This window comes from Lepisosteus oculatus, unplaced genomic scaffold (assembly GCF_040954835.1).
Source record: "Lepisosteus oculatus isolate fLepOcu1 unplaced genomic scaffold, fLepOcu1.hap2 HAP2_SCAFFOLD_52, whole genome shotgun sequence".
NCBI classification, from domain to species: domain Eukaryota; kingdom Metazoa; phylum Chordata; class Actinopteri; order Semionotiformes; family Lepisosteidae; genus Lepisosteus; species Lepisosteus oculatus.
In genome coordinates, this window is record NW_027168064.1 from 1,228,567 (window position 1) to 1,369,344 (window position 140,778).

Below are 140,778 nucleotides of genomic sequence, written 5' to 3' on the forward strand. Positions count from 1 at the left end.
CATCGGACACAGAGAACCTCATGGTTTTCCTAAAAATCATTTTTTATGTTCCCTGGTGTTCCAAACTTAGTTTTAATCAATTTTAATTTGTTATGTTACAAACAGGGTAATAAATTCTTAATTGAACTATAACTAATTTCATATTGTCTGCTACAAAACTGATATTTTCAGCTCTATTGTAGAGATTCTAGAATCAACTAATAAAGAATTGAAATAAAAAAATGCATAAGAAGACATTACCAACAACGACCACAAGATGGAGATATTGTCTAGACATTACCAACAACGACCACAAGATGGAGATATTTTCCAAAGAGGCAAGAAGGGCAAAGCTGCAATAAGGTAAAATCATTTTTTGAAAGAGATTGTTGTCAGAATGCACATCCGTATCCCAAACAGAATCTCTAGTAAAATATGATCATTTGTGAAACAGGCAAATGAGTGTCCGCTACAATATGATTGCTACATATCTGCATTTGTTGGTATTTAAGGAGTAAGAGTGCAGGGGGTTTAAACCTGCGATCCAGTGTGTTGAAGAATTTCACAACACTACCTCTAGCACATATGGAAATAAATCCTCATAATGATTATTGCCCTGGGCATGTACCAAAAAATCAGTGAGCATATATATATATATCACTGGGTTGAAGCTAGAGACACAGAATAACTGCAAACACATCCTAAATACAGTGTTCCAGCACCTTTGACCTCATCCAGAACGTATCATTTCTTGAAAGGGATTGCTGTCCGAATGCACATCTGAATCCCAAACAGAATCTCTAGTAAAATACGATCACTTGTGAAACAGGCAAATGACTGTCTCAGGGGCCCATTTCTCATTGTCAGACATGTATGCAATGCTTTCACTGTGCATTGAGCAATAGGGATCAAAAACACCGCAGGTAAGGTTAGAAGTCATGTTCTATGATCATTTCTTTCAGCATTAGGGACTAAATATACTTAACGTATGATGCTAAAATGTTATTTTTACATATATTAATGTAATAAATGATTGCTTATGCTTTATAAACAAATCTAATTATAATAAAAGCTTTGCATTTATCTTGTACCATAGAACATGATTTTCTTTGTATTTCAAGCCCACAAAGTGTCCAAATGATGCACTATATGATATTAGGAAGATTATCACATGCATATCGGTATTATCTTTCTTATGAAAATGCATTCCTTTCATTACCTTTTACTTTTTTAAAATGAACTCAAATTGTGTATAATGTAATAATTTAAGTAGAATAGATTCAGGTAGAAAATATAGAGTCATGATGTTTATGTCTGACATCATTTCACATGGGTGAATTTTAAGCTAAGAAATAAAAACATTTACAATGAAGATACCATTGCTTAATTTTAAATGCCTTTAAAAAATAAATACCTCCTGAGAATAATTTGCCACTCAAAGATCCTTGGTAAGGTACTGTTTGAATCCAATCAGGAGAAGAGCATCCAGGGAGTGCTTTCTATAGAGTCCAGCTTGGGTCACTCTCTTCCGGAGAGCCTGCTGATACTTTTTAACTACTCAGGGCCTGTAAGGATATAAAACACCGGTTTAAACATTTTATACCTATAAGACAAATTAGAATTTTAGTAAAAAATAGATACATCTGAAAAATATAAAGTCTTACTGCTGATAGAGTTCTTCAGAGCTCACATCTTCCCCTTCCTTATCTGCTTCTGTTTCAGTTTCTAGAGCAGCCTCTGGCATCTCTTCCTCCTGGACAGCGGCCTCTTGCTCAGGGCCGCTGGAATGTAGGTAGATTCTTTTCAACATGCTTTTACATAATATGTTGTAACAATGATTTCAAAAAGAAATTACAGAAGCGTTATAGATTAAAAATATCTCACCTTGCCGATGTGTCTTCAGGTTTCCCATGTACAAAAAGGCCCAAGGACTCTAGCAGTCTATTCTGTTTGCCTCACCAGACACGATCTCTATTCTGTGGTAATCCACGATGACCCCGTTCTTCAGGTGATTCATCATGTCCTCCCTCGCCTGTTGAGAGGCCATCCTGATCTGTTCTGCCATGGCGTGCTTCATACACGCCCTCTTCAAGAGAGCAGGAAGCTGATCAAAAGTATTCAGGCAAATCTTGCACACCAGGGGAATCCTCGCGGGTTTCCTTTGAAAATAAATAATACCATCTGTGTATAGAAACAAGCTAAGACTGATTTATTAAATTATCCTTAAAATTCTCTCTCATAGTTTGAGCATAATGATTTTATTGCATTTATATAAGAATTGCTCATTGCTCCAAAATAAATAATGGTTTCATAAAAAAGTGAACACTTACTTGGTCTCAGTCACAGACTTTCCAATAGAAGCCATTGTGGAGTTCAGCAACTGCAGGTCCTAGAAGTGGGGAAGGAATTTTAAAAGAGAAATTGAATTACAATACAGAAGGAATGGCTGAGGGATCACTGAAATATATATATATACAAATTCCAAAGACTGAGTCCATATAGAAACAACTACCTTTCATTTTCAGTATAAGAAAAAAAAACATTATCTTCCAAAGCATCATAAAATTGTCCCTTCTTCCAGACTCTACTTCTCTCTTGTAGTAGTATAGCAGACCTTTCAAGGGGCGCTTTTATGAAGACAGAGTTATGTTCAGGTACTTTGCTTGATGGAGGAAGCTCATTACGGACTCTGTGATCTGCTCACCTGGAGTCTGGAAGAAGGGACAATTTTATGATGCTTTGGAAGATAATGTTTTTTTTTTCTTTGAAATCGAAATGAATCAGAATATCAGTGCAAAAGACAAACTCTTGGTTTGGTTTAAAGAGATATGGTTTTAAAACAGACAAAATGTAGAAAACAGGTGTTTCTCACTTTTGGAAAAGAATGGACCGGGGGTATTTTACTAGTTGCATTGCTTATCTCACTGGGTTACAGCCCTGCAGTATCACACGAGGGCCAGTGGCGCAATGGATAAAGCGTCTGACTATGGATCAGGAGATTGCAAGTTTGACTCCTGTCTGGCTCGGCTGGTTTTTAAACGCATCGGGCTACTCCCCTAAGTAGTCTGTGCTACTTACTGCATTGTAATCGTACTCAGTAAGAGATTTCCTTCATGTAAATGAACTGCACCTGACAGCTTTAGAAAATCACCTGGGCTCAGTACGGTGCTGAGAGCTCAGCATTGCTGTTGTTCTAATTAGCACGCACTGCATCGGCTATGAACCCGAACTTTTCAATTATTCCGATCAGTAAGTCAACACGTAGTCCACATGAAAGGTAGAAATATTCTCTTGTCTGTCTCTTGTTTGTATAGAACTGAATGTCCCTGACAATGTACTGTTAGTTTTAATTGAAGAACGGCATTTGTGTTCAAATATATCAGACAAGTTTACGTAACTGCTCATGCGACACTCAGTTGTAATTAGTCAAGAAATAAAGTCGAACAACAGCTGCGGGTTTGATTCTGAACGTATCAGATTGCAGCACCTTTTTCTTCAATTGACAAATGATAGAGATTCGAAGAGAGATCCTTCAGACCAGCAAGCAAACCCACGGCTATTTCGGTTTTCTATCTAGGCAACGTTGGTGTCTGCAATACCATACATGAAAGCGTGATGCAATTTCTGTGGCTAAATTTGTTGCACGTCATGCACAGTAAGAATGTTTCTAACACCAAATACAAAGTCAACATTTAGCGATCACGCCTTCTCCTCAGTTAACCCACTGAAACCCTTGCTTTTAACAGTTCTTTAATGCGTGCTTTACGAGCACCTACATATTGTGTCGGTTCTTTCAGTTTTATTCATTAGGTTTTCAAAGGCATAAGTAAAACACCAGAGGTGCGAACGCAAGATGTGTGGTTATCTGAAGAACTCATTTCCATGGCAGCAGGGCCAAGCGATTTAGCGTTTTTATAGTACCAGGAAAGGAGAAGTGGCACTTCGCCTTTGCCGCGCAGGCACAAAGAGACGTACCACCCAGGGACGCATGTCTCAGTTTTTCCAATGTAAACATCATCACCGCTAAAGAAGATGGCGCAGAAGGCTCCACAGTCGAAACGTTGTGCTTCTTTTCTTCTCTTTTCAGCATGGAGTAAACCTTTGCTTGATCCTTTGCAGCCTACGCATGCTGACACAGCTACCTTTCTCTTAACGCGCCTCAATCATTATTCACCAAAACCATCAGCAGAATGTGTCGCCTTTGTGGTGATGTCACTCCTCTGCTTCACAAATGTCCTTAGTGACGGACCATTTCTTTCTGCCATTTTTCCGGAGCGGTTATTGATTGCTCCATCATTTCCCTCATACTTTCCATCCCTAGATTGAAAAAAAAAAAACAGAAACAGGCTGACAGGACGACAATCAAATTGCAAAAACTCATCAAAGCACTCGATAGAGTATTTGAATCCACAAGTAGCTACGAGCAACTTTGTCCTGGCTTGCATGAAAGTCGGAAAATGTCAAAAAGAAAAAGATGGTGGCTTTTTCATATCTGTTCTTTTATTTTTAGTTCGTTGGCTCTTCTGTCCATTGTCCTCCTGCCTGGCTCTTGACCTGTGACTGTCTGAACGCACACATTAGACTTTCAGGCGGGGGATTTGTCCTGAGCCTCTGTGAAAGACCCACCCACCCCCATAAATAACTGCTCTAGAAACACATGAATGCAAAACTAAACCACAGCTTAAAGAGGAGCTCCAACTCAGTGCCATACTAATGTAAACGAAGTAATACTAAGACATGTTCTTATGGATTTGTCTTACCTTGAGATATGTAATTGGATTTCAGGATTAACTTCCTCATTCAATGTACTGGTGATTCTTTGCCTGGTCAGTACCTGGGTGGGAGACCTCCAGCGAACAATTAAGCTTGCTGCTGGAAGTGGTGTTAAGAGACTCTAAGGATCTTCCAGAGGTGTCTGTCCAATAGCACTAGTTGCCTTAGAGCTGGCTCAAACATTGCTCAAGAGTCTACCTTTCACAGATGCGCAAAGATGAATGATGGGGGTGCACGCTTCAAGGAGCCTTCCAACTGTAGGGACCGATTAGAGACGATCCGTAGCATGTGTTCGTTTCCATATACGCCCCGTGTCTCAACGGTAGGACAGAGTCAAATACTGCCTCGACACGTAACAGCGTTATATTAAACCGCAGGACTTGAGGGCTGTTTTGTTTGAATGTTCAAGGCATTGGTAAGAGCGTAGGTCAAGGGCCATTGGTGCATCTCCTGTAACTGGAGTAAAAATGCTATTCAAAGTGCAGTGACTAAAATCGTCATCCACATGTCTCCGTTGTTGATTGCTTTCTGCCTAAGAACGTTCTGTTTTCATGTCCGAACGGGGAGACTTTATCATTCCAACTTGAAGCCACCCTTAAGTCCTCTGAGGTGTGTGTGTGTGTGTGTGTGTGTGTGTGTGTGTGTGTGTGCTTGCACGTATGGCGTAAAAGGTTTCTTAAACGGAGAGCGAACTTGAAAAAAGTTGCCTCCGCTGCCGCCGCCGCCTCGCACTCCCTGTTCGATTGTAGCAAGAAGGCAGCGGCCGCAGCACTCGCTGTAGTCGTGGCCGAGTGGTTAAGGTGACGGACTTGAAATCCGTTGGGGTCTCCCCGCGCAGGTTCAAATCCTGCCGACTACGGCGTCCTTTGCATTTGGTTGCGTGCGTGCGTGTAAAAGGACCAGCGCCGTTTCGTTTTCGCTGGGACCTTTAACACTCTAAATCGCCTGGACCCGCAGCCTGTGAAATCGGTTCTTCAGCACCCACGATGGACGCTTTGCCGCTGGACACAGATAACGATGCTTTTCTGCAACGAGCTTTCCAGCTGAATTTTCTCGGCAGCTCCGTACTGAACCTGTTCTCCATTGCAACATAGTGGAGGCTCGTCACGTCTATAGCAAGGCTGTGTAGGACCGCATACGCCACAGTGACTTGTACACAGACCACATGAAAGGCAAGCAAAATACACTTTTAAAATTCCAAAGACTCACAAGGTCAGAGAAACAGCGATGACCTGAACAGATCTGTTACAGAAGTCTAGGCTGACCTTTTTAGAGCTGTAATTGCATTTTTGTTTAATAGAAGATCAAATCTACTCGCATGTACCAGCACCTTACAGTTTATTGATGTTAATTCTGTTTAAGTAATAAGATTGCTAACGATGTTGGACTTTAGCCGGTGTTTTTTAGAACAAATTGCTTACACTTCTGTAAGGAATACGCAGTACGTGCCTTTGTCAGTCATTGCTCACCATACCTGTAACTTTCTTATCTAACTCACTTCCTCAAATGGTGAAGGTCCACAAACATAAATGAAAAAAAAACCCTTGTTGTAGATGAGGTGCACAAAAAAGCAGCCCCTGATAGTGTATAACACATTTATACTATTGCAGAGACACATGTAACATATATATACTGTATATATATGAAACAAAAATAGAAACAGAAACAGGAATCGCTTACTCACCTGGAGAATCTCTGTAGGAATATCTAGCATTTATCAATGGAAATAAAAGCTGCTTTAATACAGTGCATGTTCAAACTCAAACCCTCAGCTGCTGTTCTTGTTTGTTTTGGGACAAACGTGTTCCTTATATGCTATATATGTATATATTAGCACCAATGTCGTTCTTAAAAACTAACATGAAATTGTCAGGGACATTCAGCTATATACAAAGACGAGACAGACAAAGTAATAATTCTGTATTAACGTGGCCTACATATTGACGCAATGATCGAACTAAGTGACGTGTTCTGATTCAGATCCCCTGCAGTTCATGCCAATTAGAACAATAGCAATGCTGAGTCCTCCCCACCCTACTGAGCACAAATTCAGCTGCTCTCCAGTTCTGTTCTGCATGTTTTTTCATTGCAATTGAGCTCGGAGCTGGAGATGATCTCCATACAGTTCTGTGTTCACCAGCCCGCACTTGCGTGCTAATTTACGGGTTGTGGCAAATGCTTTTCTATAGTTCATATACATGACGGCAACCTGTTACCGAGGAACCTGAGAGGTTTAAAAGCCTCACGAGCCAGGCAGGACTCAAACCTACAATCTTCTGATCCGAAGTCAGACGCGTTATCCATTACGCCACTGGCCCATAGAACATGCGCTTGCACTCCACCACAGAGAGCTCTACACTGCTACTAGTAGTACACTTCCCCATCTAAATTTTCACAGCAAGAAACTTGTGTTTCCTACTATTTTTATCAGGTTTAAAATATCATCTCCTTAAAACAGAAAAAGTGTTGATGTGTCGTGCTGAAATTCCGATTGATTTTGAATTCAAAGAAAAAAGGTTTTCTTCCAAAACACCATGAAATTGTCACATCTTGCAGACAATAGGTGTATTCCATGTTGAAAAGAGAAGAAAGAAAACCATGGAGCCTTTTACAGGTGTGAGGCTTCTTCAGGTGTGAGAAGACCTCACAGTCGAAATGCTGTGTTTCCGTTCTTCTCTTTTCAGCATGCAATAAACCTAGTACTTGTTCCTTTGCAGCCGAGGCATGCTGACGTAGCTACCCAGCTGAACATCTTGCAGACTCTACAGTACTTCTCTCCTGTAGAAGTAAAGCAGGGCTTGCTGGGTGAGCTTTTGCTCCAGTAAATTAGGTCACGTGTCATGTTAAATCACTTCTTCTAAACACAACATTTGCTGGTGCTAGCTTTCCCCATGAAAAGAGACATTTCCCTTACAGTACATGACATATCGTTTTTATTCTATCAATAAGTATAGAAATTAAACAAAAGAAAAAATGGTGTCGCCAAAGAATGCACAGCTCTGTCGCCTTGGGGAGGTGTCAAGGGCATTGAGCTCCTTGGACATGAAAAGTGCCCGATAAATGCCATTTCTCATCATTTCTCTTGGCGTCAGTTCTGCTATTAAATGGGACGGAGGCAACGGGCTCAGAGAGCAGGTTAAGTTCACACCGAACGCAGATGTGTCCAAGTGTCTGTAAAAGCGTGGTGCTCCGCTGGCGCTGTTCCCTAGTGGCTTAAAGTGCCCGCCTAGTAAGCAGGCGATCCTGGGTCTGAATACCAGCGGTGCCTCTCTCCGTGTCTTGTTGTGCCGAATGTATCATTTCAGACAAACATGTACAGCTTGGTTCAGTTTAATGCAAGAATTCATTTCCTTTCTGGAATAACTTGTTTTTGAAGAAATCCATACAGCTTGTGAAAGATGAAATCCATTTCTTGGTTGTCAGTGGAAAAAGATTGCCGGCTGCAAGAAGCGCAAGTGATTGTTTTCTTTGACCATAAACCTGCAAATGTAGGGAGCATAAGTGGCCGTCAGTCTCTGTGGCGCAATCGGTTAGTGCGTTCGGCTGTTAACCGAAAGGTTGGTGGTTCAAGCCCACCCAGGGACGCATGTCTCAGTTTTTCCAATGTAAACATCATCACCGCTAAAGAAGATGGCGCAGAAGGCTCCACAGTCGAAACGTTGTGCTTCTTTTCTTCTCTTTTCAGCATGGAGTAAACCTTTGCTTGATCCTTTGCAGCCTACGCATGCTGACACAGCTACCTTTCTCTTAACGCGCCTCAATCATTATTCACCAAAACCATCAGCAGAATGTGTCGCCTTTGTGGTGATGTCACTCCTCTGCTTCACAAATGTCCTTAGTGACGGACCATTTCTTTCTGCCATTTTTCCGGAGCGGTTATTGATTGCTCCATCATTTCCCTCATACTTTCCATCCCTAGATTGAAAAAAAAAAAACAGAAACAGGCTGACAGGACGACAATCAAATTGCAAAAACTCATCAAAGCACTCGATAGAGTATTTGAATCCACAAGTAGCTACGAGCAACTTTGTCCTGGCTTGCATGAAAGTCGGAAAATGTCAAAAAGAAAAAGATGGTGGCTTTTTCATATCTGTTCTTTTATTTTTAGTTCGTTGGCTCTTCTGTCCATTGTCCTCCTGCCTGGCTCTTGACCTGTGACTGTCTGAACGCACACATTAGACTTTCAGGCGGGGGATTTGTCCTGAGCCTCTGTGAAAGACCCACCCACCCCCATAAATAACTGCTCTAGAAACACATGAATGCAAAACTAAACCACAGCTTAAAGAGGAGCTCCAACTCAGTGCCATACTAATGTAAACGAAGTGTAGATTAAGCCGGCCCAGGGACGCCAAATAATGTAGGGAAAACCGGTTCAGGGACGCCAAATACCTGTTCACGAGGCCTGCTGCTGGTTACTCTCTGGCAACCTCCACTCTAGACTCTTAGAACAAAGGAAAGTTCTGGCACTCGGACACACTGGCCGTTCCGTGGTTGTCCGGGCTGAGTCTCAGGATGGTCAGGAGGCGCGCTGCGAGAATGTCCTGCCCTTGGGAGCCTTCTGCTCCTGGGCCGTCCTGCCCTTTAGAATCTTACTGAATCTTGTTGAATCTCCCTTTCTGAATCTGAATCTGAATCTCTCAGGCTCTCTGTGTTGCCTGTTTTTACCTGGAGGAACTTCAGCTCATTGATTGGCTGAAAGTTCCATGGGCATCAGAGTCCCACGTGGGTTACTCGGCCCTACCGGTCCCTGATTGGTTGATCAAGGTGAGATATGAGTCACTTACTCCTGACACTTAGTAATGCAGTCCAGATGTCCAACTGGCACTCCCTAAACAGATAGGCGCCAATGGATGACCATTGATCATGATAGCCAGGCTTAGCTAAGTGCATCCCCCTGTGGGAGCTGTCCTTATCAAAAGAAAACATCTTGCATGAATAGTTTCTCTGTGGCTGCACCACAGAGATGAACAGAGAAATGGGGCCTCATTTGGGAAGCTCAGAAACACTTAATTCTGCCTTATTATTAAGCCTCGCCGCTACATATCCCCCCTTTTTGAAGGCCACGAGGTCCCGAGGCATTGTTGCCTTCAAAACAAAACAGAGTTAAGTGATGTCCCTTGCCATTAGAACATTAATCTTAAATGTCTACATTACTCCTCTAGAATTCATACCGGAACCAGCATTGGATACAAACAGGATGAATAACATCTGGAGTATGTATAAACACGGTAGGAGACATTATCTCAGTCTAGGAATTACACATGAGGAAGTTCACTGTCAATATCTGATACCTCTGTAGTAGATATTTGGGGAGAAGTCACTTCCTTTCTTTTGACATGCTACCTTCGACTCATTTGTGCTACCCAGAGTACATCTTGATGCAAGAGTACAGCATTCAGAGTACACTGTCAGTCATGATCCAGCTACCCGGCAGTAGTGTTACAATAACAACAGTTCCTGTTCCCAGCCCCCGATAAACCACAACACCTGTGTTGGGTATCTGCTAGGGTGGTTTGGAGGTTTGTTCCATTAAAGCAAACTAACTACCTGTACCTCTTCAGGGCTTACTGTTTCTTGGATTTCTATCCAATTCAATAGTGTGGCACCTGAAGGCATCCAAGACCTCAAGTTTGGTCTTATGTTGTCTGGTTCCAGACCGTACAGTGTTAAGTTCAAGCTGTACTATGGCCTCCTCGGGAACTTGCAGGAAAACTGTTTGATTAGGTAGCTGCATTGCGGTAGCTGTATCATGCCTGTCACAAGTCATAGTGTCAGTTAAATGTGGTGTGCTGACCAGCCATTTACTTCCCACCTGCTCTTCATGGGGTTCATTAACCTCCCTCTGCCCATTAGTAGCTTTACACCCTTCATTGGTGAATCGTTTAGACACAGCCAATAGCTTTGGTAGCCATACCCATCTCAAGATTTGGAACCAAATTCAATCTTGGATTGCCTTCTGGGTGAGCTATGAGTGATGGGGTTAATGTCACACACTCCTCTACTGAGAAGAGTGGAATCAAGTCTGTTGGGATTTGTGCCATGGCTAGACTGGCTACAGTGGCACTAAACTCCCTTAACAGGTCTTGTGTCAACATTCTGGCCTGTTGCACACAAGCATAAACCCACTGTATAACACCAACAATCATGTCCACTGGTTGGGGAATAAGGTTTAACCCTGTTGCATAGGAAGTTGCCTTTAGGGTTTTCCCTAAGCTTTCCAACTTTTGCTGCTGTCGATACAGTCTGTCACTACCCTCTGGCATCTCTGACACCTGCCTTCTTGGGGCAGTCAGGGTGAGAGTGCCAGTAGCACACAAACCTACCAGAAAAAGCAAACGTGCAACAGTGGCGGCAGCAATCAGTCCTCCCAAAAGTCTTTTCGGGTGGCTGATCCCAGTCATCTCCTTCTGAGTGACTGTTGCCTTTCTAAGCTGGCGCAGCGTGTACATGGTGTCTTTCTCAGTATGCCCTGTGGCATCTTGGGCACCAACATCCTGGAAATCTGGGGAGATCTGACGCAGCTGCTGATGCTGCTCCTCCTTTTCCAGGGCATCTGCTTTTTCGATTTGTTCATGCCTGTGCTCTAGGAACCCTGCAGGGGGCGGTGCAGCGGTGGAGCATGCCTGACCCTCGGCTGAGTGGTCATCTGGAGCACCTGAGTGATCTGGGATTGTTACCCCATTCTCACTGTTCCGGTCCACCCTGCACACTTCCTGATTGAGGAATCCCTCTATCGGCATGTTTACAATCGTTCGCTGGGCGTGGGTGTAGGACACCTGCTCGCTCCCCCCTTCCCTCGCTAGGGGTTCAGGGAGCTGCCCCAGCACTGGGATAGCTAGTTCACTGTCTTTGAACTTACTATCACTCACCAGGCCCATGTCAGTGCAGGCGGGGATTCTGACACCCCTCTTTGCGATGTCCTGTACTGGCAGGCGGGTGACTTGACCATCCAGCTCCAGTCTGGCTGAACCACTGTTGGTCAGACTCAGACTGACAGACTGAGCTGGTGGCTGTAAGAAAACCGGCTCGGCTTTCATTCCCTGTCCCTTCTGGGGGACTGGGTGTGCTGGCAATCCTGCCGTTGAGGCAGGAACAATCAGGTCAGTCTCACTCACTACCTGGTAGTTGTGAGAAATAATGTTACCTGACTGCAGGTTCCCTGGGTCACAGCAGAGGGAATCGGCATCTGGGATCAGGTGTGTCCACAGCGCAGTAGTCTCAGCGTCCAGCTGGACCTCCTGTCTAACCTGTGAATGTTGCACCAGGGGCACCTGGCGGTGGCCCTGTGACAGCTGCTCAAGCATATCCTCACTAATAGAGGACCTCTCAGGGCTAAGGGTGAGGGCTACATCACCAACCTGCTCTCCTGCCATCTGGATCCCTTCCACCACTGCGGGGTGGTGGTCCTGACCCCTCTTGGGTGCCAGGGTGCACAGGGAAAGCTCCTTTTCATCGCCAGGTGGGGAGATCTGCTCCTCTTTAGGGATGTAAAAGGGGTGTGCTTTACCTGGTGGATCAGGCGGCTGCTTGGAGCACCGCTCCTGTGGCAGGGAGGCTGTTGGGACCTCAGCCGGGACACGACTTCCCTGTATATCCGGGGAACAAGGAAATATTTTTATTTCTTGTCCAGAGGGAACAGAAGGAATCTTCACATAGGCTTCTGTGTTCGGTGGGCACTGTGTGAGCACAGTCTGCCTCTTGGCCCCCCTTTTCTTCTGTACAGAAGGCTTAGGAGCCTTGACCTGTTTCCACACTTTGCCTTTCTGGCGATCCACCAAAGGTTCCTCTCTGAGTCGCATGCCCTTTTCTTTTTCAACCCTTTTGAGCTTGCCGTGTGACATCAAACACCTTTCAACCTCAGTGTCAATCAGTGTCTCACTGGGTAAGACATCTCCCATGGCAGCCTTGAGGTAAAAGCTTCTTGCTTTTCCTCTGCGTTTTACTGCCTGCTCTGTGACTTCAGGGGTGGAGTCAGCACTCACTTGGGAGTGGCTGAATTCATCCAGGCAGGAACCCTTCCGCTCAATCAGATAGACTGAGGGAGGGAGAGGGGGCGGGTCTCCGCCTCCTCCAGTGGAGAGTATCGGCTCATTCACGCTTCCGGCAGCCTTGGGGAGCGGTTATCCCTGTCCTAATAAAGCTTGTTCAAGCCTGGCCAGGCGGGCGGCTACTGAATCCTTTTGTTCAGCCTTTTCTAGCCCTTTCCCTCCCCCGGTGTTCTCATGGCACTTAGGACGCTGGGTGCGGTCCTGTGTGCCTGCTTTGGAACGGGGCTTAGCCAGCTCAGGAGCCTGTGCTCCTTCGAGCAGGAGGGAATTAACCCTGCTGGCTCTGACGGCGGACACAGTCGCTTTAACAGCTTTTTGCTCAGAGCGACTTTGGACATCATACTCCCAGGCTTTCTGCACGAATCTCTTAATATCAGTCATTTTCATGGTCTGTGCATCTGTATGCATTAAGATCATCTTTCTGACTGATGGGTGGAGATTCGCAATGAATAAACCCTTGAAATGTGTGTTCTCTTCGCAACCCTCATCATTTCGCCCTGCAAAATAAGTTTGTCTAAGTCTCTCGTAATATTCGCGAGGGGACTCTGCTCTCTCGTGCTTAATGTTAAGAGCGGCGGCTATCGCAGCAGTCGGGTCAATAAACGCACTGTATTCTTCGATAAGTGCTTGACAAAGCTGCTCAAAATCATTACAGACTTCTTTCATCTGCCTAGCCATCCACTCATGTACAGCTCTGCTGGTAGTTTTCCTGACCAGAAACACTTTCTCCTGTTCTGTGGCATTTGGCAGGTACTGCAGGTTATACCTGAGGTCTTGAATATAACTCTTGATATTATTCTCTGACACTGCGGGGTCAAATCTCTCTATGTCCTTCGCTAGCTCTCTCAGAGAATGGAGATTTATTCTAGCGTCTCCGCTGACGGAGATATGGCAGATATCGTGGTCAGACCTGTCGCTGCTAGAGAGAGTGCTTAATAGCGACTCGAATTCAGACCTTTTAGCAACCATCGTTAAACTTAAAGAGTATTACTTTTAAGTACGAAATCACAGTTTTACCACAGAAAACCACAAGATCAAGTATGCAATCAACCCGGTAGATCGCAAAAGATCACAAAACAATCAAGCACTGCTTAAAGAGCAAGGGGAACTTTTTTTCTTTCGGCTTTCAGCACACTGTATTGTCGTGTATGAAACCCGCGGCGTTTTATATTGAATTATTCCGCTTGGTTGACTCATTTCAGTCTTGCCACGCCCGTGCCAGGGACGCCAAATAATGTAGATTAAGCCCACCCAGGGACGCCAAATAATGTAGATTAAGCCGGCCCAGGGACGCCAAATAATGTAGGGAAAACCGGTTCAGGGACACCAAATATGTAATCATAGTGGCTCTCTGAAGGCACCAGTTTTGTAGGGTTTGGGCATTTACTGAGACAATTATTAATTGTAGCAGTAAATCACAAAGTTGATTCTTTTGATGGCTTTAGAATCCAACCATGTGACATAACTCAAACAACGCGCACACACAGGTACTAATACACGAGGATACATTTATTAATACATAGAATATGCATATACCTAACAGATCTTATCGAGAGGGTTATCAGAATACAAAAGGTATATTCGGTCAGTTACAAAGTGTTACACATATCAAGAGGACATACGTTCAGTATATCATTCATTTAGACCGTTTCGTAAAGTGAACTTGGTTACAACTTCTACATTAGATACTCAAAACAAGTACATAACTCTTAGGAATTAAATTGATATCAACTGGTTGGGATAACAATTGAATTCTCGAGCTGTAATGCATTGAAGTTGAATACTCATCCAATCTTTGGGGATTCAGATCTCCTGCGGGCACAAAGAAACAGTTGCAGGCTGTTGCTGTCCAATCCGCGCTCTCTGGCTCCGTGCCAGGCTGTGCTGTGCGGCTTGTGACGGTGCGCTGCTGATGCTCATTGTTGGCTTTAACTAGCAAAGTTTGTGCACAGGAGAAAAGATGACTGTGGGTCCCAGCAAGTCAGGAAGAGGACCGGTTCGTTCCCGATGAAGAGCTAGTTCTGAATAGTGATTCAGCTGTCCACAGTTCCGACCTGTTCACGAGGCCTGCTGCTGGTTACTCTCTGGCAACCTCCACTCTAGACTCTTAGAACAAAGGAAAAATCTGGCACTCGGACACACTGGCCGTTCCGTGGTTGTCCGGGCTGAGTCTCAGGATGGTCAGGAGGCGCGCTGCGAGAATGTCCTGCCCTTGGGAGCCTTCTGCTCCTGGGCCGTCCTGCCCTTTAGAATCTTACTGAATCTTGTTGAATCTCCCTTTCTGAATCTGAATCTGAATCTCTCAGGCTCTCTGTGTTGCCTGTTTTTACCTGGAGGAACTTCAGCTCATTGATTGGCTGAAAGTTCCATGGGCATCAGAGTCCCACGTGGGTTACTCGGCCCTACCGGTCCCTGATTGGTTGATCAAGGTGAGATATGAGTCACTTACTCCTGACACTTAGTAATGCAGTCCAGATGTCCAACTGGCACTCCCTAAACAGATAGGCGCCAATGGATGACCATTGATCATGATAGCCAGGCTTAGCTAAGTGCATCCCCCTGTGGGAGCTGTCCTTATCAAAAGAAAACATCTTGCATGAATAGTTTCTCTGTGGCTGCACCACAGAGATGAACAGAGAAATGGGGCCTCATTTGGGAAGCTCAGAAACACTTAATTCTGCCTTATTATTAAGCCTCGCCGCTACAGAAGTAATACTAAGACATGTTCTTATGGATTTGTCTTACCTTGAGATATGTAATTGGATTTCAGGATTAACTTCCTCATTCAATGTACTGGTGATTCTTTGCCTGTTCAGTACCTGGGTGGGAGACCTCCAGCGAACAATTAAGCTTGCTGCTGGAAGTGGTGTTAAGAGACTCTTAGGATCTTCCAGAGGTGTCTGTCCAATAGCACTAGTTGCCTTAGAGCTGGCTCAAACATTGCTCAAGAGTCTACCTTTCACAGATGCGCAAAGATGAATGATGGGGGTGCACGCTTCAAGGAGCCTTCCAACTGTAGGGACCGATTAGAGACGATCCGTAGCATGTGTTCGTTTCCATATACGCCCCGTGTCTCAACGGTAGGACAGAGTCAAATACTGCCTCGACACGTAACAGCGTTATATTAAACCGCAGGACTTGAGGGCTGTTTTGTTTGAATGTTCAAGGCATTGGTAAGAGCGTAGGTCAAGGGCCATTGGTGCATCTCCTGTAACTGGAGTAAAAATGCTATTCAAAGTGCAGTGACTAAAATCGTCATCCACATGTCTCCGTTGTTGATTGCTTTCTGTCTAAGAACGTTCTGTTTTCATGTCCGAACGGGGAGACTTTATCATTCCAACTTGAAGCCACCCTTAAGTCCTCTGAGGTGTGTGTGTGTGTGTGTGTGTGTGTGTGTGTGCTTGCACGTATGGCGTAAAAGGTTTCTTAAACGGAGAGTGAACTTGAAAAAAGTTGCCTCCGCTGCCGCCGCCGCCTCGCACTCCCTGTTCGATTGTAGCAAGAAGGCAGCGGCCGCGGCGCTTGCTGTAGTCGTGGCCGAGTGGTTAAGGTGACGGACTTGAAATCCGTTGGGGTCTCCCCGCGCAGGTTCAAATCCTGCCGACTGCGGCGTCCTTTGCATTTGGTTGCGTGCGTGCGTGTAAAAGGACCAGCGCCGTTTCGTTTTCGCTGGGACCTTTAACACTCTAAATCGCCTGGACCCGCAGCCTGTGAAATCGATTCTTCAGCACCCACGATGGACGCTTTGCCGCTGGACACAGATAACGATGCTTTTCTGCAACGAGCTTTCCAGCTGAATTTTCTCGGCAGCTCCGTACTGAACCTGTTCTCCATTGCAACATAGTGGAGGCTCGTCACGTCTATAGCAAGGCTGTGTAGGACCGCATACGCCACAGTGACTTGTACACAGACCACATGAAAGGCAAGCAAAATACACTTTTAAAATTCCAAAGACTCACAAGGTCAGAGAAACAGCGATGACCTGAACAGATCTGTTACAGAAGTCTAGGTTGACCTTTTTAGAGCTGTAATTGCATTTTTGTTTAATAAAAGATCAAATCTACTCGCATGTACCAGCACCTTACAGTTTATTGATGTTAATTCTGTTTAAGTAATAAGATTGCTAACGATGTTGGACTTTAGCCGGTGTTTTTTAGAACAAATTGCTTACACTTCTGTAAGGAATACGCAGTACGTGCCTTTGTCAGTCATTGCTCACCATACCTGTAACTTTCTTATCTAACTCACTTCCTCAAATGGTGAAGGTCCACAAACATAAATGAAAAAAAAACCCTTGTTGTAGATGAGGTGCACAAAAAAGCAGCCCCTGATAGTGTATAACACATTTATACTATTGCAGAGACACATGTAACATATATATACTGTATATATATGAAACAAAAATAGAAACAGAAACAGGAATCGCTTACTCACCTGGAGAATCTCTGTAGGAATATCTAGCATTTATCAATGGAAATAAAAGCTGCTTTAATACAGTGCATGTTCAAACTCAAACCCTCAGCTGCTGTTCTTGTTTGTTTTGGGACAAATTGCAACTGAGCATCGCATGAGCTGTTACGTACCCTTATCTGTTAGGGAATTTCAAGGGAGGAGTTAGGTCAGAATGGGTAGGCTGCAAAACAACAAGTAAAGATTTATTCCAAGATGAAACGTTGTGGCGGTTTTCTTATCTTTTCAGCATGGACTAAACTTTTACGTGTTCCTTATATGCTATATATGTATATATTAGCACCAATGTCGTTCTTAAAAACTAACATGAAATTGTCAGGGACATTCAGCTATATACAAAGACGAGACAGACAAAGTAATAATTCTGTATTAACGTGGCCTACATATTGACGCAATGATCGAACTAAGTGACGTGTTCTGATTCAGATCCCCTGCAGTTCATGCCAATTAGAACAATAGCAATGCTGAGTCCTCCCCACCCTACTGAGCACAAATTCAGCTGCTCTCCAGTTCTGTTCTGCATGTTTTTTCATTGCAATTGAGCTCGGAGCTGGAGATGATCTCCATACAGTTCTGTGTTCACCAGCCCGCACTTGCGTGCTAATTTACGGGTTGTGGCAAATGCTTTTCTATAGTTCATATACATGACGGCAACCTGTTACCGAGGAACCTGAGAGGTTTAAAAGCCTCACGAGCCAGGCAGGACTCAAACCTACAATCTTCTGATCCGAAGTCAGACGCGTTATCCATTACGCCACTGGCCCATAGAACATGCGCTTGCACTCCACCACAGAGAGCTCTACACTGCTACTAGTAGTACACTTCCCCATCTAAATTTTCACAGCAAGAAACTTGTGTTTCCTACTATTTTTGTCAGGTTTAAAATATCATCTCCTTAAAACAGAAAAAGTGTTGATGTGTTGTGCTGAAATTCCGATTGATTTTGAATTCAAAGAAAAAAGGTTTTCTTCCAAAACACCATGAAATTGTCACATCTTGCAGACAATAGGTGTATTCCATGTTGAAAAGAGAAGAAAGAAAACCATGGAGCCTTTTACAGGTGTGAGGCTTCTTCAGGTGTGAGAAGACCTCACAGTCGAAACGCTGTGTTTCCGTTCTTCTCTTTTCAGCATGCAATAAACCTAGTACTTGTTCCTTTGCAGCCGAGGCATGCTGACGTAGCTACCCAGCTGAACATCTTGCAGACTCTACAGTACTTCTCTCCTGTAGAAGTAAAGCAGGGCTTGCTGGGTGAGCTTTTGCTCCGGTAAATTAGGTCACGTGTCATGTTAAATCACTTCTTCTAAACACAACATTTGCTGGTGCTAGCTTTCCCCATGAAAAGAGACATTTCCCTTACAGTACATGACATATCGTTTTTATTCTATCAATAAGTATAGAAATTAAACAAAAGAAAAAATGGTGTCGCCAAAGAATGCACAGCTCTGTCGCCTTGGGGAGGTGTCAAGGGCATTGAGCTCCTTGGACATGAAAAGTGCCCGATAAATGCCATTTCTCATCATTTCTCTTGGCGTCAGTTCTGCTATTAAATGGGACGGAGGCAACGGGCTCAGAGAGCAGGTTAAGTGCACACCGAACGCAGATGTGTCCAAGTGTCTGTAAAAGCGTGGTGCTCCGCTGGCGCTGTTCCCTAGTGGCTTAAAGTGCCCGCCTAGTAAGCAGGCGATCCTGGGTCTGAATACCAGCGGTGCCTCTCTCCGTGTCTTGCTGTGCCGAATGTATCATTTCAGACAAACATGTACAGCTTGGTTCAGTTTAATGCAAGAATTCATTTCCTTTCTGGAATAACTTGTTTTTGAAGAAATCCATACAGCTTGTGAAAGATGAAATCCATTTCTTGGTTGTCAGTGGAAAAAGATTGCCGGCTGCAAGAAGCGCAAGTGATTGTTTTCTTTGACCATAAACCTGCAAATGTAGGGAGCACAAGCAGCCGTCAGTCTCTGTGGCGCAATCGGTTAGCGCGTTCGGCTGTTAACCGAAAGGTTGGTGGTTCAAGCCCACCCAGGGACGCATGTCTCAGTTTTTCCAATGTAAACATCATCACCGCTAAAGAAGATGGCGCAGAAGGCTCCACAGTCGAAACATTGTGCTTCTTTTCTTCTCTTTTCAGCATGGAGTAAACCTTTGCTTGATCCTTTGCAGCCTACGCATGCTGACACAGCTACCTTTCTCTTAACGCGCCTCAATCATTATTCACCAAAACCATCAGCAGAATGTGTCACCTTTGTGGTGATGTCACTCCTCTGCTTCACAAATGTCCTTAGTGACGGACCATTTCTTTCTGCCATTTTTCCGGAGCGGTTATTGATTGCTCCATCATTTCCCTCATACTTTCCATCCCTAGATTGAAAAAAAAAAAACAGAAACAGGCTGACAGGACGACAATCAAATTGCAAAAACTCATCAAAGCACTCGATAGAGTATTTGAATCCACAAGTAGCTACGAGCAACTTTGTCCTGGCTTGCATGAAAGTCGGAAAATGTCAAAAAGAAAAAGATGGTGGCTTTTTCATATCTGTTCTTTTATTTTTAGTTCGTTGGCTCTTCTGTCCATTGTCCTCCTGCCTGGCTCTTGACCTGTGACTGTCTGAACGCACACATTAGACTTTCAGGCGGGGGATTTGTCCTGAGCCTCTGTGAAAGACCCACCCACCCCCATAAATAACTGCTCTAGAAACACATGAATGCAAAACTAAACCACAGCTTAAAGAGGAGCTCCAACTCAGTGCCATACTAATGTAAACGAAGTAATACTAAGACATGTTCTTATGGATTTGTCTTACCTTGAGATATGTAATTGGATTTCAGGATTAACTTCCTCATTCAATGTACTGGTGATTCTTTGCCTGGTCAGTACCTGGGTGGGAGACCTCCAGCGAACAATTAAGCTTGCTGCTGGAAGTGGTGTTAAGAGACTCTTAGGATCTTCCAGAGGTGTCTGTCCAATAGCACTAGTTGCCTTAGAGCTGGCTCAAACATTGCTCAAGAGTCTACCTTTCACAGATGCGCAAAGATGAATGATGGGGGTGCACGCTTCAAGGAGCCTTCCAACTGTAGGGACCGATTAGAGACGATCCGATCTAATCTCACTCTCACGGTTTGTATAGCCTGGAGCGAAAAGTACCATAAGCGTTCATTTTTGCAGCTACATGGACGTTCTGAATCGTTAAGAAAAAATTGTTGTAAAACCAACAGAAAGCACAGACTGCTATAACTAGTCCTAGTTATATAATGATTTTAAGTTTAATGATAAACTACTGCAAGGAATCGGTCCACCTGAGCAAACAGGATCGTAATGTTGACACTCAATAACGACACTGATATGTGCAGTTCCTGGACGGATAGCCCTCCTGCCCATCAAACAGACTGAGTGACTGTTCGTGTCATTTAGTGATGTCTGACCATTGACAAAGTACAACTATTTTTTTAGGGCGCAAATTAAGTTAGGTAAATCTTTTTGCCCAAAACTGAAGGGGCGACATTCCTCCCTCCCCCCGTGATGCCAGGCCTGTCCCCATCCTATTCCATAATGTCATTATATATAATACCATACAACAGTGACCGATCCTTACTAACTGCATGCGTTAAAATTGCACATCAGCTCATAGCAGGGGGCACATAGCCGCGATGTATTATCAATGTTAAATTTCAACCATAATATCGACAACATTAATAAACGCATACGTTGAGAAAATATTCAACCCAGCATATTTTCCGGTTATATACCACAATGCATTGCTAGTATTCGTTGGTCACGTTTTTCAAACGTAGAAGTATATCCGCAAATATCTCAGCAATCCTCTTTTGACGAGCAAGTATGAACAATAATAATACTATCTGAATACATACAGATCTTTCTTAATATTATTTTGATTAAAATAGTACGTGAATAAGCAAAAAATGGCACATAAAAATAGTGTGAATGGGGAAGATGACACAAAATCGTTTTGCCGTTTCTCTTTTCTTATTCTATGTTGTACTTTCAAACTTTGGGTACTCTTTAATTAGGACAGACTTTATTGCTCAACTGCTATGATGCAAGCCAAATTTTATACATTTATTTCAGCTTTGAGCTCAGTAAACCATTCATTTTTTAGATTATACTAAAGAAGATATTAATCATCATTTATTTGGGAAGTAATATTATATAATTTTCTCCTAGCTGCGGTGCTGAAGTCCCACCCTACATCAACAGAAAAAGAAATAAAGGAGCACGCAACGTGTTACTTGAAGAATGCATATGCAAGGCAGGGGGCCAGGAGATCTGGACACTGAAAATAATAGGTTTTTGGTTCTAACTGTTAGGACAATTAGACAGGGTTTGCAAATAGTGGACAAAAATCGTCTTAACTTCCATTGTAATATTTTTTTTTCTTGGAAATATAGAAGTTGTACATTTTAAAATGTATATTTGAATCAAAATGTGGTTTTGAGTTAGTGTGTTAATGTAATTAGTTTGTGTTTGTCGTTACTATACTGTATATTGCCATGTTACCAGAATTTGTAGCTGAAGTTTAAGACTAGTTGTGTTTTTTATGATTATTGCCCATATGTTGATTGTTGATTGATTGTATACAATGTATAATTTGAAATACATATGTTTCAGGTGTGAATGTGTATTTTCAGAATAAATTTCTAAACCTAATCATTGGCTTGATTTACTAGTTTCTACACCTGTAAAACCTGTCTTTGATGTATAATAGACCTCTACCCATATACGTATAATAGACCTCTAAAGTTATCTGTAACACCTACATTATATGTATAATAGTCCTCTGAATTTATCCGTATAATAGAACTCCAACCATTTACGTATAATGGACATCTAATCATAGACGTATAATTGACGTATAACAGTAGACGTATATTAGAATTTCATTCTAGATGAATTGCAGACCACATTTAGATGTCTAAGGTATGCGTTTAATAGACGTATATTATACGGCTTTTGCCCACTGGGAAGCTCGTTTCTTTCTACCATTATGTCACTATGACAAAATCTGTCTTTAAACACCTTGCTCAGTCTCTGACGAGACTGTCAAAAATTGCTTTCGCCGAGTGTATTGCAAACCGGCGGAAGCGGGGTATTGGGAAAAGTTTTCAACTAGCAATAATCGCGCCTCGGCTAAACCTCACAGTCTATGATACTGCCACTGCGCAAAGCTGACGGTTGCCAGGCAACCGCGGGGATCCTATGGAAATCGTTATCGATCGTCTCATGGCATGTCGTTGCTATAACGCTTCATATTTGTCGTCTTCTTCTTCTTCTAGCTTGAGGTTTTGAAGAATTTCATGACAGACAAGGGCTCCGTTGGGATCAAAGGGCGTTGTGAGAAAACCGTTGCTTATTTTCAGCAGCAGAAATACAACCCTTTAAATACAAGATGACAGAACAATGACGAAGGGCATGCCGGGAGGAACTCATGCACTACAGAGGAAAGGGGGCGGGCACGTACAGTTCACATTCAAGCCACAAGTACTCTTCTTGGATGTTGCACAAACAAATCCTAACGTCTTGAAAGCATTGCAGCATGTTTGTGTCCCACTTCCCGTGGCTGCGGGACGACTGACACGAACGGACAAACACAATCTGTGGCGTTTAGCGTGACATAGTCTTGCAGGCATCGTGCTGTCTCACTGCAATATTATACCGCTGGAGGAAACAGTCCATCTGGCCATGAAACTCATTTGAACGTCTAGCTACAGCAACTAACAATATCATGATTTATTCAGGATGTGTGGAATCAGCACGTCCCGGAGACAGCTTCCGAAATCGTGAGCATTCTCTGGTGGTAGGGGAGTTCAAGATGGCGCTCAGGTGGGAGGTAAAGTTTAGTGGTTGGGGAGTTTTTTTGAGTTTTTCATGACCTGAATGTTAATTTTTGCTTTTTTTGACTACAGAAAAATAAGGACTTAACACTAGTTGTTTAAACTTCAGTTATAATTGAAAGAAAAAAAAACGATTTTTTTTTAGGTTTAAAAAGTCCGATATGAGTAACACTGGGAAAAGAAAAGAGAGTGCTGGGTCTTCGAAGGAGAACTCTAAGATACCTCAATCGTATATGTATAGCACTACAAAAAAATCGATGGCAACTAAAGGGAAAAGTGAAGCAGCTGCAGGGGCAGCAAGAGGGCGGAGGCGCCGCGCGCCCGGCCGACGTGTTGGACCGGTGCCCTTTACGTGCTGAAATAAACACGCGACAGCCCCGAAATGTTTCCAGAGTGCTGTGCACTGAAGACTTGCCTGGTGCTCCTCCGTGCAGATTGTTTGTCCTCCTCCAGTGCGGGACGAGCCAACACAAGGGAGCGCATTCGCCAACATCCAGGCACACAATGCGATTTGGAAAGCAGCTCCTTTCCAAAGAGTTGCACACGAACGATCCTTCAGTCCCGCTCGGGGGGCACGGAACCCCCGCCCCACACAGCTTCAAGTAGCGAGTCAGGCGCCGGGGGTTTCGCTTACGGCCACACCACCCTGAACACGCCCGATCTCGTCTGATCTCGGAAGCTAAGCAGCGTCGGGCCTGGTTAGTACTTGGATGGGAGACTGCCTGGGAATACCAGGTGCTGTAAGCTTTTGCTCTCCCGGCCAGCAGGGGTCGCCGTTGGTGCCGTAGGCTTTGGGAGGAGAACCTGCAGGATGGAAAGGTGATCTATAGCCTCATCTCTAGAGATGTTTTGTTGCTGTGGCATGTGTGTGACCCATATTCAAAAAAAAAAACCCGTCTGTAAAACGAATATCGAAGCTGCCTCTAAATCTGCAAATGAAGATGAGTCGATAAACCACTCGTTTTTCGTATATCTAGACATTTATTCATTTGTTACCGATTTCATTCATTGAGCACGGATACAATAGAGGTACAGCCATTCACTGTTTGACATGTCTGCACTGGTACAGAACCGAGCAATCAGAAAACGGGTGAAACTGTCTTTAGACTCAGCATACAGTTACCACTCGGCCACCTCGTCTAGGAAACTGGGCTGTCCTGACATGGGTTGGCGCACTCCAGTTGATCTTTTTCTTTTTTTTCCCTCATACTCGAGGGTCATTTTCCTGTTCCACATGCGATTTCAACATTTTCCTTGGGAGATGTCAAGCCAGCAAGCCACTGCTGTGGTTCAGTGGCCAGTGTGGAGTTCAGTGGCCCTGTTGTACACAGAAAGCACATTGAGCTCCTTGGACATGAAAAGTTCCAGATAAAAGCCATTTGTCATCCTTTCTCTTGGTGTCGATGTTGCTATTGTATGTAAAGGTGGCAACTTGCTCAGCGAGCAGGCGGAGCACACACCGAATGCAGATGTGTCTGAGTGGTGTGTCCAAGTGGCTGCAAAAGGACAGCACTCCCGGGGCGCCGTGGCTTAGTTGGTTAAAGCGCCTGTCTAGTAAACAGAAAATCCTGGGTCCGAATCCCAGCGGTGCCTTTTTTTGTTCTGTGTTCTCGAACAGAACTGGTCATTATGGACAACCGCATACGTCTAGACTTAATTAAATGCAAGTATTCATTTCCTGTCTTGAACGACTTGTTTTTCTTAAAATGGATGCAACTTGCAAAACATGAAATACAAACCTCGCTAATCAGCGCTCGCGGCTGGCAAAAAAAAAAGAAGTCAGCAATGTTTATTTCTTTAACCTTAAGCATGCTAATGGAGAAGAACCTAGTCGCCACATCACATACATCCGTTTCAACGATAAGAAGGTAACAACTATCCTCACTCCAGAGTAAATCTCACGTTGAGGGCATATTTTTTCCACTTTACCATGAGTCGGGCTCAGCTGCACAGAGGCGAGAGCAGAGCAATGAGGTCAGGGGGATAGGGGAGTCACACGCTGGCGGTTTGAACACGCGGAAGATCACTGAGGGATCCACAGTATGTGGACCCTCCGTGCGCCATCATTCCACACTCCAGACTCTGAATCCTGCCATCCGAGTTAAGATCTCGGCGGAACCTGAAGCGCAGTTCTTTCTTAAAACGTAATCTGGTGAGCATTTCTAGAATCGTAATTGTATAGATGCAGCCTTTAATATGTTGCTAGGTTAAAATTTATGACTTCTTGAACTTCAGTAGGCAACTGCCCTCTTGATTTCGGATTTAATTTCTTTATTACAGGGGCGCTTTTATGATGACAGAGTCAAGTTCAGGTACTTTGCTTGATGGAGGAAGCTCATTTCGGACTCTGTGATCTTCTCACCTGGAAAGGTCTGCTGTACTACTACAAGAGAGAAGTAGAGTCTGGAGGAAGGGACAATTTTATGATGCTTTGGAAGGTAATGTTTTTTTTTTCTTTGAAATCGAAATGAATCAGAATATCAGTGCAAAAGACAAACTCTTGGTTTGGTTTAAAGAGATATGGTTTTAAAACAGACAAAATGTAGAAAACAGGTGTTTCTCACTTTTGGAAAAGAATGGACCGGGGGTAATATTTTACTAGTTGCAGTGCTAAGCTCACTGGGTTACAGCCCTGCAATGTCACACGAGGGCCAGTGGTGCAATGGATAATGTGTCTGACTATGGATTAGGAGTTTGGAGGTTCGACTCCTGTCTGGCGCTGGTTGTTTTTAAACACATCAGCCTACTCCCTAAGTAGTCTGTGCTACTTACTGCATTGTAATCGTACCCAGTAAGAGATTTCCTTCATGTAAATGAACTGCACCTGACAGCTTTAGAAAAACACCTGGGCTCAGTACGGTGCTGAGAGCTCAAGTTGTGTATAATGTAATAATTTAAGTAGAATAGATTCTAATAATATAATGATCCAGTGTGTTGCACTACTTCACTGCTTCACTGCTCTATGCCGTCTGGAAATAAATCCTCAGACAACTTACTGCCCTGGGCATGTACCAATAAATTACAGGAGCACATCTATATATCACTGCGTTGAAGCAGGAGACACAATCACTGCAAATACATCCCAAATACAGTGTTCCAGCACCTTTGACCTCATCCAGAACGTATCATTTCTTGAAAGGAATTGCTGTCCGAATGCACATCTGAATCCCAAACAGAATCTCTAGTAAAATACGATCATTTGTGAAACAGGTAAATGTCTCAGGGGCCCATTCCTCATTCTCAAGACACATGTATGCAGTACGTACATCATGCATTGAGCAATAGGGATTAAAGACACCACAGGTAAGGTTAGAAGACATTCTGACTATATTCTAAAATATTGGACTCATATTCTTATGATGGCAGACATGATGCTGTGTTTAAAATCGGGGTTAATGGACATTATATGACTGTCAATTCTGTTTTGTTTTGGAGACTCTTGGCTGCCTATGTGGTACAGTGCAGCGTGAAGAAAACATTTTCCAAAACTGTGTCAGCTCAAAAGTTGTAAGAAAATCTTTCCAGCTGCTTTAACTCTCCTCATTTTTGTCATTTAATTGTCTGTCGGCACTATGTAGCAGCATTGCATGACAACCCATCTCACCACGGAAAGGAACCTAACAGCTTTTGTAAGAGAGGAGAAAAGGACCTGGCCCGTACGGGACTCGAACCCACAACCTTGGTGTTATTAGCTCTAACCAACTGAGCTAACCAGCCTCACGACAGCAATCCTCTCTGTGCTGCAAAAAATCGAACTCAGGGAATGTCTTTTGCCCTCCTTTGAATTGAAAGCCGTGTAATTCAGTGTCTCCGTCACTATGCTGGGGCACTGGGACCCGCACAGACCTCAGGGTGAGCGCCCCCCCGCCGGCACCATTAACACCGCTTCCAGCTGGAAACTTTGTTTTTCCCTGTAGCTCACCCTCATCCGGGTACTGACCTGGCTCACACCTGCTTAGCTTCAGTGGGTTTTCAGTTGCGAGTTGCAAGGGGATGCAAGTGATGGAGCCGCTCGCTGCAAAAGCCACTGCTTTGGCTGGGAATCGAACCAGAGCCTCCCGCGTGAGAAGCGAGAATTCTACCACTGAACCAACAATGCTCAGTGCCCAGGCCTTCAAAAAAGATGCTTTTTTGGTACTCTGTTAAAAAAGCGTCGACATTACCTCTTTCAAAAGGCTTCACTTTCCTAGTCACATTCCAAGGCTCATTGAACCCCGGCTGTTTCCTCCAGCGGTATAGTATTGCAGTTAGACAGCACGATGCCTGCAAGACTAACCGGCGGAAGCGGGGTATTGGGAAAAGTTTTCAACTAGCAATAATTGCGCCTCGGCTAAACCTCACAGGCTACGATACTGCCACTGCGCAAAGCTGACGGTTGCCAGGCAACCGCGGGGATCCTATGGAAATCGTTATCGATCGTCTCATGGCATGTCGTTGCGGTAACGCTTCATATTTGTCGTCTTCTTCTTCTTCTAGCTTGAGGTTTTGAAGAATTTCATGACAGACAAGGGCTCCGTCGGGAACAAAGGGCGTTGTGAGAAAACCGTTGCTTATTTTCAGCAGCAGAAATACAACCCTTTAAATACAAGATGACAGAACAATGACGAAGGGCATGCCGGGAGGAACTCATGCACTACAGAGGAAAGGGGGCGGGCACGTACAGTTCACATTCAAGCCACAAGTACTCTTCTCGGATGTTGCATAAACAAATCCTAACGTCCTGAAAGCATTGCAGCATGTTTGTGTCCCACTTCCCGTGGCTGCAGGACGACTGACACGAACGGACAAACACAATTTGTGGCGTTTAGCGTGACATAGTCTTGCAGGCATCGTGCTGTATCACTGCAATACTATACCAGCGTCTGTCGAGATCACTTTTGAGTCAGCGCGAAACGCCGTGTGCTGTCAGTTTGATTTCATATTGCTCGTAGGGCGCCCGGCTTTTGTCTGTCAAACGTTAGGTTGCGCTTCTTCATGCTGCATCGTCGGCATGAGTGGAGCTTTTTAATTGTCTGTACTTGTCTTACTGCGCCCCATAAGAAATCGTTTGTCCCCGTTCAAAAGAGATTGTGCGACGTCCTGCAGCGTTCGCAAAGCAAACCTTTGACAGTTTGAAAAGAGGAATTTATTCTGCTTCCTGTGCGTGCAGTAGTTACAAAGTTGAACGTCTTTACACGATCTGCTGCAGTTTTCAGTGGGCGGGCTTTGTCAGATGGCTTGGAAAAACGCACTGTGTTTCGGCTCGGGAAACATCATGAGCAGTGTCCTGCATGTTTTCTGTGTATAGCTGTCTTTTAACGCATACAGAATTCATTCGAAATCATTGATTTCTCCAATTAACAAGGGTCCCTTTTTGAACCTGCCAGAAGCATTCTTTCAATGTAACAGATTTACTCCGGGGAAAGGCAGCATGACATTGAGAGTAGATCAAGCTTTCAGCACCCGTATCGGACTGCGTGTATGCAGACACCGCTCAGAATCCCCTGTAAGATTCTCCTTCAATTCCGTTTTGCAGTGCTTTAGCTCTTTCAAAAGGCTGCGCTTTGCTAGTCACAATCCAAGGCTCATGACAGCATTTGAAACCAATCGCCACTGTGTTGGCCGGGAATCAAACCCGGGTCAACTGCTTGGAAGGCAGCTATGCTCACCACTATACCACCAACGCACGCCCACAGGTGCCCTGCAGGACACCACCAGAGAATGCTCACGATTTCGGAAGCTGTCTCCGGGACGTTCTGATTCCACACATCCTGAATAAATCATGATATTGTTAGTTGCTGTAGCTAGACGTTCAAATGAGTTTCATGGCCAGATGGACTGTTTCCTCCAGCGGTATAGTATTGCAGTGAGACAGCACGATGCCTGCAAGACTATGTCACGCTAAACGCCACAGATTGTGTTTGTGTTGGACAGTTGGACCCTACAGTTGGACCCTCGTCGACAACCTGAATAGCTTATTCAGAAGCAGTGCTGGACCGGGAAAGAACCAGCTTCTTCCCAGGTACAAGAGTGACTTGTGAGGACTCGCGGTCACACTCTGTGCATAGAGACTTTCTACCAGCCAGCCGGACTGCTGGTAGATCCCCTCGGAGCAACGACTGCCCTGTGCGCCGCAGTCAGATTCCTCCGCCCGTCCTACTCCGAGCTGCACCTTGACTGGTTGGCCGGTAGCCAGAGGACGCCGGGACAACGCCCATTGGACAACCGCTGGAACAGAGGCTGCAACAGAGCCTGTCAGCTGGTTTGGTGTTCGTGCCGGGAAATTCCAAATCCATACACAGTGGATAAGTAAACCCCATGTTCTACATTGCGTCTCGAGAATTCAATTGTACCTCAACACAAGTTGTTATCAATTTAATTCATGAGTAATGTATTTACTTCCGAGTTTAGAGTAACAGTGGGTAATAACACTGATTAGCGATTTGGTAACCGAACGATATATATTGACATATATTCTCTGTTGTGTATCTCTTTGTGTTTGCATCTCTTCGGGATTATATACCTTGTATATTGATAACCCTCACAGTAAGGTCTGCCACTCGTATCCAGGCAGACTAGTATATGTTTGGTGCACAATTTATATTAATAAATGTATCTAGTGTATTGAACCCCTGTGTGTGCGTTGTTAGTTGTTCTGACGATTGATTTTCTAAAAGCCCCAACGAACAACCTTGTGATTACTGCTACAATTAATAATTGTCTCAGTAAACCCATCAAACCATTACATTTAATGGCGTCCCTGGGTGGGCGAGTTTAGAATGAAATGAGAATCAGTCGCACAGAATAACTGAAGTTCAGCACAGCACCGCGGCTTCTATACGCGAATACCGGGTGTGCTGATAACTGCGTAAAGAAATCCCCCTGTTTTCTAGCGTTTAGTGTAACGTGTGCTGATTGGAAATCCATCTGCTCGGGTGTCTAGATTCCATACTGTATTTTGGAAAAAGAAAAAAAAAAGTAATACTCTTAAAGTTTCTCTGACGTAATGACAATGGCTGCTAAAATGTCTGAAGTGGAGTCGCTTATAAGTACTATTTCTAGCGACGACAATCCTGGTTACTGGAGTGGTATCGAAAAGTTGAACTTTGATGATATTGAGAAGCTGCAAGTAGATTTAGTAGCTAAGGTAGCGAACCAGCTTAACACAGGAGTGTCTGTGAACGCAGTTCTGGTCCTATCGAGTTTCACCTTAAATCTAGCTAAACAGCTGGAACTGTCTTTGTCCGAGCTGACAAAGTTTCAAAAGCTTCAGGGAACGCTAGAAAGATATAAGGCGGAGCGAGTCGAGTTGTTGGATATAATCAGAGAAAAGAGAGTGAAAAATGAGGAAAGTGAAGACTGACTCAGGGAAGTTTTAGGTAAATTAGATGACTTGTCTGCTAGAGAAACTGCGGCTGAGGTAGCTAGGAGAGACCTGGAAGCGAGCTCGAAAGAAAAAGAAAAAGAAATTGAGAGTTTAAATGAGCTCAGCCAGGAAAGGCAAAAGGAGTCAGATGCTGCCGTACTGGAAGCAAAATAGACTAGATCCCACTTGCATGCCAGCCCACCTAGCAGCCTGGAGCGCTCACCCAGCGCGCCGGGAGGAGGTTTCTCCCGGCCAGGGTCTGTGGTCGGATCGGCATGGGGGAGATCGCCGAGTCCTGCGCGAAACGCAAGGGCGAGTCAATTCAGGCATAGACCCCCTGCTCCTGATCACGGCCGTCTCCCTGCCCGCGGAGAAACCGTAAAAATTAACCTCCACTCCCTGAGGCAGTTAGCCAAAGATGTAGAAAGGTTTGACCCGTCAGTGTCAGGGAATAATGTGGAGACCTACATCGATGAGCTGAGATATACTTTGCAGTTTATGCCCGAAGCGTCCGAACAGGAAAAGGCTATGTAAGTAAGGAAAACTACCAGCCGAGCGGTCCACGAGTGGATGTCTAGACAAGGACCGGAGGTCTGTAATAGCTTCGAGGAGCTGTGTCAGGCAATGATCGGAGAATTTTCGGCTTTTATCGATCCCATAGCTGCCGTGGCTGCTGTGCATTATATTAAGCACGAAAAAGCTGAAGCCCCTCGCGACTATTATCAGAGGCTTAGGCGCACTTATTTTGCAGGGCGGAATGAAGAGGGTTGCGAAGAGAACGTGAATTTCAAAGGTTTATTCATTGCTAATCTGCATCCCTCAGTCAGGAAAATGATTGTGATGCACACACAGCGATGAAAATGGCTGACATTAGAAGGTTGGCTCAAAAAGCCTGGGGAGCTGAAGTCTCTGCTTCCTCAGAGCGAAAACCTGCTAAAACGGCCGTGTTCGCCACTAAAGCCAGCAGGGTTGACGACTCGCCTCAGCTCGAGGCAGCTGAGGTTCCTGAGCTCGCTAAGCCCCGGCGCAAAATAGGCAGGCAGGACCGCACTAAGCGTCAGAGCCGCCGTGAGCGCTACGGGGAAGGCAAGGGCTCAGGCAGAGTCTATCAGAAGACTGGACGAAGGGAGTCGACTGCAGCCCGCCTGGCCAGGCTTGAACAAGCCCTGCCTGAGAGATCAGGACAGGGTAAACCTTCCGCAGCGAATACCAGAAGTGTGAATGAGCTTAGGGGGACCACGCCCCTTCTCACTGGAGGAGGCGGGGATCCGTCCCAAGCCCCTCCCTCAGTCTATCTGATTGGGTGGGAGGGTTCCTGCCTGGAAGAAGGCTGTGACTCTGAGTTGGGCGCTGACCCCGCCCCTGAAGTCAAAGAAAAGGCAGGCTTCCAACAATTCTTAGGGAATCTCAGCCAGAAAGGCAAAGCAAGGCGTATTTATATCAAGGTTTCTCTTGAAAACGTCTTAGATAGAGAAGCACTGATTGACACTGGGGCTGAAATTAGTTTGATGTCAGCCGATCTACTCAGCGAGCTCAAACGAGTAGCGAAAGGAAAAGGCATCAGACTTAAGGTAGAACCGTGTAAGATAGATATTTCCAGCTATACCCAGGATCATGCCAGGATCACACACCGAGTGTGGGTGGCACTTAGGTTCGGGCCAATGAACGTGGTGCATCCTGTTTACATCTCTAGGTTAAAAACAGAGCCACTACTCATTGGCCAAGACGTGCTTGACAGGCTGGAGCCTCTGGTGGACTGCCAGCGTGGAAAATTGTGGGCTCAGGTCAAAAACCCTAAGCCTGTTGCACAGCAAAAAGGGGGATTCAGTGGTTATGCTGTGATCACACAGTGCCCACTGAACACTATAGCTGAGTTGGAGGTTCCTCCTGGTTCCTCTGGACGAGAATAAATGTCTCTTCTTGCTTTCCAAAACTACAGGGAAGTCCTGCCCAGGCCAGCACTCCCACGGTCTCCCAACTACAGGAGCAGTGCTCCGAGCAGCTGCTTGACCCGCCAGGTAAAGCACACCCCCTTTTCATCCCTGAAGAAGAGTGGATCTCCCTGTCCGGTAATGAATGGGAGTCCTTTCTGTGCACCCTGGTACCTCAGGGGGCCCAGGACTACCACCCCATGGTGGTGGGAGGGGGTCCAGGTGGCAGAAGTGCAGGTTGATGATGTAATTCTTAGCCTCAGCTCTGAGAAGTCCATAATCAGTGAAGGTCTGTTCGAGGACCTGTCGCGAAGCTGTCAGGTGACCCTGGTGACGCAGTCACAGGTTCTGTGGTGGGCACCCCCACCTCATAGGTCCATTTGGAGCAAAGGAAGCTGTGTAGCTTCCATCTCCATCGGAAAAAGGAAGTTTGCTCACTACTTCCAGGTAGCACCTCAGCTGACCCATTCAGTCTGCATTGGTGCAGACCTATTGGTTCGACTGGGCGCCCAGCTGGACACAGTAAACAGTGTGCTGTGGAAACGGGTGGACCCAGATGCCCACTCTCTAAGCGGTGACCCCGAGAACATTCGGTCAGGTCAGACGATTCCTCAGGCCTGCCAGGTAGTAAACGAATCGGACCTGATCGTTCCTGCGTCAGCAGCAGGGTTTCCGGTACGCCTTGTCCTAAAGAAGGGACAGAGAATGGACGCTGAGATGGTTTTCTTCCAACCATCAGCTCAGTTTATCAGACTGAACCTAGCAGTCTGTTGTACCCCCAGACTGGAACGGAATGGCCGAGCCACCTGCCTGTTGGTGCAGAACATAGCAAAACAAGATGTCAAAATCCCTGCTCGCACTGACATGGGACTGGAATTGACAATAGTTTCTATGATTTCGAACTGGCCATCCCAGTACTGGGGCAGCTCCCTGGTCCCTTGGCTTCATAAAAGCGCCACTGTAATAAAGAAATTAAATCCAAAATCAAGAGGGCAGTTGCCTACTGAAATACAAGAAGTCATCAATTTTAACCTAGCAACACATTAAAGGCTGCATCTATACAAGTACGATTCTAGAAATGCTCACCAGATTACGTTTTAAGAAGGAACTGCGCTTCAGGTTCTGCCGAGATCTTAACTCGGATGGCAGGATTCAGAGTCCGGAGTGCGGACTGATTGCACACGGAGGGTCCATATACTGTGGATCCCTCAGTGATCTTCCGCGTGTTCAAACAGCCAGCGTGTGACTCCCCTGTCCCCGTGACCTCATTGCTCTGCTCTCTCCTCTGTGCAGCCGAGCCCGATTCACGGTAAAGTGAAAAAAAATATGCCCTCAACGTGAGATTTACTCTGGAGCGAGGATAGATGTTACCTTTTTATCATTGAACAGGATGTATGTGATATGGCGACTAGGTTCAATTTTGTATCCTCTTTAAAAGATTAAGGACTGGGGTGAGCGTGATTTACCACCCTTTCAGCTAAGAACCCGACGTGCGCACCGTTTAAGCTGCATAGACTCGGTCGTTTAACTCATCTCCATTAGCAGGGTTAAGGTTAAAGAAAAAAAACATTGCTGACTTCTTTTTTTTTTGCCAGCTGCTAGCGCTGATTAGCAAGGTTTGTATTTCATGTTTTGCAAGTTGCATCCATTTTAAGAAAAACAAGTCGTGTTAAAGACAGGAAATGAATACTTGCATTTAATTAAGTCTAGCCGTAGGCGGTTATCCACTGGGATTCAGACCCAGGGCCTCCTGTTTACTAGACAGGCGCTTTAACCAACTAAGCCACAGCGCCCCAGGAGTGCTATCCTTTTGCAGCCACTTGGACACACCACTCAGACACATCTGCATTCGGTGTGTGCTCCGCCTGCTCGCTGAGCAAGTTGCCACCTTTACATACAATAGCAACATCGACACCAAGAGAAAGGATGACAAATGGCTTTTATCTGGAACTTTTCATGTCCAAGGAGCTCAATGTGCTTTCTGTGTACAACAGGGCCACTGAACTCCACGCTGGCCACTGAACCACAGCAGTGGCTTGCTGGCTTGACATCTCCCAAGGAAAATGTTGAAATCGCATGTGGAACAGGAAAATGACCCTCAAGTACGAGGGGAAAAAAAGAAAAAGATCATCTGGAGCGCGCCAACCCAGTTGGGACAGCCCAGTTTTGTTAACGAGGTGGCCGAGTGGTTAAGGCGCTGGATTGCTAATCCATTGTGCTTTGCACGCATGGGTTCAAATCCCATCCTCGTCTGTTTCCATTCTGTTTTTGATCCCTATTGCTCAATGCACAGTGAAAGCATTGCATACATGTGTCTGACAATGAGAAATGGGCCCCTGAGACAGTCATTTGCCTGTTTCACAAATGATCGTATTTTACTAGAGATTCTGTTTGGGATTCAGATGTGCATTCGGACAGCAATCCCTTTCAAGAAATGATACGTTCTGGATGAGGTCAAAGGTGCTGGAACACTGTATTTAGGATGTGTTTGCAGTTATTCTGTGTTTCTAGCTTCAACCCAGTGATATATATATATATGCTCACTGATTTTTTGGTACATGCCCAGGGCAATAATCATTATGAGGATTTATTTCCATATGTGCTAGAGGTAGTGTTGTGAAATTCTTCAACACACTGGATCGCAGGTTTAAACCTGCACTCTTACTCCTTAAATACCAACAAATGCAGATATGTAGCAATCATATTGTAGCTGACACTCATTTGCCTGTTTCACAAATGATCATATTTTACTAGAGATTCTGTTTGGGATACGGATGTGCATTCTGACAACAATCTCTTTCAAAAAATGATTTTACCTTATTGCAGCTTTGCCCCTCTTGCCTCTTTGGAAAATATCTCCATCTTGTGGTCGCTGTTGGTAATGTCTAGACAATATCTCCATCTTGTGGTCGTTGTTGGTAATGTCTAGACAATATCTCCATCATGTGGTCGTTGTTGGTAATGTCTTCTTATGCCCTTTTTTTATTTCAATTCTTTATTAGTTGATTCTAGAATCTCTACAATAGAGCTGAAAATATCAGTTTTGTAGCAGACAATATGACATTAGTTATAGTCCAATTAAGACTTTATTACCCTGTTTGTAACATAACAAATTAAAATTGATTAAAACTAAGTTTGGAACACCAGGGAACATAAAAAATGATTTTTAGGAAAACCATGAGGTTCTCTGTGTCCGATGCCTGCAAGGGGAGAAAGCTAGAATCCTTTGCTTTTTCAAAATTTGAAAATAAACATCATATAACAACAGCTTTCATTCCTAGGAGTGAAAAATAACCATTTTTGAAGACATATTAGTTTCCAAAACACTACAATAAAGTTAAAAACATCCGTTTTATATTACTTTTAGTATTTTTAGTGAAATTAGTCATTTATTGCACTATTTTTAATATAATCTCTAATTAAAAGTGAATAGAATTAAGTTTGGAGCAACAAGGAACACAAAAAAAAAAGATTTTAAGGAAAAAAATGATGTCTTCTGTGCCAGGTGCCTGCAAGGGGAGAAAGCTAGAATCCTACCCAGGCTCCTGGAGCTCTGTCCTGGCTAAAGGAGGGTGAATCCATCCCCTTCAAAGCTCCATGAAAAAATGATCATTTAAAATTTGAAAAAAAAAAACATTATAGAACAACATCTCTTGGTCCACAGAGTGCAAAAATCCAACTTTGAAGAAAATCCATTGACTGATCCCCGAATCCTGAAGTTTCTTCGCATGATATCGGGCTTGCAACCACTTTCTGGAAAATGATGAAAAATGCCAAAAATGAAAAAAAAGTTATCAATTCTAGAGCCTAAGAGGTAAATAAGACAAATGTATATCTCCAAATAATTTTATGTGCTTCAGAAGAGCCCAGGAAAGTTTTTTGCATACATGAAACCACGCCCGTTTGCACGTAAGCAGACATGGTTGCACACACGACTGCATGAAAGCACGCGTGCATGCAAAATCATCCTGTTAAGCATTTGAAAAGCCGCACCACGGCGCACTTGAAATAGCTCTTACATTAGTGGTCGACGCAGGAATCGCCTTTTTATTTACGCTCTTACCAACGCGATGGAAAGCAAAACAAAGCAAAGCAGAGCAAAACAAAACGAACAAACGCAAAACCCTCACGTCCCGCACTTGCATATCACGCCGTTACATGCCCAAGCGGTATTGTACGTCATCCTAGCACTGCACCCCGGGGCGTACGGTATATGGGAATGAGCACACGCCACGAATTGTCTGAAATCACTCCCTACAGCTGTAAGGCGCCTTGAAGCGTGCACCCCCAACATTCTTCTTTGCGCATCTGTGAAAGGTAAACTCTTGAGCAAACTCTGAACCAGCTCTAAGGAAACTAATCCGATTAGACGTTACTTTGACTCATCCTTTAACAGTTTTCAGTCTCTGTCTTTAAACACCTTGCTCAGTCACATTCAAGCCACAAGTACTCTACTCGGATGTTGCACAAACAAATCCTAATGTCTTGAAAGCATTGCAGCATGTTTGTGTCCCACTTCCCGTGGCTGCAGGACGACTGACACGAACGGACAAACACAATCTGTGGCGTTTAGCGTGACATAGTCTTGCAGGCATCGTGCTGTCTTACTGCAATACTATACCACTTGAGGAAACAGTCCATCTGGCCATGAAACTCATTTGAACGTCTAGCTACAGCAACTAACAATAACATGATTTATTCAGGATGTGTGGAATCAGCACGTCCCGGAGACAGCTTCTGAAATCGTGAGCATTCTCTGGTGGTGTCCTGGAGGGCTCCCCCGGGCATGTGTTGGTGGTATAGTGGTGAGCATAGCTACCTTCCAAGCAGTTGACCCGCGTTCGATTCCCGGCCAACGCAGTGGCAAGTGTTTTCAAATGCTGTCACAAGCCTTGGATTGTGACTAGCAAAGCGAAGCCTTTTGAAAGAGCTAAAGCACTGCAAAACGGAATTGAAGGAGAATCTTACAGGGGATTCTGAGCGGTGTCTAAATAAATAAATTCACAGCGTCCGCGGATGGCATTTTGCAGCTGGAAGTAGATGTCGACGCTTTTTGCACACAGCACCAAAAAAGCATCTTTTTTGAAGGTACAGGCATTGAGCATTGGTGGTTCATTGTTAGAACTCTCGCCTGCCACGCAGGAGGCTTGGTTTCGATTCCTGGCCAATGCAGTGGCTTTTGCAGCGAACGGCTCCATCACTTGCATCCCAACTTTTGCAACTCGCAACTGAAAACCCACTGAAGCTAAGCAGGTGTGAGCCAGGTCAGTACCTGGATGAGGGTGAGCTACAGGGAAAAACAAAGCTTCCAGCTGGAAGTGGTGTTAATGGGGCCAGCGGGGAGGCGCTCACCCTGAGGTCTGTGCGGGTCCCAATCTCCCAATATAGTGACGGAGAAGCTGTGTTGTAAAAGGGCGCTGTCTTTTGGATGAGATGTAAAACCGAGGTCATAGTGCTCTGTGGTCATTAAAAATGACCACCAAAACCTTTGACAAAAGCTCTTGGTAATTGATGGTCTTCAATAATGTTTCTCCTTTAGGTACATTTAAAATCAGCTGAATAATGCTGTGAAACCATGAAACTGCATGAGAAAGCCCGTACACTGAATTACACGGCTTTCTATTCAAAGGAGGACAAAAGAAATTCCCTGAGTTCGATTTTTTGCAGCACAGAGAGGGGCACTGTTACGAGGCTGGTTAGCTCAGCTGGTTAGAGCGTGGTGCTAATAATGCCAAGGTCGCGGGTTCGAGCCCCGTACGGGCCATGTCCTTTTCTCCTCTCTTACCAAAGCTGTTAGGTTCCTTTCCGTGGTGAGATGGGTTGTCCTGCAACGCTGCCACACAGTGCCGACAGACAAGAGTGTTGCGGGAGAAGAGAAAAGTGTTTGAAGATTTAAGAGTGTCTTAGGTGGAGCCAAAATCAAGTGTCACAAATGCAAGTGGGAAGATTTCCAATGTTTAATATGGTCAAAATAAGCGGAAGTTACCAGCTGGTCCGGCACAGTCTGCCATGCTTTTGTCATATACTGTAAAGTGGTGTCGAACTGGAGCCTCACCATTTGCATATGTGAGGCTCCAGTTATACATCGATTGTCACATTAAATGACAAAAATGAAGAGAGGTAAAGCAGCTGGAGAGGTTTTCTTACAACTTTTGAGCTGACACAGTTTTGGAAAATGTTTCCTTCACGCTGCACTGTACAATATAGGCAGCCAAGAGTCTCCAAAACAAAACAGAATTGACAGATAGGAGAAAATTCCCACTCGTCCTGAAGTTCCCAAAATCCAGCACTGAGCGTAAACAAAGTGTCTAAGTAGCGTGGGAATGTTAAACCTAACCCTAGCTGGAGTTTGAGCAATCCAGCACTGAGAGTAAAAAGATGAGTCAAAGTAACGTCTAATCAGATTAGTTTCCTTAGAGCTGGTTCAGAGTTTGCTCAAGAGTTTACCTTTCACAGATGCGCAAAGAAGAATGTTGGGGGTGCACGCTTCAAGGCGCCTTACAGCTGTAGGGAGTGATTCGAGACGATTCGTGGCGTGTGCTCGTTCCCATATACCTTACGCCCCCGGGTGCAGTGCTAGGATGACGTACAATACCGCTTGGGCACGTAACGGCGTTATATGCAAGTGCGGGACGTGAGGGTTTTCGTTTGTTCGTTTTGTTTTGCTCTGCTTTGCTTTGTTTTGCTTTCCATCGCGTTGGTAAGAGCGTAAATAAAAAGGCGATTCCTGCGTCTACCACTAATGTAAGAGCTACAGTGCCTTGCGAAAGTATTCGGCCCCCTTGAACTTTTCAACCTTTTGCCACATTTCAGGCTTCAAACATAAAGATATAAATTTTTTATTTTATGTGAAGAATCACCAACAAGTGGGACACAATTGTGAAGTGGAACGAAATCTATTGGATTTTTGAAAGTTTTTTAACTAATAAAAAAATGAAAAGTGGGGCGTGCAAAATTATTCGGCCCCTTTACTTTCAGTGCAGCAAACTCACTCCAGAAGTTCAGCGAGGATCTCTGAATGATCCAATATTGTCCTAAATGACTGATGGTGATAAATAGAATCCACCTGTGTGTAATCAAGTCTCTGTATAAATGCACCTGCTCTGTGATAGTCTCAAGGTTCTGTTGAAAGCGCAGAGAGCATCATGAAGACCAAGGAACACACCAGGCAGGTCCGTAATACTGTTGTGGAGAAGTTTAAAGCCGGATTTGGATACAAAAAGATTTCCCAAGCTTCAAACATCCCAAGGAGCACTGTGCAAGCGATCATCTTGAAATGGAAGGAGTATCAGACCACTGCAAATCTACCAAGACCTGGCCGTCCCTCTAAACTTTCAGCTCAGAAAAGGAGAAGACTGATCAGAGATGCAGCCAAGAGGCCCATGATCACTCTGGATGAACTGCAGAGAACTACAGCTGAGGTGGGAGAGTCTGTCCATAGGACAACAATCAGTCTTACACTGCACAAATCTGGCCTTTATGGAAGAGTGGCAAGAAGAAAGCCATTTCTCAAAGATATCCATAAAAAGTCTCGTCTAAAGTTTGCCACAAGCCACCTGGGAGACACCCCAAACATGTGGAAGAAGGTGCTCTGGTCAGATGAAACCAAAATCGAACTTTTTGGCCACAATGCAAAACGATATGTTTGGCGTAAAAGCAACACAGCTCATCACCCTCAACACACCATCCCCACTGTCAAACATGGTGGTGGCAGCATCATGGTTTGGGCCTGCTTTTCTTCAGCAGGGACAGGGAAGATGGTTAAAATTGAGGGGAAGATGGATGCAGCCAAATACAGGACCATTCTGGATGAAAACCTGTTGGAGTCTGCAAAAGACCTGAAACTGGGACGGAGATTTATCTTCCAACAAGACAATGATCCCAAACATACAGCAAAATCTACAAAGGAATGGTTCACAAATAAACGTATCCAGGTGTTTGAATGGCCAAGTCAAAGTCCAGACCTGAATCCAATCGAGAATCTGTGGAAAGAGCTGAAAACTGCTGTTCACAAACGCTCTCCATCCAACCTCACTGAGCTCGAGCTGTTTTGCAAGGAAGAATGGGCAAGAACTTCAGTATCTCGATGTGCAAAACTGATAGAGACATACCCCAAGCGACTTGCAGCTGTAATCGCAGCAAAAGGTGGCTCTACAAAGTATTAACGCAAGGGGGCCGAATAATTTTGCACGCCCCACTTTTCATTTTTTTATTAGTTAAAAAAGTTTCAAAAATCCAATAGATTTCGTTCCACTTCACAATTGTGTCCCACTTGTTGGTGATTCTTCACATAAAATAAAAAATTTATATCTTTATGTTTGAAGCCTGAAATGTGGCAAAAGGTTGAAAAGTTCAAGGGGGCCGAATACTTTCGCAAGGCACTGTATTTCAAGTGCGGCGTGGTGCGGCTTTTCAAATGCTCAACAGGATGACTTCGCATGCACGTGTGCTTTCATGCAGTCGTGTGTGCAACCATGTCTGCTTATGTGCAAACGGGCGTGGTTTCATGTATGCAAAAAACTTTCCTGGGCTCTTCTGAAGCACATAAAATTATTTGGAGATATACATTTGTCTTGTTTTCCTCTTAGGCTCTAGAATTGATAACTTTTTTTTAGGATTCTAGCTTTCTCCCTTTGCAGGCATCGGGCACAGAGGACCTCATGGTTTTCCTAAAAATCTTTTTTTTTTGTGTTCCTTGTTGTTCCAAACTTAATTTTAATCACTTTTAATTAGATATTTTATTAAAAATAGTGCAAAAAATGACTAATTTCACTAAAAATAATGTAATATAAAACTGATGTTTTTAACTTTATTGTAGTGTTTTAGAAACTACTATGTCTTCAAAAATGGTTATTTTTCACTCCTAGGAATGAAAGCTGTTGTTATATGATGTTTATTTTCAAATTTTGAAAAAATCAAAGGATTCTAGCTTTCTCCCCTTGCAGGCATTGGACACAGAGAACCTCATGGTTTTCCTAAAAATCATTTGTTATGTTCCCTGGTGTTCCAAACTTAGTTTTACTCAATTTTAATTTGTTATTATGTTAAAAACAGGGTAATAAGTTTCTAATTGGACTATAAATAATGTCATATTGTCTGCTATAAAACTGATGTTTTCATCTCCATTGTAGAGATTCTAGAATCAACTAATAGAGAATTAAAATAAAAAAGGGCATAAGAAGACATTACCAACAACGACTACAAGATGGAGATATTGTCTAGACATTACCAACAACGACCACAAGATAGAGATATTGTCCAAAGAGGCAAGAAGGGCAAAGCCGCGATAAGGAGATTGCTGTCAGAATGCACATCCGGATCCCAAACAGAATCTCTAGTAAAATATGATCATTTGTGAAACAGGCAAATGAGTGTCAGCTGCAATATGATTGCTACATATCTGCATTTGTTGGTTTTTAAGGAGTAAGAGTGCAGGCGGTTTAAACCTGCGATCCAGTGTGTTGAAGTATTTCACAACACTACCCCTAGCACATCAGGAAATAAATCCTCATAATGATTATTGCCCTGGGCATGTACCAAAAAATCAGTGAGCATATACATATATCGCTGTGTTGAAGCTAGAGACACAGAATAAGTACAAACACATCCTAAATACAGTGTTCCTGCACCTTGACCTCATCCAGAATGTATCGTTTTTTGAAAGCGATTGCTGTCAGAATGCACAACTGAATCCCAAACAGAATCTCTAGTCAAATATGATCATTTGTGAAACAGGCAAATGAGTCTCTCAGGTGCCCATTGCTCATTTTCAGACACATTTATGCAATACTTTCACCATGCGTTGAGCAATAGGGATTAAAGATACCAGAGGTAAGGTTTAAAAGTGATTCTGAGGTGCAACACATCAGCGAAACAGCTAGGCATCTGAAATGCGGGGTTTGAGAGCCCTTCAGGGAACACCGTACCCTAAAGGTACCAGAAGTCCACTAGTATAAGCATTAAGTCACTGTCAGCCCTGTTGCAATGTGATTGCTACATATCTTCATTTCTTTGGTTTTTAAGGAGTAAGAGTGCAGGGGGTCTAAATCTGCGATCCAGTGTGTTGAAGTATTTCACAACACTACCTGTAGCCCGTCTGGAAATAAATCCTCATTCTGATTATTGACCTGGGCATGTACCAATAAATCACTGAGTATATATATATATCACTGTGTTGAAGCTAGAGACCTGTATGTAATAATATGATGCTAAAATGTTATTTTCACATGTAAGAAAACCGGCTCAGGGACGCCAAATATGTAATGTTGCCATAGCAAAATTAAATGTAGTGGCTCTCTGAAGGCACCAGTTCTGTAGGGTTTGGGCATTTACTGAGACAATTATTAATTGTAGCAGTAAATCACAAAGTTGATTCTTTTGATGGCTTTAGAATCCAACCATGTGACATAACTCAAACAACGCGCACACACAGGTACTAATACACGAGGATACATTTATTAATACATAAAATATGCATGTAAACCTAACAGATCTTATCGAGAGGGTTATCAGAATACAAAAGATATATATTCAGTCAGTTACGAAGTGTTACACATATCAAGAGGACATACGTTCAGTATATCATTCATTAAGACCGTTTCGTTAATGAACTTGGTTATAACTTCTACATTAGATACTCAAACAAGTACATAACTCTTAGGAATTAAATTGATATCAACTGGTTGGGATAACAATTGAATTCTTGAGCTGTAATGCATTGAAGTTGAATACTCATCCAATCTTTGGGGATTCAGATCTTCCTGCGGGCACAAAGAAACAGTTGCAGGCTGTTGCTGTCCAATCCGCGCTCTCTGGCTCCGTGCCAGGCTGTGCTGTGCGGCTTGCGATGCTGCGCTGCTGATGCTCACTGTGGGCTTTAACTAGCAAAGTTTGTGCACAGGAGAAAAGATGACTGTGGGTCCCAGCAAGTCAGGAAGAGGACCGGTTCGTTTCTGATGAAGAGCTAGTTCTGAATAGTGATTCAGCTGTCCACAGTTCCGACCTGTTCACGAGGCCTGCTGCTGGTGCTAACCTCGGGTGGATCCTCTGGTTATTCTCTGGCAACCTCCGCTCTAGACTCTTAGAACAAAGGAAAGTTCTGGCACTCGGACACACTGGCCGTTCCGTGGTTGTCCGGGCTGAGTCTCAGGATGGTCAGGAGGTGCGCTGCGAGAATGTCCTGCCCTTGGGAGCCTTCTGCTCCTGGGCCGCCCTGCCCTGGAATTCTCCTTTGAATTCCCTTTAGAATTGTCCACAGAATCCTCTGAATCCTCCCTTCTGAATCTTACTGAATCTCACAGGCTCTCTGTGTTGCCTGTTTTTACCTGGAGGAACTTCAGCTCATTGATTGGCTGAAAGTTCCATGGGCATCAGAGTCCCACGTGGGTTACTCAGCCCTACCAGTCCCTGATTGATTGATCAAGGTGAGATATGAGTCACTTAGTCCTGACACTTAGTAATGCAGTCCAGATGTCCAACTGGCACTCCCTAGACAGATAGGCGCCAATGGATGACCATTGATCATGATAGCCAGGCTTAGCTAAGTGCATCCCCCTTTGGGAGCTGTCCTAGAACCTTAAATCACCCTGCATGAATAGTCTCTCTGTGGCTGCACCACAGAGATGAACAGAGAAATGGGGCCTCATTTGGGAAGGCTCAGAACACTTAATTCTGCCTTATTAATAAGCCTCGCCGCTACACACATATATTAATATAATAAATGATTGCTTATGCTTTATAAACAAATCTAATTAAAATAAAAGCTTAAGTTTTGTATTTATCTTGTACCATAGAACATGATTTTCTTTGTATTTCAATCCCACAAAGTGTCCAAATGACGCACTACATGATATAAGGAAGATTATCACATGCATATCGGTATTATCTTTCTTACGAAAATGCATTCCTTTCATTACCTTTTACTTTTTAAAATGAACTCAAATTGTGTATAATGTAATAATTTAAGTAGAATAGATTCTAATAATATAATGATCCAGTGTGTGGCACTACTTCACTGCTTCACTGCTCTATGCCGTCTGGAAATAAATCCTCAGACTGCTTACTGCCCTGGGCATGTACCAATGAATTACAGGAGCACATCTATTTCTCACTGCGTTGAAGCAGGAGACACACAGTCTCTGCAAACACATCCTAAATACAGTGTTCCAGCACCTTTGACCTCATCCAGAACGTATCATTTCTTGAAAGGGATTGCTGTCCGAATGCACATCTGAATCCCAAACAGAATCTCTAGTAAAATACGATCATTTGTGAAACAGGCAAATGACTGTCTCAGGGGCCCATTCCTCATTGTCAGACATATGTATGCAATGCTTTCACCGTGCATTGAGCAATAGGGATTAAAAACACAGCAGGTAAGGTTAGATGTCATGTTCTATGATCATTTCTTTCAGCATTAGGGACTAAATATACTAAACGTATGATACTAAAATGTTATTTTCACATATATTAATGTAATAAATGATTGCTTATGCTTTATAAATAAATCTAATTAAAATAAAAGCTTAAGTTTTGTATTTATCTTGTCCCATAGAACATGATTTTCTTTGTATTTCAAGCCCACAAAGTGTCCTTTGATCTCTATTCTGTGGTAATCCACGATGACCCCGTTCTTCAGGTGATTCATCATGTCCTCCCTCGCCTGTTGAGAGGCCACCTGATCTCTTCTGCCGTGGCGTGCTTCATACACACCCTCTTGAAGTGAGCAGGAAGCTGATCAAAAGTATTCAGGCACATCTTGCACACCAGGGGAATCCTCGCGGGTTTCCTTTGAAAATAAATAATACCATCTGTGTATAGAAACAAGCTAAGACTGATTTCTTAAATTATCCTTAAAATTCTCTCTCATAGTTTGAGCATAATGATTTTATTGCATTTATATAAGAATTGTTCATTGCTCCAAAATAAATAATGGTCTCAGTCACAGACTTTCCAATAGAAGCCATTGTGGAGTTCAGCAACTGCAGGTCCTAGAAGTGGGGAAGGAATTTTAAAAGAGAAATTGAATTACAATACAGAAGGAATGGCTGAGGGTTCACTGAAATGTATAAATATACAAATTCCAAAGACTGAGTCCATATAGAAACAACTACTTTTCATTTTCAGTATAAGAAAAAAAAAACTATCTTCCAAAGCATCATAAAATTGTCCCTTCTTCCAGACCCTACTTCTCTCTTGTAGTAGTACAGCAGACCTTTCCAGGTGAGCAGATCACAGAGTCCGAAATGAGCTTCCTCCATCAAGCAAAGTACCTGAACATGACTCTGTCTTCATAAAAGCGCCCCTGTAATAAAGAAATTAAATCCAAAATCAAGAGGGCAGTTGCCTACTGAAATACAAGAAGTCATCAATTTTAACCTAGCAACACATTAAAGGCTGCATCTATACAAGTGCGATTCTAGAAATGCTCACCAGATTACGTTTTAAGAAGGAACTGCGCCTCAGGTTCCGCCGAGATCTTAACTCGGATGGCAGGATTCAGAGTCCGGAGTGTGGACTGATGGCGAACGGAGGGTCCACATACTGTGGATCCCTCAGTGATCTTCCGCGTATTCAAACCGCCAGCGTGTGACTCCCCTGTCCCTGTGACCTCATTGCTCTGCTCTCTCCTCTGTGCAGCCGAGCCCGACTCACGGTAAAGTGAAAAAAAAGATGCCCTCAACGTGAGATTTACTCTGGAGCGAGGATAGATGTTACCTTTTTATCATTTAACAGGATGTATGTGATGTGGCGACTAGGTTCAATTTTGTATCCTCTTTAAAAGATTAAGGACTGGGGTGAGCGTGATTTACCACCCTTTCAGATAAGAACCCGACTTGCGCACCGTTTAAGCTGCATAGACTCGGTCGTTTAACTCTTCTCCGTTAGCAGGGTTAAGGTTAAAGAAAAAAAAATAGCTGACTCCTTTTTTTTGCCAGCCGCTAGCGCTGATTAGCAAGGCTTGTATTTCATGTTTTGCAAGTTGCATCCATTTTAAGAAAAACAAGTCGCGTTAAAGACAGGAAATGAATACTTGCATTTAATTAAGTCTAGCCGTAGGCGGGGATCTCCTGTTTACTAGACAGGCGCTTTAACCAACTAAGCCACAGCGCCCCAGGAGTGTTGTCCTTTTGCAGCCACTTGGACACACCACTCAGACACATCTGCATTCGGTGTGTGCTCCGCCTGCTCGCTGAGCAAGTTGCCACCTTTACATACAATAGCAACATTGACACCAAGAGAAAGGATGACAAATGGCTTTTATCTGGAACTTTTCATGTCCAAGGAGCTCAATGTGCTTTCTGTGTACAACAGGGCCACTGAACTCCACACTGGCCACTGAACCACAGCAGTGGCTTGCTGGCTTGACATCTCCCAAGGAAAATGTTGAAATCACATGTGGAACAGGAAAATGACCCTCGAGTACGTGGGGAAAAAAAGAAAAAGATCATCTGGAGCGCGCCAACCCATGTCCGGACAGCCCAGTTTCGTCAACAAGGTGGCTGAGTGGTTAAGGTGATCCATTGTGCTCTGCAGGCATGGGTTCGAATCCCATTCTCATTGCTCTCCATGTCTGACACGTGTGCCTGTTCGACATCGGCCCTCCTGTTGTTTGCTCCGGTGCTAGAGCCGTACATTTTCTAGCAGTGGCTGAACATGGTATAGTAGGCCAACGTCGGTATCGAGCAGTGACAGTAACAGTACTTACTGCGCCCCATAAGAAATCGTTTGTCCCTGTTCAAAAGAGATTGTGCGATGTCCTGCGGCGTTCGTAAAGCAAACCTTTGACAGTTTGAAAAGAGGAATTTATTCTGCTTCCTGTGCGTGCAGTAGTTACAAAGTTGAACGTCTTTACACGATCTGCTGCAGTTTTCAGTGGGCAGGCTTTGTCAGATGGCTTGAAAAAACGCACTGTGTTTCGGCTCGGGAAACATCATGAGCAGTGTCCTGCATGTTTTCTGTGTATAGCTGTCTTTTAACGCATACAGAATTCATTCGAAATCATTGATTTCTCCAATTAACAAGGGTCCCTTTTTGAACCTGCGAGAAGCATTCTTTCAATGTAACAGATTTACTCCGGGGAAAGCCAGCATGACATTGAGAGTAGCTCAAGCTTTCAGCACCCGTATCGGACTGCGTGTATGCAGACACCGCTCAGAATCCCCTGTAAGATTCTCCCTCAATTCCGTTTTTCAGTGCTTTAGCTCTTTCAAAAGGCTTCGCTTTGCTAGTCACAATCCAAGGCTCATGACAGCATTTGAAAACATTCGCCACTGCGTTGGCCGGGAATCGAACCCGGGTCAACTGCTTGGAAGGCAGCTATGCTCACCACTATACCACCAACGCACACCCACAGGAAGCCTGCAGGACACCACCAGAGAATGCTTTTTTTAAATTTTTTTTTTATTAAACAGAATTTACAAATACAAATAAAACAAGAGGATCAGAGTCATGTACAAGAGAAAAAAAACGCAGCAGAAAAAAGCATTTAACTACCAGAGGTAATTAAGTAATTATGTGATCAAATTGTATATTTTACACGTATCATATTTTCCTTGCTTTAATATTTCTCAATTATTTATAAACTTTAGTTTCAACATGCATGCGTTTCCTGTAAAAAATAAAACTCAGCACACAGTTTTTCTTTTAACAACATTTCGAGTACCTCTGGCATTCATGAAAAAGACATACACAAAAGCAAATAACTAACTCTAAGACTGTCTAAACTATTGAGTTTTTCAAAGAACCATGAAGAAAGATGTGAAGACGGGGGTTTGAATTTAATCCTTTCTGTAGGGGGTTTAGACTTCTAAGTCACAAGCTGGGGTTTATGGCAGGAAAGGGGGCTTTATTGTTCCTTGCATGCAATAAACTCATCTGTTTTACTTCATCTCGGGATCAAGAACCTTATTTCTTCTGTTACAACAAATTTGGCGTAGTTGGCGGATGCTCCAGAAGGCGCAGAACTTCCCATCGGCAGGAGAGACGGTCAGCGCGCACATAACTAAGAGGTAAGGACTCCTCTTTTATTTAAAAGTCCCGACTCTCTCTGACCGATTGGGAAATCTCTGCTCCCTGCGAGAATCGCCCGAGATGACGGAGTAAACGTGAGTTTCTGAATTCCTCTGGCCTGGGGAAGGCACCGGTGTATGTAATGGGTTGGTTGCTGTAAGCCCAGAATTTGGTCTGGCAGGGGTTCCGCGGTATTGTGTACAGGCGTTCGAAGCTGGTGTATGCCTTAATTGGGCGTGGAGTTTTGAACGGGTTTTGGACCCTTACCGTGAAGTTCAGGACTGGTGTGGGTCTTAATTGCACCCGGAGTTCTGAAGGTCAGAACTGGTTTGGGTCTTAATTGCACCCGGAGTTCTGAGGCTCAGAATCGGTGTGGGCCTTAATTGCGCCCGGGGTTCTAGAGCAAGTGGTGCATTAAATGCACGTAGTTCAGGACTGGTGTGGGTCTTAATTGCACCCGGAGTTCTGAAGGTCAGAACTGGTTTGGGTCTTAATTGCACCCGGAGTTCTGTGGCTCGGGATCGGTGTGGGCCTTAATTGCGCCCGGGGTTCTGGAGCTGAGTGGTGCATTAAATGCACGTATAATCCAGGATTGGTGTGGGCTTTAATTACGCCCGGGGTCCTGAGATTAGCTACGCCTTGATCGTGCACAGATTGGAGTGGCGTGGTTTCTGGCGTGGCGTGGTTTTTTTTTTTGTTTTAAAGGAAACAGGAGTAGAAGAGATATATGTATGTTTTTGGTGTTTTCCTTGTTTGTGAAATACATATACACACGCACGACACTAACATAAACACACCTCATAATAAAGAGCAAAGCATTAAGTAGCAGGATTTAAAGGACGTTGAGACCCGAGAATCGCCCTGATTGAGCTCAGTGCGTAAGTCCACCCCGGGGCAAAAGCAGCGATGCTGGCGTTCTGGGGATGGTGAATTACTGATCAAGAAAGGGGGTTTTCGAGGTCTCGTTTCTTACCTGTGAACAGTGCGGTGTAAGTCCTCTCTAAAGTCTCGGAGAGGCATTTAGATCTGGAGGTAACAGACGCCCTTGGCTGAATGAGTGCAGTAATGCACAGGTTTTTCCAAGTGAAAACATCCCCCTACTGAATGAGCTGTTACCTCACACACGACAAAAGTAAATCTTAATGAGACCGAACATGTGCGCTAACTGATGGTTTGAGAAAGTGGTGGAAGGGTCCGTTTAAATATCGGAAAAGTGTAAGTTGACGGAAAAGAAGGAGAAAAATATGGAAAAAGCTGAGTTTGTCAGAGGGAATTTGGGGGCGAAGACGCCTGTAAAGAAAGCATATATGAGTATTGATTGGCAAAAGCACAAGCATGTAGCTCCCACCCTGGTGCACGGCCGGCACCAGTGGTGGCAGATACATGAGAAAATGTATGTGACTTAAAAGTGTGTTTACGGGGAAAACAAAAACCCGGAAGAAAATATATTTTACTCGCTACGAAAGAGTATAGAAAAAAAGCTAAAAGAGGCAGTACAGGAGAATGAGAAACTAAAGAAGGAATTAACTCCTGGTCACGCTGCACTGGTTAATGTGCTGCAGCCAGCGACTAAGTTATATCCTGCTCTCCCACAGGGGAACAAACAGGCAGGAAACGAAAATAATTGGGATCAATTCCCTCAGTGGCCATATGGAGAAGGGGGGTCTGATTGGGATAACACTTGGTATGAGTGTGATAAAGACGGATCAGGGTCTCCCCTGTTAGAGGGAGGGCGCCCGCAGATCTGTACTCTCACTCGAAGTGGGAAAGGACTTGATGTAGCAGGGGCTGGCGCCGTTGATGACAGTGCCACTCTAACACTGTCTCGCACCCCGTCGAGGGGGTCTGCAATCGCACCTACCTTCCCTGATTTCCCCCATACGATCAAATCCAAAACCGTAAGATATTGACCGGTGGGCTAAAGTACCGCACCCGAAATTAGAAATGCAGCGAACCTGGAGTGCGCTTCAGGAATTAAAAGGATTCATGTAGAAGTAAAACAAGAATACAGCACATTGTATTACGAAGAGAAAAATATATTCTCGATGTGTATGTGTGTTTTATGAATTTGTGTGCCGGCATGTATGTGTGTAACTGTGAGTTTTGGTATACTAAATGACGGTGTGAGTGTGTTTAGCCAGCGGGACTGGCTAGAGACGTAACTAAAGAGACTTGACGAAAATCAACTTAAGGAGATTGGAAAATATAAGAGAGTCTGAAACGTATAAGTACAGTACAGGTGGACGTAAAAGTAGTTAAACAGTTTTTGTATTATTATAAATTATTATAAATTGTAATTTATACAATTAGTTGCAATAATGGAAACAATTTGGTTTTATTCGAATGTCTCGAAACCAGACATGCTGAAACGGTGTAGGTTTAGAATCGAGACTGAAATTCCCTCCTCCCTTGAAATTCCCTAACAGATAAGGGTACGTAACGGCTCATGCGATGCTCAGTTGCAATTTGTCCCAAAACAAACAAGAACAGCAGCTGAGGGTTTGAGTTTGAACATGCACTGTATTAAAGCAGCTTTTATTTCCATTGATAAATGCTAGATATTCCTACAGAGATTCTCCAGGTGAGTAAGCGATTCCTGTTTCTGTTTCTATTTCTGTTTCATATATATATACAGTATATATATGTTACATGTGTCTCTGCAATAGTATAAATGTGTTATACACTATCAGGGGCTGCTTTTTTGTGCACCTCATCTACAACAAGGGTTTTTTTTTCATTTATGTTTGTGGACCTTCACCATTTGAGGAAGTGAGTTAGATAAGAAAGTTACAGGTATGGTGAGCAATGACTGACAAAGGCACGTACTGCGTATTCCTTACAGAAGTGTAAGCAATTTGTTCTAAAAAACACCGGCTAAAGTCCAACATCGTTAGCAATCTTATTACTTAAACAGAATTAACATCAATAAACTGTAAGGTGCTGGTACATGCGAGTAGATTTGATCTTCTATTAAACAAAAATGCAATTACAGCTCTAAAAAGGTCAACCTAGACTTCTGTAACAGATCTGTTCAGGTCATCGCTGTTTCTCTGACCTTGTGAGTCTTTGGAATTTTAAAAGTGTATTTTGCTTGCCTTTCATGTGGTCTGTGTACAAGTCACTGTGGCGTATGCGGTCCTACACAGCCTTGCTATAGACGTGACGAGCCTCCGCTATGTTGCAATGGAGAACAGGTTCAGTACGGAGCTGCCGAGAAAATTCAGCTGGAAAGCTCGTTGCAGAAAAGCATCGTTATCTGTGTCCAGCGGCAAAGCGTCCATCGTGGGTGCTGAAGAATCGATTTCACAGGCTGCGGGTCCAGGCGACTTAGAGTGTTAAAGGTCCCAGCGAAAACGAAACGGCGCTGGTCCTTTTACACGCACGCACGCAACCAAATGCAAAGGACGCCGTAGTCGGCAGGATTTGAACCTGCGCGGGGAGACCCCAACGGATTTCAAGTCCGTCACCTTAACCACTCGGCCACGACTACAGCAAGCGCCGCGGCCGCTGCCTTCTTGCTACAATCGAACAGGGAGTGCGAGGCGGCGGCGGCAGCGGAGGCAACTTTTTTCAAGTTCGCTCTCGGTTTAAGAAACCTTTTACGCCATACGTGCAAGCACACACACACACACACCTCAGAGGACTTAAGGGTGGCTTCAAGTTGGAATGATAAAGTCTCCCCGTTCGGACATGAAAACAGAACGTTCTTAGACAGAAAGCAATCAACAACGGAGACATGTGGACGACGATTTTAGTCACTGCACTTTGAATAGCATTTTTACTCCAGTTACAGGAGATGCACCAATGGCCCTTGACCTACGCTCTTACCAATGCCTTGAACATTCAAACAAAACAGCCCTCAAGTCCTGCGGTTTAATATAACGCTGTTACGTGTCGAGGCAGTATTTGACTCCGTCCTACCGTTGAGACACGGGGCGTACAGATGCAGCTATTCAAAACAAGCGGGCGATACCACATTATTTTGCGGTGCGCTTTACGCAGTCTACCACGAGTTACCGTAAATTCTCCTATAAAACCGCAATTAAAATAATAGTATCCGGAATTTCTGCAAGGTGGAGCTAATAAAGCTCAACCTCTCATGTCTGAGCTGTCGCCATCAAAGTCTTTAACGAAGATATTACTAATAGTATTAATAATGAATGACCTTGGACAAGCTGTAAACTCAAAGTAGTGCCCTGGTCCACATTCTTTTTTTCATTGACCGTCTTTGTAAAAGTAACACCACAGCATTTCGCAATCACGCATTTGTTTCCAATCATGCAAAGTACAGTAATTTTTGAGAATCTCCGATTCACCATGCCTTTCACATGCTCATAAAAGAGATTGATTTAGGAACATAAATATATTACTGTATGCAAACTGTACTGTATACAGTATGTATATGTACATGTATATTTAATACTGTTAGGCTGGGCAAACGATTTTTTTAAAAGAAATACAAAATGAGATATAATGATGTGAACCTCTCAGGTTCCTCGGTAACAGGTTGCCGTCATGTATATGAACTATAGAAAAGCATTTGCCACAACCCGTAAATTAGCACGCAAGTGCGGGCTGGTGAACACAGAACTGTATGGAGATCATCTCCAGCTCCGAGCTCAATTGCAATGAAAAAACATGCAGAACAGAACTGGAGAGCAGCTGAATTTGTGCTCAGTAGGGTGGGGAGGACTCAGCATTGCTATTGTTCTAATTGGCATGAACTGCAGGGGATCTGAATCAGAACATGTCAGTTAGTTCGATCATTGCGTCAATATGTAGGCCACGTTAATACAGAATTATTACTTTGTCTGTCTCGTCTTTGTATATAGCTGAATGTCCCTGACAATTTCATGTTAGTTTTTAAGAACGACATTGGTGCTAATATATACATATATAGCATATAAGGAACACGTAAAAGTTTAGTCCATGCTGAAAAGATAAGAAAACCGCCACAACGTTTCATCTTGGAATAAATCTTTACTTGTTGTTTTGCAGCCTACCCATTCTGACCTAACTCCTCCCTTGAAATTCCCTAACAGATAAGGGTACGTAACGGCTCATGCGATGCTCAGTTGCAATTTGTCCCAAAACAAACAAGAACAGCAGCTGAGGGTTTGAGTTTGAACATGCACTGTATTAAAGCAGCTTTTATTTCCATTGATAAATGCTAGATATTCCTACAGAGATTCTCCAGGTGAGTAAGCGATTCCTGTTTCTGTTTCTATTTCTGTTTCATATATATATACAGTATATATATGTTACATGTGTCTCTGCAATAGTATAAATGTGTTATACACTATCAGGGGCTGCTTTTTTGTGCACCTCATCTACAACAAGGGTTTTTTTTTTCATTTATGTTTGTGGACCTTCACCATTTGAGGAAGTGAGTTAGATAAGAAAGTTACAGGTATGGTGAGCAATGACTGACAAAGGCACGTACTGCGTATTCCTTACAGAAGTGTAAGCAATTTGTTCTAAAAAACACCGGCTAAAGTCCAACATCGTTAGCAATCTTATTACTTAAACAGAATTAACATCAATAAACTGTAAGGTGCTGGTACATGCGAGTAGATTTGATCTTCTATTAAACAAAAATGCAATTACAGCTCTAAAAAGGTCAACCAAGACTTCTGTAACAGATCTGTTCAGGTCATCGCTGTTTCTCTGACCTTGTGAGTCTTTGGAATTTTAAAAGTGTATTTTGCTTGCCTTTCATGTGGTCTGTGTACAAGTCACTGTGGCGTATGCGGTCCTACACAGCCTTGCTATAGACGTGACGAGCCTCCGCTATGTTGCAATGGAGAACAGGTTCAGTACGGAGCTGCCGAGAAAATTCAGCTGGAAAGCTCGTTGCAGTTAGGAACGATGCAGTTTCACCATAAAATTCCCAGCTTCGTTTATTGTTAATATGAAGGGCATGGATGTAATTTGGTATGTGTGTCCCCGTTTCTTGCATGCATTCAAAGTAAAAAAAAATGTACTTGTTTGAAATTTTGGGGTTGTCCAAAGGCAGTATGTAGCACAAATGTGTGTCAGGGGTGTCGATCACGTTGTTACAATGCGAGCACAGTTTCTCTTTACATTTGTGACTAGAGAGGTTATAAACCTCACATTTCTCACAAAAGACCCTGCGCTCACACTTACTAACACCCGTCGCTGCATTCCGAAAGTGTCTCGCCAAACATTGAGAGCTACGACAAAAGACCTTACAGGCCGGGCAATTCTGAATTTCTGCATCAATTTCGCAACACTGGGGATCTAAACAGGTTTTACAAGCTTTAACACAGGCGTGTGCGTTCTTGTGGCTATACGCCGCATGGTAGTTAGTGCACAAATATGCCGCCCCCACAAAAGCTTTAATATTTAAAACCCCATAAAAATGCTCTTCATGCAGTAGAACAAAAAGTATTTTAGAATTAGGTGGTGTGGGCCCCGTTGTAAAATATTTCCAATCACCCTGGTCGTGGTACAAAATTTTAATGACCACCTTTAAATGTTTTTCAAAAGCGGTAATGTCTGACAAACTCATTTTCTGATTCTCTGAAAAACCCAACTCTTTGTGCATTCGTTTAGCGCCCTGTAACATTTCCCCATTGGTACAACCTTCATTCAACAAACCGTACACACTCCCGGTGAAACACAGATTACCGCCCGTGTAATGTAAGTCGATAAGGTGCGCTTTTTTCTGAGCAATTACCCAGAACGGATTTAAATCTTCGACGGGCACCCCCCTGCATATTCCTAACTATCGTCAACACTAATCGGAGGCTGTCATCGGTGAGAATTTCTGTGTGGCTCTGTAAGAGGTCTGAGATGTGGCTAAAAAAATCAGCAGCATTTAATTCTCCGGGTTGTCTCCTGCGTGAGAACAAGGGTTTGTTAAAACCACCCGCAGTCAAACGCAGCTGTACAAAATCATTCGCCCCGATGTTTGGAGAAAGTTCATCCAATATTCTCTGGACTGCACCATGCACATGTTTAGTCATTTATCCCGGTGGGTCTTCGCCAGTGCACCATGAAATAGCATTATCAGGTAACGAAATCCAGAGGTTAGATCAGCATCTTCTTTAGAAAAAACGTCTAAGAGTCTAGCGGCGTAAACCTGGATCGGTTTTGGAAACACTGAATGTACACTTGCTAAAGCGGCTCTTAGATTCTCTAAACCCCGCTTTTTATCCACCTCATTAGTGCCCACCTTTGATACTAACTGTGCAATATACCGCACTGAGTCTCCCACATCACCAAACACCAAGTCTTTAGGCGTGTTATTATTTCTCTCCGAAGGCTTGACACGTTTGGTTTTGGTCAGTGTCTTAACAGCCGTCTCCGATGCAGTCACCACCTTAGGGTCCGACGTTTCCACCACACTTTTTTCACCGCTCGTCGATACAGCTGCTGTGTGAATAACGCCAATGCTCCATATCTCAAAATCAGAAAACTACACTGTGATAAAAATAAAAGACTTTTCAACACAACAATCAATGAAATCTAAATGGTCAAAATCAGAAAACTATGATAACTATGATAAAAACGCCACATATGTGGCACATCCTTACACAAAGAGCTGCGGGAGAATGGAACAAGTTACCCGGACATGTTGTTACACCGGTTTCCTTTAAGACTGTGGTGGTGCTACTGGTATGGCGGCATGGTTAACGGCATACAGACCCCTGGCACAGACCACTTGTGCCAGGGGTCTGTATGCCGTTCCCAAAATCCACCTGCTGGATTTTGGCAACTTCAGGACGAGTGGGAATTTTCTCCTATCTGTCAATTCTGTTTTGTTTTGGAGACTCTTGGCTGCCTATGTTGAACAGTGCAGCGTGAAGGAAACATTTTCCAAAACTGTGTCAACTCAAAAGTTGTAAGAAAACCTCTCCAGCTGCTTTAACTCTCTTCATTTTTGTCATTTAATGTGACACTCGATGTATAACTGGAGCCTCACATATGCAAATGGTGAGGCTCCAGATCGACACCCAGTTCGACACCACTTTACAGTATATGACAAAAGCATGGCAGACTGTGCCGGACCGGCAGATAACTTCTGCTTATTTTTACCATATTAAACATTGGAAATCCTCCCACTTGCATTTGTGACACTTGATTTTGGCTCCACCTAAGACACTCTTAAATCTTCAAACACTTTTCTCTTCTCCTGCAACACTTTTGTCTGTCGGCACTATGTGGCAGCGTTGCATGACAACCCCTCTCACCATGGAAAGGAAGCTAACAGCTTTGGTAAGAGAGGAGAGAAGGACCTGGCCCGTACGGGGCTCGAACCCATGACCTTGGCGTTATTAGCACCACGCTCTAACCAGCTGAGCTAACCGGCCTCACGGCGGTAATCCTCTCTGTGCTGCAAAAAATCAATCTCAGGGAATTTCTTTTGCCCTCCTTTGAATAGAAAGCCGTGTAATTCAGTGTACGGGCTTTCTCGTGCATTTTCATGGTTCTTGTAACCCAAATCCTACACTGGCCTGAAGTGCCCCACCATTTCACAGCATTTTTCAGCTGATTTAAAATGTACCTAAAGGAGAAGCATTATTGAAGACCATCAATTACCAAAAGCTTTTGTCAAAGGTTTTGGTGGTCATTTTTAATGACCACAGAGCGCTGTGACCTCGGTTTTACATCTCATCCAAAAGACAGCGCCCTTTTACAACACAGCGTCTCCGTCACTTTGCTGGGGCACTGGGACCCGCACAGACCTCAGGCTGAGCGCCCCCCCCATTAACACCGCTTCCAGCTGGAAGCTTTGTTTTTCCCTGTAGCTCACCCTCATCCGGGTACTGACCTGGCTCACACCTGCTTAGCTTTAGTGGGTTTTCAGTTGCGAGTTGCAAGGGGATGCAAGTGATGGAGCCGCTCGCTGCAAAAGCCACTGCATTGGCCGGGAATCAAACCCGAGCCTCCCACACGGCAGGCGAGAATTCTACCACTAAACTACCAATGCTCAGTGCCTGGGCCTTCAAAAAAGACGCTTTTTTGGTGCTCTGTGCAAAACGCGTCGACATCTGCAAAATGCCATTCGCGGACGCTGATGAACTTATTTCCAAGGCAGCGGGTACAAGTGGTTGGGCGTTTTAAAACCACCAGGAACAGCAAAGAGGCGCGCTTCTTTGCTTACGCCGGAACACACCAACTGGAGGCGGACATCGTAGTCGGCAGGATTCGAACCTGCGCGGGGAGACCCCAATGGATTTTTAGTCCATCGCCTTAACCACTCGGCCACGACTACAGCGAGCCCCGCCACCGCTGCGTTCTTGCTACAATCTTACCTGGATCGCGAGGCGCCGGCGGAAGCCTATTTCAAAGTCGTTCTCCGTTTCAAAAAAACATTTCCAAAATACAAGCCTTGCAGACAGACACGCCTCAGAGGACTTAAGGGTGGCTTCATGTCGGAAAGATAAAGTCTCCCCGTCCGGACATGAAAATGCCACTTTGTTACACACAAAAAAAGAATCAACAACAGAGAAATGCCCACAAACATTTGAAAAGCCGCACCACGTCGCACTTGAAATAGCTCTTACATTAGTGGTAGACGCAGGAATCGCCTTTTTATTTACGCTCTTACCAACGCGATGGAAAGCAAAACAAAGCAAAGCAGAGCAAAACAAAACGAACAAACGAAAACCCTCACGTCCCGCACTTGCATATAACGCCGTTACGTGCCCAAGCGGTATTGTACGTCATCCTAGCACTGCACCCCGGGGCGTAAGGTATATGGGAACGAGCACACGCCACGAATCGTCTCGAATCACTCCCTACAGCTGTAAGGCGCCTTGAAGCGTGCACCCCCAACATTCTTCTTTGCGCATCTGTGAAAGGTAAACTCTTGAGCAAACTCTGAACCAGCTCTAAGGAAACTAATCCGATTAGACGTTACTTTGACTCATCTTTTTACGCTCAGTGCTGGATTGCTCAAACTCCAGCTAGGGTTAGGGTTAGCATTCCCACGCTACTTAGACACTTTGTTTACGCTCAGTGCTGGATTTTGGGAACTTCAGGACGAGTGGGAATTTTCTCCTATCTGTCAATTCTGTTTTGTTTTGGAGACTCTTGGCTGCCTATGTTGTACAGTGCAGCGTGAAGGAAACATTTTCCAAAACTGTGTCAGCTCAAAAGTTAACACTTAAGCAAGTGTTCTCATAACTTTAGGAGGTTTCGTGAAAATGCTACAGGCGTGCCAAAATCGTTTTTTTTAAATTCAAGGTGACTTTACCGCGGTTTTCATTTTCAGATTGTGAATCAAAAAAGGCATTTAATTAAACACACGATTGCGATTTTAATCAATTACTGTATTGATTGAAAGATACATTCTGTACAGATACAGTACAGTCACATTCTCCTGTCGTCCAGTGGTGTAAAACGAATTAGCAGGTGCTTGAGATAACATCCCACTGAGTGGAATGTTCTCATTTGTTCTCAAGTGTAAAAAGAGGTGATAATTCTTAATAATTCCGTGTCGCATTAACTAACCTCTTCAGTTTATTCCGCCAGACAGTACATTAATATAATTATATCATTATTAAGTTGTTTAGATACGCAATTCCATATTATATTCCCTGTTAATCAAATTCTAAAAGTATGCATTTGTTAGATAACAAGCGAATTCACAGAAAAGGTTAAAATACTATCACTTTTCACAAAGTATATAATCCTAATATGGTCAGAAGGAGCACGTAAAAATGTTTCCCAAATAACAACATGTAAGACTTTGATGCTTAAAATGTTTAGGGAGAAATGGAGTACTGGTGTGTATTTTTTTCTTTAAACTACCAAGACCAGCAATATACAGTACAGTTTACATACATTAATATGTTTATATTCCTAAATTAATATCGTTTATGAGCATGTGAAAGGCATGGTGAATCGGAGATTCTCAAGATTTACATTGTATGATTGGAAATGAATGCGTGATCGGATCAACTAAATGCTGTGGTGTTACTTTTTGTCAATGAAAAAATAAACTCTTTTCGTTTACAAAGACGGTTACAAAGAATGTGGACCAGGGTAATACTTTGAGCTTACAGCTTGTCCAAGGTCATTCATTATTAATACTCTTAGTAATATCTTCAGTAAAGACTTTGATGCATAAAATATTCCTGCATAATTAAAATATTTATGATAAAGGTGGTAGGTTGTGTACTTTTGTCCAACAGAACAATCTTGCTTTTATAAAATATACCGCCTTTTTAATGTTTAATGATTAACATGCTGTAATACACTGTTTAAATTTAAAAGTCTAAAGAGTATACACCTTAAATTCTTAATTGAATAAAGATTGTCCCTCAGCAGTGATCAGGATTCAAAACTGACGTTTTCTGGTGACAGCTCAAATGCTGTACAGGAGAGGTTAACCTTTATTAGCTCCACCTGGCGATTTTACAAGGTGATTCCGGATACTATTAACATAATCTAATTTGCGTCCGGTATGATGCGGTATACTGCGACACTCCCACCGTGTTATACCGCAGCATACCCCGCTTGTTTTGAATGGCTGCATATGTATATAGACTCTATATATACATTTGGTGCATGCCACAATTTTGGATGGTGGTGGAGGAATAGGGATTTTCTCAACACGGCAGGGACTCCAGTTAAGAATGCTGGGTTTATCTCTGAACTATTAGAAGCTTTGCAGCTACTGACTGAAGTAGCTGTGGTGATGTGTAAATCACATAATAAAGAAATGTTTCCAGTAACTCGAGGGAACAACTTTGCAGATGCAACTGTCAGGTGAGCAATACTTGTAGAACAGTAGTCTGAGACCTCTGTGAAGCAGAGAAATGGACATGGTTAGAAAAGATTATGGGGCTGCAGGATGATGGGGTGTGGAGCTGACAGCACACCAGACGCCCTGCATGCCCTCACAGCCTAATGCCCTTTATAGCCCGACAAATGCACTCTGTTGGACACCCAGGTGGGAGTCAAATGGTGTGCCGGTTACCCAAAACTGGGTGAGAACCGGGTTTGAAGCAGTAACCACTTATGTGGTATCTGGATGTAATGTTTATCAAAGTAACTCAACTCAGTTCAGGTGCGGGTGCAACAGCTCAAAAGGCCTGCTCCTGAGGAACCTTTCAAACCGGGGAAATTGAAAATTGTAAAGGGAAACCTGGGCTCTTATAATCTGTTTTCCCAGTGGGTTGCTGCCACTGCCTCTGTGTCTACCAAACACTTGATAACAGAGATAAGCCCTCGGTGGGCACTGCCCTGCCCCTTGTATTATGATCAAGGAACACACTTCACGGGGAAGGTGTGTCAGGCTGTGGCTGCATTGTTCGGAGTGAGATGGACTGAGATCATCCTCAGTCTGCTGGAACAGTGGAATGAAGGAACAGATCTCTGAAAGATTGACTAGACATCAGACTGAAGGAACGCCATGGGATGCGGGCTGGATCAAACAGAACTGTGTAACAGCCTGTTTGATATCATCACGGGCCAATCAATGAAACTTCCTGGAGGGACGAATTTAGCTGGACGAATGGATTGTTGAATTTGCTAATTCCCTATTGTAGTATTGTAGGTTGCTAGGACTTAGCAAAGCACATCTATGATGAAGAAAAATATATATCATAATTATAATCCAGATGATTGGGGCATTGGTGCATGGCTACAGTCTGTGCTAGGAACATGGAGAGGGTCTCTGGTTCAATACATATTTGTGGGTCTGGTATTATTCGTTATGATCATATCGTTAATATCCTGTTTGAAAAACATGTGGACTAAAGCTGCTGCTTCTGTGCTAATTGTACGCCCTGAAGGGATCATGAAGGTCAAAAAATGATTTCATGGGAAAGGTTCTCTTATCTAGTGGCAGAACCTGATGGGTAGAACAATATAGCTTTAAGGGGGGTTACCCTTGGGAGTGATTCCCCTAGATGCAAATGATTATTGTGGTTTGTTTGTTCATAATAAGATGTTTTGCAGGAACGGAACAAAGAGAAATTTTACAACTTCAGCTAGAATTGTTCTACAAAACGTCACAGCTGAGGCAGGGGAACAATGTGTAGATTTTTCTAAGAGTTATTACCCAGTTGTTGACCAATCTGTTGACCAATGTTGACCAAAAAAGCCTAGGATTATGCTGGGCTCCAGCCCACAGGGATTTACCTGTGCTGTAAGAACTAATGAGTGAATAAGGAGACTGGATTCTGGTGAAAGACTTCAGGAAAAAGAAATGGTGTTCACTCAGGTGGAGGGGGCTGTACCAGGTGCTGCTGACCACTGCCACTGCTGTGAAGGTCACAGAAATGGTGCCCTGGATTCATGCTTCCCACTGTAAAAAGGTCACAAACGAACTGAACAAAGCGCAGGAGTGATGTCTCCACAAGGACAGATGGGGATAACCTGCTTGGGACTGATGTGCACAGCCTTTTTCCTTTTTATGTAGAAGCCTGTCACCACCCCAAAAGAGGAAGAATCTAAACACGAAGCCTCTTTGTATACAAACTGGCTGAATGAAACTGATAATGAGGGGGATATGAGTAATTTGTGGTATAAATTGATAAATCATACTGTAAAGTTAAAGAAATTTAATGCATCTTGTTATATATGTGCTTTAATGCCTCATTCTACAGCCTCACCCATGCGACTTTTTATGAAATGTACTCTTTTATTAATATCATGTTAGAAGGCTTAGACGCTATCAAACAAGAATTAAGGGGAGTTAGATTAATGGCACTTCAGAACAGGTTCGTGCTGGACCTTCAAAATGCAGCATCTGGAGGAGTCTATGCTTTAGTAGGAGACTCCTGTTGTACATATATTCCAGCTAATGACTATGATTACGGAAATCTTACACTCGCTATTCAGCATTTAAAAGAACTAAAAGACAAGGTGAATAAAGAGAGAGGCATAAAAGATACACCGGCTTTTCTCTCCTGGTTAGAATCACTGTTTGGGCCAGGGGGAATGTTTTTCTTTTAAGTTACTAACACCGATTATAGGGGCTGTGATACTTGTCTTCCTGTTTTTATGTTGCTGTATGACATGTATTATTCCAATGCTTCGAAATATGGAAATATGGTACCTAGGGGGATAAACTGTTCATCCTTCCAGTCTGGAGAATTGGCAGCTGTCTGTCGTCAGTAAGTGATCCTTAAAAAATTAATAGTTCCATGACAGTGTGCATCACCAGAAAATCAATTTCAATGCATTAAAACTCTTGTTATCCTTCTGATCATTGAAGTGTCATTGCCCCAGCACTGTATACTCTTACTTTTGACGCCTGTCTGAAGTTGGATCCATTTCTAAGAATGGTGACTCACATATCCTCATGCTCAACTTTGGCTCAACCACACAAACTATGAAGTTAATCATCTGCTTTTGCTCCAAGATTTATGTTACTAGGCTCTCTCCTGGGGATCCTCGTGTTCAAACTTTGCCCTTATTGTGGATGATCCATGACAGAATTCAGGGAATTCAGAATTCTGATACCTCAGCTCAGATTCTGACTGGGCAGACTGTCATTGCCTGGTGTGAATGTGTGCATATCTGTTTTTGTGCATGTTCTGTGGCCTGTTGTACAGTACATCACAAATGAAAGGGAAATGGAAAACTAAAATAAGACTCAAGTGTTTTATCTTTCATTAACAGTGTTTCATTAGTATCTGTGCTAGATCCTGTCATCCACTGCTTACCACGACAGGCTCTAGCACAGGATAGCAGCTAATACATTTAACAATCTCACTGCACAATGTTGTATATTCAAGGGCTGATCTTCTGTACTTTTTCTTTCACTTTTCATTTCCTAGAAACTCAGTCCTGCCAGGAATAATCTGAGAACAAAATCAATCTGAGTGAAAATCTAAGCAGAGGAAGATTGTTTTACAGAGTTAACAAGGTCTAATTCAAGGTCATCAGCACTAACAACATTCTCTCTGGAGACAGGCGATAAGAAAATTGAAAGTGTGTATTGTTACATAACAGCAGAGACTATGAGTTATGCTATCATGAGAGTGGTGATGGATTTTTTTCATTGCTTAGTTTTGCAGGTTCTGTACATTTGAACATTCAAAGTGACTAAAGTAAAGGAGTTTTCCCTTTTTACCACATAATTCCCAAAGATCAACACTAATAGAAAGCCTAATTCCAGCCAAGATTCAATTACTGTCTCTCAGGCATCCCAGCAGTGGATTTCATGACTTCAGACAGCCATCTTTATCAGTGGAGAACTCAATGCTCTGAGGTTTACTGGCAGAGTCTCACACTGGGTAATATGTTGGTAAATAATGTCCTATGGAATTCTACTATTGATAAATTCTACTATGGAACTGCGATGTGTCCTGAAAAAATCTTCTATGATAGTGGTACAGTCCATCACACCCCACCTACAGCCTTTAAAAGAGAAAAAAATATTCTGATATTATGGTGGAAAAAGAGCCCTGGAATCTTTGTAGAAGGACCAAAGACGGAAAGAACGGGCAGTGTAACCATGGCGAAGAGAAGGGAAATATTGGAGAGAGCTTTTTTCATACACTTTTTATCATTGTTTTTCCAGCCCAACAATGATCAACAAATATGGGCAGGCGTCCTGTGCCAAATCCAATCTACCTTTCTTCCAAGCATACAGGAATGTCAGTGAATTAAATATTGACATATGAAAATACCCAAAAATATGCAATCACACATATGCAGTTTGAGCAAACATAAGACAATACCCAAGTACCACAAACTACCAGGCATCATTAGCAGTTCAGGTGGGGAGCTGTGTCAGCATGCGTAGGCTGCAAAGGAACAAGTAATAGGTCTATTCCATGCTTAAAAGAGAAGAAAGAAAACACAACATTTCAGCCGTGGAGCCCTCACACCTGAAGAAGGCTCCACGGCCGAAACGTTGTGTTTTCTTTCTTCTCTTTTCATCTAGTGTCATTAGCCAGTTCCTGTCAAAATAAAATAGAAATGGATAACATTCTAGAGAGAGTTTGAAATACCAAGGTACAATTTAAACCATATTTCTTCCACTACAACCACAATATTTTGGAGAGATCGCTGAGCCTAACTGTTCTGGCATGCCCGTTAGCCTCCGTCCTGCTTCAGCAATGAATGCAACGGGGCACATTCTGAGGGAGATGCGGTCAATCAGGTTGCAGGAAAACCACGCTATGCTTTTTTTTGAGATCCTGAAAAGGACAGAGGGGCCATGTATATGTGTGCAGCTGGATATGTAATTGCAGGTGGCGTAGCAAATTCTGCTGAAGCCCCACTGCCTGGTGTGGACGGTAGCTGTGCATGTTGCAGCAGAATTGTGCATGTGAGATCAAGGGGGCATGTCATGTGTTTGAGCACTTCACTCCCTTCCGGAAGCACGTGATTCCCTGAGTCCAAAAAATTTGTAAGTTCTTTGGATGACCTGTGGACCGATCTTTCACGATGAAGAATTCCTTAAGAAGAATAGATCTCGGCCCACCATCCCAATGCCTCCATCTCAAAACAGCAACCTCCCACTGCCCTTAGTCTGCAAGGCAGTCCTTTCAAGTGCGATGATGACGCCGGGACCTTCGTTGCCTATTGTACGAGCTGAACTTTTGTGCTCATCAATTCAACGCTCTTTCCATCAACTCATCTTGTCTTTTGACGCTTCGTGTTTTGTGCTCCTTTGACTATCGGCATATCGGGTGACTGCAAACACTGAAGTTCTTGCTTACGGAGTGTGGAATAGTGTTTTCAAGTGATCGCTGTTCTGTCATGTTGACGCCGAGTGAATCTTTCTTTGGCAACATGGGCAGGCTGACAGCAGCGCGAGCGAAAGTAATGGCAAATTTCTTGACTTATTTCTGAATGTGAATGTTCTTTAGAAAAGGGATGCGGCGTTGCTTCTCCCCCCTGTAAAGGTCACGCATTCCAGACGTGGTTATGAGCGAACAGTTGCCGCAAGTGTTTGAAAAGAGCAAGAGAGGAAGCAGCCCTGCCCCGTGTGAGGATCAAACTCAGGACCTTCAGATGATGAGACTGACGCGCTACCAACTACGCCAACGAGGCCAGCTGCAGTACTCAGCCGGAAAGTTTGCCTCATGCATTTGCCTTTTGATCTCACCGATACTTTTTTGGTCTGTTTCTGTTGCGAGTCTGTTTTTCAGATCTCACCTAGCACAAGTCTCTCTGGCTGAAGTGGCCTCTCTGCTTCAGCATCGTGCCCTCACTCAGCCATTAAAAACGTCACTCGGACTTCTGACATGCTGACATGAAATGTCAAGAGAGAGTGGCGGAGACGCTTAAGGCAGAGAGAAGATGAAGAGGGGGCGTGGCTGCGAAATGATTGACAGCTGCATGACGCTCTCCATGCAAGGCGTGACCACAGGCTAAAGGACACCTTTCGGCACATCAAGCTCTAAGCACACACCTGGAGGACGTGGGAAATGATCCCGCTACCTCTCGCATGCAAAGCGAGCGCTGTACCATGCAAGCTAACCCCCCTCGCTGGGGCTCATGCCTCGGTGTCGCCTAGTGCCGCTTGTTCCCCTCTTACCGGGTGCAGTTCACTGCCCTTCGTCTGCAAGGCAGTCGTGTAATTGCGGCTTTCTTGACGTATTGATGAAGGTCTGACTGGACGAGCGAATGACGCCTCTCCCCCGTCCTCAAGCTCGCTGACAGAATAAAATGGAAAGTGCTGCCGTGGCTCATTGGTTTAGGGGTATGATTCTCACTTAGGGTGTGGGAGGTCCTGGGTTCAACTTGCGGATGAGCCCTTGTGTGTTCTTTTTGTCCTCGTCCACAAGACTGGGAACTGATATCCACATCACCTTGCAGCATCTGCTTATGGCAAATGATGGAATGTGACTAATGACTGAACGAGCCTGGTGAATACTCATCACGTGGCACAATGAGAGCGTGCAGTCAGCTGTCCAAGGCAGCAACCTCATTGCTCGTTCAAAAGAACACGTACTGAAAACTCATCACCACTATGTCGTAAATGAGCACCGCGATCGCTTGTTGTCATGCGTCCTTACTTGGGAAATGCAGAAGCAAAAACTGCCCTCTCTCAGTCACCGAAACGTGTGCGGCTCGCCTTGCACTCTCTGCGCCTCGCATATTTATGGAGCTGTCTGCTCTTCTTTCTGTTGAAGTACGCAAGTTACGGGGCGTACTGCAGACTATGATGTGCTCAATGACAGCTTTCAAGATTTGAAAACTATGAGCTTGATGGCTCAAGTCGAACGAATGTGGTTGTTACGCAATTGATGATCAAACACACGTATTCTAACGATTCGTGAGAGTATGTTCTAAAGGTCCCTGGCTCGATCCCGGGTTTCGGCATTTTGTTTCATCGCGCCCTTTGTTCCTATCTCCAGCGCCCTCTGCCTAAAGTGACGCGTCCCTTTCTCAGCCCGAAACGCAAGCGAGACACCAGCAGCAGTCCCTACAGGTTTCCGTAGTGTAGCGGCTATCACGTTCGCCTAACACGCGAAAGGTCCCCGGTTCGAGACTGGGTGCAAACAGCCTCTTCTTGCACGCTCCTGCACTTCACAGAGGTCTTGAACCACCAGTCATTTGTTCCCAATGTATTTCCGGTGCCTTCATGCACTCTTGTACCAAACGCACGTTCCTTCTGTATGCGGAGCCGATCATTTGCAATTGGGCTGTGCCGACAGATCAGGACGAGCTCTGTCGGCTCAATAGCAGCGCAGGACCTGCAAGAACAACAGAAAGATTAGCATCCAGCGGGGGCTTCTTAGTGAGCCTAAGATCTCATCAAGAATCGGCTCCAGCAACAGGGCTGGGCGCATTGTTCCATTCTCCGACCACTCTTGGTGTAAACAAGTCCCTCCTGGTCTCTGCTTGAATTGCACTTTCCTACGTTTGCTTTGGTGTAACTGGCTTCCCCTGCATGGGCGAATGTGAAGAAGATCCTTAGTAAGTCATTGAAGAAACCCGAGAAGAGGTCGGAGTGGTCTCTGTCGTTCATCAACGATCCAGTCAGGCAGTACTCCTCTGTAAAGTGCCGTTCGTTCACATCGATTGGCTTTTTTTTGCCTTCATTCGTGCAAGTAGTAAAAGCAGACGCCCCTATTCTGCCGTGACCCGGATTCGAACCGGGGTTGTTGCGGCCACAACGCAAAGTACTGACCACTATACGATCACGGCGAGTTACCGATACACACGTGGCAGGGCGGAAAAGGCTGTGCTCTCTTCGTGTGACATAATTCGGGAAAGTCCTGACGTTGCATTTCAACTGAGCCCCAGTATACATCGACCCTTCGACACTCTGAGTGACAACTCTCTTGCGTGTTTTCTCATATTTATGTAGTTTGCTTGCATGATGCCCGGAACAGCAGGGTTGTGCACTCCCATATGGTCTAGCGGTTAGGATTCCTGGTTTTCACCCAGGCGGCCCGGGTTCGACTCCCGGTATGGGAACGTGTCAATTTTGCCTCCTGCTTTCCAAAAGATCAGCACTGTGTACGAAGGAGCCGCATTAAAACTACTCAACGTGCAAAACGTGCGAGAAGAGGGGGCGCTTGTTTCCAGCCGAAACTTCTCGCGTGTGAGACGAGCTGACCATCGCTGCAGGAGGTGGGAGGGTCACTCTGGTAGACAGGGCTGACCTTCGGCAATAGGATTTATACTCTCCAAGATGATATTTGCACTTTCTGGAGAGGCGATTTTCTCCACTTCAGTAGCCCGATTTCGTCGATTGCGTGGAGAGGGCTGTAGAATGTGGCGCCGTCTTTCCTGCTCCGTCCATGACAGGCGTGCTGGTCTCTGGAGAGAGAGCACGGTCCATCAGCGCACCCCAATAAAGGCACTGGAAGCAGCTGAATCGCATTGGCGAAGCTCAGCACTGGGCCGCTGGGCACATCTGACCACAGTTTCCGTAGTGTAGTGGTTATCACGTTCGCCTCACACGCGAAAGATCCCCGGATCGAAACCGGGTGGAAACAGACCAGACTTCTTCTGTCGCCACGCACAAAAGGGGATTGGGGATTCGCCTAGTGCTGTGATCGAACAGACCCACTCACCTCTTAGTGTGGCGGGATCTGCACAGTGCATGTCGCAGCGCATCCTGCTTTCACTTCAATGCGCGTCCTGATGTACCCCGGTCTCCCGCGTGACAGGTGGGGACAGGTGACAGGTCCACGTGACAGGTCCTATACTAACGAGGAAGACATCACTCTCTCCGACCCCCGGCATCGTGTCCCGACCCACCGTGCTGGAAGCCGACTCGTGCTGTGATTCCTTTACGGAGCAGAAATGACAACCGAGGAGCCGAGAGATCATTTCAGCATTTCGCGTCTGAACGGAAAACACAAACGACCAACTCGGAATGATTTGCCTTTGACGCTTATCAAAGCGTTCTTTGTGCATCGAACAGACCCACTCACCTCTTAGTGTGGCGGGATCTGCACAGTGCATGTCGCAGCGCTCCCTGCTTTCACTTCAATGTGCTTCCTGATGTCGAGTCGTGTGCCGTGCGGAGGCTCTGAAAGCGAGAGCAATGAAAAGGTGCACGACGCTGTGTTAGAAAACAGAGAAGTGAAAGGCAGTCCTTTCTCTAAGGAGGTAAAAGAAAAGCTACTCCCCGTCGGGGAATCGAACCCCGGTCTCCCGCGTGACAGGCGGGGATACTTGCCACTATACTAACGAGGAAGACATCACACGCTCCGACCCCCGGCATCGTGTCCCGACCCAGCGTGCTGGAAGGCGACGCGTGCTGTGATTCCTTTACGGAGCAGAAATGACAACCGAGGAGCCGAGAGATCATTTCAGCATTTCGCGTCTGAACGGAAAACACAAACGACCAACTCGGAATGACTTGCTTTGGACGCTTTTCAAAGCGTTCTTTGTGCACGACAACTGCGCCGCCAAGCAGATACAAATGGAAGAGGGCTAAGCCTCCTCTCTTTTAGCCCAGGTTCGATCTGTCTCCCAGAATCACCAGGGCGCACGCACACACACACACCCGTGCCGTTGAAGTACTCTGCTTCATTTCTAAGGGCAACTCAACATTCACTCCTACCCCGAGTGCAGAAAAGACAGCGTCTGCAGCAACAGCAGCTCAGGTCTCTGCACAGGAGCTAAGCTGCCCCCATCTCCTCTGCTCTGCGGCTCCTACGGAGTGGAGTCCTGCCTGGAGCCGTGTTTGCAGGCGGCGGCTCCCCGCACCCTGTCTGTGCGTCGTGTCCAAGAGCTCCTGGGAGGAAGAGAGAGCCCTCCGACTCGGGGGCTTTTCCACGGTCTGTGTGAGGAGGGGCGGGTGTGTCCAGCAGCTTATCGAGCGGAAGCCTGGGGCGGCGGAGAGCTGTGATCGTGCAGACCTTGAGGTGTCACCTCTTTGTCTGCTTTCCCGCCCTCCCTCCGCCCAAGCTCTGCTCCAAAGTAGCCCGGCAACCCCTCACACCTGCACGTGTCACAACCTAAGGTGTGGTCATGAGACACCCATGGGGTGTTGTTCTGTTCTTGCTAATTGTTTCCTGCCCGTCGCAGGCAGGAGTCCATGCGAGGAAGATGCACTGGACAGAGCTCAGAGGGCGCACCTGGGTGGCTTTCCTTCTGAGTGACGTTCCTGCAACACTCTCCCGCTACTCTTGGTGCGCTCATGCCGCAACACAGGAAGGCTGGAACAGGTGGCTGTGGGCTCTGTGCACCGCCGAAATAGCTCAGCTGGGAGAGCGTTAGACTGAAGATCTAAAGATCCCGGGTTTCGGTGTTTTGTTTCATCGCGCCCTTTGTTCCTCTCTCCAGCGCCCCCTGCCTAAAGTGACGCGTCCCTTTCTCAGCCCGAAACGCAAGCGAGACACCAGCAGCAGTCCCTGCAGGTTTCCGTGGTGTAGCGGCTATCACGTTCGCCTAACACGCGAAAGGTCCCCGGTTCGAGACCGGGCGGAAACAGCCTCGTTTTGCACGCTCCTGTACTTCACAGAGGTATTGAGCGACCGGTCATTTGTTCCCAATGTATTTCCGGTGCCTTCATGCACTCTTGTACCAAACGCACGTTCCTTCTGTATGCGGAGCCGATCATTTGCAATTGGGCTGTGCCGACAGATCAGGACGAGCTCTGTCGGCTCAAAAGCAGCGCAGGACCTGCAAGAACAACAGAAAGATTAGCATCCAGCGGGGGCTTCTTAGTGAGCCCAAGATCTCATCAAGAATCGGCTCCAGCAACAGGGCTGGGCGCATTGTTCCATTCTCCGACCACTCTCGGTGTAAACAAGTCCCTCCTGGACTCTGCTTGAATTGCACTTTCCTGCGTTTGCTTTGGTGTAACTGGCTTCCCCTGCATGGGCGAATGTGAAGAAGATCCTTAGTAAGTCATTGAAGAAACCCGAGAAGAGGTCGGAGTGGTCTCTGTCGTTCATCAACGATCCAGTCAGGCAGTACTCCTCTGTAAAGTGCCGTTCGTTCACATCAATTGGCTTTTTTTTGCCTTCATTCGTGCAAGTAGTAAAAGCAGACGCCCCTATTCTGCCGTGACCCGGATTCGAACCGGGGTTGTTGCGGCCACAACGCAAAGTACTGACCACTATACGATCACGGCGAGTTACCAATACACACATGGCAGGGCGGAAAAGGCTGTGCTCTCTTCGTGTGACATAATTCGGGAAAGTCCTGACGTTGCATTTCAACTGAGCCCCAGTATACATCGACCCTTCGACACTCTGAGTGACAACTCTCTTGCGTGTTTTCTCATATTTATGTAGTTTGCTTGCATGATGCCCGGAACAGCAGGGTTGTGCACTCCCATATGGTCTAGCGGTTAGGATTCCTGGTTTTCACCCAGGCGGCCCGGGTTCGACTCCCGGTATGGGAACGTGTCAATTTTGCCTCCTGCTTTCCAAAAGATCAGCACTGTGTACGAAGGAGCCGCATTAAAACTACTCAACGTGCAAAACGTGCGAGAAGAGGGGGCGCTTGTTTCCAGCCGAAACTTCTCGCGTGTGAGATGAGCTGACCATCGCTGCAGGAGGTGGGAGGGTCACTCTGGTAGACAGGGCTGACCTTCGGCAATAGGATTTATACTCTCCAAGATGATATTTGCACTTTCTGGAGAGGCGATTTTCTCCACTTCAGTAGCCCGATTTCGTCGATTGCGTGGAGAGGGCTGTAGAATGTGGCGCCGTCTTTCCTGCTCCGTCCATGACAGGCGTGCTGGTCTCTGGAGAGAGAGCACGGTCCATCAGCGCACCCCAATAAAGGCACTGGAAGCAGCTGAATCGCATTGGCGAAGCTCAGCGCTGGGCCGCTGGGCACATCTGACCACAGTTTCCGTAGTGTAGTGGTTATCACGTTCGCCTCACACGCGAAAGGTCCCCGGATCGAAACCGGGCGGAAACAGACCAGACTTCTTCTGTCGCCACGCACAAAAGGGGATTGGGGATTCGCCTAGTGCTGTGATCGAACAGACCCACTCACCTCTTAGTGTGGCGGGATCTGCACAGTGCATGTCGCAGCGCATCCTGCTTTCACTTCAATGCGCGTCCTGATGTACCCCGGTCTCCCGCGTGACAGGTGGGGACAGGTGACAGGTCCACGTGACAGGTCCTATACTAACGAGGAAGACATCACTCTCTCCGACCCCCGGCATCGTGTCCCGACCCACCGTGCTGGAAGCCGACTCGTGCTGTGATTCCTTTACGGAGCAGAAATGACAACCGAGGAGCCGAGAGATCATTTCAGCATTTCGCGTCTGAACGGAAAACACAAACGACCAACTCGGAATGATTTGCCTTTGACGCTTATCAAAGCGTTCTTTGTGCATCGAACAGACCCACTCACCTCTTAGTGTGGCGGGATCTGCACAGTGCATGTCGCAGCGCTCCCTGCTTTCACTTCAATGTGCTTCCTGATGTCGAGTCTTGTGCCGTGCGGAGGCTCTGAAAGCGAGAGCAATGAAAAGGTGCACGACGCTGTGTTAGAAAACAGAGAAGTGAAAGGCAGTCCTTTCTCTAAGGAGGTAAAAGAAAAGCTACTCCCCATCGGGGAATCGAACCCCGGTCTCCCGCGTAACAGGCGGGGATACTTGCCACTATACTAACGAGGAAGACATCACACGCTCCGACCCCCGGCATCGTGTCCCGACCCAGCGTGCTGGAAGGCGACGCGTGCTGTGATTCCTTTACGGAGCAGAAATGACAACCGAGGAGCCGAGAGATCATTTCAGCATTTCGCGTCTGAACGGAAAACACAAACGACCAACTCGGAATGACTTGCCTTTGACGCTTATATACTTCTTAGTGTGGCGGGATCTGCACAGTGCATGTCGCAGCGCTCCCTGCTTTCACTTCAATGTGCTTCCTGATGTCGAGTCGTGTGCCGTGCGGAGGCTCTGAAAGCGAGAGCAATGAAAAGGTGCACGACACTGTGAAATAAACATTAATAAACGCATATATAACGTCGAAAACACATCTAACACTAGGAGTATACAGCACTCTGCACAGTGTACGAAGTAAATTATTTTTGCAGTAATTAATTATATTTACTATATTTATTATACACGTGTAAATTAATTACTGCGAAAATAATTTACTTCGTACACTGTGCAGAGTGCCGTATACTCCTAGTGTTAGATGTGTTTTCGACGTTATATATGCATTTATTAATGTCGTCGATTTTACGGTTGCAATTCGACGTTGATTATACGTCGAGGCGACGTATATATACGTATAGCCGTATTTTCGCCGTGAATATACGTATATTCGACGAATCAATGCCCACAGCTTGGCATACAAGGGTTTTGCGGAGGGGTCTTGCCACCTGCCTGAAAAAAAAACAGTAAAATGTTTGAGTGCCTATAGAGTTTCTATTTTTATTTTCTTGAGAAAAGTTGATACCATTTCCTGGAAACCCCGTCCCCCATCAGTGCGCGGTGCCCGGGGAAAAATCTGTAGGGGGGCGTCTGAAATTCTGAGCGGGGGTGATATTTCGGTTGAAACGGAGCTGTACGGTGCAGCTACCCAAATGAAATCTCGCAGCTATGCCATTAATTAGTGCTTTATGATAGAAGATATCGACTAGCAATCTGGTATTTGCGATGAAGTTCAGTTTCACATTTTTCGTCACTCTCACTGGAGAGTATTGCCTGGAGCGAAAAGTACCATAAGCGTTCATTTTTGCAGCTACATGGACGTTCTGAATCGTTAAGAAAAAATGTTGTAAAACCAACAGAAAGCACAGACTGCTATAACTAGTCCTAGTTATATAACGATTTTAAGTATAATGATAAACTACTGCAAGGAATCGGTCCACCTGAGCAAACAGGATCGTATAGTTGACACTCAATAACGACACTGATATGTGCAGTTCCTGGACGGATAGCCCTCCTGCCCATCAAACAGACTGAGTGACTGTTCCTGTCATTTAGTGTTGTCTGACCATTGACAAAGTACAACTATTTTTTTAGGGCGCAAATTAAGTTAGGTAAATCTTTTTGCCCAAAACTGAAGGGGCAACATTCCCCCCTCCCCCCGTGATGCCAGGCCTGTCCCCATCCTATTCCATAATGTCATTATATATAATACCATACAACAGTGACCGATCCTTACTAACTACATGCGTTAAAATTGCACATCAGCTCATAGCAGGGGGCACATAGCCGCGATGTATTATCAATGTTATATTTCAACCATAATATCGACAACATTAATAAACGCATACGTTGAGAAAATATCGAACCCAACATATTTTCCGGTTATATACCACAATGCATTGCTAGTATTCGTTGGTCACAATTTTGGACACGTTTTTCAAACGTAGAAGTATATCCGCAAATATCTCAGCAATCCTCTTTTGACGAGTAAGTATGAACAATAATAATACTATCTGAATACATACAGATCTTTCTTAATATTATTTTGATTAAAATAGTACGTGAATAAGCAAAAAATGGCACATAAAATAGTGTGAATGGGGAAGATGACACAAAATCGTTTTGCCGTTTCTCTATTCTTATTCTATGTTGTACTTTCAAACTTTGGGTACTCTTTAATTAGGACAGACTTTATTGCTCAACTGCTATGATGCAAGCCAAATTTTATACATTTATTTCAGTTTTGAGCTTAGTAAACCGTTCACTTTTTAGATTATACTAAAGAAGATATTAATCATCATTTATTTGGGAAGTAATATTATATAATTTTTTCCTAGCTGCGGTGCTGAAGTCCCACCCTACATCAACAGAAAAAGAAATAAAGGAGCATGCAATGTGTTACTTGAAGAATGCATATGAAAGACAGGGGGCCAGGAGATCTGGACACTGAAAATAATAGGTTTTTGGTTCTAACTGTTAGGACAATTAGACAGGGTTTGCAAATAGTGGAAAAAAATCATCTTAACTTCCATTGTAATATTTTTTTTTCTTGGAAATATAGAAGTTGTACATTTTAAAATGTATATTTGAATCAAAATGTGGTTTTGAGTTAGTGTGTTAATGTAATTAGTTTTGTGTTTGTCATTACTATACTGTATATTGCCATGTTACCAGAATTTGTAGCTGAAGTTTAAGACTAGTTGTGTTTTTTTATGATTATTGCCCATATGTTGATTGTTGATTGATTGTATACAATGTATAATTTGAAATACATATGTTTCAGGTGTGAATGTGTATTTTCAGAATACATTTCTAAATCTAATCATTGGCTTGGTTTACTTGTTTCTACACCTATAAAATCTATCTTTGATGTATAATAGACCTCTACCCATATACGTATAATAGACCTCTAAAGTTATACGTATAATAGACCTCTAACCATATACGTATAATAGACCTCTAAAGTTATACGTATAATAGACCTCTAACCATATACGTATAATAGTCCTCTAAAGTTATCCGTATAATAGACCTCTAAAGTTATCCGGAACTCCAACCATATATGTATAATAGTCCTCTAAATTTATCCGTATAATAGAACTCCAACCATTTATGTATAATGAACGTCTAAACATAGACGTATAATTGACGTATAACTTTAGACGTATATTAGAATTTCATTCTAGACGAATTGTAGACCACATTTAGACGTATAAGGTATGCGTTTAATAGACGTATATTATACGTCTTTTGCCCACTGGGTGGGCTCCAGATGCACATGGAAGCAATCAAGTGTTTCATCCGAGCTGTTTCAAAGACTGCCCAAGAGCTTTCCTTTCACAGAGGCGCAACGATTAATGATGGGGGTGCACCCTTCAATGCGCCTTACGACTCTAGGGAGTGATTGAGACGATTCGTAGCGTGTGCTCATTTCTCTCTATTCCCCGTGTTGCAGTGGTAGGATGACGTAAATTACTGCTTCGACACGTAACGCCATTATAATCACGTGAAGGAGCTGAGGGCTTTAGTTTTGTTTCGTTTTCCATGACGTTCGTAAGCGCGCAAATCAAAGGCAAGTCCTGCGTCTAACACGAACGTAAATGCTTTTGAAAGTGCAGTGTGGTGCAGCTTGTAAAATCCTTGTCCACATTTGTGGTTTGTTGATGTTTGTTCTGTCTGCCAAAGTTGCATTTTGACATCCGGACGGGGGGACTTTATCATTTGAACGTGAAGCCAGCCTTAAACCCTCTGAGGTGTGTCTATCTGCCGGCACGTATCTTGTGAAAGGTATTTTTTTTTAACGGAGAGCAACTTTAAAAAGGTATCCGCAGCCACCTCGCAGTCCGTGTTTGATTATAGGAGGAATGCGGCGGCGGCGAGCTCGCATTTGTCGTGCTCGAGTGTTTAAGGCGATGGGATCGAAATGCGTTGGGGACTCCCCGCGCAGGTTCGAAACCTGCCGACTCCGGCGTCTGCCGCATGTCGCCTTGTGCCTGCGCGGCAGAGGCGAAGTGCCGCTTCTCCTTTCCTGGTACTATAACAACGCGAAATCGCTTGGACCTGCTGCCACGGACATCAATTCTTCCGATAACCACACACTTTGCCTTCGCACCTCTGGTGCTCTGCTTATGCCTTTGAAAACCTAATGAATAAAGCTGAAAGAACCGACACGATATGTAGGTGCTGGTAAAGCACGCAGTAAAGAACTGTTAAAAGCAAGGGTTTCAGTGGGTTAACTGAGGAGAAGGCGTGATCGCTAATTGTTGACTTTTTATTTGGTGTTAGAAACACTCTTACTGTGCATGACGTGCAACAAATGTAGCCACAGAAATTGCATCACGCTTTCATGTATGCTATTGCAAACACCAACGTTGCCTAGATAGAAAACCGAAATAGCCGTGGGTTTGCTTGCTGGTCTGAAGGATCTCTCTTCGAATCTCTATCATTTGTCAATGGAAGTAAAAGGCGCTGCAATCTGATACGTTCAGAATCAAACCCGCAGCTGTTGTTCGACTTTATTTCTTGACTAATTACAACTGAGTGTCGCATGAGCAGTTACATAAACTTGTCTGGTATATTTGAACACAAATGCCGTTCTTCAATTAAAACTAACAGTACATTGTCAGGGACATTCAGTTCTATACAAACAAGAGACAGACAAGAGAATATTTCTACCGTTCATGTGGACTACGTGTTGACTTACTGATCGGAATAATTGAAAGGTTCGGGCTCATAGCCGATGCAGTGCGTGCTAATTAGAACAGCAACGCTGAGCTCTCAGCACCGTACTGAGCCCAGGTGTTTTTCTAAAGCTGTCAGGTGCAGTTCATTTACATGAAGGAAATCTCTTACTGGGTACGATTACAATGCAGTAAGTAGCACAGACTACTTAGGGAGCAGCCCGATGTGTTTAAAAATGACCCGAGCCAGGTAAGAGTCGAACCTGCAATCTCCTGATTCGTAATCAGACGCCTTATCCATTGCGCCACTGGACCTGGTGTAACACTGCAGGACTGTAACCCAGTGAGCTCAGCCCTGCAACTAGTAAAATATTACCCCCGGTCCATTCTTTTCCAAAAGTGAGAAACACCTGTTTTCTACATGTTGTCTGTTTTAAAACCATATCTCTTTAAACCAAACCAAAGAGTTTGTCTTTTGCACTGCTATTCTGATTCATTTCGATTTCAAAGAAAAAAAAAACATTACCTTCCAAAGCATCATAAAATTGTCCCTTCTTCCAGACTCTACTTCTCTCTTGTAGTAGTACAGCAGACCTTTCCAGGTGAGCAGATCACAGAGTCCGAAATGAGCTTCCTCAATCAAGCAAAGTACCTGAACATGACTCTGTCATCATAAAAGCGCCCCTGTAATAAAGAAATTAAATCCGAAATCAAGAGGGCAGTTGCCTACTGAAATACAAGAAGTCATCAATTTTAACCTAGCAACACATTAAAGGCTGCATCTATACAAGTACGATTCTAGAAATGCTCACCAGATTACGTTTTAAGAAGGAACTGTGCCTCAGGTTCCGCCGAGATCTTAACTCGGATGGCAGGATTCAGAGTCCGGAGTGCGGACTGATGGCGCACGGAGGGTCCATATACTGTGGATCCCTCAGTGATCTTCCGCGTATTCAAACCACCAGCGTGTGACTCCCCTGTCCCCGTGACCTCATTGGTCTGCTCTCTCCTCTGTGCAGCCGAGCCCGACTCACGGTAAAGTGAAAAAAAATATGCCCTCAACGTGAGATTTAGTCTGGAGCGAGGATAGATGTTACCTTTTTATCATTGAACAGGATGTATGTGATGTGGCGACTAGGTTCAATTTTGTATCCTCTTTAAAAGATTAAGGACTGGGGTGAGCGTGATTTACCAGCTAAGAACCCGACGTGCGCACCGTTTAAGCTGCATAGACTCGGTCGTTTAACTCTTCTCCATTAGTAGGGTTAAGGTTAAAGAAAAAAACATTGCTGACTTCTTTTTTTTTTGCCAGCCGCTAGCGCTGATTAGCAAGGTTTGTGAAGGTATTTCATGTTTTGCAAGTTGCATCCATTTTAAGAAAAACAAGTCGCGTTAAAGACAGGAAATGAATACTTGCATTTAATTAAGTCTAGCCGTAGGCGGTTGTCCATAATGACCAGTACTGTTCAAGAAGACAGAACAAAGAAGGCACCGCTGGGATTCGAACCCAGGATCTCCTGTTTACTAGACAGGCGCTTTAACCAACTAAGCCACAGTGCCCCGGGAGTGTTGTCCTTTTGCAGCCACTTGGACACACCTTTAGAAAAACATTTTGTTAGGCATTCTGCCTCAGCCTAAACACCTATAGCTTGCAAAGCGCATGCTATTAGACAGGCACCTCTGCAAGACCTTAAGAGTCTCTTAAACTAGTGATAGTAAGGTGTTCCCAATGGGTGATGTTCGGCTTTCAAATCATCTCATCCGTGGAAGCGCCGAGATGCAGCTGTTTAAGGCTTAGAAGCAGCTGACTGTTTCACTACCTAGCTGATCACTGTCAGTCAGGGAGCTTAGAGGTGAAAAGCCTGTCTGAGAGACAATTCGCCATCGATCAGTTCAATATGTTCCGTACCAGCTCGGCGCACCCGAGATCATCTTGGTAGCCGTGTAGCTCAGATGAGTGAGAGCTTGTGTGTATTTACCACCGTGATTGGATGCCGGCCCTTCTCAGGTCACAGTAAACCTTCTGCTCAAAAAAAGTGAGGTAAAACCTCACTCTGCACAGTAAAACCTAAAAAAGTGAGGTTTTATTTAATCTCTGTCCAAGGGAAACGTTTCATTTTTTCAAAGAAATGTTTGTTAAAAAATAAAGTCATAGTTCCATGGGATTCAATCATAGACCGTGTGACATGGAAGTCAGGAACCTAACCCACTAAAGCACTACAGAAACATTATCGACAGACAATGTACAGCGTGTACTATTCTTGTGTTGCGGTACATGAATATAATTATATCGTTATTAATTTCTAATTTATAACTTTATTAACTTTATAAATTAACTTTATAAATTTATTAACGTTATTAATTAATTTCACGACGCACAGACAGAGCGTGGGGAGCCGCCGCCTGCAAACACAGCTCCAGGCAGGACTCCGCTCTGCAGGAGCCGCAGAGCAGAGGAGATGGGGGCAGCTTAGCTCCTGTGCAGAGACCTGAGCTGTTGTTGCTGCGGACGCTGTCTTTTCTGCACTCGGGGTAGGAGTGAATGTTGAGTTGCCCTTAGAAATGAAGCAGAGCACTTCAACGGCACGGGTGTGTGTGTGTGCGCCCTGGTGATTCTGGGAGACAGATCGAACCTGGGCTAAAAGAGAGGAGGCTTAGCCCTCTTCCATTTACTAGTTCAAAGTTGTACAACCCATTTGTATCTGCTAGGCGGCGCAGTCGTCGTGCACAAAGAACGCTTTGAAAAGCGTCAAAGGCAAGTCATTCTGAGTTGGTCGTTTGTGTTTTCCGTTCAGACGCGAAATGCTGAAATGATCTCTCGGCTCCTCGGTTGTCATTTCTGCTCCGTAAAGGAATCACAGCACGCGTCGGCTTCCAGCACGGTGGGTCGGGACACGATGCCGGGGGGTCGGAGAGAGCGATGTCTTCCTCATTAGTATAGGACCTGTCACCTGTCCCCACCTGTCACGCGGGAGACAGGGGTACATCAGGACGCGCATTGAAGTGAAAGCAGGATGCGCTGCGACATGCACTGTGCAGATCCCGCCACACTAAGAGGTGAGTGGGTCTGTTCGATAACAGCGCTAGGCGAATCCCCAATCCCCTTTTGTGCGTGGCGACAAAAGAAGTCTGAAGTCCGTTTCCACCCGGGGACCTTTCGCGTGTGAGGCGAACGTGATAACCACTACACTACGGAAACAGTGGTCAGATGTGTCCAGCGGCCCAGTGCTGAGCTTCGCCAATGCGATTCAGCGGCTTCCAGTGCCTTTATTGGTGTGCGCTGATGGACCGTGCTCTCTCTCCAGAGTCCAGCACGCCTGTCATGGACGGAGCAGGAAAGGCGGCGCCACATTCTACAGCCCTCTCCACGCAATCGACGAAATCGGGCTACTGAAGTGGAGAAAATCGCCTCTCCAGAAAGTGCAAATATCATCTTGGAGAGTATAAATCCTATTGCCAAAGGTCAGCCCTGTCTACCAGAGTAACCCTCCCACCTCCTGCAGCGATGGTCAGCTCTGGCCGCCTGGGTGAAAACCAGGAATCCTAACCGCTAGACCATATAGGAGCGCACAACCCTGCTGTTCCGGGCATCATGCAAGCAAACTACAGAAATATTAGAAAACACGCAAGAGAGTTGTCACTCAGAGTGTCGAAGGGTCGATGTATACTGGGGCTCAGTTGAAATGCAACGTCAGGACTTTTCCGAATTATGTCACATGAAGAGAGCACAGCCTTTTCCGCCCTGCCACGTGTGTATCGGTAACTCGCCGTGATCGTATAGTGGTCAGTACTTTGCGTTGTGGCCGCAACAACCCCGGTTCGAATCGGGGTCACGGCAGAATAGGGGCGTCTGCTTTTACTACTTGCACGAATGAAGGCAAAAAAAAGCCAATTGATGTGAACGAACGGCGCTTTACAGAGGAGTACTGCCTGACTGGATCGTTGATGAACGACAGAGACCACTCCGACCTCTTCTCGGGTTTCTTCAATGACTTACTAAGGATCTTCTTCACATTCGCCCATGCAGGGGAAGCCAGTTACACCAAAGCAAACGCAGGAAAGTGCAATTCAAGCAGAGACCAGGAGGGACTTGTTTACACCGAGAGTGGTCGGAGAATGGAACAATGCGCCCAGCCCTGTTGCTGGAGCCGATTCTTGATGAGATCTTGGGCTCACTAAGAAGCCCCCGCTGGATGCTAATCTTTCTGTTGTTCTTGCAGGTCCTGCGCTGCTTTTGAGCCGACAGAGCTCGTCCTGGTCTGTCGGCACAGCCCAATTGCAAATGATCGGCTCCGCGTACAGAAGGAACGTGCGTTTGGTACAAGAGTGCATGAAGGCACTGGAAATACATTGGGAACAAATGACCAGTCGCTCAATACCTCTGTGAAGTACAGGAGCGTGCAAATCGAGGCTGTTTCCGCCCGGTCTCGAACCGGGGACCTTTCGCGTGTTAGGCGAACGTGATAACCACTACACTACGGAAACCTGTAGGGACTGCTGCTGGTGTATCGCTTGCGTTTCGGGCTGAGAAAGGGACGCGTCATTTTAGGCAGGGGGCGCTGGAGAGAGGAACAAAGGGAGCGATGAAACAAAATGCCGAAACCCGGGATTGAGCCAAGGATCTTTAGAACATACTCTCACGAATCGTTAGAATATGTGCGTTTGATCATCAATTGCGTAACAACCACATTCGTTCGACTTGAGCCATCAAGCTCATAGTTTTCAAATCTTGAAAGCTGTCATTGAGCACATCATAGTCTGCAGTACGCCCCGTAACTTGCGTACTTCAACAGAAAGAAGAGCAGACAGCTCCATAAATATGCGAGGCGCAGAGAGTGCAAGGCGAGCCGCACACGTTTCGGTGGCTGAGAGAGGGCAGTTTTTGCTTCTGCATTTCCCAAGTAAGGACGCATGACAACAAGCGATTGCGGTGCTCATTTACGACATAGTGGTGATGAGTTTTCAGTACGTGTTCTTTTGAACGAGCAATGAGGTTGCTGCCTTGGACAGCTGACTGCATGCTCTCATTGTGCCACGTGATGAGTATTCACCAGGCTCGTTCAGTCATTAGTCACATTCCATCATTTGCCATAAGCAGATGCTGCAAGGTGATGTGGATATCAGTTCCCAGTCACGAGGACAAAAAGAGCACACAAGGGCTCAGCCGGGAGTTGAACCCGGGACCTCCCACACCCTAAGCGAGAATCATACCCCTAAACCAATGAGCCACGGCAGCACTTTCTATTTTATCCTGTCAGCGAGCTTGAGGACGGGGGAGAGGCGTCATTCGCTCGTCCAGTCAGACCTTCATCAATAAGTCAAGAAAGCCGCAATTACACGACTGCCTTGCAGACGAAGGGCAGTGAACTGCACCCGGTAAGAGGGGAACAAGCGGCACTAGGCGACACCGAGGCATGAGCCCCAGCGAGGGGGGTTAGCTTGCATGGTACGGCGCTCGCTTTGCATGCGAGAGGTAGCGGGATCGTTTCCCACGTCCTCCAGGTGTGTGCTTAGAGCTTGATGTGCCGAAAGGTGTCCTTTAGCCTGTGGTCACACCTTGCATGGAGAGCGTCATGCAGCTGTCAATCATTTCACAGCCACGCCCCCTCTTCATCTTCTCTCTGCCTTAAGCGTCTCCGCCACTCTCTCTTGACATTTCATGTCAGCATGTCAGAAGTCCGAGTGACGTTTTTAATGGCTGAGTGAGGGCACGATGCTGAAGCAGAGAGGCCACTTCAGCCAGAGAGACTTGTGCTAGGTGAGATCTGAAAAACAGACTCGCAACAGAAACAGACCAAAAAAGTATCGGTGAGATCAAAAGGCAAATGCAACATCCAGCAGAGGGCGTCTGAAGATTAGGGAACGGGCGACTGAAATCCATATGAGGCAAACTTTCCGGCTGTGCACTGCAGCTGGCCTCGTTGGCGTAGTTGGTAGCGCATCAGTCTCTTTATCTGAAGGTCCTGAGTTTGATCCTCACACGGGGCATGGCTGCTTGCTCTTTTCAAACACTTGCGGCAACTGTTCGCTCATAACCACGTCTGGAATGCGTGACCTTTACACGGGGGAGAAGCAACGCCGCATCCCTTTTCTAAAGAACATTCATATTCAGAAATAAGTCTAGAAATTTGCCATTACTTTTGCTGTCAGCCTGCCCATGTTGCCAAAGAAAGATTCACTCGGCGTCAACATGACAGAACAGCGATCACTTGAAAACACTGTTCCACACTCCGTAAGCAAGAACTTCAGTGTTTGCAGTCACCCGATATGCCGATAGTCAAAGGAGCACAAAACACGAAGCGTCAAAAGACAAGATGAGTTGATGGAAAGAGCGTTGAATTGATGAGCACAAAAGTTCAGCTCGTACAATAGGCAACGAAGGTCCCGGCGTCATCATCGCACTTGAAAGGACTGCCTTGCAGACTAAGGGCAGTGGGAGGTTGCTGTTTTGAGATGGAGGCATTGGGATGGTGGGCCGAGATCTATTCTTCTTAAGGAATTCTTCATCGTGAAAGATCGGTCCACAGATCATCCAAAGAACTTACAAATTTTTGGGACTCAGGGAATCACGTCTTGAAAATACGTCTTGGACGCGTAACGGCATTCTATCCAACTATCCAACTGCAGGACTTGAGAGTTTTTTGTGCTTTGTTCTGTTTTCGTTGACATCGCATTCGTAAGAGCGTCAAAAAAAGGCAATTCCAGCATCTAACACGAATAAAAGGGCTATTGAAACTGCAGGGCTGCGCAGCTTCTAAAATCCTTGCACACAATTCTCCGTTATTGTTACTTCCTTCTTTCTGTCTAACAAAGTTCCCTTTTCCTGACCGGACGGGGAGACTATCATTCCAACTTGAAGCCAGCCTTAAGTTCTCCGAGGCGCATTTGTCTGCTAGCATGCATTTTGTGAAATTTTTTTTTGTTGTTGTTAAACCAAAAGCGACTTTGAAAAAGGTTTCCACCGCCGCCCGGCACTCTATGTTAGACTGTATCAAGAAAGCAGCGCGCGCTGCAGCCGTGGCCGAGTGGTTAGGGCGATGGATTAGAAAGCCGTCGGGGTCTCCCTGCGAAGCTTCGAGTCCTGCCGCCTACGGTGTCGTCGTGTGTCTGCGCAACAAAGGAAAAGCACCCGTTTCGCTTTTCCCGCGACTTTTAAAACACGAATGATCTGGATTTCTACATGAATGGCTCTTAAAATGTGATCTGATCTTCATCTGACGCATAATAATAAATAAAGACAGTCTTGTTTAACAAAAAACACACAACATTTTACATTGTCAATTCAGTTCAAATCAATGTATTTCTATATAGCGCCTTTCACAACAAGGTTGTCCCAAGGCACTTAACAATGCAAGTTGTTAAGAGCCTTGTGTCTAATATGCCGCCTAGGTTACGTGCTGTCTCTTTGAGGCAAATGTTTAAATCCTCTGAGTTAAGTGCTGAAGTTATAGTAGTCCTATCAGTATTGTTGCCTCCGATTAACAGATCCTCAGTTTTCTCAGAGTTGAGTTACAAAAAGTTTTCACACATCCAAGTCTTTCCTTCATTAATGCATTTAACTAAAGTGATAATAGAAGAGTTGTCATTTGGTGGAAACAAAATGTTTATTTGAGTGTCATCAGCATATGAATGAAAGTTCATATTATTTTTTCTTATTATCCTACCTAGCAGCAGCATGTAGAGAGAGAGAGCAATATTGGTCCCGGCACTGATCCGTCTGGTACCCCAAATTGAACTGGTGACGTTGATGAAGCAGTACAATTATTAGATATTTGAACATAATGAAAACGATGAGTAAAATGTGAAGTAAACCACTGAAGGACGGTTCCAGATAAGCCAACCTCAAACTCAAGCCTGTGTAACAAAACAGAGAGGTCAACCGTGTCAAAGGCAGCTCTAAGATCTAGAAGCACAAGCACTGTTGCATTCCCCGCATCAGTAGCTAAGAGAATATCATTTACGACTCTCGTTAATGCAGTTTCAGAAACCAGACTGAAATTTCTCAATTATATTATTTGAATCCAGATACGATTGACGTTGGGCAACAACTATTCTCTCAAGACTTTTAGATTGAAATGGGACCTTTGAGACAGGCCTGTAGTTGTTAAGAACTTGTGGATCCAAATTTGACTTCTTAAGGAGCGGTCTAAGAACCACTACCTTAAATTGATCATGTACGACGCCTGACGCAAGCGATGCATTCATCATACTAATTATAGGTCCTGCCAGTCCTTCGAGGGAATCTTTGACTAGCTGAGTGGGGATGGGATCTAGCAAACAGGTGGTTTACTTTGTCTTACGTCTGTGTTCATGAGTCCACCATAAGAAGAAATCTGAACAGGAGTGGTGATCATCCGAGGTCACCACGGAGGAAACCACTGCTCTCCCCAACAAAAAAACCACCACTGCCCCTCTCAAGTTTGCTAAAGACCACATGGATGTTCCACAGCAACTCCTGGAACAATGTTCTGTGGACAGACGTGACAAAAGTTGAACTTGTTGGTAAATGTGCACAGCGTTATGTTTGGAGATAACAAAACACTGCATACCAACTCCAAAACCTCATCCCACCTGGGAAGCATGGCGGAGGCTGTACGGCTTGCAATCATCGAGGGACCGATGAATTCCAAGATGTATCAGGAAATTCTACAGCAGAATGTCAGGGTGTCTGCCTGTGATCTAAAACTCGAAAGACGCTGGGTCATGCAGCATGACAAAAATAAAGGAGTACATCAACAACAGAGTGGCTGAAACAGAAGAAATTCCGTATTTTGGGATGGCCAAGTAAGAGTCCTGACCCCAATCCCATTGAAGTGCTGTGGCATGATCTGAAGCAGGCCGTTCAGAAGACATCCCAAAAATATACATGAACTGAAACAGTTTTGCATAGAGGAATAGGCCAAAATACCTCCTAACCGCTGCTCAGGTCTGACCAGCCGCTACAGAAAGTGGGGGTTGAGGTTTTTGTCAATAAAGGAGGTTCCACTAGCTCCTTAATATAAGGGTTCACGTACTTTTTCCATCAATGACCTTGATTGTTTAAAACATTTGTTAAAACAGCAATGTCAAATGTTGGGCGTGTGTTGTTTGTTAAATCAGACTCTCTTTATTGATTATTATGACTTAGATAAAGATAAGATCACATGTTAGGAGCCATTCATGCAGAAATCCACATCATTCCGAAGGGCTGTTTACAAAAGTTTTTCTTCCAACTGTATGTGAGAGAAAAGCAGAGCCGCTCACTGAGTAAGGTGGGGTTGTAGCTTCGCAAATTGCAAGGACATTTGTACTCTCAAAAGGGGACAGGAGCACCCCAGATGGGACTCGAACCCACAATCCCTGGCTTAGAGTGCCAATGCCTTAGCCATTAGGCCACTGCGCCACACTGGGTGAGGTTGATCACGCTGATGAAGAGCTGGTTTTTTTTTCCTTTGCTTTTTCAAAGGGATCCCCAAAAATAAGGGAAGTTAGGCAGCAGAAGGTTTACTGTGACCTGAGAAGGACCGGCATCCAATCACGGTGGTACACACACACACGCTCTCAATCATCTGAGCTACACGGCTACCAAGATGATCTCAGGTGCGCCGAGCTGGTACGGAACATATTGAACTGATCGACGGCGAATTGTCTCTCAGACAGGCTTTTCACCTCTGAGCTCCCTGACTGACAGTGATCAGCTAGGTAGTGAAACAGTCAGGTGCTTCTAAGCCTTAAACAGCTGCATCTCGGCGCTTCCAAGGAGAGATGATTTGAAAGCCGAACATCGCCCATTGGGAACACCTTACTATCACTAGTTTAAGAGACTCTTAAGGTCTTGCAGAGGTGCCTGTCTAATAGCATGCGCTTTTCAAGCTATAGGTGTTTAGGCTGAGGCAGAATGCCTGTTAACAAAATGTTTTTCTAAAGGGGCCTCGCACTCTTTTCCAAGCAATGGTCACCATCCCCACCGAGTGTCACAATGTAGTCATGTCCTAGGACGTCACCTGTTAGTCTCCATTTGTCTGCCACCAACACTTTAGGTTACGGGGTCACAACCGCACCCCGGAGCGCAGAGGAGCCGTTGGCGTTCTGGTGGCGCAGATTGGGCTGAAGGTGGGGCGCTTGAATCTCGCTGTTGGAGGCCGTCTGAAACTGACCCAAGCCTTTCCCTTGAATTAAATGTAAATAAGATATGAACCCCAGATGCACATGGAATCAATCACGTGTTTCCTTTGAGCCGTTTCAAAGACTGCTCCAGAGTTTACCTTGCACAGATGCGCAAAGATTAATGATGGGGGTGCATGCTTCCAGGCGCCTTACAACTGTAGGGACTGATTAGAGACAATTCGTAGCGTGTGTTCGTTTCCATATACGCCCCGTGTTGCAATGGTAGGATGAAGTCAAATACGGCTTGGACGTGTAACGGCATTCTATCCAACTGCAGGACTTGAGGGTTTTTTTGTGCTTTGTTCTGTTTTCGTTGACATCGCATTCGTAAGAGCGTCAAAAAAAGGTAATTCCAGCATATAACAGCCAGCCTTAAGTCCTCTGAGGCGCATTTGTCTGCTAGCATGCTTTTGTGAAAGTTCAAATTTGGACAAACACAATCTGTGGCGTTTAGCGTGACATAGTCTTGCAGGCATCGTGCTGTCTCACTGCAATACTATACCACTGGAGGAAACAGTCCATCTGGCCATGAAACTCATTTGAACGTCTAGCTACAGCAACTAACAATATCATGATTTATTCAGGATGTGTGGAATCAGAACATCCCGGAGACAGCTTCCGAAATCGTGAGCATTCTCTGGTGGTGTCCTGCTGGGATCCTGTGGGCGTGTGTTGGTGGTATAGTGGTGAGCATGCAAAAGCCACTGCATTGGCCAGGAATCGAACCCGAGCCTCTTACTTGGCAGGCAAGAATTCTTCCACTGAACCACCAATGCTCAATATCTGTACCTTCAAAAAAGACGCTTTTTTGGTGCTCTGTTCAAAAAGCGTCGACATCTGTTTCCAGCTGCAAAATGCCATCCGCAGACACTGAAGAATTTATTTATTTAGACACCGCTCAGAATCCCCTGTAAGATTCTCCCTCAGTTCCTTTGAGCAGTGTTTTACCTCTTTCAAAAGGCTTCACTTTCCTAGTCACATTCCAAGGCTCATCGAACCCGGGCTGTTTCCTCCAGCGGTATAGTATTGCAGTGAGACAGCACGATGCCTGCAAGACTATGTCACGCTAAACGCCACAGATTGTGTTTGTCCGTTCGTGTCAGTCGTCCTGCAACCACGGGAAGTGGGACACAAACATGCTGCAATGCTTTCAGGACGTTAGGATTTGTTTATGCAACATCCGAGAAGAGTACTTGTGGCTTGAATGTGAACTGTACGTGCCCGCCCCCTTTCCTCTGTAGTGCATGAGTTCCTCCCGGCATGCCCTTCGTCATTGTTCTGTCATCTTGTATTTAAAGGGTTGTATTTCTGCTGCTGAAAATAAGCAACGGTTTTCTCACAACGCCCTTTGTTTCCGACGGAGCCCTTGTCTGTCATGAAATTCTTCAAAACCTCAAGCTAGAAGAAGAAGACGACAAATATGAAGCGTTACAGCAACGACATGCCATGAGACGATTGATAACGATTTCCGTAGGATCCCCGCGGTTGCCTGGCAACCGTCAGCTTTGCGCAGTGGCAGTATCGTAGCCTGTGAGGTTTAGCCGAGGCGCGATTATTACTAGTTGAAAACTTTTCCCAATATCCCCCTTCCGCCGGTTTGCAATACAATCGGCGAAAGCAATTTTTGACAGTCTCGTCAGAGACTGAGCAAGGTGTTTAAAGACAGATTTTGTCATGGTGACATCATGATAGAAAGAAACAAGCTTGTTACGTTTCAACAGAAACGCTCTTTAGCTCTTTCAGCGTTATGCAGAGAACAGCGTCTGTCGAGATCACTTTTGAGTCAGCGCGAAACGCCGTGTGCTGTCAGTTTGATTTCATATTGCTTGTAGCGGCGCCCGGCTTTTGTCTGTCAAACGTTAGGTTGCGCTTCTTCATGCTGCATCGTCGGCATGAGTGGAGCTTTATAAACGTCTGTACTTACTGCGCCCCATAAGAAATCGTTTGTCCCCGTTCAAAAGAGATTGTGCGATGTCCTGCAGCAAACCTTTGACAGTTTGAAAAGAGGAATTTATTCTGCTTCCTGTGCGTGCAGTAGTTACAAAGTTGAACGCCTTTACACGATCTGCTGCAGTTTTCAGTGGGCGGGCTTTGTCAAATGGCTTGGAAAAACGCACTGTGTTTCGGCTCGGGAAACATCATGAGCAGTGTCCTGCATGTTTTCTGTGTATAGCTGTCTTTTAACGCATACAGAATTCATTCGAAATCATTGATTTCTCCAATTAACAAGGGTCCCTTAAAGGATGAGTCAAAGTAACGTCTAATCGGATTAGTTTCCTTAGAGCTGGTTCAGAGTTTGCTCAAGAGTTTACCTTTCACAGATGCGCAAAGAAGAATGTTGGGGGTGCACGCTTCAAAGCTCCTTACAGCTGTAGGGAGTGATTCGAGACGATTCGTGGCGTGTGCTCGTTCCCATATACCGTACGCCCCGGGGTGCAGTGCTAGGATGACATACAATACCGCTTGGGCACGTAACGGCGTTATATGCAAGTGCGGGACGTGAGGGTTTTCGTTTGTTCGTTTTGTTTTGCTCTGCTTTGCTTTGTTTCGTGGTCAAGAGGCGTAAGGTAAGTCGTAATCCAGGGAGAACACTGGTGGCAAACAGTCCGAGGTGAGAGGCGAGGTCCAAAGTCGAAAAGGCAGAAGGGGAGTCCAATATCCAGAATAAACGAGGTAATGGAAAAACGCCAGGTAGAGCTCTCAAGGAGCAGACTCAATACCGAGCAGCGGGAAGCAGGTAAAGATGGTAAAAATAGCACTGCGTACCGCACGGTGGAGTGTGTGCAGGTGGGTAAACTCGTGCGGCGGCGTTTGTTAATAATCACCCACTGCTGGTGCTGATTAGATCGCTTATGAGTTGGTCTTAACTGCCTGGCGGTCATGACAAGCTCCTCTTTAAGCTGTGGTTTAGTTTTGCATTCATGTGTTTCTAGAGCAGGTATTTATGGGGGTGGGTGGGTCTTTCACAGAGGTTAAGGACAAATCCCCCACATGAAATTTTACTGTGTGCGTTCAGACAGTCACAGGTCAAGAGCCAGGCAGGAGGACAATGGACAGAAGAGCCAACGAACTAAAAATAAAAGAACGAATATGAAAAAGCCACCATCTTTTTCTTTTTGACATTTTCCGACTTTCATGCAAGCCAGGACAAAGTTGCTCGTAGCTACTTGTGGATTCAAATACTCTATCGAGTGCTTTGATGAGTTTTTGCAATTTGATTGTCGTCCTGTCAGCCTGTTTCTGTTTTTTTTTTCAATCTAGTGATGGAAAGTAAGAGGGAAATGATGGAGCAATCAATAACCGCTCCGGAAAAATGGCAGAAAGAAATGGCCCGTCACTAAGGACATTTGTGAAGCAGAGGAGTGACATCACCACAAAGGCGACTTATTCTGCTGAATAATGATTGAGGTGCGTTAAGAGAAAGGTAGCTGCGTCAGCATGCTTAGGCTGCAAAGGATCAAGCAAAGGTTTACTCCATGCTGAAAAGAGAAGAAAAGAAGCACAACGTTTCGACTGTGGAGCCTTCTGTGCCATCTTCTTTAGCGGTTATGATGTTTACATTGGAAAAACTGAGACATGCGTCCCTGGGTGGGCTTGAACCACCAACCTTTCGGTTAACAGCCGAACGCGCTAACCGATTGCGCCACAGAGACTGACGGCCGCTTGTGCTCCCTACATTTGCAGGTTTATGGTCAAAGAAAACAATCACTTGCGCTTCTTGCAGCCGGCAATCTTTTTCCACTGACAACCAAGAAATGGATTTAATCTTTCACAAGCTGTATGGATTTCTTCAAAAACAAGTTATTCCAGAAAAGAAATGAATTCTTGCATTAAACTGAACCAAGCTGTACATGTTTGTCTGAAATGATACATTCGGCACAACAAGACACGGAGAGAGGCACCGCTGGTATTCAGACCCAGGATCGCCTGCTTACTAGGCGGGCACTTTAAGCCACTAGGGAACAGCGCCAGCGGAGCACCGCGCTTTTACAGACACTTGGACACATCTGTGTTCGGTGTGCACTTAACCTGCTCTCTGAGCCCGTTGCCTCCGTCCCATTTAATAGCAGAACTGACGCCAAGAGAAATGATGAGAAATGGCATTTATCGGGCACTTTTCATGTCCAAGCTGTGCATTCTTTGGCGACACCATTTTTTCTTTTGTTTAATTTCTATACTTATTCATAGAATAAAAACGATATGTCATGTACTGTAAGGGAAATGTCTCTTTTTTTTAATGGGGAAAGCTAGCACCACTAAATGTTGTGTTTAGAAGAAGTGATTTAACATGACACGTGACCTAATTTACCGGAGCAAAAGCTCACCCAGCAAGCCCTGCTTTACTTCTACAGGAGAGAAGTATTGTAGAGTCTGCAAGATGTTCAGCTGGGTAGCTACGTCAGCATGCCTCGGCTGCAAAGGAACAAGCAATAGGTTTATTGCATGCTGAAAAGAGAAGAACGGAAACACAGCGTTTCGACTGTGAGTTCTTCTCACACCTGAAGAAGCCTCACACCTGTAAAAGGCTCCATGGTTTTCTTTCTTCTCTTTTCAACATGGAATACACCTATTGTCTGCAAGATGTGACAATTTCATGGTGTTTTGGAAGAAAACCTTTTTTCTTTGAATTCAAAATCAATCGGAATTTCAGCACGACACATCAACACTTTTTCTGTTTTAAGGAGATGATATTTTAAACCTGATAAAAATAGTAGGAAACACAAGTTTCTTGCTGTGAAAATTTAGATGGGGAAGTGTACTACTAGTAGCAGTGTAGAGCTCTCTGTGGTGGAGTGCAAGCGCATGTTCTATGGGCCAGTGGCGTAATGGATAACGCGTCTGACTTCGGATCAGAAGATTGTGGGTTCGAGTCCTGCCTGGCTCGTGAGGCTTTTAAACCTCTCAGGTTCCTCGGTAACAGGTTGCCGTCATGTATATGAACTATAGAAAAGCATTTGCCACAACCCGTAAATTAGCATGCAAGTGCGGGCTAGTGAACACAGAACTGTATGGAGATCATCTCCAGCTCCGAGCTCAATTGCAATGAAAAAACATGCAGAACAGAACTGGAGAGCAGCTGAATTTGTGCTCGGTAGGGTGGGGAGGACTCAGCATTGCTATTGTTCTAATTGGCATGAACTGCAGGGGATCTGAATCAGAACATGTCAGTTAGTTCGATCATTGCGTCAATATGTAGGACACGTTAATACAGAATTATTACTTTGTCTGTCTCGTCTTTGTATATAGCTGAATGTCCCTGACAATTTCATGTTAGTTTTTAAGAACAACATTGGTGCTAATATATACACATATAGCATTTAAGGAACACGTAAAAGTTTAGTCCATGCTGAAAAGATAAGAAAACCGCCACAATGTTTCATCTTGGAATAAATCTTTACTTGTTGTTTTGCAGCCTACCCATTCTGACCTAACTCCTCCCTTGAAATTCCCTAACAGATAAGGGTACGTAACGGCTCATGCGATGCTCAGTTGCAATTTGTCCCAAAACAAACAAGAACAGCAGCTGAGGGTTTGAGTTTGAACATGCACTGTATTAAAGCAGCTTTTATTTCCATTGATAAATGCTAGATATTCCTACAGAGATTCTCCAGGTGAGTAAGCGATTCCTGTTTCTGTTTCTATTTCTGTTTCATATATATATACAGTATATATATATATGTTACATGTGTCTCTGCAATAGTACAAATGTGTTATACACTATCAGGGGCTGCTTTTTTGTGCACCTCATCTACAACAAGGGTTTTTTTTTTCATTTATGTTTGTGGACCTTCACCATTTGAGGAAGTGAGTTAGATAAGAAAGTTACAGGTATGGTGAGCAATGACTGACAAAGGCACGTACTGCGTATTCCTTACAGAAGTGTAAGCAATTTGTTCTAAAAAACACCGGCTAAAGTCCAACATCGTTAGCAATCTTATTACTTAAACAGAATTAACATCAATAAACTGTAAGGTGCTGGTACATGCGAGTAGATTTGATCTTCTATTAAACAAAAATGCAATTACAGCTCTAAAAAGGTCAACCTAGACTTCTGGAACAGATCTGTTCAGGTCATCGCTGTTCCTCTGACCTTGTGAGTCTTTGGAATTTTAAAAGTGTATTTTGCTTGCCTTTCATGTGGTCTGTGTACAAGTCACTGTGGCGTATGCGGTCCTACACAGCCTTGCTATAGACGTGACGAGCCTCCGCTATGTTGCAATGGAGAACAGGTTCAGTACGGAGCTGCCGAGAAAATTCAGCTGGAAAGCTCGTTGCAGAAAAGCATCGGTATCTGTGTCCAGCGGCAAAGCGTCCTTCGTGGGTGCTGAAGAATCGATTTCACAGGCTGCGGGTCCAGGCGATTTAGAGTGTTAAAGGTCCCAGCGAAAACGAAATGGCGCTGGTCCTTTTACACGCACGCACGCAACCAAATGCAAAGGACGCCGTAGTCGGCAGGATTTGAACCTGCGCGGGGAGACCGCAACGGATTTCAAGTCCGTCACCTTAACCACTCGGCCACGACTACAGCGAGCGCTGCGGTCGCTGCCTTTTTGCTACAATCGAACAGGGAGTGCGAGGCGGCGGCGGCAGCGGAGGCAACTTTTTTCAAGTTCGCTCTCCGTTTAAGAAACCTTTTACGCCATACGTGCAAGCACACACACACACACCTCAGAGGACTTAAGGGTGGCTTCAAGTTGGAATGATAAAGTCTCCCCGTTCGGACATGAAAACAGAACGTTCTTTGACAGAAAGCAATCAACAACGGAGACATGTGGACGACGATTTTAGTCACTGCACTTTGAATAGCATTTTTGCTCCAGTTACAGGAGATGCACCAATGGCCCTTGACCTACGTTCTTACCAATGCCTTGAACATTCAAACAAAACAGCCCTCAAGTCCTGCGGTTTAATATAACGCTGTTACGTGTTGAGGCAGTATTTGACTCTGTCCTACCGTTGAGACACGGGGCGTATATGGAAACGAACACATGCTACGGATCGTCTCTAATCGGTCCCTACAGTTGGAAGGCTCCTTGAAGCGTGCACCCCCATCATTCATCTTTGCGCATCTGTGAAAGGTAGACTCTTGAGCAATGTTTGAGCCAGCTCTAAGGCAACTAGTGCTATTGGACAGAGACCTCTGGAAGATCCTAAGAGTCTCTTAACACCACTTCCAGCAGCAAGCTTAATTGTTCGCTGGAGGTCTCCCACCCAGGTACTGACCAGGCAAAGAATCACCACTACATTGAATGAGGAAGTTAATCCTGAAATCCAATTACATATCTCAAGGTAAGACAAATCCATAAGAACATGTCTTAGTATTACTTCGTTTACATTAGTATGGCACTGAGTTGGAGCTCCTCTTTAAGCTGTGGTTTAGTTTTGCATTCATGTGTTTCTAGAGCAGTTATTTATGGGGGTGGGTGGGTCTTTCACAGAGGCTCAGGACAAATCCCCTGCCTGAAAGTCTAATGTGTGCGTTCAGACAGTCACAGGTCAAGAGCCAGGCAGGAGGACAATGGACAGAAGAGCCAACAAACTAAAAATGAAAGAACAAATATGAAAAAGCCACCATCTTTTTCTTTTTGACATTTTCCGACTTTCATGCAAGCCAGGACAAAGTTGCTCATAGCTACTTGTGGATTCAAATACTCTATTGAGTGCTTTGATGAGTTTTTGCAATTTGATTGTCGTCCTGTCAGCCTGTTTCTGTTTTTTTTTTCAATCTAGGGATGGAAAGTATGAGGGAAATGATGGAGCAATCAATAACCGCTCCGGAAAAATGGCAGAAAGAAATGGTCCGTCACTAAGGACATTTGTGAAGCAGAGGAGTGACATCACCACAAAGGCGACACATTCTGCTGATGGTTTTGGTGAATAATGATTGAGGCGCGTTAAGAGAAAGGTAGCTGTGTCAGCATGCGTAGGCTGCAAAGGATCAAGCAAAGGTTTACTCCATGCTGAAAAAAGAAGAAAAGAAGCACAACGTTTCGACTGTGGAGCCTTCTGCGCCATCATCTTTAGCGGTGATGATGTTTACATTGGAAAAACTGAGACACGCGTCCCTGGGTGGGCTTGAACCACCAACCTTTCGGTTAACAGCCGAACGCGCTAACCAATTGCACCACAGAGACTGACTGCTGCTTGTGCTCCCTACATTTGCAGGTTTCTGGTCAAAGAAAACAATCACTTGCGCTTCTTGCAGCCGGCAATCTTTTTCCACTGACAACCAAGAAATGGATTTCATCTTTCACAAGCTGTATGGATTTCTTCAAAAACAAGTTATTCCAGAAAGGAAATGAATTCTTGCATTAAACTGAACCAAGCTGTACATGTTTGTCTGAAATGAGACATTCGGCACAACAAGACACGGAGAGAGGCACCGCTGGTATTCAGACCCAGGATCGCCTGCTTACTAGGCAGGCACTTTAAGCCACTAGGGAACAGCGCCAGCGGAGCACCGCGCTTTTACAGACACTTGGACACATCTGCGTTCGGTGTGCACTTAACCTGCTCTCTGAGCCCGTTGCCTCCGTCCCATTTGATAGCAGAACTGATGCCAAGAGAAATGATGAGAAATGGCATTTATCGTGCACTTTTCATGTCCAACTGCTGCAGTTTTCAGTGGGCAATCTTTGTCAGATGGCTTGGAAAAACGCACTGTGTTTCGGCTCGGGAAACATCATGAGCAGTGTCCTGCATGTTTTCTGTGTATAGCTGTCTTTTAACGCATACAGAATTCATTCGAAATCATTGATTTCTCCAATTAACAAGGGTCCCTTTTTGAACCTGCCAGAAGCATTCTTTCAATGTAACAGATTTACTCCGGGGAAAGGCAGCATGACATTGAGAGTAGCTCAAGCTTTCAGCTCCCGTATCGGACTGCGTGTATGCAGACACCGCTCAGAATCTCCTGTAAGATTCTCCTTCAATTACGTTTTGCAGTGCTTTAGCTCTTTCAAAAGGCTTCGCTTTGCTAGTCACAATCCAAGGCTCATGACAACATTTGGAACCAATCACCACTGCGTTGGCCAGGAATCGAACCCAGGTCAACTGCTTGGAAGGCAGCTATGCTCACCACTATACCACCAACACACACCTGCAAAAGCCCTGCAGGACACCACCAGAGAATGCTCACGATTTCGGAAGCTGTCTCCGGGACGTGCTGATTCCACACATCCTGAATAAATCATGATATTGTTAGTTGCTGTAGCTAGACGTTTAAATGAGTTTCATGGCCAGATGGACTGTTTCCTCCAGCGGTATAGTATTGCAGTGAGACAGCACGATGCCTGCAAGACTATGTCACGCTAAACGCCACAGATTGTGTTTGTCCGTTCGTGTCAGTCGTCCTGCAGCCACGGGAAGTGGGACACAAACATGCTGCAATGCTTTCAAGACGTTAGGATTTGTTTGTGTAACATCCGAGAAGAGTACTTGTGGCTTGAATGTGAACTGTACGTGCCCGCCCCCTTTCCTCTGTAGTGCATGAGTTCCTCCCGGCACGCCCTTCGTCATTGTTCTGTCATCTTGTATTTAAAGGGTTGTATTTCTGCTGCTGAAAATAAGCAACGGTTTTCTCACAACGCCCTTTGTTCCCAACGGAGCCCTTGTCTGTCATGAAATTCTTCAAAACCTCAAGCTAGAAGAAGAAGAAGACGACAAATATGAAGCGTTACCGCAACGACATGCCATGAGACGATCGATAACGATTTCCATAGGATCCCCGCGGTTGCCTGGCAACCGTCAGCTTTGCGCAGTGGCAGTATCGTAGCCTGTGAGGTTTAGCCGAGGCGCGATTATTGCTAGTTGAAAACTTTTCCCAATACCCCGCTTCCGCCGGTTTGCAATACAATCGGCGAAAGCAATTTTTGACGGTCTCGTCAGAGACTGAGCAAGGTGTTTAAAGACAGATTTGGTCATGGTGACATCATGGTAGAAAGAAACGAGCTTGTTACGTCTCAACAGAAACGCTCTTTAGCTCTTTCAGCGTTATGCAGAGAACAGCGTCTGTCGAGATCACTTTTGAGTTAGCGCGAAACGCCGTGTGCTGTCAGTTTGATTTCATATTGCTCGTAGCGGCGCCCGGCTTTTGTCTGTCAAAAGTTAGGTTGCGCTTCTTCATGCTGCATCGTCGGCATGAGTGGAGCTTTTTAAACGTCTGTACTTACTGCGCCCTATAAGAAATGGTTTGTCCCCGTTCAAAAGAGATTGTACGATGTCCTGCAGCGTTCACAAAGCAAACCTTTGACAGTTTGAAAAGAGGAATTTATTCTGCTTCCTGTGCGTGCAGTAGTTACAAAGTTGAACGTCTTTACACGATCTGCTGCAGTTTTCAGTGGGCGGGCTTTGTCAGATGGCTTGGAAAAACGCACTGAGACATCATGAGCAGTGTCCTGCATGTTTTCTGTGTATAGCTGTCTTTTAACGCATACAGAATTCATTCGAAATCATTGATTTCTCCAATTAACAAGGGTCCCTTTTTGAACCTACCAGAAGCATTCTTTCAATGTAACAGATTTACTCCGGGGAAAGGCAGCATGACATTGAGAGTAGCTCAAGCTTTCAGCACCCGTATCGGACTGCGTGTATGCAGACACCGCTCAGAATCCCCTTTAAGATTCTCCTTCAATTCCGTTTTGCAGTGCTTTGGCTCTTTCAAAAGGATTCGCTTTGCTATTCACAATCCAAGGCTCATGACAGCATTTAAAACCAATCGCCACTGCGTTGGCCGGGAATCGAACCCAGGTCAACTGCTTGGAAGGCAGCTATGCTCACCACTATACCACCAACACACACCCGCAAAAGCTCTGCAGGACACCACCAGAGAATGCTCACGATTTCGGAAGCTGTCTCCGGGACGTGCTGATTCCACAAATCCTGAATAAATCATGATATTGTTAGTTGCTGTAGCTAGACGTTCAAATGAGTTTCATGGCCAGATGGACTGTTTCCTCCAGCGGTATAGTATTGCAGTGAGACAGCACGATGCCTGCAAGACTATGTCACGCTAAACGCTACAGATTGTGTTTGTGTTGGACAGTTGGACCCTACAGCTGGACCCTCATAGACAACCTGAATAGCTTATTCAGAAGCAGTGCTGGACCGGGAACGAACCAGCTTCTTCCCAGGCACAAGAGTGACTTGTGAGGACTCGCGGTCCCACTCTGTGCATAGAGACTTTCTACCAGCCAGCCGGACTGCTGGTAGATCCCCTCGGAGCAACGACTGCCCTGCGTGGATGTCTAGACAAGGACCGGAGGTCTGTAATAGCTTTGAGGAGCTGTGTCAGGCAATGATCGGAGAATTTTCGGCTTTTATCGATCCCATAGCTGCCGTGGCCGCTGTGCACCATATTAAGCACGAAAAAGCTGAAGCCCCTCGTGACTATTATCAGAGGCTTAGGCGCACTTATTTTGCAGGGCGGAATGAAGAGGGTTGCGAAGAGAATGTGAATTTCAAAGGTTTATTCATTGCTAATCTGCATCCCTCAGTCAGGAAAATGATTGTGATGCACACTGATGCAAAAGCGATGAAAATGGCTGACATTAGAAGGTTGGCTCAAAAAGCCTGGGGAGCTGAAGTCTCTGCTTCCTCAGAGCGAAAACCTGCTAAAACGGCCGTGTTCGCCACTAAAGCCAGCAGGGTTGACGACTCGCCTCAGCTCGAGGCAGCTGAGGTTCCTGAGCTCGCTAAGCCCCGGCGCAAAATAGGCAGGCAGGACCGCACTAAGCGTCAGAGCCGCCGTGAGCGCTACGGGGAAGGCAAGGGCTCAGGCAGAGTCTATCATAAGACTGGACGAAGGGAGTCGACTGCAGCCCGCCTGGCCAGGCTTGAACAAGCCCTGCCTGAGAGATCAGGACAGGGTAAACCTTCCGCACCGAATGCCGGAAGTGTGAATGAGCTTAGGGGGACCACGCCCCTTCTCACTGGAGGAGGCGGGGATCCGTCCCAAGCCCCTCCCTCAGTCTATCTGATTGGGTGGGAGGGTTCCTGCCTGGAAGAAGGCTGTGACTCTGAGTTGGGCGCTGACCCCGCCCCTGAAGTCAAAGAAAAGGCAGGCTTCCAACAATTCTTAGGGAATCTCAGCCAGAAAGGCAAAGCAAGGCGTATTTATATCAAGGTTTCTCTTGAAAACGTCTTAGATAGAGAAGCACTGATTGACACTGGGGCTGAAATTAGTTTGATGTCAGCCGATCTACTCAGCGAGCTCAAACGAGTAGCGAAAGGAAAAGGCATCAGACTTAAGGTAGAACCGTGTAAGATAGATATTTCCAGCTATACCCAGGATCATGCCAGGATCACACACCGAGTGTGGGTGGCACTTAGGTTCGGGCCAATGAACGTGGTGCATCCTGTTTACATCTCTAGGTTTAAAACAGAGCCACTACTCATTGGCCAAGACCTGTTTGACAGGCTGGAGCCTCTGGTGGACTGCCAGCGTGGAAAATTGTGGGCTCAGGTCAAAAACCCTAAGCCTGTTGCACAGCAAAATGGGGGATTCAGTGGTTATGCTGTGATCACACAGTGCCCACTGAACACTATAGCTGAGTTGGAGGTTCCTCCTGGTTCCTCTGGACGAGAATAAATGTCTCTTCTTGCTTTCCAAAACTACAGGGAAGTCCTGCCCAGGCCAGCACTCCCACGGTCTCCCAACTACAGGAGCAGTGCTCCAAGCAGCTGCTTGACCCGCCAGGTAAAGCACACCCCCTTTTCATCCCTGAAGAAGAGTGGATCTCCCTGTCCGGTAATGAATGGGAGTCCTTTCTGTGCACCCTGGTACCTCAGGGGGTCCAGGAATACCACCCCATGGTGGTGGGAGGGGGTCCAGGTGGCAGAAGTGCAGGTTGATGATGTAATTCTTAGCCTCAGCTCTGAGAAGTCCATAATCAGTGAAGGTCTGTTCGAGGACCTGTCGCCAAGCTGTCAAGTGACCCTGGTGACGCAGTCACAGGTTCTGTGGTGGGCACCCCCATCTCATAGGTCCATTTGGAGCAAAGGAAGCTGTGTAGCTTCCATCTCCATCGGAAAAAGGAAGTTTGCTCACTACTTCCTATTGGAAGTACCTATTGGTTCGACTGGGCGCCCAGCTGGACACAGTAAACAGTGTGCTGTGGACACGGGTGGACCCAGATGCCCACTCTCTAAGCGGTGACCCCGAGAACATTCGGTCAGGTCAGACGATTCCTCAGGCCTGCCAGGTAGTAAACGAATCGGACCTGATCGTTCCTGCGTCAACAGCAGGGTTTCCAGTACGCCTTGTCCTAAAGAAGGGACAGAGAATGGACGCTGAGATGGTTTTCTTCCAACCATCAGCTCAGTTTATCAGACTGAACCTAGCAGTCTGTTGTACCCCCAGACTGGAACGGAATGGCCGAGCCACCTGCCTGTTGGTGCAGAACATAGCAAAACAAGATGTCAAAATCCCTGCTCGCACTGACATGGGACTGGTAATTGACAATGGTTTCTATGATTTCGAACTAGCCATCCCAGTACTGGGGCAGCTCCCTGGTCCCTTGGCCAGGGAGGGGGGAACCGAGCAGGTGTACTACACCTACCCCCGGCGGATGATTGCAATTATGCCAATAGAGGGATTCTGCAACCAGGAGGTGTGCAGGGTGGACCTTAGCGATAAGGATGAGATGGTTGTGTACACAGTACACGCAGGTGTTCCGATGGACCACTCAGCCGAGAGTACGACCCGGGATACCGCCATGCCGTCAAAAGCGGGGTTCCTAGAGCAGGTACAGGAACAGGTTGGCAAGGCAGATGCCCTGGAAACGGAAAGCCAGCGTCAGCAGCTGCGTCAGAATTTCCAGGATTTCCGGGAAGTGTTTGCACGGGACGCCTATGACTGCGGGGTGACGGATTTGAACACAGTGCGCATTCCAACGGCCCCTGGCGCCCGCCCAACCTATGTCAGGCAGTATCGCATTCCCCTCACGGCATACGAGTCCATAAAGCAGACGTTGGATGCTCTACTAGAGCGTCAGATCATAAGGGAGTGTAACTCCACTTATAACTCCCCACTGTGGCCGGTGCTGAAACCCAATGGTAAATGGCGTCTGACCATTGACTACCGGCAGCTGAATAAACAGGTTCCTTTGTCACGATGGCCAATGATCTACCTAGATCAGGAGTTAGCCAAGGTGACAACAGCGAAATATTTCACCACAGTGGATGTGGCCAATGGGTTCTGGACCCTTAAGGTAGAACCAACAGACCAGTACAAACTGGCCTTTTCCTTTGGAAACAGGCAGTTCACCTGGAATCGATGCCCCTTTGGGTATTCCAACTCCCCAGCGGAGTTCAACATATTTCTGCACAAAGCCATGAGTGATGCAGCCGCCAGGGGCAACCTGGTCTATGTGGACGATATTCTGATGAGGAGTCAGACCTGGGAAGAACACATGGCCGAGATCAGGCATGTGTTGACCCAGCTCTCCTGTGCAGGGGCCAAACTGTCCCTGGCTAAGGGACAGTGGTGTAGGACCCAAGTGGAGTACGTGGGACTGTTGGTTGGAGCCCAAGGCATACAGCCACAGTCCAGCAGAGTCCAAGCTATCCAGAATATGAAGTCGCCCACTAACCTGTCTGAACTGCGCAGCTTTCTGGGAGTATGTAATTATTCCCAGCAGTTCATTGAGGATTACGCTGAAATAGCAAGGCCCCTCCACAAGCTGTTGCAGAAAGACGTGCCCTTTGAGTGGGGGCCTTCCCCAGAACAGGCTGTGATGGAGCTGAAGCGCAGACTCGGTAGTGCGCCGAGCTTGGCCTACCCTGACAAAAATAAGGTCTTCTACCTTGAAGCAGGGTTCTCAGAGCACTGCCTTGGGGCTGCTCTGAGTCAGGAATATAACCAAGAGTGAAGGGTGGTGGCATATGCCAGTCGAGCCCTGAGCCCAGTGGAGCAAAAGTTCTTGGACTGCGAGAAGGCCCTGTTGTCTACGGTCTGGTCGGTAGAACACTTCCGTAGTTATGTTGGGGGACAAAAGATCATCATCGAAACCTGCCACCAACCTGTGACATTCCTGCATAGCCAGAGACTGAAAGCGGGCAGGGTGTCAAATAGCAGGATTGTGGCATGAATGATGGCCCTACAAGGCTATGAGATAGAGGTACGTTATGCACAGAGCAAGAAAATGTACCTGGGACAGGGCCTGGCTTTGGGCCAAGTGTGTCACGGCTGTGACACTGACATGGAAGCTCCAGAAACAATTCCCGCTGCTGAGCTACCGAACAATCATCGGTACTACGATGAGAACGTGGGCCAGGGCTTACCCATGGCCTATGTTGACGGTTGCTCTTTTCGCCACGAACAGCAGGTGCTAGCAGGGGTAGGAGTAGTCTGGCAAGACAATACTCCCTGTGGGCCGACCCGCTATAAGCTAGGACCAAAGACTAGTCAGTATGCGGAAGTAGCTGGGGTGCTGATCACCCTCCAGCAGGCCCTGACACATGGCCTTAAACAGTTTGTCATCTGTAGTGACTCGAACTACGCCCGACATAGCTTCGTGTCTCACGTTCCGTATTGGAAGGGTAACGGCATGAAAAATGCCCGGGGCAAGGAAGTAAAGAACAAAGAGTTGTTCCTGGCCAGTGACAAGCTCACGACCGAGGCTGGAATGATGGTTTACTGGAGGAAGGTGAAGGGACACTCCCAGGTGAAGGGACCCGACAAAGACGGGAATGATGAGGCCGACCGGTTGGCCAAATCTGGCGCCTTAGAGGGTGAACCCTGGCAGTTCCAGCAGGAATGGCTACCCCCAGAATTCGTGGCTGAGGTCAAGGCGGTCACCCGAAGCAGGGCTAGACAGGATGTCGGAGCTGACCCTCAATCTGTAGTGCTTGGGTCACAGGGTTTTAACACCGATCTTGCGGAAATGCAGAAACAGGACCCAGCAATTGGGCAAATGTATCAGCATATCGCTGACCCAGTGCGTCAACCTCTTTCGGAGCAGGTGCTGAGCCAGTCTCTGGAGCTGAAGGAGCTGGCAGAGGTGAAAGACAACCTAAAAATTATAAAGGGGTTGTTGGTTTGTGTACCAGTTGCACAAGGTGTCCCAAAGTGGGTAGTTCCCCACTGTCATCGGGGGGTCATGATCCAACACGCTCATGACGAACCCTGTGGGGGTCACCGGGGAATCAAGGCTACATACGACACTATCCAGCAGGTGGCATTCTGGCCTCACATGGGCCAAGACATCGCCGCGTATGTAAAGGGGTGTCTGACGTGTAGCCAGTTCCAACCATCACGGCCCTTGCACCGTGCACCACTCCAGAAAAAGGGCATGACATTCACCTGGTCCAATCTTCAAATGGATTGGGTGGGGCCGCTGGTGAGGTCATCCAGAGGGAACAAATATTTCCTCACTGTTACGTGTGCATTCACAAAATGGATTGAGTGCCTCCCAGCACCCAACGACACGGCAGAGACAACTGCAGTGCTGTTGATGAACCATGTGTTCAGTCGATGGGGATTCCCCCTGACCGTGGTCTCGGATCGGGGAACCCATTTCACAGCTACAGTAATGGCAACCCTGTGGAATATGCTTGGGGTCAAGACCCAGTTGCATATCTCCTACCACCCTCAATCCTCGGGCCAGGCAGAAAGGGCAAACCGAACGGTGGTTAGTATGCTCAAAAAGTTTGTCTCCAACAGCAGTAGGGACTGAGACATTAAGCTGCCCCTGGTTCTGATGGCCATCCGAGGTAAGCCCCATTGCTCTACGGGGGTCCCACCTTTTGAGATGATGACAGGTCGGAAGATGACTCTTCCCCTACACTGTCTTTATGGGGTGGAGGACCTGAGCACGACGGGGGCTGCTACGGCCCATCAGTATGTGTCAGACCTGCGAGCACATCTGCAGGCAACCTTTGCTTTTGCCCAGAACAATCTGGGAAGGAGTGTAGAGGGTAGGAAAGCATACTATGACCGAAAGGCAGTTAACCAGGAACTCCAAGTAGGAGACAAGGTCCTGTACTTCCAATTTGCCAAACCCACAGGGGTGGCCCGGAAGTTCTTACCCAGTTGGACAGGACCCCACGAGATTGTCGATAAGGTATCACCGGTAGCTTATCGAATTCAGATTGAGAAGGGAAGGCAATCTCTGGTCTACAAGTGGGTGCATCGCAACCACCTCCGGTTGTATCGCCCACCTCAAATGGCGCCGGAGAACACAGAATAGGGTTAAACATCCAAACCCGATCAAAGAGGGGGGTGCCCCTTTGTAGCTGCAGGTAGTTAGGTACTGTACTGTAGGTCCTGCTAGGAAAATATATTCAAAATTATAGTGGAACTGTACCATGTGCCTCATCTATGTTCCAGAATGGGAATCCTAAAACTGCCAGGGCTGGTCCTGACAGTACTGTGGATCGCCTCGACACAGCCCCTTGAAGTTGTGGAACCTGGTCCTCCTACCGGCATAGTCCTGCAGGAAACCATAGTCCTCTCCATGGAAATCTTTATGGTACAATCTTTTTTTTTTCTTATAAAATATACTTTATTCCGAAAAAAAACACATCTCAAAGGGAAACGTCTCACACGATAACACTCCACAAAATTAAAACATCGGCGGAACGGCGGTGATTGTCCGTTATCAATCCTTGCAAGGGTGGGCGGATTTGCGCTATTATGAGAGTCCCTCCAAACCCTACCGCTTGCTGTAAACCATTAATCCCTGTACAGGGTCCATAGGCCTTTCCAGTGCTCCTTTGCCGTGGGGAAACCCCATTTAGCAACGTCGCGCTTCATCCTCCTCCTGAGGTCCGCCAGGATCCTCTCTTCCAGCTCCCTCGCTCCCCACTTGTTGTTGTGCCGGATGAGATTGTTTCTCGCGTCCCACAGGCCTTTCTTTGTGAGGGACAGCAGCAGCCACATCAGGAACTGCGTCCCCCTGTCCAGTCCGGTAGGTGCCAGCCCCAGCAGAATGTACTGGTAGCTGAGCACCGCATTCGTTTCCAGGAGTTGCATTATGTTGTCCATTCTGCCCCACACCGCCTTGGCGAAGGGGCAGTTCCTTCACTTTATTAAGATACTGAAGAAAGATGTGGAGACGGGGGTTTGAATTTAATCCTTTCTGTAGGGGGTTTAGACTTTCAAGTCACAAACTGGGGTTTATGGCAGGAAAGGGGGGTTAACTGATAAGGATTGCAGATGCAAGCTAGGAACCCCCCTGGGTGTAATGTTAAACTGACCATTTGTCCAGAACATCGTAAACTGGCCAAATACCATGAACCCCCCTCTTTACCATCAGACCGAGTGACGTCAGAAACGGAGAAGAAAACACTATATAACCCAAAAGTTTGTAACAGTACGGGGAACAATACTTCGGTTTTGTTGTTTCTTGCGGGAAACAAGACTTTGGCTTTATTGTTCCTTGCATGCAATAAACTCATCTGTTTTACTTCATCTCGGGATCAAGAACCTTATTTCTTCTGTTACAACAAATTTGGCGTAGTCGGCGGATGCTCCAGAAGGCGCAGAACTTCCCATCGGCAGGAGAGATGGTCAGCGCGCACATAACTAAGAGGTAAGGACTCCTCTTTTATTTAAAAGTCCCGACTCTCTCTGACCGATTGGGAAATCTCTGCTCCCTGCGAGAATCGCCCGAGATGACGGAGTAAACGTGAGTTTCTGAATTCCTCTGGCCCGGGGAAGACACCGGTGTATGTAATGGGTTGTTTGCTGTAAGCCCAGAATTTGGTCTGGCAGGGGTTCCGCGGTATTGTGTACAGGCGTTCGAAGCTGGTTTATGCCTTAATTGCGCGTGGAGTTTTTGAACGGGTTTTGGACCCTTACCGTGAAGTTCAGGACTGGTGTGGGCCTTAATTGCGCCCGGAGTTCTGAAGGTCAGAACTGGTTTGGGCCTTAATTGCGCCCGGAGTTCTGAGGCTCAGGATCGGTGTGGGCCTTAATTGCCAGATTAAGGCCTTAAATGGCCTTAATCAGCCATGCACTCTGGTTTCTTTTCATCTCGTACAAATCTTTCGCCTTTTACTAAAGATTTCCGTGGAGAGGAGCATGAATGAGTTCCATGCAATTTTTGTGCTTCCCTGCCTTCGGGTGGGTCGCAGCTGGGTTGGTCAAAGAGAGAAAACAAGCACGTTCGCAATCGCTCTTGTAATGGTGATTGTGGCCGTCTGCTCCGCGAGTTCTCGGTCTCCGGCCGTCTGATTGGCGTTCTTTTCTTTGGGGGGCGGGAAGTGTCCGGCCGCAGGGGATCTTGGGACCTCGCTTTGCATAGCGGCTTCCCAGAGTGCGTCGTTTCCGGCACAGTGTGGCCGGGTGTTTTCCGAGTTATCGCACGGATTGGGCACGGCCGCAAGCTGAGAGCCGCAGGCGATGAGCCCGGAGCTGAACGGGCCCCACTGGCTAGTTTGTAAGGCCAGGTGCATTGCCAACCACGACCGGCAGCGCAGAGGCTTTGAAGGCGGCCTGGGCTCCTGCAGCTCTGCAGCCACGCACTCTGGTTTCTCTTCATCTCGTACAAATCTTTTGCCTTTTACTAAAGATTTCCGTGGAGAGGAGCATGAATGAGTTCTATGCAATTTTTGCGCTTCCCTGCTTTCGGGTGGGGTACGGCTGGGCTGGTCAAAGAGAGAAAACAAAAACATTCACAATTGCTCTTGTTATGGCGATTGTGGCTGTCTGCTCCGCGAGTCCTCGGTCTCTGGCCGTCTGATTGGCGCTCTTTTCTTTGGGGGGTGGGAAGTGTCCGGCCGCAGGGGATCTTGGGACCTCACTTTGCATAGCGGCTTCCCAGAGTGCGTCGTTTCCGGCACAGTGTGGCCGGGTGTTTTCCGAGTTATCGCACGGATTGGGCACGCTCGCAAGCCGTAAGCCGCAGGCGATGAGCCCGGAGCTGAACAGGCCCCACTGGCTCGTTTGTAAGGCCAGGTGCATTGCCAACCACGACCGGCAGGGCAGAGGCCTTGAAGGCGGCCTGGGCTCCTGCAGCTGTGCAGCCACGCACTCTGGTTTTTCTTCATCTCGTACAAATCTTTCGCCTTTTACTAAAGATTTCCGTGGAGAGGAGCATGAATGAGTTCCCTGCAATTTTTGTGCTTTCCTGCTTTCGGGTGGCGGGCAGCTGGGCTGGTCAAAGAGAGAAAACAAGCACGTTCGCAATCGCTCTTGTAATGGTGATTGTGGCCGTCTGCTCCGCGAGTCCTCGGTCTCCGGCCGTCTGATTGGCGCTCTTTTCTTTGGGGGGCGGGAAGTGTCCGGCCGCAGGGGATCTTGGGACCTCGCTTTGCATAGCGGCTTCCCAGAGTGCGTCGTTTCCGGCACAGTGTGGCTGGGTGTTTTCCGACTTATCGCACGGATTGGGCACGGCCGCAAGCTGAGAGCCGCAGGCGATGAGCCCGGAGCTGAACGGGCCCCACTGGCTAGTTTGTAAGGCCAGGTGCATTGCCAACCATGACCGGCAGCGCAGAGGCTTTGAAGGCGGCCTGGGCTCCTGCAGCTGTGCAGCCACGCACTCTGGTTTCTCTTCATCTCGTACGAGTCTTTCGCCTTTTACTAAAGATTTCCGTGGAGAGGAGCATGAATGAGTTCCATGCAATTTTTGTGCTTTTCTGTCTTCGGGTGGGTCGCAGCTGGGTTGGTCAAAGAGAGAAAACAAGCACGTTTGCAATCGCTCTTGTAATGGTGATTGTGGCCGTCTGCTCAGCGAGTTCTCGGTCTCCGGCCGTCTGATTGGCGTTCTTTTCTTTGGGGGGCGGGAAGTGTCCGGCCGCAGGGGATCTTGGGACCTTGCCTGCATAGCGGCTTCCCAGAGTGCGTCGTTTCCGGCACAGTGTGGCCGGGTGTTTTCCGAGTTATCGCACGGATTGGGCACGCTCGCAAGCCGTGAGCCGCAGGCGATGAGCCCGGAGCTGAACGGGCCCCATTGGCTCGTTTGTAAGGCCAGGTGTATTGCCAACCACGACCGGCAGGGCAGAGGCCTTGAAGGCGGCCTGGGCTCCTGCAGCTGTGCAGCCACGCACTCTGGTTTCTCTTCATCTCGTACAAATCTTTCGCCTTTTACTAAAGATTTCCGTGGAGAGGAGCATGAATGAGTTCCATGCAATTTTTGTGCTTCTCTGCTTTCGGGTGGGTCGCAGCTGGGTTGGTCAAAGAGAGAAACCAAGCACGTTCGCAATCGCTCTTGTAATGGTGATTGTGGTCGTCTGCTCCGCGAGTCCTCGGTCTCCGGCCGTCTGATTGGCGTGCTTTTCTTTGGGGGGCGGGAAGTGTCCGGCCGGTGGGGATCTTGGGACCTTGCCTGCATAGCGGCTTCCCAGAGTGCGTCGTTTCCGGCACAGTGTGGCCGGGTGTTTTCCGAGTTATCGCACGGATTGGGCACGCTCGCAAGCCGTGAGCCGCAGGCGATGAGCCCGGAGCTGAACGGGCCCCACTGGCTCGTTTGTAAGGCCAGGTGTATTGCCAACCACGACCGGCAGGGCAGAGGCCTTGAAGGCGGCCTGGGCTTGCGTGATCGGATCAACTAAATGCTGTGGTGTTACTTTTTGTCAATGAAAAAATAAACTCTTTTCGTTTACAAAGACGGTTACAAAGAATGTGGACCAGGGTAATACTTTGAGCTTACAGCTTGTCCAAGGTCATTCATTATTAATACTCTTAGTAATATCTTCAGTAAAGACTTTGATGCATAAAATATTCCTGCATATTTAAAATATTTATGATAAAGGTGGTAGGTTGTGTACTTTTGTCCAACAGAACAATCTTGCTTTTATAAAATATACCGCCTTTTTAATGTTTAATGATTAACATGCTGTAATACACTGTTTAAATTTAAAAGTCTAAAGAGTATACACCTTAAATTCTTAATTGAATAAAGATTGTCCCTCAGCAGTGATCAGGATTCAAAACTGACGTTTTCTGGTGACAGCTCAAATGCTGTACAGGAGAGGTTAACCTTTATTAGCTCCACCTGGCGATTTTACAAGGTGATTCCGGATACTATTAACATAATCTAATTTGCGTCCGGTATGATGCGGTATACTGCGACACTCCCACCGTGTTATACCGCAGCATACCCCGCTTGTTTTGAATGGCTGCATATGTATATAGACTCTATATATACATTTGGTGCATGCCACAATTTTGGATGGTGGTGGAGGAATAGGGATTTTCTCAACACGGCAGGGACTCCAGTTAAGAATGCTGGGTTTATCTCTGAACTATTAGAAGCTTTGCAGCTACTGACTGAAGTAGCTGTGGTAATGTGTAAATCACATAATAAAGAAATGTTTCCAGTAACTCGAGGGAACAACTTTGCAGATGCAACTGTCAGGTGAGCAATACTTGTAGAACAGTAGTCTGAGACCTCTGTGAAGCAGAGAAATGGACATGGTTAGAAAAGATTATGGGGCTGCAGGATGATGGGGTGTGGAGCTGACAGCACACCAGACGCCCTGCATGCCCTCACAGCCTAATGCCCTTTATAGCCCGACAAATGCACTCTGTTGGACACCCAGGTGGGAGTCAAATGGTGTGCCGGTTACCCAAAACTGGGTGAGAACCGGGTTTGAAGCAGTAACCACTTATGTGGTATCTAATGTGGATGTAATGTTTATCAAAGGAACTCAACTACAGTTCAGGTGCGGGTGCAACAGCTCAAAAGGCCTGCTCCTGAGGAACCTTTCAAACCTGGGAAATTGAAAATTGTAAAGGGAAACCTGGGCTCTTATAATCTGTTTTCCCGGTGGGTTGCTGCCACTGCCTCTGTGTCTACCAAACACTTGATAACAGAGATAAGCCCTCGGTGGGCACTGCCCTGCCCCTTGTATTATGATCAAGGAACACACTTCACAGGGAAGGTGTGTCAGGCTGTGGCTGCATTGTTCGGAGTGAGATGGACTGAGATCACCCTCAGTCTGCTGGAACAGTGGAATGAAGGAACAGATCTCTGAAAGATCGACTAGACATCAGACTGAAGGAACGCCATGGGATGCGGGCTGGATCAAACAGAACTGTGTAACAGCCTGTTTGATATCATCACGGCCCAATCAATGAAACTTCCTGGGGGGACGAATTTAGCTGGACGAATGGATTGTTGAATTTGCTAATTCTCTATTGTAGTATTGTAGGTTGCTAGGACTTAGCAAAGCACTATGATGAAGAAAAATATATATCATAATTATAATCCAGACGATTGGGGCATTGGTGCATGGCTACAGTCTGTGCTAGGAACATTGAGAGGGTCTCTGGTTCAATACATATTTGTGGGTCTGGTATTATTCGTTATGATCATATCGTTAATATCCTGTTTGAAAAACATGTGGACTAAAGCTGCTGCTTCTGTGCTAATTGTACGCCCTGAAGGGATCATGAAGGTCAAAAAATGATTTCATGGGAAAGGTTCTCTTATCTAGTGGCAGAACCTGATGGGTAGAACAATATAGCTTTAAGGGGGGTTACCCTTGGGAGTGATTCCCCTAGATGCAAATGATTATTGTGGTTTGTTTGTTCATAATAAGATGTTTTGCAGGAACGGAACAAAGAGAAATTTTACAACTTCAGCTAGAATTGTTCTGCAAAACGTCACAGCTGAGGCAGGGGAACAATGTGTAGATTTTTCTAAGAGTTATTACCCAGTTGTTGACCAATCTGTTGACCAATGTTGACCAAAAAAGCCTAAGATTATGCTGGGCTCCAGCCCACAGGGATTTACCTGTGCTGTAAGAACTAATGAGTGAATAAGGAGACTGGATTCTGGTGAAAGACTTCAGGAAAAAGAAATGGTGTTCACTCAGGTGGAGGGGGCTGTACCAGGTGCTGCTGACCACTGCCACTGCTGTGAAGGTCACAGAAATGGTGCCCTGGATTCATGCTTCCCACTGTAAAAAGGTCACAAACGAACTGAGCAAAGCGCAGGAGTGATGTCTCCACAAGGACAGATGGGGATAACCTGCTTGGGACTGATGTGCACAGCCCTTTTCCTTTTTATGTAGAAGCCTGTCACCACCCCAAAAGAGGAAGAATCTAAACACGAAGCCTCTTTGTATACAAACTGGCTGAATGAAACTGATAATGAGGGGGATATGAGTAATTTGTGGTATAAATTTATAAATCATACTGTAAAGTTAAAGAAATTTAATGCATCTTGTTATATATGTGCTTTAATGCCTCATTCTACAGCCTCACCCATGCGACTTTTTATGAAATGTACTCTTTTATTAATATCACGTTAGAAGGCTTAGACGCTATCAAACAAGAATTAAGGGGAGTTAGATTAATGGCACTTCAGAACAGGTTCGTGCTGGACCTTCAAAATGCAGCATCTGGAGGAGTCTATGCTTTAGTAGGAGACTCCTGTTGTACATATATTCCAGCTAATGACTATGATTACGGAAATCTTACGCTCGCTATTCAGCATTTGAAAGAACTAAAAGACAAGGTGAATAAAGAGAGAGGCATAAAAGATACACCGGCTTTTCTCTCCTGGTTAGAATCACTGTTTGGGCCAGGGGGAATGTTTTTCTTTTAAGTTACTAACACCGATTATAGGGGCTGTGATACTTGTCTTCCTGTTTTTATGTTGCTGTATGACATGTATTATTCCAATGCTTCGAAATATGGAAATATGGTACCTAGGGGGATAAACTGTTCATCCTTCCAGTCTGGAGAATTGGCAGCTGTCTGACGTCAGTAAGTGATCCCTAAAAAATTAATAGTTCCATGACAGTGAGCATCACCAGAAAATCAATTTCAATGCATTAAAACTCTTGTTATCCTTCTGATCATTGAAGTGTCATTGCCCCAGCACTGTATACTCTTACTTTTGACGCCTGTCTGAAGTTGGATCCATTTCTAAGAATGGTGACTCACATATCCTCATGCTCAACTTTGGCTCAACCACACAAACTATGAAGTTAATCATCTGCTTTTGCTCCAAGATTTATGTTACTAGGCTCTCTCCTGGGGATCCTCGTGTTCAAACATTGCCCTTATTGTGGATGATCCATGACAGAATTCAGGGAATTCAGAATTCTGATACCTCAGCTCAGATTCTGACTGGGCAGACTGTCATTGCCTGGTGTGAATGTGTGCATATCTGTTTTTGTGCATGTTCTGTGGCCTGTTGTACAGTACATCACAAATGAAAGGGAAATGGAAAACTAAAATAAGACTCAAGTGTTTTATCTTTCATTAACAGTGTTTCATTAGTATCTGTGCTAGATCCTGTCATCCACTGCTTACCACGACAGGCTCTAGCACAGGATAGCAGCTAATACATTTAACAATCTCACTGCACAATGTTGTATATTCAAGGGCTGATCTTCTGTACTTTTTCTTTCACTTTTCATTTCCTAGAAACTCAGTCCTGCCAGGAATAATCTGAGAACAAAATCAATCTGAGTGAAAATCTAAGCAGAGGAAGATTGTTTTACAGAGTCAACAAGGTCTAATTCAAGGTCAAAAAATGATTTCATGGGAAAGGTTCTCTTATCTAGTGGCAGAACCTGATGGGTAGAACAATATAGCTTTAAGGGGGGTTACCCTTGGGAGTGATTCCCCTAGATGCAAATGATTATTGTGGTTTGTTTGTTCATAATAAGATGTTTTGCAGGAACGGAACAAAGAGAAATTTTACAACTTCAGCTAGAATTGTTCTGCAAAACGTCACAGCTGAGGCAGGGGAACAATGTGTAGATTTTTCTAAGAGTTATTACCCAGTTGTTGACCAATCTGTTGACCAATGTTGACCAAAAAAGCCTAAGATTATGCTGGGCTCCAGCCCACAGGGATTTACCTGTGCTGTAAGAACTAATGAGTGAATAAGGAGACTGGATTCTGGTGAAAGACTTCAGGAAAAAGAAATGGTGTTCACTCAGGTGGAGGGGGCTGTACCAGGTGCTGCTGACCACTGCCACTGCTGTGAAGGTCACAGAAATGGTGCCCTGGATTCATGCTTCCCACTGTAAAAAGGTCACAAACGAACTGAGCAAAGCGCAGGAGTGATGTCTCCACAAGGACAGATGGGGATAACCTGCTTGGGACTGATGTGCACAGCCCTTTTCCTTTTTATGTAGAAGCCTGTCACCACCCCAAAAGAGGAAGAATCTAAACACGAAGCCTCTTTGTATACAAACTGGCTGAATGAAACTGATAATGAGGGGGATATGAGTAATTTGTGGTATAAATTTATAAATCATAATGTAAAGTTAAAGAAATTTAATGCATCTTGTTATATATGTGCTTTAATGCCTCATTCTACAGCCTCACCCATGCGACTTTTTATGAAATGTACTCTTTTATTAATATCACGTTAGAAGGCTTAGACGCTATCAAACAAGAATTAAGGGGAGTTAGATTAATGGCACTTCAGAACAGGTTCGTGCTGGACCTTCAAAATGCAGCATCTGGAGGAGTCTATGCTTTAGTAGGAGACTCCTGTTGTACATATATTCCAGCTAATGACTATGATTACGGAAATCTTACGCTCGCTATTCAGCATTTGAAAGAACTAAAAGACAAGGTGAATAAAGAGAGAGGCATAAAAGATACACCGGCTTTTCTCTCCTGGTTAGAATCACTGTTTGGGCCAGGGGGAATGTTTTTCTTTTAAGTTACTAACACCGATTATAGGGGCTGTGATACTTGTCTTCCTGTTTTTATGTTGCTGTATGACATGTATTATTCCAATGCTTCGAAATATGGAAATATGGTACCTAGGGGGATAAACTGTTCATCCTTCCAGTCTGGAGAATTGGCAGCTGTCTGACGTCAGTAAGTGATCCTTAAAAAATTAATAGTTCCATGACAGTGTGCATCACCAGAAAATCAATTTCAATGCATTAAAACTCTTGTTATCCTTCTGATCATTGAAGTGTCATTGCCCCAGCACTGTATACTCTTACTTTTGACGCCTGTCTGAAGTTGGATCCATTTCTAAGAATGGTGACTCACATATCCTCATGCTCAACTTTGGCTCAACCACACAAACTATGAAGTTAATCATCTGCTTTTGTTCCAAGATTTATGTTACTAGGCTCTCTCCTGGGGATCCTCGTGTTCAAATATTGCCCTTATTGTGGATGATCCATGACAGAATTCAGGGAATTCAGAATTCTGATACCTCAGCTCAGATTCTGACTGGGCAGACTGTCATTGCCTGGTGTGAATGTGTGCATATCTGTTTTTGTGCATGTTCTGTGGCCTGTTGTACAGTACATCACAAATGAAAGGGAAATGGAAAACTAAAATAAGACTCAAGTGTTTTATCTTTCATTAACAGTGTTTCATTAGTATCTGTGCTAGATCCTGTCATCCACTGCTTACCACGACAGGCTCTAGCACAGGATAGCAGCTAATACATTTAACAATCTCACTGCACAATGTTGTATATTCAAGGGCTGATCTTCTGTACTTTTTCTTTCACTTTTCATTTCCTAGAAACTCAGTCCTGCCAGGAATAATCTGAGAACAAAATCAATCTGAGTGAAAATCTAAGCAGAGGAAGATTGTTTTACAGAGTCAACAAGGTCTAATTCAAGGTCATCAGCACTAACAACATTCTCTCTGGAGACAGGCGATAAGAAAATTGAAAGTGTGTATTGTTACACAACAGCAGAGACTATGAGTTATGCTATCATGAGAGTGGTGATGGATTTTTTTCATTGCTTAGTTTTACAGGTTCTGTACATTTGAACATTCAAAGTGACTAAAGTAAAGGAGTTTTCCCTTTTTACCACATAATTCCCAAAGATCAACACTAATAGAAAGCCTAATTCCAGCCAAGATTCAATTACTGTCTCTCAGGCATCCCAGCAGTGGATTTCATGACTTCAGACAGCCATCTTTATCAGTGGAGAACTCAATGCTCTGAGGTTTACTGGCAGAGTCTCACACTGGGTAATATGTTGGTAAATAATGTCCTATGGAATTCTACTATTGATAAATTCTACTATGGAACTGCGATGTGTCCTGAAAAAATCTTCTATGATAGTGGTACAGTCCATCACACCCCACCTACAGCCTTTAAAAGAGAAAAAAACAAATTCTGATATTATGGTGGAAAAAGAGCCCTGGAATCTTTGTAGAAGGACAAAAGACGGAAAGAACGGGCAGTGTAACCATGGCGAAGAGAAGGGAAATATTGGAGAGAGCTTTTTTCATACACTTTTTATCATTGTTTTTCCAGCCCAACAATGATCAACAAATATGGACAGGCGTCCTGTGCCAAATCCAATCTACCTTTCTTCCAAGCATACAGGAATGTCAGTGAATTAAATATTGACATATGAAAATTCCCAAAAATATGCAATCACACATATGCAGTTTGAGCAAACATAAGACAATACCCAAGTACCACAAACTACCAGGCATCATTAGCAGTTCAGGTGGGGAGCTGTGTCAGCATGCGTAGGCTGCAAAGGAACAAGTAATAGGTCTATTCCATGCTTAAAAGAGAAGAAAGAAAACACAACATTTCAGCCGTGGAGCCCTCACACCTGAAGAAGGCTCCACGGCCGAAACGTTGTGTTTTCTTTCTTCTCTTTTCATCCAGTGTCATTAGCCAGTTCCTGTCAAAATAAAATAGAAATGGATAACATTCTAGAGAGAGTTTGAAATACCAAGGTACAATTTAAACCATATTTCTTCCACTACAACCACAATATTTTGGAGAGATCGCTGAGCCTAACTGTTCTGGCATGCCCGTTAGCCTCCGTCCTGCTTCACCAATGAATGCAACGGGGCACATTCTGAGGGAGATGCGGTCAATCAGGTTGCAGGAAAACCACGCTATGCTTTTTTTTGAGATCCTGAAAAGGACAGAGGGGCCATGTATATGTGTGCAGCTGGATATGTAATTGCAGGTGGCGTTGCAAATTCTGCTGAAGCCCCACTGCCTGGTGTGGACGGTAGCTGTGCATGTTGCAGCAGAATTGTGCATGTGAGATCAAGGGGGCATGTCATGTGTTTGAGCACTTCACTCCCTTCCGGAAGCACGTGATTCCCTGAGTCCCAAAAATTTGTAAGTTCTTTGGATGACCTGTGGACCGATCTTTCACGATGAAGAATTCCTTAAGAAGAATAGATCTCGGCCCACCATCCCAATGCCTCCATCTCAAAACAGCAACCTCCCACTGCCCTTAGTCTGCAAGGCAGTCCTTTCAAGTGCGATGATGACGCCGGGACCTTCGTTGCCTATTGTACGAGCTGAACTTTTGTGCTCATCAATTCAACGCTCTTTCCATCAACTCATCTTGTCTTTGACGCTTCGTGTTTTGTGCTCCTTTGACTATCGGCATATCGGGTGACTGCAAACACTGAAGTTCTTGCTTACGGAGTGTGGAACAGTGTTTTCAAGTGATCGCTGTTCTGTCATGTTGACGCCGAGTGAATCTTTCTTTGGCAACATGGGCAGGCTGACAGCAGCGCGAGCTAAAGTAATGGCAAATTTCTTGACTTATTTCTGAATGTGAATGTTCTTTAGAAAAGGGATGCGGCGTTGCTTCTCCCCCGTGTAAAGGTCACGCATTCCAGACGTGGTTATGAGCGAACAGTTGCCGCAAGTGTTTGAAAAGAGCAAGAGAGGAAGCAGCCCTGCCCCGTGTGAGGATCAAACTCAGGACCTTCAGACGATGAAACTGACGCGCTACCAACTACGCCAACGAGGCCAGCTGCAGTACACAGCCGGAAAGTTTGCCTCATATGGATTTCAGTCGCCCGTTCCCTAATCTTTAGACGCCCTCTGCTGGATGTTGCATTTGCCTTTTGATCTCACCGATACTTTTTTGGTCTGTTTCTGTTGCGAGTCTGTTTTTCAGATCTCACCTAGCACAAGTCTCTCTGGCTGAAGTGGCCTCTCTGCTTCAGCATCGTGCCCTCACTCAGCCATTAAAAACGTCACTCGGACTTCTGACATGCTGACATGAAATGTCAAGAGAGAGTGGCGGAGACGCTTAAGGCAGAGAGAAGATGAAGAGGGGGCGTGGCTGCGAAATGATTGACAGCTGCAATCAGCTTTAGATGGGGAAGTGTACTACTAATAGCAGTGTAGAGCTCTCTGTGGTGGAGTTCAAGCGCATGTTCTATGGGCCAGTGGCGTAATGGATAACGCGTCTGACTTCGGATCAGAAGATTGTAGGTTCGAGTCCTACCTGGCTTGCGAGGCTTTTAAACCTCTCAGGTTCCTCGGTAACAGGTTGCCGTCATGTATATGAACTATAGAAAAGCATTTGCCACAACCCGTAAATTAGCACGCAAGTGTGGGCTAGTGAACACAGAACTGTATGGAGATCATCTCCAGTTCCGAGCTCAATTGCAATGAAAAAACATGCAGAACAGAACTGGAGAGCAGCTGAATTTGTGCTCAGTAGGGTGGGGAGGACTCAGCATTCCTATTGTTCTAATTGGCATGAACTGCAGGGGATCTGAATCAGAACATGTCAGTTAGTTCGATCATTGCGTCAATATGTAGGCCACGTTAATACAGAATTATTACTTTGTCTGTCTCGTCTTTGTATATAGCTGAATGTCCCTGACAATTTCATGTTAGTTTTTAAGAACGACATTGGTGCTAATATATACATATATAGCATATAAGGAACACGTAAAAGTTTAGTCCATGCTGAAAAGATAAGAAAACCGCCACAACGTTTCATCTTGGAATAAATCTTTACTTGTTGTTTTGCAGCCTACCCATTCTGACCTAACTCCTCCCTTGAAATTCCCTAACAGATAAGGGTACGTAACGGCTCATGCGATGCTCAGTTGCAATTTGTCCCAAAACAAACAAGAACAGCAGCTGAGGGTTTGAGTTTGAACATGCACTGTATTAAAGCAGCTTTTATTTCCATTGATAAATGCTAGATATTCCTACAGAGATTCTCCAGGTGAGTAAGCGATTCCTGTTTCTGTTTCTATTTCTGTTTCATATATATATATACAGTATATATATATATGTTACATGTGTCTCTGCAATAGTATAAATGTGTTATACACTATCAGGGGCTGCTTTTTTGTGCACCTCATCTACAACAAGGGTTTTTTTTTTTCATTTATGTTTGTGGACCTTCACCATTTGAGGAAGTGAGTTAGATAAGAAAGTTACAGGTATGGTGAGCAATGACTGACAAAGGCACGTACTGCGTATTCCTTACAGAAGTGTAAGCAATTTGTTCTAAAAAACACCGGCTTAAGTCCAACATCGTTAGCAATCTTATTACTTAAACAGAATTAACATCAATAAACTGTAAGGTGCTGGTACATGCGAGTAGATTTGATCTTCTATTAAACAAAAATGCAATTACAGCTCTAAATAGGTCAACCTAGACTTCTGTAACAGATCTGTTCAGGTCATCGCTGTTCCTCTGACCTTGTGATTCTTTGGAATTTTAAAAGTGTATTTCGCTTGCCTTTCATGTGGTCTGTGTACAAGTCACTGTGGCGTATGCGGTCCTACACAGCCTTGCTATAGACGTGATGAGCCTCCGCTATGTTGCAATGGAGAACAGGTTCAGTACGGAGCTGCCGAGAAAATTCAGCTGGAAAGCTCGTTGCAGAAAAGCATCGGTATCTGTGTCCAGCGGCAAAGCGTCCTTCGTGGGTGCTGAAGAACCGATTTCACAGGCTGCGGGTCCAGGCGATTTAGAGTGTTAAAGGTCCCAGCGAAAACGAAACGGCGCTGGTCCTTTTACACGCACGCAAACAAATGCAAAGGACGCCGTAGTCGGCAGGATTTGAACCTGCGCGGGGAGACCCCAACGGATTTCAAGTCCGTCACCTTAACCAATCGGGCACGACTACAGCGAACGCCGCGGCCGCTGCCTTCTTGCTACAATCGAACAGGGAGTGCGAGGCGGCGGCGGCAGCTGAGGCAACTTTTTTCAAGTTCGCTCTCCGTTTAAGAAACCTTTTACGCCATACGTGCAAGCACACACACACACACACCTCAGAGGACTTAAGGGTGGCTTCAAGTTGGAATGATAAAATCTCCCCGTTCGGACATGAAAACAGAACGTTCTTAGACAGAAAGCAATCAACAACGGAGACATGTGGACGACGATTTTAGTCACTGCACTTTGAATAGCATTTTTACTCCAGTTACAGGAGATGCACCAATGGCCCTTGACCTACGCTCTTACCAATGCCTTGAACATTCAAACAAAACAGCCCTCAAGTCCTGCGGTTTAATATAACGCTGTTACGTGTCGAGGCAGTATTTGACTCTGTCCTACCGTTGAGACACGGGGCGTATATGGAAACGAACACATGCTACGGATCGTCTCTAATCGGTCCCTACAGCTGGAAGGCTCCTTGAAGCGTGCACCCCCATCATTCATCTTTGCGCATCTGTGAAAGGTAGACTCTTGAGCAATGTTTGAGCCAGCTCTAAGGCAACTAGTGCTATTGGACAGACACCTCTGGAAGATCCTAAGAGTCTCTTAACACCACTTCCAGCAGCAAGCTTAATTGTTCGCTGGAGGTCTCCCATCCAGGTACTGACCAGGCAAAGAATCACCAGTACATTGAATGAGGAAGTTAATCCTGAAATCCAATTACATATCTCAAGGTAAGACAAATCCATAAGAACATGTCTTAGTATTACTTCGTTTACATTAGTATGGCACTGAGTTGGAGCTCCTCTTTAAGCTGTGGTTTAGTTTTGCATTCATGTGTTTCTAGAGCAGTGATTTATGGGGGTGGGTGGGTCTTTCACAGAGGCTCAGGACAAATCCCCCGCCTGAAAGTCTAATGTGTGCGTTCAGACAGTCACAGGTCAAGAGCCAGGCAGGAGGACAATGGACAGAAGAGCCAACGAACTAAAAATAAAAGAACAGATATGAAAAAGCCACCATCTTTTTCTTTTTGACATTTTCCGACTTTCATGCAAGCCAGGACAAAGTTGCTCAGAGCTACTTGTGGATTCAAATACTCTATCGAGTGCTTTGATGAGTTTTTGCAATTTGATTGTCGTCCTGTCAGCCTGTTTCTGTTTTTTTTTTTCAATCTAGGGATGGAAAGTATGAGGGAAATGATGGAGCAATCAATAACCGCTCCGGAAAAATGGCAGAAAGAAATGGTCCGTCACTAAGGACATTTGTGAAGCAGAGGAGTGACATCACCACAAAGGCGACACATTCTGCTGATGGTTTTGGTGAATAATGATTGAGGCGTGTAGCGGCGAGGCTTAATAATAAGAAAGAATTAAGTGTTCTGAGCCTTCCCAAAAGAGGCCCCATCTCACCCTCCATCTCTGTGGTGCAGCCACAGAGAAACCATTCATGCAAGATGTTTTCTTTTGATAAGGACAGCTCCCAAAGGGGGATGCACTTAGCTAAGCCTGGCTATCATGATCAATGGTCATCCATTGGTGCCTATCTGTCTAGGGAGTGCGAGTTGGACATCTGGATTGCATTACTAAGTGTCAGGACTAAGTGACTCATATCTCACCTTGATCAACCAATCAGGGACTGGTAGGGCCGAGTAACCCACGTGGGACTCTGATGCCCATGGAACTTTCAGCCAATCAATGAGCTGAAGTTCCTCCAGGTAAAAACAGGCAACACAGAGAGCCTGAGAGATTCAGATTCAGATTCAGATTCAGATTCAGATTCAACAAGTTTCAGATTGAGATTCAGAAGGGATTCTGGAGAGGATTCTGTGGACTGTTCTAAAGGGAATTCAAAGGAGAATTCCAGGGCAGGACGGCCCAGGAGCAGAAGGCTCCCAAGGGCAGGACATTCTCGCAGCGCGCCTCCTGACCATCCTGAGACTCAGCCCCGGACAACCACGGAACGGCCAGTGTGTCCGAGTGCCAGAACTTTCCTTTGTTCTAAGAGTCTAGAGTGGAGGTTGCCAGAGAGTAACCAGCAGCAGGCCTCGTGAACAGGTCGGAACTGTGGACAGCTGAATCACTATTCAGAACTAGCTCTTCATCGGGAAGAACCGGTCCTCTTCCTGACTTGCTGGGACCCACAGTCATCTTTTCTCCTGTGCACAAACTTTGCTAGTTAAAGCCAACAGTGAGCATCAGCAGCGCACCGTCGCAAGCCGCACAGCACAGCCTGGCACGGAGCCAGAGAGCGCGGATTGGACAGCAACAGCCTGCAACTGTTTCTTTGTGCCCGCAGGAGATCTGAATCCCCAAAGATTGGATGAGTATTCAACTTCAATGCATTACAGCTCGAGAATTCAATTGTTATCCCAACCAGTTGATATCAATTTAATTCCTAAGAGTTATGTACTTGTTTTGAGTATCTAATGTAGAAGTTGTAACCAAGTTCACTTTACGAAACGGTCTAAATGAATGATATACTGAACGTATGTCCTCTTGATATGTGTAACACTTTGTAACTGATTGAATATATACCTTTTGTATTCTGATAACCCTCTCGATAAGATCTGTTAGGTTTACATGCATATTCTATGTATTAATAAATGTATCCTCGTGTATTAGTACCTGTGTGTGCGCGTTGTTTGAGTTATGTCGCATGGTTGGACTCTAAAGCCATCAAAAGAATCAACTTTGTGATTTACTGCTACAATTAATAATTGTTTCAGTAAATGCCCAAACCCTACAGAACTGGTGCCTTCAGAGAGCCACTATGATTACATATTTGGCGTCCCTGAACCGGCTTTATCTACATTTATTTGGCGTCCCTGGCACGGGCGTGGCAAGACTGAAATGAGTCAACCAAGCGGAATAATTCAATATAAAACGCCGCGGGTTTCATACACGACAATACAGTGTGCTGAAAGCCGAAAGGAAAAAAAGTTCCCCTTGCTCTTTAAGCAGTGCTTGATCGTTTTGTGATCTTTTGCAATCTACCAGGTTGATTGCATACTTGATCTTGTGGTTTTCTGTGGTAAAACTGTGATTTCGTACTTATAAGTAATACTCTTTAAGTTTAACGATGGTTGCTAAAAGGTCTGAATTCGAGTCGCTATTAAGCACTCTCTCTAGCAGCGACAGATCTGACCACGATCTCTTCCATATCTCCGTCAGCGGAGAAGCTAGGAGAATAAACCTCCATTCTCTGAGAGAGCTAGCGAAGGACATAGAGAGATTTGACCCCGCAGTGTCAGAGAATAATATCGAGAGTTATATTCAAGACCTCAGGTATAACCTGCAGTACCTGCCAAACGCCACAGAACAGGAGAAAGTGTTTCTGGTTAGAAAAACTACCAGCAGAGCTGTACATGAGTGGATGGCTAGGCAGATGAAAGAAGTCTGTAATGATTTTGAGCAGCTTTGTCAAGCACTTATCGAAGAATACAGTGCGTTTATTGACCCGACTGCTGCGATAGCCGCCGCTCTTAACATTAAGCACGAGAGAGCAGAGTCCCCTCGCGAATATTACGAGAGACTTAGACGAACTTATTTTGCAGGGCGAAATGATGAGGGTTGCGAAGAGAACACACATTTCAAGGGTTTATTCATTGCGAATCTCCACCCGTCAGTCAGAAAGATGATCTTAATGCATACAGATGCACAGACCATGAAAATGACTGATATCAAGAGATTCGTGCAGAAAGCCTGGGAGTATGATGTCCAAAGTCGCTCTGAGCAAAAAGTTGCTAAAGCGACTGCGTTCCCCGTCAGAGCCAGCAGGGTTAATTCTCCCCTGCTCGAAGGAGCACAGGCTCCTGAGCTGGCTAAGCCCCGTTCCAAAGCACTCACACAGGACCGCACCCAGCGTCCTAAGTGCCATGAGAACACCGGGGGAAGGAAAGGGCTAGAAAAGGCTGAACAAAAGGATTCAGTAGCCGCCCGCCTGGCCAGGCTTGAACAAGCTTTATTAGGACAGGGACAACCGCTCCCCAAGGCTGCCGGAAGCGTGAATGAGCTGATACTCTCCAATGGAGGAGGCAGAGACCCGCCCCCTCTCCCTCCCTCAGTCTATCTGATTGAGCGGAAGGGTTCCTGCCTGGATAAGGTCAGCCACTCCCAAGTGAGTGCTGACTCCACCCCTGAAGTCACAGGGCAGGCAGTAAAACGCAGAGGAAAAGCAAGAAGCTTTTACTTCAAGGCTGCCATGGGAGATGTCTTACCCAGTGAGACACTGATTGACACTGAGGTTGAAAGGTGTTTGATGTCACACGGCAAGCTCAAACGGGTAGAAAAAGAAAAGGGCATGCGACTCAGAGAGGAACCTTTGGTGAATCACCAGAAAGGCAAAGTGTGGAAACAGGTCAAGGCTCCTAAGCCTTCTGTACAGAAGGAAAGGGGGGCCAAGAGGCAGACTGTGCTCACACAGTGCCCACCGAACACAGAAGCCTATGTGGAGATTCCTTCTGTTCCCTCTGGACAAGAAATAAAAATATTTTCTTGTTCCCCCAATATACAGGGAAGTCGTGTCCCGGCCAAGGTCCCAACAGCCTCCATGCCACAGGAGCGGTGCTCCAAGCAGCCGCCTGATCCACCAGGTAAAGCACACCCCTTTTACATCCCTAAAGAGGAGCAGATCTCCCCACCTGGCGATGAGAAGGAGCTTTCCCTGTGCACCCTGGCACCCAAGAGGGGTCAGGACCACCACCCCGCAGTGGTGGAAGGGATCCAGATGGCAGGAGAGCAGGTTGGTGATGTAGCCCTCACTCTTAGCCCTGAGAGGTCCTCTATTAGTGAGGATCTGCTTGAGCAGCTGTCACAGGGCCACCGCCAGGTGCCCCTGGTGCAACATTCACAGGTTAGACAGGAGGTCCAGCTGGACGCTGAGACTACTGCACTGTGGAAACACCTGATCCCAGATGCTGATTCCCTCTGCTGTGACCCAGGGAACCTGCAGTCAGGTAACATTATTTCTCACAACTACCAGGTAGTGAGTGAGACTGACCTGATTGTTCCTGCCTCAACGGCAGGGTTGCCAGCACACCCAGTCCCCCAGAAGGGACAGGGAATGAAAGCCGAGCCGGTTTTCTTACAGCCACCAGCTCAGTCTGTCAGTTTGAGTCTGACCAACAGTGGTTCAGCCAGACTGGAGCTGGATGGTAAAGTCACCCGCCTGCCAGTGCAGGACATCGCAAAGAGGGATGTCAGAATCCCCGCCTGCACTGACATGGGCCTGGTGAGTGATAGTGAGTTCAAAGACAGTGAACTAGCTATCCCACTGCTGGGGCAGCTCCCTGAACCCCTAGCGAGGGAAGGGGGGAGCGAGCAGGTGTCCTACACCTACCCCCAGCGAACGATTGTAAACATGCCGATAGAGGGATTCCTCAATCAGGAAGTGTGCAGGGTGGACCTGAACAGTGAGAATGGGGTAACAATCCCAGATCACTCAGGTGCTCCAGATGACCACTCAGCCGAGGCTCAGGCATGCTCCACCGCTGCACCGCTCCCTGCAGGGTTCCTAGAGCACAGGCATGAACAAATCGAAAAAGCAGATGCCCTGGAAACGGAGGAGCAGCATCAGCCGCTGTGTCAGATCTCCCCAGATTTCCAGGATGTTGGTGCCCAAGATGCCACAGGGCATACTGAGAAAGACACCATGTACACGCTGCACCAGCTTAGAAAGGCAACAGTCACTCAGAAGGAGATGACTGGGATCAGCCATCCGAAAAGACTTTTGGGAGGACTGATTGCTGCCACCACTGTTGCACGTTTGCTTTTTCTGGTAGGTTTGTGTGCTACTGGCACTCTCACCCTGACTGCCCCAAGAAGGCAGGTGTCAGAGATGCCAGAGGGTAGTGACAGACTGTATCAACAGCAGCAAAAGTTGGAAAGCTTAGGGGAAACCCTACAGGCAACTTCCTATGCAACAGGGTTAAACCTTATTCCCCAACCAGTGGACATGATTGTTGGTGTTATACAGTGGGTTTATGCTTGTGTGCAACAGGCCAGAATGTTGACACAAGACCTGTTAAGGGAGTTTAGTGCCACTGTAGCCAGTCTAACCACGGCACAATTCCCAACCCACTTGATTCCACTCTTCTCAGTAGAGGAGCATGTGACATTAACCTCATCGTTCATAGCTCACCCAGAAGGCAATCCAAGATTGAATTCGGTTCCAAATCTTGAGATGGGTATGGCTACCAAAGCTATCCATTGGCTGTGTCTAAACGATTCACCAATGAAGGGTGTAAAGCTACTAACGAGCAGAGGGAGGTTAATGAACCCCATGAAGAGCAGGTGGGAAGTAAATGGCTGGTCAGCACACCACATTTAACTGACACTATGACTTGTGACAGGCAAGATACAGCTACCGCAATGCAGCTACCTAATCAAACAGTTTTCCTGCAAGTTCCCGAGGAGGCCACAGTGCTCTTGAACTTAACACTGTACTGTCTAGAACCAGACAACATAAGACCAAACTTGAGGTCATGGATGCCTTCAGGTGCCACACTATTGAATTGGATAGAAATCCAAGAAACAGTAAGCCCTGAAGAGGTACAGGTAGTTAGTTTGCTTTAATGGAACAAACCTCCAAACCACCCTAGCAGATACCCAACACAGGTGTTGTGGTTTATCGGGGGCTGGGAACAGGAACTGTTGTTATTGTAACACTACTGCCAGGTAGCTGGATCATGACTGACAGTGTACTCTGAATGATGTACTCTCACATCAAGATGTACTCTGGGTAGCATGAATGAGTCAAAGGTAGCATGCCAAAAGAAAGGAAGTTACTTCTTCCCAAATATCTACCACAGAGGTATCAGATATTGACAGTGAACTTCCTGATGTGTAATTCCTAGACTTAGATAATGTCTCCTACCGTGTTTATACATACTCCAGATGTTATTCATCCTGTTTGTATCCAATGCTGGTTCCGGTATGAATTCTCGAGGAGTAATGTAGACATTTAAGGTTAATGTTCTAATGGCAAGGGACATCACTTAACTCTGTTTTGTTTTGAAGGCAACAATGCCTCGGGACCTCGTGACCTTCAAAAAGGGGGGATATGTAGCGGCGAGGCTTAATAATAAGAAAGAATTAAGTGTTCTGAGCCTTCCCAAAAGAGGCCCCATCTCACCCTCCATCTCTGTGGTGCAGCCACAGAGAAACCATTCATGCAAGATGTTTTCTTTTGATAAGGACAGCTCCCAAAGGGGGATGCACTTAGCTAAGCCTGGCTATCATGATCAATGGTCATCCATTGGTGCCTATCTGTCTAGGGAGTGCGAGTTGGACATCTGGATTGCATTACTAAGTGTCAGGACTAAGTGACTCATATCTCACCTTGATCAACCAATCAGGGACTGGTAGGGCCGAGTAACCCACGTGGGACTCTGATGCCCATGGAACTTTCAGCCAATCAATGAGCTGAAGTTCCTCCAGGTAAAAACAGGCAACACAGAGAGCCTGAGAGATTCAGATTCAGATTCAGATTCAGATTCAGATTCAGATTCAACAAGTTTCAGATTGAGATTCAGAAGGGATTCTGGAGAGGATTCTGTGGACTGTTCTAAAGGGAATTCAAAGGAGAATTCCAGGGCAGGACGGCCCAGGAGCAGAAGGCTCCCAAGGGCAGGACATTCTCGCAGCGCGCCTCCTGACCATCCTGAGACTCAGCCCGGACAACCACGGAACGGCCAGTGTGTCCGAGTGCCAGAACTTTCCTTTGTTCTAAGAGTCTAGAGTGGAGGTTGCCAGAGAGTAACCAGCAGCAGGCCTCGTGAACAGGTCGGAACTGTGGACAGCTGAATCACTATTCAGAACTAGCTCTTCATCAGGAAGAACTGGTCCTCTTCCTGACTTGCTGGGACCCACAGTCATCTTTTCTCCTGTGCACAAACTTTGCTAGTTAAAGCCAACAGTGAGCATCAGCAGCGCACCGTCGCAAGCCGCACAGCACAGCCTGGCACGGAGCCAGAGAGCGCGGATTGGACAGCAACAGCCTGCAACTGTTTCTTTGTGCCCGCAGGAGATCTGAATCCCCAAAGATTGGATGAGTATTCAACTTCAATGCATTACAGCTCGAGAATTCAATTGTTATCCCAACCAGTTGATATCAATTTAATTCCTAAGAGTTATGTACTTGTTTTGAGTATCTAATGTAGAAGTTGTAACCAAGTTCACTTTACGAAACGGTCTAAATGAATGATATACTGAACGTATGTCCTCTTGATATGTGTAACACTTTGTAACTGATTGAATATATACCTTTTGTATTCTGATAACCCTCTCAATAAGATCTGTTAGGTTTACATGCATATTCTATGTATTAATAAATGTATCCTCGTGTATTAGTACCTGTGTGTGCGCGTTGTTTGAGTTATGTCGCATGGTTGGACTCTAAAGCCATCAAAAGAATCAACTTTGTGATTTACTGCTACAATTAATAATTGTCTCAGTAAATGCCCAAACCCTACAGAACTGGTGCCTTCAGAGAGCCACTATGATTACATATTTGGCGTCCCTGAACCGGTTTTCCCTACAGGCGCGTTAAGAGAAAGGCAGCTGTGTCAGCATGCGTAGGCTGCAAAGGATCAAGCAAAGGTTTACTCCATGCTGAAAAGAGAAGAAAAGAAGCACAACGTTTCGACTGTGGAGCCTTCTGCGCCATCTTCTTTAGCGGTGATGATGTTTACATTGGAAAAACTGAGACATGCGTCCCTGGGTGGGCTTGAACCCCCAACCTTTCGGTTAACAGCCTAACGCGCTAACCGATTGCGCCACAGAGACTGACGGCCGCTTGTACTCCCTACATTTGCAGGTTTATGGTCAAAGAAAACAATCACTTGCGCTTCTTGCAGCCGGCAATCTTTTTCCACTGACAACCAAGAAATGGATTTCATCTTTCACAAGCTGTATGGATTTCTTCAAAAACAAGTTATTCCAGAAAGGAAATGAATTCTTGCATTAAACTGAACCAAGCTGTACATGTTTGTCTGAAATGAGACATTCGGCACAACAAGACACGGAGAGAGGCACCGCTGGTATTCAGACCCAGGATCGCCTGCTGACTAGGCGGGCACTTTAAGCCACTAGGGAACAGCGCCAGCGGAGCACCGCGCTTTTACAGACACTTGGACACATCTGCGTTCGGTGTGCACTTAACCTGCTCTCTGAGCCCGTTGCCTCCGTCCCATTTAATAGCAGAACTGACGCCAAGAGAAATGATGAGAAATGGCATTTATCGGGCACTTTTCATGTCCAAGGAGCTCAATGCCCTTGACACCTCCCCAAGGCGACAGAGCTGTGCATTCTTTGGCGACACCATTTTTTCTTTTGTTTAATTTCTATACTTATTGATAGAATAAAAACGATATGTCATGTACTGTAAGGGAAATGTCTCTTTTCATGGGGAAAGCTAGCACCAGCAAATGTTGTGTTTAGAAGAAGTGATTTAACATGACACGTGACCTAATTTACCGGAGCAAAAGCTCACCCAGCAAGCCCTGCTTTACTTCTACAGGAGAGAAGTACTGTAGAGTCTGCAAGATGTTCAGCTGGGTAGCTACGTCAGCATGCCTCGGCTGCAAAGGAACAAGTAATAGGTTTATTGCATGCTGAAAAGAGAAGAACGGAAACACAGCGTTTCGACTGTGAGGTCTTCTCACACCTGAAGAAGTCTCACACCTGTAAAAGGCTCCATGGTTTTCTTTCTTCTCTTTTCAACATGGAATACACTTATTGTCTGCAAGATGTGACAATTTCATGGTGTTTTGGAAGAAAACCTTTTTTCTTTGAATTCAAAATCAATCGGAATTTCAGCACGACACATCAACACTTTTTCAATTTTAAGGAGATGATATTTTAAACCTGATAAAAATAGTAGGAAACACAAGTTTCTTGCTGTGAAAATTTAGATGGGGAAGTGTACTACTGGTAGCAGTGTAGAGCTCTCTGTGGTGGAGTGCAAGCGCATGTTCTATGGGCCAGTGGCGTAATGGATAACACGTCTGATTTCGGACCAGAAGATTGTAGGTTCGAGTCCTGCCTGGCGCGTGAGGCTTTTAAACCTCTCAGGTTCCTCGGTAACAGGTTGCCGTCATGTATATGAACTATAGAAAAGCATCTGCCACAACCCGTAAATTAGCACGCAAGTGCGGGCTGGTGAACACAGAACTGTATGGAGATCATCTCCAGCTCCGAGCTCAATTGCAATGAAAAAACATGCAGAACAGAACTGGAGAGCAGCTGAATTTGTGCTCAGTAGGGTGGGGAGGACTCAGCATTGCTATTGTTCTAATTGGCATGAACTGCAGGGGATCTGAATCAGAACACGTCAGTTAGTTCGATCATTGCGTCAATATGTAGGCCACGTTAATATAGAATTATTACTTTGTCTGTCTCGTCTTTGTATATAGCTGAATGTCCCTGACAATTTCATGTTAGTTTTTAAGAACGACATTGGTGCTAATATATACATATATAGCATATAAGGAACACGTAAAAGTTTAGTCCATGCTGAAAAGATAAGAAAACCGCCACAACGTTTCATCTTGGAATAAATCTTTACTTGTTGTTTTGCAGCCTACCCATTCTGACCTAACTCCTCCCTTGAAATTCCCTAACAGATAAGGGTACGTAACGGCTCATGCGATGCTCAGTTGCAATTTGTCCCAAAACAAACAAGAACAGCAGCTGAGGGTTTGAGTTTGAACATGCACTGTATTAAAGCAGCTTTTATTTCCATTGATAAATGCTAGATATTCCTACAGAGATTCTCCAGGTGAGTAAGCGATTCCTGTTTCTGTTTCTATTTCTGTTTCATATATATATACAGTATATATATATATGTTACATGTGTCTCTGCAATAGTATAAATGTGTTATACGCTATCAGGGGCTGCTTTTTTGTGCACCTCATCTACATCAAGGGTTTTTTTTTTCATTTATGTTTGTGGACCTTCACCATTTGAGGAAGTGAGTTAGATAATAAAGTTACAGGTATGGTGAGCAATGACTGACAAAGGCACGTACTGCATATTCCTTACAGAAGTGTAAGCAATTTGTTCTAAAAAACACCGGCTAAAGTCCAAAATAATTTGCAATCTTATTACTTAAACAGAATTAACATCAATAAACTGTAAGGTGCTGGTACATGCGAGTAGATTTGATCTTCTATTAAACAAAAATGCAATTACAGCTCTAAAAAGGTCAACCTAGATTTCTGTAAAAGATCTGTTCAGGTCATCGCTGTTCCTCTGACCTTGTGAGTCTTTGGAATTTTAAAAGTGTATTTTGCTTGCCTTTCATGTGGTCTGTGTACAAGTCACTGTGGCGTATGCGGTCCTACACAGCCTTGCTATAGACGTGACGAGCCTCCGCTATGTTGCAATGGAGAACAGGTTCAGTACGGAGCTGCCGAGAAAATTCAGCTGGAAAGCTCGTTGCAGAAAAGCATCGGTATCCGTGTCCAGCGGCAAAGCGTCCTTCGTGGGTTCTGAAGAATCGATTTCACAGGCTGCGGGTCCAGGCGATTTAGAGTGTTAAAGGTCCCAGCGAAAACGAAACGAGGCTGGTCCTTTTACACGCACGCACGCACGCAACCAAATGCAAAGGACGCCGTAGTCGGCAGGATTTGAACCTGCGCGGGGAGACCCCAACGGATTTCAAGTCCGTCACCTTAACCACTCGGCCACGACTACAGCGAGTGCCACGGCCGCTGCCTTCTTGCTACAATCGAACAGGGAGTGCGAGGCGGCGGCGGCAGCGGAGGCAACTTTTTTCAAGATCGCTCTCCGTTTAAGGAACCTTTTACGCCATACGTGCAAGCACACACACACACACCTCAGAGGACTTAAGGGTGGCTTCAAGTTGGAATGATAAAGTCTCCCCGTTCAGACATGAAAACAGAACGTTCTTAGACAGAAAGCAATCAACAACGGAGACATGTGGACGACGATTTTAGTCACTGCACTTTGAATAGCATTTTTGCTCCAGTTACAGGAGATGCACCAATGGCCCTTGACCTACGCTCTACCATTGCCTTGAACATTCAAACAAAACAGCCCTCAAGTCCTGTGGTTTAATATAACGCTGTTACGTGTCGAGGCAGTATTTGACTCTGTCCTACCGTTGAGACACGGGGCGTATATGGAAACGAACACATGCTACGGATCGTCTCTAATCGGTCCCTACAGTTGGAAGACTCCTTGAAGCGTGCACCCCCATCATTCATCTTTGCGCATCTGTGAAAGGTAGACTCTTGAGCAATGTTTGAGCCAGCTCTAAGGCAACTAGTGCTATTGGACAGACACCTCTGGAAGATCCTAAGAGTCTCTTAACACCACTTCCAGCAGCAAGCTTAATTGTTCGCTGGAGGTCTCCCACCCAGGTACTGACCAGGCAAAGAATCACCAGTACATTGAATGAGGAAGTTAATCCTGAAATCCAATTACATATCTCAAGGTAAGACAAATCCATAAGAACATGTCTTAGTATTACTTCGTTTACATTAGTATGGCACTGAGTTGGAGCTCCTCTTTAAGCTGTGGTTTAGTTTTGCATTCATGTGTTTCTAGAGCAGTTATTTATGGGGGTGGGTGGGTCTTTCACAGAGGCTCAGGACAAATCCCCCGCCTGAAAGTCTAATGTGTGTGTTCAGACAGTCACAGGTCAAGAGCCAGGCAGAAGGACAATGGACAGAAGAGCCAACGAACTAAAAATAAAAGAACAGATATGAAAAAGCCACCATCTTTTTCTTTTTGACATTTTCTGACTTTCATGCAAGCCAGGACAAAGTTGCTCATAGCTACTTGTGGATTCAAATACTCTATCGAGTGCTTTGATGAGTTTTTGCAATTTGATTGTCGTCCTGTCAGCCTGTTTCTGTTTTTTTTTTTCAATCTAGGGATGGAAAGTATGAGGGAAATGATGGAGCAATCAATAACCGCTCCGGAAAAATGGCAGAAAGAAATGGTCCGTCACTAAGGACATTTGTGAAGCAGAGGAGTGACATCACCACAAAGGCGACACATTCTGCTGATGGTTTTGGTGAATAATGATTGAGGCGCGTTAAGAGAAAGGCAGCTGTGTCAGCATGCGTAGGCTGCAAAGGATCAAGCAAAGGTTTACTCCATGCTGAAAAGAGAAGAAAAGAAGCACAACGTTTCGACTGTGGAGCCTTCTGCGCCATCTTCTTTAGCGGTGATGATGTTTACATTGGAAAAACTGAGACATGCATCCCTGGGTGGGCTTGAACCCCCAACCTTTCGGTTAACAGCCTAACGCGCTAACCGATTGCGCCACAGAGACTGACGGCCGCTTGTACTCCCTACATTTGCAGGTTTATGGTCAAAGAAAACAATCACTTGCGCTTCTTGCAGCCGGCAATCTTTTTCCACTGACAACCAAGAAATGGATTTCATCTTTCACAAGCTGTATGGATTTCTTCAAAAACAAGTTATTCCAGAAAGGAAATGAATTCTTGCATTAAACTGAACCAAGCTGTACATGTTTGTCTGAAATGAGACATTCGGCACAACAAGACACGGAGAGAGGCACCGCTGGTATTCAGACCCAGGATCGCCTGCTTACTAGGCGGGCACTTTAAGCCACTAGGGAACAGCGCCAGCGGAGCACCACGCTTTTACAGACACTTGGACACATCTGCGTTCGGTGTGCACTTAACCTGCTCTCTGAGCCCGTTGCCTCCGTCCCATTTAATAGCAGAACTGACGCCAAGAGAAATGATGAGAAATGGCATTTATCGGGCACTTTTCATGTCCAAGGAGCTCAATGCCCTTGACACCTCCCCAAGGCGACAGAGCTGTGCATTCTTTGGCGACACCATTTTTTCTTTTGTTTAATTTCTATACTTATTGATAGAATAAAAACGATATGTCATGTACTGTAAGGGAAATGTCTCTTTTCATGGGGAAAGCTAGCACCAGCAAATGTTGTGTTTAGAAGAAGTGATTTAACATGACACGTGACCTAATTTACCGGAGCAAAAGCTCACCCAGCAAGCCCTGCTTTACTTCTACAGGAGAGAAGTACTGTAGAGTCTGCAAGATGTTCAGCTGGGTAGCTACGTCAGCATGCCTCGGCTGCAAAGGAACAAGTAATAGGTTTATTGCATGCTGAAAAGAGAAGAACGGAAACACAGCGTTTTGACTGTGAGGTCTTCTCACACCTGAAGAAGTCTCACACCTGTAAAAGGCTCCATGGTTTTCTTTCTTCTCTTTTCAACATGGAATACACCTATTGTCTGCAAGATGTGACAATTTCATGGTGTTTTGGAAGAAAACCTTTTTTCTTTGAATTCAAAATCAATCGGAATTTCAGCACGACACATCAACACTTTTTCTGTTTTAAGGAGATGATATTTTAAACCTGATAAAAATAGTAGGAAACACAAGTTTCTTGCTGTGAAAATTGCATGCAGAACAGAACTGGAGAGCAGCTGAATTTGTGCTCAGTAGGGTGGGGAGGACTCAGCATTGCTATTGTTCTAATTATTATGAACTGCAGGGGATCTGAATCAGAACATGTCAGTTAGTTTGATCATTGCGTCAATATGTAGGCCACGTTAATATAGAATTATTACTTTGTCTGTCTCTTCTTTGTATATAGCTGAATGTCCCTGACAATTTCATGTTGCCTGCGATGTGTCCCCTCTCCCCACAGCAGTGGCAGATGACCAGCCGTCGTCGCTCCCCCAACATCGTCGCGCTGGGCGTCTCCTCCTCCCCATCTGATTCCCCGTGCGCCCCTCCGTTGGTGCCCACCGGTCTCCTCGAATACGGCAACAGTGTGCTCAGCCAGAGCCAGGGCCTGCTCCAAGGGGACCAGTGCGGCCAGCATCACGTGGCACTGCACCTCAGTCGGCGCCGGGGCCAGGAACGCCTGGAGCGCTATTTCCCGGTGGGCCTCCTCCGGAAGAGTAGGGTAACCCTGGCGGGCTAAGTAGGCCACGTCTGCGGCTGTTACCTTCACTGTTACCTGGATACCTCTTTATCTAGAACTCACTCTTCCCCCTGCCTGTCTGGCTTCTTTTAATCCTTCTGTGCCCGGATTGCAGCGGGTAAGATATTTTTCCAAGAAAAAAAGAGAAATTAAAAAAGAGAAATTTCACCAGAGCCCCTGCTCATGTCTAATTTTTAGTTTAGAAGGATTCAAGCAGGATTTTGGATGAAAGGCAGCGACCTTAATCAAGCCCAAATCATAATTGAACCCATTCAGAGCCTACATTACATTTTAGTGTTTCATTCTGAGCAGAATGCCCTCACACCTGAAGAAGGCTTGCGTTTTCTTCTCTTTTAAGCATGTGTACAATGCTGTAATACAATTTAAAATAATTAAAAGTTTAAAAAGTATCAACTAAACTCCATTAATATCGAGTGTCTTTTATACAGCTTTTATACAGCTTTTAAGTATAGATTACACTTTTCTAAAATGTATTTAAAAAATAAAAACGATTACTAATCTAATCTTTCCACGTTTGATCCCAAAATCCCAAGAAAAATTAATCTAAACTAGGAGAAAGCTATGCTGAAAGTTTATTAATATACTTAGAAGACAAAGATAACAATTTATGTTGCATTTGTCTGATTGTGAATCAAAAAATACATTTAATTAACTGCTCTCAGTGACAGCTGACAATCCTCCATACACTCAAGTGAAAAATTAGTAATGCCAATGTAAACGTGGTATTTACAATTTGTTGATAATAGAAATGTTAAGTTCTCTAAAGCTTTTTGAGGCAGCAAAAGATTTGAACACCCTATATTGTAATGAGCTGCTGAGCTGAGAATGGGTTATGTTCCTGCTGTCAGAGGGGGTGGAAAGTGCCCGCGGTTATTTAATTAGTATTACAATTCACACTGATTCCCTTGAAAAGGTATGGACATAAGAATATTTGTGCGTGGTCAAAAAATGGCATTAAGCACTTAAAATTAATATGGTTAATAAGAGTAAACTGGAACATGCTGTACAAGATCGGCTAAACTGGGATCTATCGCTTACGCCTGAAATTGGAGCTGCTGTCGCAGTGAATAGCGACTAATAAGTCTGTCTTTCTGTGGGGGGAAGGGAATCTGATCTGATCTGCAAACCTCCAACAGAGCTGTTCAACTGGTTTTTGTCGGGCACATCAAGTGTCAGGTGTAAGCGATAAATATATTTAGCTGAAAAGCTGTACAACGCAAGACATTTCAGTACTCTAGGTTTCGTGAAAAAGCACATTGTGCTGCTGTAATACAGTTTAAAATAATTAAAAGTCTAAACAGTATCAGCTTATGTATGGGTTGTATTTTAAAAAAAGTCAAAAACCGCACTCAAAATGGAATTTAGCGCTTTCTGGCAAGAGGAGACACCCAAATTAATAATGTAACATGCTACTGTTTGTGCATGGATATAGTTATAATGCTATTTCCTTAGACACGTGATTCCATGTTTTATTTTGAATCCCCGGCGGAACCGGGCATCCATAAGAATCAAGTACTGTAACAGGTTTATTCTATGCTGAAAAAAAAAGAAGAAAGAAAACACATTCCATAAGAATCAGCGCCTTTATATAGCGCCTTTAAAGGTGGCTTCTCAAAACGCTTTACAGGATAAAAACAACAATAACAACAACAACAACAACAATATTGTGTTTCATTGCACTTTGACAGATTGTCTTTAAATCAACTGTTGATTTAAAGTTTGACAGTAAATGTTTATATTGTAACGCATACAGCCTCCATTTCTTATTAAAAATGTAGCCTAAGAGGGGGGGTCTGCTCTCACAATCCTCCATATACTCAAGTGAAAAATTAATAATGCCAATGTAAACATCGTATTTACAATTTGTTGATAATAAAAATGTTAAGTTTTTTAAAGCTTTGTGATAGTTTACCCAGTTTACCCATTGTTATTAAAAATGACTTGGATTCGAACATGTTGTGATATTTAGAAATATAAAAGTCAATTAATTGTCAATTTCCATATTTATGTCTTTATTTAGCGGTTTCATTAGTGACAAAGGCTAAACTTTCTTGGAAAAATGTCTTTGCTGTCTTGCTGATACATTAAGCTTTCTAAACTCAGCCACAAAGTCATGTGACTGATTTTTCGCCCTGTTTCGTTGGTTAAACGCAATGATCACAAGCACCACCATGGTAACTGGGACATGTAGTTTTTAATTCAGATTGAATTATAACTGTACGTACTGTAGCGGCGAGGCTTATTAATAAGACAGAATTAAGTGTTGCTGTGCTTTCCCAAATGAGGCCCCATCTCCCTCTTCATCTCTGTGGTGCAGTCACAGAGAAGCTATTCATGCAGACTGATTTAAAGATGTTTTCTTTTGATAAGGTACAGCTCCCAAATGGGGATGCACTTAGCTAAGCCTGGCTATCATGATCAATGGTCATCCATTGGCGCCTAAAGGTCTGCAAGATTCCAAGAGAGAGCCTCATCCAAGTGGTCTACAACCCCAAGGTCAGCATCACCAGAGCACCGTCGCAAGCTGAACAGCAAAGCCTGGCATAGAGCCAGAGAGCGCGGATTAGACAGCAACAAGCCTGCAACTGCTTCTTTGTGCCCGCAGGAGATCTGAATCCCCAGAGATTGGATGAGTATTCAACTTCACTGCATGACAGCTCGAGAATTCAATTGTTATCCCAACCATTTGATATCAATTTAATTCCTAAGAGTTATGTACTTGTTTTGAGTATCTAGTGTAGAAGTTATAACCAAGTTCATTTACGAAACGGTCTAAATGAATGATATACTGAACGTATGTCCTCTTGATATATGTAACTCTTTGTAACTGACTGAATATATACCTTTTGTATTCTGATAACCCTCTCGATAAGATCTGTTAGGTTTACATGCATATTCTATGTATTAATAAATGTATCCTCATGTATTAGTACCTGTGTGTGTGCGTTGTTTGAGTTATATCGCAAGGTTGGATTCTAAAGCCATTAAAAGAATCATTTTGTGATTTACTGCTACAATGAATAATTGTCCCAGTAAATCCCAAATCCTACAGAACTAGTGCCTTCAGAGAGCACACTACAGATGTTACCTATTTATCGTTGAACAGGATGTATGTGATGTGGCGACTAGGTTCAATTTTGTATCCTCTTTAAAAGATTAAGGACTGGGGTGAGTGTGATTTACCACCCTTTCAGCTAAGAACCCGACGTGCGGACCGTTTAAGCTGCATAGACTCGGTCGTTTAACTCTTCTCCATTAGCAGGGTTAAGGTTAAAGAAAAAAACATTGCTGACTTCTTTTTTTTTTTGCCAGCCGCGAGCGCAGATTAGCAAGATTTGTATTTCATGTTTTGCAAGTTGCATCCATTTTAAGAAAAACAAGTCGCGTTAAAGACAGGAAATGAATGCTTGCATTTAATTAAGTCTAGCCGTAGGCGGTTGTCCATAATGACCCGTTCTGTTCGAGAAGACGGAACAAAAAAGGCACCACTGGGATTCAGACCCAGGGTCTCCTGTTTACTAGACAAGTGCTTTAACCAACTAAGCCACGGCACCCCGGGAGCACTGTCCTTTTGCAGCCACTTGGACACACCACTCAGACACATCTGCATTCGGTGTGTGCTCCGCCTGCTCGCGGAGCAAGTTGCCACCTTTACATACAATAGCAACATCGACACCAAGAGAAAGGATGACATATGGCTTTTATCTGGAACTTTTCATGTCCAAGGAGCTCAATGTGCTTTCTGTGTACAACAGGGCCACTGAACTGCACACTGGCCACTGAACCACAGCAGTGGCTTGCTGGCTTGACATCTCCCAAGGAAAATGTTGAAATCGCATGTGGAACAGGAAAATGACCCTCGAGTACGAGGGAAAAAAAAGAAAAAGATCATCTGGAGTGCACCAAGCCATGTCCGGACAGCCTAGCTTCCTTGACGAGGTGGCCGAGTGGTTAAGGAGATGGACTGCTGATCCATTGTGCTCTGCACGCATTGGCTCGAATCCCTTTCTCGTCGCTCTCCATGTTTGACGTTGGCCATCCTGTTGTTTGCTCCGGTTCTAGAGCCGTACATTTTCTAGCGGTGGCTGAACATGGTATAATAGGCTAACGTTGGTATCGAGCAGTGACAGTATTTACGTGCCGCTGCTGCCAAGTGGCTCTGGGTTGAGACCGCGTTTTCACTTACTTGCAACGCAAACGGAGAAAGCGATTTTTGACAGTCTCTCGAGAGACTGCGCTAGGTGTTTAGGGATAGACTTTGTCAGTTCCCCCTGGGATGATGGCCTCTCAAATAGTTTGTGATTCCCCTAGACGTTTATACAGTAGAAGCCTGCTTCGTGGCTTAAATCCAAGCTAAGGAAACGAGTTAGAGGTCTGATGCAGAACTGCGAATTCGATGAACGGGAACACTACAGTACATTGCACTGTATGTGTGAGGAAAGCTGCCCCCTTCAGTCCCTTGTCGACCGAACAGAGGACTGTAAAGGATACTGCCAAGAAACTTAAGGATGCTGGTTGGAATCCAGCTCCAAAGAAGCCCCTTTGGGTGTTATGTCATCAAAAAGTAAGAACAGCGAATCTCCCTTTGATCAAAAGTGCAACAGAGCTGTTTTCCGTGGAGCAGGTTTCAGACCCGTAGACCTGTTTTATTTGTAGGGCAGGGCGCATTCCCAAACGCGAATCTCCTGTTTTAGAAGTGCTTTGGGCGGTGTAGCGGCGATGCTTATTAATAAGAAAGAATTAAGTGTTTCTGAGCTTTCCCAAATTAGGCCTTATCTCTCTGTTCATCTCTGTGGTGCAGCCACAGAGAAACTATTCATGCAGGCTGATTTAAGGTTTCCCTTGATAAGGGACAGCTCCCAAAGGGGGATGCACTTAGCTAAGCCTGGCTATCATGATCAATGGTCATCCATTGGTGCCTATCTGTCTAGGGAGTGCCAGATGGACATCTGGACTGCATTCCTAAGTGTCAGGAGTAAGTGACTCACCTTGATCAACCAATCAGGGACTGGTAGGGCCGAGTAACCCACATGGGACTCTGATGCCCATGGAACTTTCAGCCAATCAACGAGCTGAAGTTCCTCCAGGTAAAAACAGGCAACACAGAGAGCCTGAGAGATTCAGTGGGAATTCAGTAGAGAATTCTGTGGAGTTTTCTAAAGGGAATTCAAAGGAGAATTCAAGGGCAGGACAGCCCAGGAGCAGAAGGCTCTCAAGGGCAGGACATTCTCACAGCGCGCCTCCTGACCATCCTGAGACTCAGCCCGGACAACCACGGAACGGCCAGTGTGTCCGAGTGCCAGAACTTTCCTTTGTTCTAAGGGTCTAGAGCGGAGGTTGCCAGAGAATAACCAGAGGATCCACCCGAGGTTAGCACCAGCAGCAGGCCTCGAGAACAGGTCGGAACTGTGGACAGTTGAATCACTATTCAGAACTAGCTCTTCATCAGGAACGAACCGGTCTTCTTCTTGACTTGCTGGGACCCACAGTCATCTTTTCTCCTGTGCACAAACTTTGCTAGTTAAAGCCAACACTAACTAGCCGGTCAGTGAGCATCAGCAGCGCACTGTCGCAACCCGCACAGCACAGCCTGGCACCTAGACAGAGAGCGTGGATTGGACAACAACAAGCCTGCAACTGTTTCTTTGTGCCCGCAGGAGATCTGAATCCCCAGAGATTGGATGAGTATTCAACTTCACTGCATTACTGCTCGAGAATTCAATTGTTATCCCAACCAGTTGATATCAATTTAATTCCTAAGAGTTATGTACTTGTTTTCAGTATCTAATGTAGAAGTTATAACCAGGTTCATTTATGAAATGGTCTAAATGAATGATATACTGAACGTATGTCCTCTTGATATGTGTAACACTTTGTAACTGACTGAATATATACCTTTTGTATTCTGATAACCCTCTCGATAAGATCTGTTCGTTTTACATGCATATTCTATGTATTGTAACGCCCTCGCCTGGTGGTGAGGAGGAAGCGCCCCCAGGCACTCGTAGTACCGCTGGGCATGCTGGGAGTGGTAGCCGGAGTGCGGCCTAAGCGAGAGAAGCTCGCCCCACACCCAAAGTCTGTCAAGGCCCTGTGCATCCTGTGGGAGGCCTTGGAGGTAAAGGACGGGGTGCTGTGCCGGGGGTGGCGGGTACCCTCCAGTGGCGAGGTACGGTGGCAGCTGATGTTGCCTTGGTCGCTCCGCGGGGCGGTGTTCCGAGCAGTGCATGGCCAGCCGGGCGTGGGGCACTTCGGCGGTAAAAATACCCTGCAGCGCCTCCGAGGCCATTTTTATTGGGGTCTTTGCCACCGGGACGTGGAGCGGTACTGCCGAACGTGTGCAGTGTGCGTGGCGCAGAAGGGTCCCCCCGAGCGGTCTCGGGCCCCCCTCCAACAACACCAGGCGGGGGCTCCTATGGAGCGGGTGTGGGTGGACGTTTTGGGCCCGTTTCCGCGCACCGAGGCCGGGAACCTCTACGTCTTGGTGGCCATGGATTATTTTATGAAGTGGCTGGAGGCCTTCGCCCTACCGGACTAGAGTGCCCCCATGGTGGCCGATGCACTGCTGGAGGGGATGTTTGCCAGGCTGGGGGTGCCGGAGGAGTTACATAGTGACCAGGGGCGTAACGTCGAGTCCCAGGTCTTCGCCAGAGTGTGCCAGCGCCTGGGGATCACAAGACGCGGACCACACCGTTGCATCCCCAGAGCAACGGGTTGGTGGAGCGGTTTAATCGTACCCTCACCACCCAGCTGGCCACCCTGGTGTCCCGGCACCAACGGGACTGGGACCGCCACCTCCCCCTTGCGCTCTGGGCGTATCGGACCGCGGTCCAGGAATCCACCGGGTGCACCCCGGCCTCGCTCATGCTGGGCCGGGAAATGTGAACCCCGGTGGACCTGGTCTCCGGCCGGCTGCCCGGAGACGGGTCGGCACCGCTGGCTGGACCGGACTACGAGTGGGACCTGCGGCAGCGGATGCAGCAGGTGCACAGCTTTGCACGGACCCACTTGACACAGGCG

General features: G+C 45.4%; 40 non-coding genes and 1 pseudogene across 40 annotated transcripts; 19 read left to right on the forward strand and 22 right to left on the reverse strand.

Annotated features, from left to right (window-relative positions):
- The first annotated feature begins 5,529 nt into the window (after positions 1-5,529).
- Positions 5,530-5,611, forward strand: trnas-uga (transfer RNA serine (anticodon UGA)). Its single transcript has one exon. It is a non-coding gene; the product is annotated as a tRNA-Ser (tRNA).
- A 1,386-nt stretch (positions 5,612-6,997) lies between these two features.
- On the reverse strand, positions 6,998-7,070 carry trnar-ucg (transfer RNA arginine (anticodon UCG)). The gene has a single exon. It is a non-coding gene; the product is annotated as a tRNA-Arg (tRNA).
- Positions 7,071-8,263: 1,193 nt separating this feature from the next.
- Positions 8,264-8,337, forward strand: trnan-guu (transfer RNA asparagine (anticodon GUU)). The gene has a single exon. It is a non-coding gene; the product is annotated as a tRNA-Asn (tRNA).
- Positions 8,338-16,327: 7,990 nt separating this feature from the next.
- Positions 16,328-16,409, forward strand: trnas-uga (transfer RNA serine (anticodon UGA)). Its single transcript has one exon. It is a non-coding gene; the product is annotated as a tRNA-Ser (tRNA).
- A 1,552-nt stretch (positions 16,410-17,961) lies between these two features.
- On the reverse strand, positions 17,962-18,034 carry trnar-ucg (transfer RNA arginine (anticodon UCG)). Its single transcript has one exon. It is a non-coding gene; the product is annotated as a tRNA-Arg (tRNA).
- Positions 18,035-19,227: 1,193 nt separating this feature from the next.
- trnan-guu (transfer RNA asparagine (anticodon GUU)) lies at positions 19,228-19,301 on the forward strand. Its single transcript has one exon. It is a non-coding gene; the product is annotated as a tRNA-Asn (tRNA).
- Positions 19,302-22,314: 3,013 nt separating this feature from the next.
- On the reverse strand, positions 22,315-22,456 carry LOC138230886 (U4 spliceosomal RNA). The gene has a single exon (XR_011186480.1). It is a non-coding gene; the product is annotated as a U4 spliceosomal RNA (small nuclear RNA).
- A 1,292-nt stretch (positions 22,457-23,748) lies between these two features.
- On the forward strand, positions 23,749-23,867 carry LOC138230918 (5S ribosomal RNA). The gene has a single exon (XR_011186506.1). It is a non-coding gene; the product is annotated as a 5S ribosomal RNA (ribosomal RNA).
- Positions 23,868-27,337: 3,470 nt separating this feature from the next.
- On the reverse strand, positions 27,338-27,490 carry LOC138230889 (U4 spliceosomal RNA; annotated as a pseudogene).
- Positions 27,491-28,713: 1,223 nt separating this feature from the next.
- Positions 28,714-28,785, reverse strand: trnag-ucc (transfer RNA glycine (anticodon UCC)). Its single transcript has one exon. It is a non-coding gene; the product is annotated as a tRNA-Gly (tRNA).
- Positions 28,786-47,669: 18,884 nt separating this feature from the next.
- Positions 47,670-47,741, reverse strand: trnag-ucc (transfer RNA glycine (anticodon UCC)). Its single transcript has one exon. It is a non-coding gene; the product is annotated as a tRNA-Gly (tRNA).
- A 4,074-nt stretch (positions 47,742-51,815) lies between these two features.
- trnas-uga (transfer RNA serine (anticodon UGA)) lies at positions 51,816-51,897 on the reverse strand. Its single transcript has one exon. It is a non-coding gene; the product is annotated as a tRNA-Ser (tRNA).
- Positions 51,898-56,669: 4,772 nt separating this feature from the next.
- trnai-aau (transfer RNA isoleucine (anticodon AAU)) lies at positions 56,670-56,743 on the reverse strand. The gene has a single exon. It is a non-coding gene; the product is annotated as a tRNA-Ile (tRNA).
- Positions 56,744-57,566: 823 nt separating this feature from the next.
- Positions 57,567-57,648, reverse strand: trnaf-aaa (transfer RNA phenylalanine (anticodon AAA)). The gene has a single exon. It is a non-coding gene; the product is annotated as a tRNA-Phe (tRNA).
- A 7,675-nt stretch (positions 57,649-65,323) lies between these two features.
- trnam-cau (transfer RNA methionine (anticodon CAU)) lies at positions 65,324-65,396 on the reverse strand. Its single transcript has one exon. It is a non-coding gene; the product is annotated as a tRNA-Met (tRNA).
- A 2,031-nt stretch (positions 65,397-67,427) lies between these two features.
- Positions 67,428-67,499, reverse strand: trnah-gug (transfer RNA histidin (anticodon GUG)). Its single transcript has one exon. It is a non-coding gene; the product is annotated as a tRNA-His (tRNA).
- A 201-nt stretch (positions 67,500-67,700) lies between these two features.
- On the forward strand, positions 67,701-67,772 carry trnae-uuc (transfer RNA glutamic acid (anticodon UUC)). The gene has a single exon. It is a non-coding gene; the product is annotated as a tRNA-Glu (tRNA).
- Positions 67,773-68,223: 451 nt separating this feature from the next.
- trnav-cac (transfer RNA valine (anticodon CAC)) lies at positions 68,224-68,296 on the forward strand. Its single transcript has one exon. It is a non-coding gene; the product is annotated as a tRNA-Val (tRNA).
- Positions 68,297-68,930: 634 nt separating this feature from the next.
- On the reverse strand, positions 68,931-69,002 carry trnad-guc (transfer RNA aspartic acid (anticodon GUC)). Its single transcript has one exon. It is a non-coding gene; the product is annotated as a tRNA-Asp (tRNA).
- A 1,169-nt stretch (positions 69,003-70,171) lies between these two features.
- trnav-aac (transfer RNA valine (anticodon AAC)) lies at positions 70,172-70,244 on the forward strand. Its single transcript has one exon. It is a non-coding gene; the product is annotated as a tRNA-Val (tRNA).
- Positions 70,245-70,818: 574 nt separating this feature from the next.
- trnah-gug (transfer RNA histidin (anticodon GUG)) lies at positions 70,819-70,890 on the reverse strand. Its single transcript has one exon. It is a non-coding gene; the product is annotated as a tRNA-His (tRNA).
- Positions 70,891-71,091: 201 nt separating this feature from the next.
- On the forward strand, positions 71,092-71,163 carry trnae-uuc (transfer RNA glutamic acid (anticodon UUC)). The gene has a single exon. It is a non-coding gene; the product is annotated as a tRNA-Glu (tRNA).
- A 451-nt stretch (positions 71,164-71,614) lies between these two features.
- trnav-cac (transfer RNA valine (anticodon CAC)) lies at positions 71,615-71,687 on the forward strand. The gene has a single exon. It is a non-coding gene; the product is annotated as a tRNA-Val (tRNA).
- Positions 71,688-78,324: 6,637 nt separating this feature from the next.
- On the reverse strand, positions 78,325-78,398 carry trnat-agu (transfer RNA threonine (anticodon AGU)). The gene has a single exon. It is a non-coding gene; the product is annotated as a tRNA-Thr (tRNA).
- A 2,852-nt stretch (positions 78,399-81,250) lies between these two features.
- On the reverse strand, positions 81,251-81,323 carry trnav-aac (transfer RNA valine (anticodon AAC)). The gene has a single exon. It is a non-coding gene; the product is annotated as a tRNA-Val (tRNA).
- Positions 81,324-88,485: 7,162 nt separating this feature from the next.
- Positions 88,486-88,627, forward strand: LOC138230871 (U4 spliceosomal RNA). Its single transcript, XR_011186465.1, has one exon. It is a non-coding gene; the product is annotated as a U4 spliceosomal RNA (small nuclear RNA).
- Positions 88,628-90,563: 1,936 nt separating this feature from the next.
- trnan-guu (transfer RNA asparagine (anticodon GUU)) lies at positions 90,564-90,637 on the reverse strand. Its single transcript has one exon. It is a non-coding gene; the product is annotated as a tRNA-Asn (tRNA).
- Positions 90,638-91,796: 1,159 nt separating this feature from the next.
- trnar-ucg (transfer RNA arginine (anticodon UCG)) lies at positions 91,797-91,869 on the forward strand. Its single transcript has one exon. It is a non-coding gene; the product is annotated as a tRNA-Arg (tRNA).
- A 1,559-nt stretch (positions 91,870-93,428) lies between these two features.
- Positions 93,429-93,510, reverse strand: trnas-uga (transfer RNA serine (anticodon UGA)). The gene has a single exon. It is a non-coding gene; the product is annotated as a tRNA-Ser (tRNA).
- A 1,535-nt stretch (positions 93,511-95,045) lies between these two features.
- trnan-guu (transfer RNA asparagine (anticodon GUU)) lies at positions 95,046-95,119 on the reverse strand. The gene has a single exon. It is a non-coding gene; the product is annotated as a tRNA-Asn (tRNA).
- An 889-nt stretch (positions 95,120-96,008) lies between these two features.
- trnag-ucc (transfer RNA glycine (anticodon UCC)) lies at positions 96,009-96,080 on the reverse strand. The gene has a single exon. It is a non-coding gene; the product is annotated as a tRNA-Gly (tRNA).
- A 653-nt stretch (positions 96,081-96,733) lies between these two features.
- LOC138230838 (U4 spliceosomal RNA) lies at positions 96,734-96,875 on the forward strand. The gene has a single exon (XR_011186432.1). It is a non-coding gene; the product is annotated as a U4 spliceosomal RNA (small nuclear RNA).
- An 833-nt stretch (positions 96,876-97,708) lies between these two features.
- Positions 97,709-97,780, reverse strand: trnag-ucc (transfer RNA glycine (anticodon UCC)). The gene has a single exon. It is a non-coding gene; the product is annotated as a tRNA-Gly (tRNA).
- An 8,160-nt stretch (positions 97,781-105,940) lies between these two features.
- LOC138230942 (U5 spliceosomal RNA) lies at positions 105,941-106,054 on the forward strand. Its single transcript, XR_011186530.1, has one exon. It is a non-coding gene; the product is annotated as a U5 spliceosomal RNA (small nuclear RNA).
- A 394-nt stretch (positions 106,055-106,448) lies between these two features.
- LOC138230899 (U5 spliceosomal RNA) lies at positions 106,449-106,565 on the forward strand. The gene has a single exon (XR_011186487.1). It is a non-coding gene; the product is annotated as a U5 spliceosomal RNA (small nuclear RNA).
- A 391-nt stretch (positions 106,566-106,956) lies between these two features.
- Positions 106,957-107,071, forward strand: LOC138230938 (U5 spliceosomal RNA). The gene has a single exon (XR_011186526.1). It is a non-coding gene; the product is annotated as a U5 spliceosomal RNA (small nuclear RNA).
- Positions 107,072-107,464: 393 nt separating this feature from the next.
- On the forward strand, positions 107,465-107,578 carry LOC138230955 (U5 spliceosomal RNA). Its single transcript, XR_011186543.1, has one exon. It is a non-coding gene; the product is annotated as a U5 spliceosomal RNA (small nuclear RNA).
- A 393-nt stretch (positions 107,579-107,971) lies between these two features.
- On the forward strand, positions 107,972-108,087 carry LOC138230914 (U5 spliceosomal RNA). The gene has a single exon (XR_011186502.1). It is a non-coding gene; the product is annotated as a U5 spliceosomal RNA (small nuclear RNA).
- An 8,949-nt stretch (positions 108,088-117,036) lies between these two features.
- Positions 117,037-117,109, forward strand: trnar-ucg (transfer RNA arginine (anticodon UCG)). The gene has a single exon. It is a non-coding gene; the product is annotated as a tRNA-Arg (tRNA).
- A 1,558-nt stretch (positions 117,110-118,667) lies between these two features.
- On the reverse strand, positions 118,668-118,749 carry trnas-uga (transfer RNA serine (anticodon UGA)). The gene has a single exon. It is a non-coding gene; the product is annotated as a tRNA-Ser (tRNA).
- An 11,644-nt stretch (positions 118,750-130,393) lies between these two features.
- Positions 130,394-130,475, reverse strand: trnas-uga (transfer RNA serine (anticodon UGA)). Its single transcript has one exon. It is a non-coding gene; the product is annotated as a tRNA-Ser (tRNA).
- Between the last annotated feature and the right edge of the window lie 10,303 nt (positions 130,476-140,778).